Source organism: Varanus komodoensis, unplaced genomic scaffold (genome assembly GCF_004798865.1).
Source record: "Varanus komodoensis strain SLA01 unplaced genomic scaffold, ASM479886v1 scaffold2, whole genome shotgun sequence".
In the NCBI taxonomy this organism is placed as follows: domain Eukaryota; kingdom Metazoa; phylum Chordata; class Lepidosauria; order Squamata; family Varanidae; genus Varanus; species Varanus komodoensis.
This window is the reverse complement of record NW_025335568.1, coordinates 4,215,074-4,341,991: the sequence shown is the minus strand read 5'-3', so window position 1 is coordinate 4,341,991 and position 126,918 is coordinate 4,215,074. Positions and strand designations below refer to the sequence as shown.

The 126,918-nt window shown below is 49.7% G+C and overlaps 6 protein-coding genes across 9 annotated transcripts in view; all 6 read right to left on the bottom strand.

Annotated features, from left to right (window-relative positions):
* Positions 1 to 2,844, bottom strand: part of MRPS26 (mitochondrial ribosomal protein S26) — a 4,204-nt gene extending 1,360 nt beyond the window's left edge. The window contains exons 1-2 of the mRNA XM_044428359.1: positions 2,546 to 2,844; positions 58 to 204 (exon numbers count right to left, since the gene is read on the bottom strand). Coding sequence (XP_044284294.1) covers positions 58 to 204; positions 2,546 to 2,763 — 365 coding nt within the window. The 5' untranslated portion in view covers positions 2,764 to 2,844. The remainder of the gene's footprint in view (positions 1 to 57; positions 205 to 2,545) is intronic.
* A 3,105-nt stretch (positions 2,845 to 5,949) lies between these two features.
* LOC123022559 (neurophysin 1) lies at positions 5,950 to 8,953 on the bottom strand. Its single transcript, XM_044428356.1, has 3 exons — positions 8,834 to 8,953; positions 7,589 to 7,793; positions 5,950 to 5,987 (listed from the first exon to the last, which is right to left on the bottom strand). Exons 1-3 carry the CDS (start codon positions 8,951 to 8,953, stop codon positions 5,950 to 5,952), a joined length of 363 nt encoding a protein of 120 aa, XP_044284291.1.
* Positions 8,954 to 22,613: 13,660 nt separating this feature from the next.
* On the bottom strand, positions 22,614 to 26,421 carry LOC123022558 (vasotocin-neurophysin VT-like). The gene is made up of 3 exons (XM_044428355.1): positions 26,302 to 26,421; positions 23,695 to 23,896; positions 22,614 to 22,783 (listed from the first exon to the last, which is right to left on the bottom strand). The coding sequence occupies exons 1-3, from the start codon at positions 26,419 to 26,421 to the stop codon at positions 22,614 to 22,616; spliced, it is 492 nt and encodes a 163-aa protein (XP_044284290.1).
* Positions 26,422 to 41,299: 14,878 nt separating this feature from the next.
* UBOX5 (U-box domain containing 5) lies at positions 41,300 to 70,655 on the bottom strand. The gene is made up of 5 exons (XM_044428348.1): positions 70,557 to 70,655; positions 48,390 to 48,489; positions 45,192 to 46,380; positions 42,672 to 42,833; positions 41,300 to 42,293 (listed from the first exon to the last, which is right to left on the bottom strand). The coding sequence occupies exons 2-5, from the start codon at positions 48,441 to 48,443 to the stop codon at positions 42,082 to 42,084; spliced, it is 1,617 nt and encodes a 538-aa protein (XP_044284283.1). The 5' UTR covers positions 48,444 to 48,489; positions 70,557 to 70,655; the 3' UTR covers positions 41,300 to 42,081.
* Positions 57,333 to 70,638, bottom strand: FASTKD5 (FAST kinase domains 5). 2 transcript variants are annotated; one of them, XM_044428339.1, is made up of 3 exons: positions 70,557 to 70,613; positions 63,766 to 63,972; positions 57,333 to 59,906 (listed from the first exon to the last, which is right to left on the bottom strand). In XM_044428339.1, the coding sequence occupies exon 3, from the start codon at positions 59,872 to 59,874 to the stop codon at positions 57,397 to 57,399; it is 2,478 nt and encodes an 825-aa protein (XP_044284274.1). In that variant the 5' UTR covers positions 59,875 to 59,906; positions 63,766 to 63,972; positions 70,557 to 70,613; the 3' UTR covers positions 57,333 to 57,396. The 2 variants fall into 2 exon arrangements, with proteins under 2 accessions (XP_044284274.1, XP_044284273.1); XM_044428338.1 differs by lacking the exon at positions 63,766 to 63,972 and having other exon boundaries at positions 70,557 to 70,638.
* Positions 70,656 to 86,241: 15,586 nt separating the features above from the next.
* Positions 86,242 to 92,632, bottom strand: LZTS3 (leucine zipper tumor suppressor family member 3). 3 transcript variants are annotated; one of them, XM_044428345.1, is made up of 4 exons: positions 92,150 to 92,599; positions 88,061 to 88,621; positions 87,791 to 87,922; positions 86,242 to 87,067 (listed from the first exon to the last, which is right to left on the bottom strand). In XM_044428345.1, exons 1-4 carry the CDS (start codon positions 92,597 to 92,599, stop codon positions 86,348 to 86,350), a joined length of 1,863 nt encoding a protein of 620 aa, XP_044284280.1. In that variant the 3' UTR covers positions 86,242 to 86,347. The 3 variants fall into 3 exon arrangements, with proteins under 3 accessions (XP_044284280.1, XP_044284281.1, XP_044284282.1); XM_044428346.1 differs by having other exon boundaries at positions 87,791 to 88,621; positions 92,150 to 92,632; XM_044428347.1 differs by having other exon boundaries at positions 87,851 to 88,621; positions 92,150 to 92,608.
* Between the last annotated feature and the right edge of the window lie 34,286 nt (positions 92,633 to 126,918).

The window sequence follows — 126,918 nt, the reverse complement described above, 5'->3', positions numbered from 1 at the left end:
GAGAGAGAGAGAGAGAGAGAGAGAGAGAGAGAGAGAGACAGACACTCCCTGTTTTACCTCAGTTCTTGAAGGCGCTTGTTCTCCGCATCATTCAGTGCCATCAAACGCTGGTGCTCCTCAGCAGTGGCTCGCTGCCTCTCCTTCCACACCTCCCCGGATCTCTCGCTGTAGCATTTCCTCCGGTACTCTGCTCTGAACTCTCCTCTATTAGAGAGCACAGAGGGGAATAATTACAAACCACATCATCATCATCATCATCATCATTATTATTATTATTATAACATTTCTATGCCGCCCCTTGCCGAAACCTCGGGGCGGCTTACAACATGATAAAATACATTGAAATACAATAGTACATGCCACAACTGTGACCTCTTCTCTGCAGGGACAGTCACCAGGTCCCCATGTGCTTCTGGCAATTCAAGATTTACAGGCAGCGCTCAGAACACCAGCATCATCACCTCATTATCACCTAGCGGTACAATGGCACTTGCCAAAATATTCACGGACTGCAAACCTAACATATGGAAATTGTAGCATCGATTCTAGCAGGAAGAGGGTGCACTGTATTCTCTCTCATCTCCCAGTGGCTCTGCACCATTTTAACACTCCAGGTTAGGGGCTGGCAGAGTGAATCTCCCGAAATCCCGAACTTTTGCTACTGCCAGCATGGCCAGCAGTCAAGAATGCTGAGCTCTGAAGTCCAAACACTGTGGAAATCTACTTTTGGCCAGTCCTGCTCTAGGTTCCCCACACTGTCCTCCCACTGCCAAAGAGAGCCGGTGGGGTGAGAGGACAGAACCCTGGGCTGGAGGCACATGCGTGAAATCCAAGGGGGGGGGGGTCCCGGGTCCATATAACGTGAGTCACAGGGTTGTAATGACAGAAGAGGGAAGCAGAAATGCAAGTGGGTGTGTGGGACACACAAAGAAGGAAGCATGTGTGGTGAAAACTCACAACGTTCTTGGCTCACTTCGATGGCCAAGTTGCCAAACAATTCCCCCCGGGCACCTCTGTTGCCTCCAACCCCTGAATAACAGAACAGCTGGCACAAATTAAGGCATGCTCCTGGGACCCTCTGGAAGGGGGCTGGCTAACCACCATCCACCTCTGCCTGTAGCGTGCTGGCACCAGAGTTGTCCCTGTTCAGCCATGAAGCGCAATGCATGGCTTTGGGCCATTCACGGACTCTCAGCCTAACCTGCCCCACAGGGTTATTGCTTCAAAGAGGGAGCAAAAACTACATAAGCTGTCTTGGATTGCTTGGAAGCAGAAGAAAGGCAGGTTATAAATATAACAAGCTGAACACACCCTTGGTACATGTGGAAGACTGCTTCTGTGATTTCTGCCTGATCCAAGAACACAAACTCAGCAGTGATAAAGTCTTAGAGCATCGAAGACTAGTTCTGGCATAGATCTGTGGAGGGGGACACAAGCCCAGAGGTCCACCTGGCGCCATCATTATTTGTTTTTCGGCGCCAGGCCCAGACCTTTGTATTTAAACAATATTTTAACAACTTTTAATACCATCTATAGGTTTTAATTTGCAGCCAGGGTAAATCTGGATTTTATGCGCACTGTTTGTATGGTTGTTTATTTATTGCATGGAAGCCGTCCCGAGGCTCATGAGAATGGGACGGCATACAAAAATCCCAAATAAATAAATAAATACACGGCAACAGGCGATTGAGGAGTTCTCCTCAGTTGGCAGTGACAAAGACACATGGTTTTTCTTGCGGGGGGCAGGGAAGGGGTCAGCATTTTCTGCAATACTCAAGAACTCAGGCTTCCTCAGTGCAGGTGCCAAGAGCCGCTGTTCTGGCCATCGGCCGCTCTTTCCATGGCACCTCCTCCATCTTCTTGGGATTCCCTTCATGCAGCGCCTCACCTTCACGCAGCCCTTCGGGGTGCTCCAGGCAGTCTTCCTACGATATTCTGTCCTCCTCTTTACAGGGACCCCGTTGCATTACTGGCCAGGCCCCGCTCTCCCACTGCCCACGGGGACTTCTGCGAAGCAACCGGAGGAGCCCATCAAGCCAGGCCGGCCAGCTCGCCGCTCCGACAAGGGCAGTCCTCTTCCGAGCCAAGGTACAGCGAAGGGCCCCCGGCAAGACCGGCCGCCGGGCCACGAGGGTCCCCCGGAGGGTCCAGCCCAGGCGCCTGCCCCCCGTGTCCCCACGGGTCTCTCCTCGCCTCTCCGGCGGGAAGCGGCCGGTGCCGTCTCAGGCGAAGGGCCCCGCTCCCGCCTCCCTCGGCGGGGCACGTCCCTTCGGGCCCGCGCACCGGGCGATCCGCGGCGGCCTCCCGACCGACCGTGCAGGGGGTGCGGGCCTCGCAAGCGCCTCTCCTCCTCGCGCCCCGGCCGGGCCGCCCAGGCAGCCCCACGGCCGAGCGGGCGCACGACCGCCGGCCGAGCGGGCGCACGACCGCCGCCCGCGCCGCGCCGGCTCTCGAATGGCCCGCTGCGCGCCGCACCGGTTGGACGGCCGCCTCCGCCGGGGAAGCGGGCCGCCCGGAGAGCGCCGGCAGCCCGCGGGCGACTCACCTGATCTCGCGGACCACCTGCCGGTACTGCGCGTAGCGCGCCGTGACCACCAGCAGCTCGGCCGGGTCGACGGGCGGCGGCACGTTGAGCCTGCCGGCCTTGGACTTGGCGGGCGGGTCGTTGCGGGACTTCCGGCCCCGCGCGGGGACCACCAGGAGCGGCGCCGGGCAGCGCCGGCCCGGGAGCAGCGCGGCCCGCCCGAGCAGCCCCGCCAGCATGCCGGCGGCGGCGGCGGCGGCAACGGAGGCACAGCACGCCGCGGAAGCGGAGCGGGTGCGACGGGAAATGTAGTCTTCCGATCGCGGCGGGCGCTAGACGGGAAGCGAACGTGCGCTGCCTGACGGGAAATGTAGTCTTCCCCGTCCCTCGCCACAGTATCCGGCCACTGGAGTAGTTTGGGAGAGTCGGCCCAGCGATCAGAAGTGCGTCTGGGGGAGGGAGAGACCGAGGTGAGCTGGGCTTGACGGGAAATGTAGTCTTTAGCTCCACTCCTAGAGCGCTTCGACCGCTGTAAGAGGGGTGGGTGGGACGCTCACTCTGCAAGAACAGAGCATGATGGGAAATGTGGCTTTCTGAGGTCATATGGGCGCGACGGGAAATGGAGTCCCGCCCCTGCGCTGTAAATCTCACGCATACTTTGACCCGAAGTGTTCACTGCTTTAAAAAAAAGCAAAACACTCATGTTCTTATATTTGTTGTTTATTGTGTCAGGATCACGGAATCTCAATTTGAGAAGAGGGAATAAAACTCGGGTTCGTGGGAAAGACCAAGCATCCAGACCATCTGAGACTTTATTGTATTACCCCAAGGTTCCCGCGGTACTCACGATAATGCATGCATTACCGGGCAGGCAGAGATGAACTGTGCTACAAAGCTTCAACACAACTAGAGAGTTTTTATACACTCCCAGTCACATACAGGTACAGGGCAATTGATGACAGAATGCAGAGATTACAAAAAGATTCTGAGGTCATCACATACAGAACAGATAAAGAAATGTCAGTCAATCACACTGTAACAATGAGATTACAATATTTCTAATTGCCTGTATTGACACTTCAGTTCAGTAGCTTGAGCCCATCTCCAGGTCTGCTTAGACATGTAAATTCAAGCTACTGAAACCATGCATGAACTCAAGACTCTTACCTACTCTAGACATTCTGAATCGGTCAGGGCACATGGAGCCTCTGGGCTATCAAAAGATACTTCCTTGTAAACTGAATTCCAACAATGACTATTTAATCATTGTGAAGGTATACAATGTAAATTTGGACTAAATGGCCTGTGTACTGTAGCTTACAGCTAAAGGTGAGAGAAAGGAGCGGGGGATGAAGTCCATTTGAAACAGTGACTTAGCTTGGTTTGAGAAGTACAGGATTTGATCCCACAATGCAAAAAGAACACAGAAGTAATGTTTTTCAGACAGGATTTATCCAAATTTTCCCAACAATTGACTACCCGGTAGCTGAAGTCTTTTCTATACATAGTTTAAAAAGTTTGAATTGAAATGGGGTGTGCTTCATTAAATAATAAATTCCTTTCCCCATGTAAAATGCCATAAAGATAATTGGTATTGAGATGAAAACAATAATTTCGTGGCACTTTAAAGACTAGCGCATTCCTAATGGTATGTAATCTGTGTTTTATGGTTGCAACCCTATTCATCTGCCTCTGAGCCAAACCTGTTGAATTTATTGGGGCTTACTTCGCAGTGGACATGCACTGGATTGCATTGTTGTTGTTGTTAGTTGTGAAGTCGTGTCCAACCCATCGTGACCCCATGGACAACATTTCTCCAGGCCTCCCTGTCCTCCACCATCCCCTGGAGTCCACTCAAGCCCACACCTACTGCCCCAGTGACCCCATCCAGCCACCTCATCCTCTGCCGTCCCCTCCTTCTTTTGCCATCTATTGTTCCCAGCATCAGGCTCTTCCCCAGGGAGTCCTTCCTTCTCATTAGGTGGCCAAAGTATTTGAGTTTCATCTTCAGGACCTGGCCTTCTAAAGAGAGGATTGTATTGTACATTTTGGCAACAAAATTTCCCTTACATTCTAAGCAAACATTATAGACTGATTCTAAAGCAGAGGGAGCCACAAAACCCTCAATGAATAGTTTGGTTTGGTTTGGGCACCAATATCCCCTTTTACTTCTCAGGCAGAATGGAAATCAGACAACCTGGGAGAGGGAGGGTTGAGCAGCAGAGCACTGCTTTGCATGTGGAAGGAGCCAGGTTTGTTCTCCAGGTATCTCCGTGTAAGTCTGGAAAAGACTTATGTCTGAAACCCTGGAAAACCAATGGTTTGCCTCAGAGGAGGCAGTTTGATAGGACCCTACTCAGGGAGCTACGGTTTTGCTTACAGTGCAATTTCTTTATAAAACAAGTCTCTAAGAACATAAAAACAGCCATGCTGGATCTGAACCAAGGTCCATTCAGTCCAGCACTCCATACAGTTAGTGGCAAACCAGGTGTGCTAAGGGTCCCTCTAGCAGGATGGGCGCAAAACCTCCCCTTGCCCAAACTCCTCAGCAACTGGTGTAAGCAGGCATGCCGCCTCTGGTAAAGGAGGTAGCACGACGCCGGCAAGGCTTGTAGCCACTGATAGCCTCAGGAATTGTCCAAATTCCAGTCCATGGAGATCCCAAGATTCACTCCTGATTCCAGTACGCCACACCCTCCACCCAGAAATCCATTAGAATCCAACCCGCTCTTGAGGCAGCCTATTAGAACCGAAAGGAAGCTTTCCCAGAGAGACAGAAATGGACATCCGTGCTGTGCGCTGCCCCTTCCTCTATTGCAAGTGTTGATAACCATGCTAAGGGCATGATCCTGTGCATATTTAGGCAGGAGAAGCCCCAGGAAGTTGTAGGGCTTTTTTCTGTCTCAACACTTAGGGTTGTGCTCTAAGGCTTTTAATTATGCCAGACATTTGGAGGCTAAAAGGAGTTAAGGTAGTGGCAGTTTCATCTTGCCGCTGTTTTAAGCATTTGGTGGGAATATTTTATGTACTTTACTGTTTTAATGTGTTTTTAAAAATGTTTTATAGCAGTCTAGGGAGTAGACTGCAGTTTACTCCCCTAAACTTTAGAGCAGTTTCTATATGCTTAAAGTACATAGAAATGTACATGTATTGATCCAAAAGTCCAATAATGAATAAAATGTGCATCTATTCATTGGATGAACAGTTATACATGCAACATACCTAGGAATAGCTTTATTGTTGAGCCAAAAGAAAACATTACAATGTCTTGTTGTTGTACAAGTTTTATTTTGCACAAGTACGTTAGCCATTGGCTTCCAGCATGCATTTTTGACATGCAAAGACACATCCTGCTGTGCGATATAGTTGCCTACAAGTTCATAATCTAAAAATGTTTTTGCATCATTCGCTTTCCTTGTATCTTCTCATTCTTGATCACAGAGAGAGTCTATCATGCAGCCCTCTGAAAAAGCAAGGAAACGTATCAGGGAAACAAACAAAGGTATCTTCATCCTACCCTATGTGGAAATGTTTATTTTGGCGATGTTTTGATCTTTGGTAAGTGCAGACCTATTGCAGATTAATTTAGATATTGGACCAGCCAGACATAGTTGCACTCTTGGCAGCTGCCTGTAGCCTTGCAGCAGCGCATGCCTGTCGTTTTAATATCTTGGAAGGAGAGAGGTGTTGCTTGCACTTTGGGGGAGGTATGCAAGGGTACTTGAGCAGATGGTCAGTGATCAAGAGCAAGCCTTCCACCCTCCATGGACTTTCCCAGGCTTTGTAAAGGGAAGGTAATTAACATGCGACTAACATTAACACTGAAATTAATGCACTAATATTAATTAATATTAGTTAATTAATACATTAGTTAATTAGTATTAATTAATTAATACTAATTATACTAATATAATTACCTGTCAAATCTTGATCATCCAGCTTGTTACGTTCCTCAAGATTAGATAAAGTGCATGTGGGAATGGAATGGGGGATTTTGCAGGGAAATGGTCATTTGCCTAGGGCTGATTCCAGTTAGCTGCTAAGACACAGGCAAAAGGCCAAGCACATTTTATTCAAAAATCTGTATGTGTACCACACTGTACAATAAAAAATATTTTCTTGCCTATTTCACTGCAGTGTTGTGTCTATGGTAGGCATGTCATGAGTGGAGCCGGCTGGAGCCGGGGGTCAGACTAGATGGCCTGGGAGACCCCTTCTGACTCGCTCTGTCTCTATGTTTCTTTATGCTTAAAGGGCATAGAAATGTACATGTGAAACAAGGCTGAGATCATTCCAGCTGAGTCATGTCCATCATCCATATACTAACTGGAATTTCTGCACAAGGACAGACATTAAATCATGTAGGGAACTGTCCCGTGTGAAGTATTCCTTAGCTTCATCACTCAGCTAAGATTTGAAACTCAGCTTTCCGCACACGCAGCACCAGAGTTCCTCTGGGCAGTGTCCAATGCTACCTGCAGCCCTCTTCTGGAAATGCACATTTCTGCTTGTTTTGGAGATTCATGTTGGAAGAATTCATTTCTGGTAGGGCAGCAGCAATATTGGATACTGCCCTTTCGCATTAACAACAACCGTAACGACAATAGTAAAAGCTCCTCTTTAACTACAAATACAGCCCTCTCCAACAGGCAGAATGAAATCACACTTTTGCTAAAAAGTAGAAGAAACATGGCTATATTATGGAAATACAAGCAGAAAACTGTCTTACACAGTTCAGCTACAGATAATTGGCACAACCAGCTGATAAAGAGTGTGCTTTTCTGTTTTAGGGACCGAATTTGAGCTTCATTTATTAAATTTAATTCCTGCTTTTGTCTTCATCCATGGAACCCAAGGTGTTCCTCCTCTCCATGTTACCCTCCAACACAGCAAAATCTACCTCCTGCATGAAGTAGATTAGGCTGAGTGCCAGGCCCTGAGTCCCCCCTTGAGCTTCACAGCCAAAGAGGGACAAGGACCTGGATCTCCGGTGCTAGAACCGCGGTGACACACCAGCCAGCTGCTGGACCGCCCGTTCTGAAGCATCATCGTGGCTGTTCTTACCGTTGTTGCAGCAGATGCCAGACGCAGCGCAGGTTCCCCCGTTGTTGCCGCACGGCTTCCTGCCAGACTCACAAGGGGTTGGGAGGAAGTTCTCTTCTTGACATCTCAGTGTTTCAGCTGTGCCAAAGTAGCAGCCCAGCTCTTCTCCACAGCAGATGTTGGGTCCGAAGCAATGGCCTCTGTTTCTGGGCCCACAGGAGATGCACTGCAGAAAAGCACAGAAGAGGGAAAAGATCCTGTATCCAGAATATAAACAAGCCTTTTATCCAGAATATTTGCAGCTCAGGTTATTTTCACAGATATTATCAGGAATCTTGTGCTTTAGGAATTTATTTCTGTGTTTTCTACAAAAGTGCACATTTGTTTGTTTATTTATTTATTTAGAGTTTTTGTATGCCGTCCCATCGCTTATAGCCTCGGGATGGCTCGCATGGCAGCTTGCATACATGGCAGTGCAAAATCTGATAAGTAACTAGAGCCAAAGCAAAATATATCCTAAAATCTACTGCAACCATTAGCAGTTTAGAACAGGATTCAGTTTTAAAAACAGCAGATCATAGAGTAAGCTTTGAAGCTACTCGATTGTTTGCCTCGTCCCGCTAGCTCAAATTCCTCCTGCCATCCTTCAGCAGAGTTTCCTGGAAATTTTATGTACACTTACCTGAGAATACGGTAGCGCCGTTGCACCTAGCAGGTCTTAATTTAGAAAAAGCATGCATTATACTGGGCAGTGAAGTTTTCAGGTTTCATCAGTCTGCAGTAAGATACTAAGTCTTTTCATTTGTCCTTTAACTTGAGACGTTTGAGTCCTGGTTTACCTCAAGGGTGGGTCTGAAAACAAATTTCTCTCACTCGTAGTTTGAGTAAGCTTCTTAACTATTAATGTCTATATTCTGCTTGAGTTATAATACCACAAATAGCTACTGCTCTGTATCCTAAAAATATTGGAGCTTAAAACCAGCAGTTACTGAAACCAGGATAACCATCCAGATATTCTTAGTACAACTGCCATCATCCACGGCCATGCTGGCTGGGGCTGCTGCCGAAATCTAACAGCATCCTGATGGCCACGGGTTCCCTACCCCTAATTTTGACCAAGAACAAACATTTTCAAGCATTATAAAACATTAGCTCTGTTCTAGCTGCAACTGCTTTTCTCTGTTATCTGTAGATAGGCTAATATCCCTGCCTCTGTGACTCCCAGATAATTTTTCTTTTTGTGCCTTAAATTCTGCCATGACCTACCTTTCTGACTTCCATATCCAGGATGGATCGCTTTCCTCCAATGGGACAGTTCTGGATGTAGCAAGCTGAGGAGAAAGCCAGGAGCCAAAGCAAGCAGATGGCTAGCGTGTGGTAAGACATGGCTCGAGCCACCAGGAGTTCCTTCTTTTGTGGCGGAGCAATGGAAGCGTCCTTCAGTTTTTTGCCTCAATGGGCACAGGTATATATGCTGGTGGACTGGCCTGCTCAGCCACGCCGTGTTACTCACTCCTCTTAAAAACACAAGGCATTGCTTTGCACGCTAAATGTCTCCACTAATAAGCCAAGGTCACATACGTGAGGTCACTAAAATATGGATAATTTTCTCTTTCTCATTTTTCTCCAAACTGGGTAGAAGATTCATCAAAGGCCAAGAATCGTCTTTAATTGAAGAAGTCTTTCATGTCACCAGAGGTTGGGGAGGAGAAAGTGAATACTTTTAATTGGGTCCTCAGGAGATCAGAAATGCAGATGGGTTTGTCACGTGCTCTGGTGGGAAACTTCTGGCCCGCACCATCGCCCTCGGTTTGAAGCCTCGGGAGTGACTGTGACTTAGGAGGACTTCTGAATCCTCAGAGGGCGTCTCCGTCCTGCAGCATCAGCCTCCATCTTTCAGGTGCAAGCAAAAGACTTTAAGCATGAGGCTGCCGCTACGCTGAAGCAAAGGAAGCTGTGTCTGGCCAGTGCTTGGAGAGGAGACCACCTGAGAAGCACAGGTAAGTCACTTTGAGTTCGGTGATGGAGGGAAAGTGAAAAGAAATATAATAAATAACCCAGTTAGCAATCTCTGCTCCCATGATGCAATTTCATGAAGATGGGCACGAGATGTGCAGGCACACTTGGGCCTAAAGCATTAATTTCAGGCAAGATGCCCATAGTCCTTTGGGTCTTTAGGCTCAATCTCGGGCTTAAACATCGTCTTACTCATCCTGGTTTTTTGCTTCAGTATAATAAAATTCCTGACTATCAGTTTAACAAAATGGTTCTTAGGATTACCTGCACCTGGGCGCTTGGTGGACCAGTAGATGGAGCACAAGAATAAATATCATGGCTCTTAGCGTCTTAAGGCTGATCCCTGATGTTGAATCCACTTTGCAATATGTCCTCTTGCGTGCACGAGGCTCACTAGGAATCGCCCCCACCTAACAAAAATGGTGTGTAATGGTGTGGAGAACGACTGCCTGGCGACAGTGACACACGCGTTGGTGACTTCCCGACTTGACTTCTGTAACGCGCTCTACGTGGGGCTGCCCTTGAAGACGGTCCGGATACTTCAATTGGTTCAAAGTAGAGCTGCCAGGCTGCTGACGGGGACTGGGCGTTATGTTCACATGACTCCAGTTCTCCGTCAGCTTCACTGGCTCCCCATTGAAGTCCGGGCCCAATTCAAGGTGTTGGTGATGACCTTGATGGCTTGGGTCCTGGCTACCTGAAGGAGCGCTGATGTCCATATATGCCCGCCCGCCCTCTGAGATCTGTGGGAGAGGCCCTTCTCCGGGAACCCTCCGTGAAGGAAATTAGGAGGGTAAGTACTTGGAGGAGGGCTTTCTCTGTGGTGGCGCCCAATCTATGGAATGCGCTCCCCAGAGAGGTCTGCCTGGTGCCGTCGTAATTTGTTTTTCGGCGCCAGGCGAAGACCTTTTTATTCAAATGTTATTTTAATTGTTAATATTATTTATTTATTTTATTCTTTGGCCAGGGTGACTTAATTTATACTGTTAAATTATATTGTTTTATATTATGTTATTTATTTATGATTGTGAGCTGCCCCGAGGCTTCGGCGAATGGGGCGGCATAGAAGTTCCCTAAATAAATAAATAAATAAATAAATAAATAAATAAATAAAGTATTTTCCCCACTTGAATTAAAAAAAAAAAAGATAAGGAATGGATACAAACTGCAGTAGACTAGTTTTTCCAATCCTGCTCAGGAGATCTCAAATCTAGCCCTACAAGGCCATGCTTGTTTCAACAAAGATGTATTAAACAGAATGGGTTGTTATTCTTTTCAATTCTGTACCACCCAGTATCCAGATCTCTGATGTGTTCCAGATATCGTGCCTGAACCTGCTTTGACGCGAAGTCAAAGAAGGAGAGGTGGCAACCCTGGCTCGGCCTCCTGCTCGGCCCGGCGCCCGTCCCTTTGGCCACCTGTCCCGCGCACACACCGGCTCAATGCGCTGTAGCCACTAGGAATCAAGCTCGTCACCCAGCAGGCAGTGGAGGGAGGTGGACGAGAGGTGACTGCGTGCCCTTTCGCCGTGCTGCAACATCTCAAGTGATGGGCAGGACCTCTCGAAGAGAACCCTAAACAGAGGCGATGGGACTCGACCTCATTGTCACGGGATGGTGGCTCCACGTTTTAGAAGGGCCTCAGGCAAGGCAACTCGCACTGGGCCCTTCTCCCTCACCAGCACTGTTGTCTTGCGCAGCTGCTCTTCTCATTCTCGCTTCTGCCAGGCGAAGAGGCCGTGAGCAAGCAGGTGGGGGCACCTTCTGCTCCGACTCCACACCACCGGCATGGCCTGCCCCAGAGCAAGAGGCAGGCTAGCAACCAGGTTGGTGGGGCTAGTGCCGGGTGTGGGTCTTTGGGTGCCAGCCCTCGATGCTGGCCCTGCTCTGCTGAATGGAGGACCTCATAGATTTGGGCACCTGTTCCGTTCCTGAGCTGCAGCCCCTCTGCCAGGTGGCCAGTCCAGCAATTAGCCTTGAGGGCCCCATGTGGAAGACCCTGGGCTTGGACTGCCTGGTCTGTAGGCTGGCCCTGACAGCCAGAGGCTGCAGCCTCCATAGCACAGCACCAAAGCTTCTCCATGGAATGTATTTTATGTCACTCCATTCTTTCTGTTCCATCTGCCATGGAAGACCAGAGGTACATTTTCACCTTTCATTCATTCATTCATTCATTCATTCATTCATTCATTTAGGGAACTTCTATGCCGCCCCATTTGCCAAAGCCTCGGGGCGGCTCACAATCATAAATAAATAACAAATATAAAACAATATAATTTAACAGTATAAATTAAGTTGCCCTGGCCAAAGAATAAAATTAATAAATAATATTAACAATTAAAATAACGTTTGAATAAAAAGGTCTTCGCCTGGCGCCGAAAAACAAATAACGACGGCTCCAGGCGGACCTCTCTGGGGAGCGCATTCCATAGATTGGGCGCCATTTATGTAGTAAAAGGGTTCTCTCTAAGAATGATGGTACCTGTGGTCGTCTTTCATGGCATCATGAGAACCCTCCAACTGGATTCCAGATGTGGGACAGGCAGTCACCGAGTTGCGAATGCCTTGAGTTATGGACAACCCATACTTACGAAGGAACTGCCATAAAGCCTTTTTTTTAATTAATGGAAAAATCATCATCACCGTAGAGAGGCAGGGAGTGAAAGGGTAGAGAGGGAATCCTCCAAAGCATCATCAAAGAGAGAGAGAGGAAGCAAAAGGGTAGAGAGGGGGGCTGCAAAGCAAGCTTGCCTGCCTGCCACACCCACTGGGAGGGAAATCTCTCTGGCATTTCCTGCTGCGTTGGGTTGAGGAGATGGTCCTAGATATATTCGTGATTTCTGCACTTGCATGGGGGCCCTGTACCTCTAACCTGCACGAATATGGGGGGCTGACAACATGTGCTCCGGCTTGCATACAGATTCAACTTGAAGACAAACGTCATTTTCTCAGGAACGGAACTCGTTCATAACCCGGGGACTGCCTGTATCTCTAACGTTCTCTTGGAAGCCCTCTTCTGCATTTATTTTCCTATTGCTTGATGCGCTACAATCACAGTTTACCCAGAAATATACATGCCATGCAGCTCAAACAATAAAAATCCTGAGGGGCTGGTCATAATGATCAGAATGTGGAAGGTTCAGGCATCCAGTCAAGAGCAAGAATCTGCACTCCTTTCATACTCAGAGGCATTTAAATGCAGGACATTTGCCCTCTCCTTGTGAGGAGGAAGGTCTGAGCCACCACCTGGATTTGGCAGAAACCGGAGGGGCCTTTCCCCTCCCCTCCCCTCAGGCATCTGCCCTGAAGGCAGTGGTTCCTTTTCAGGAGCTCAGCCGGCAAGGAAAGAAGGCAGAACCAGGCGCCTTCCAAAGGCAGAGAGCCTGCTGTGGCCTTGGAAATCACCCCACGTCTGCCCAGCAGCCTCTACCTGCCCTGGGATTGTGGCCAAAATCATAACAGAGAAGGCACAGGAACTCTCCAAAGGCAGGTGGCCATTTTGCTAGGAAGATCCAGAGTAGCGGCTGCGTGTATCTTTGTGACCACGATCGAGAGAGTTACTCCATGCTTCTTGGTATATCAGGATATGGTGCGAGTGAGGAGTATAAATGACTAATACCAACTATTAATTAAATTAGACAGTGCAATCATACCTGTTCCTTCCTCTCTGACCTTCATTAGAGCAAATCACCTTTTTCATAATCTCTCCAGAGATGGGCAAGAACTTGAAATTCTTAACTCTATTGAGCATGTTAGCCTTATAATGTATCTACCCCCACACTGCCTTGCCTAATTCACCACCATGCGCGGAATGCTTGTCCAGAAAGTAACCTCTGTCACCTGCTTTCTGTTGCTTTAATATTTGGCACTTAAATAGAGTATAGCGGACAATTTGGGGGTCAAAGATGATGTTCTTCTCTGCCCTGGATTATTACAAAGGTTGACTGGCTGGCATTACATGATAAGTACTCCATTTAAAAGGGGAATAGGAAACCAAAGCAGAGAATAAGAGATGACAGAAATCAGTCAGTATTGCGTGCTTATGACATCAGTGGGTTGGGAGGGCAGGAGGCGGCATGGTCTAACTTATCCTTCCACTGGTAGGCAGACCCCTGTATCAGCCACCATGCCAGCCCTGGTCAGACTTGCATTAGAAACAGAGTGTTCAAGAGCATGTAAAAGTGCTTGGAGAGGAGAGGAGGCAGCTGCAGGGCTCCAGCAAATGAGGCAAGTCGGGCTCTCACTCCAGTTCAGGCGGAGTGGTGCGTGGAGGTCTGTCCGCACAGGTTTTTCCTCAGGTGCTGAAGGTTCTGTGCCTGCCAGCACACGGCGCCTGGGCTGTGGGGAGGTGTTTGTTTATGCAACTACGAGAAGCATACGCCACTTCTGATTCCAGTGCAGAGATTTCTGAATGCTAAATAATGAAGGTGAAACAATTACAAATAGTCAAGGCAGAATCAATAAAAGGATGGGGGGCTGAACCAGGTAGCTGATGCTTGTGCCCCTGTGACTAACCTGTCCCTGTGAGGAGGTGGGCCAGTTGAAGCCCGTGGGTCTAGGAGTACCACCTAGAGCTAGGAGATTACAAACCTGACCTTTCAAAGGGAGTGCAGCCCCGTCCAGAATGGGCAGTGAGCCTCCAGAGCCAGGAGCTCCTCACCCGCCGCGCTTCCGTCTTGCCAGGCTCCAGCACCTCGACCTCACCCAAATGGTCGCTGAGTCTGATCCTGCCTCACCTGATTCGGCCATCACAGGGAGCCAGAGTGGGTCTTACGGCCTAGTGGTGGCACACGGCTCCAAATCTTCCAGAGGCTGCTCCCAACAATGTCACGTGTTAAATAACGCTGGGGACAGAATGGGACCCCATCACCAAGGGGCCTGGGAGGAGGCAGCAGAACCTCAGCCATACGATGCCTCCAGGGCGCAGCCCGTGGAGCGACCCAGCGTGGTGCCGTGGCCAAGGAGAGAGCAAGCAGAACGAAAAGCAGTCGGTGAAGGTTGTCTGTCAGAGCGACAAAAGCTGATGCTGCTCCACAAGCAGCTCAAACCCCGGGCTGGAATGGATCGAGTTGCTCGGCCAGGACCCTCTCGAGGACCTCCCGTGCAAAAGCGGGGGTGCTGCTTGTCAAGGACCACTGGGGTGAGTTGCTGCGGGAGAAGGCACACACCGTTCTTCCAAGGAGAGGCGCATCCACCACTCGCCTCCCCACCCGACTGTGCCTCCCCAGCCAGCTTTCATTCACCAGGAGGGACGAGGCAGCACATGGCTGGTCACTGCTTGGCTGGTCGGCACCGGGCCCGCATCAGGAGGCCTCGGCGACTGAACCGGCCCGCAGAATCACGCTCACTCCAAGCGGAGCCGCAAGAGTAAGGGCATCATGTTCACTGTGGAGGCGAGTGGTTCTTCTCCTCCAATTACGAGGCGAAAAGCGGCACAAGTGGCGTGGAGGGCATCCGTTTCCGAGCAAGAGTGTGAACACCCGAAGGAGCTCCAGTGCACGGCTCCACAGGACACAGTGGAAACTGCAGAGGGACATAGAAACAGAAGCTGAGTGAGTCAGAAGGGGTCTCCCGGGCCATCTAGTCTGACCCCTGGCTCCAGCCGGCTCCGCTCACGACCTGCCCACCATGTAGACGTCCAGCCTATCCTTGAACACCCGCACCGATGGGGCCTCAACGACCTCCCGTGGAAGCCCATTCCACACCCTCGGGGTCCTGACTGTCAGGAAGTGCTTCCCGGCATCTACCGTAAATGGAACCTGGGCTCCCTGAGCTTGAACGCCTTGAGCTGCCTGCGCTGCTGAACAAGAGGCGCGACTCCGTGCTGCAGAGGGTGCTGCTCATCTCCACTTCAAAGCTTGCGCCATTTGTGCCCCTGCTGATGCCTGGCCTTTGCATCAAGCCCAGGAGCAGAACGGACGCTGCAGCACTGGGGAAGGGCAGATGGGCCTTCTTCACTTTGCCTTTCTCCAGTGAGACTAGGGCCTTGGCTGAATCGCCAGCTTTTCCCCCTAAAAGATCTCCCACAGCAACCAGAAATCCACTGGATTCCTTCATTTTCCTGGGGCAGACCATCTGGATAGATCCCCCAGCCCTGTGCCAGTAGGATGCCTTGTAAGCCGCCCCGAGGCTTTGGCGAATGGGGCGGCATAAAAATGTCTTAATAAATAAATAAAAAATGCCTGCTGAAAAGAGTTGCTACGTAACCATGTAAAATGAGGGATGGCGTTCCAGAGAAGTCCTGAGTCTGTGCCCAAGTGACGGGGCCAAAACAGCCAAGGCACCAGCCTAGTTTCGCTTAAACTCTTATCGCCAATGACTAAGCCATATGCATCTCAACATTGGAGATGGGGAAGGGGGTAGATTCTAAAAAAAACTGCACAAACGCTGAGAAACCACAAAGCAAACAGTGTCTGGGGGGAAAGGAGAGGGTCCGGAGGAAGAGGTTGTGGGCACGGAGGCACAGGTGTGGCGCGGTGACATCTTCTGCGTCTCCGCCTCTTTGCCAGGTGAATAATCTGGCCTGCACTTCTCATTCCTCGTTGGAAGAAGAGCAAATCTAACGGACCCGAATGCATGTGGGTTGCTTGACAGCATCGTGAAGTGCTAGGTCGGGAGAGGTTAGGTTAAAGTTAGAAGCTCCGCCTCCTCCCTCCATCTCTCCTCCAAGTCCTGCCTTCCCTTGGGAATATATAAAAGGAGCGCCTTCCCACCTAAGGGGCAGATCTGCTTTGCTTTCGTAGACCTGAGGCTTTGCTCCAGCCAGAGGAGCTTTGCAGTGGCTTTTCAGATGGGTAAGCATGCTTCTTTTTAAATTTCTGGCTCATCATTTCATCCTTCAACAGAGCAACCCAGCGGAACATCATCAGCCTCACAGCTTTCTTTGTGGGACTGCAAGCGTGATGGGGTTTGATGCAATCTTACAGGGTTTCTTGATTTTGGGGTATTTTTTAGGATCCATAAGACTTCAAATTCCCAAGTCTTTTCCCACTGTACTTGCAGTGGGCTCTTACCCCCTTTGGACACCCGAAATCATGCCCATGCACACGGCTCTTGAGCTAATACACTAGTCCAATACTCTAATTTATCTAGAGGAGGGGGTTGTTTAGTTTGCAAACTGCTTCAGCCTTTGATTAACACTTGTGTTCTGGAAAGTAGCTTTTCCCAACCTGGCTGAGAATGATGGGACTTGTAGCCCAATACATTTGGGAGGCTCAGGCTGCGGTTAGGGTTGGCTGATGTAGAGAACAAGTCTTATGGTGGGTCAGACATCTGTCTAAATCAGAATATTGCTTTGCAACTGTGGTATGCAAACCAACAAGCTCTGGAGAAGTTCAAGGTAATTAAACTTCCCAGAAACTATTTATTTTTGATAGTTTGATAGTACACATATTTGTGATGGATCATTTTTGTACATTTTTACAAGCCACTTTAAATGATGCCTTCCCCCCCCCCCCCCCACACACACACACAAAGTAAGATTGAATTTTCTCCTGGCAGTGCTTCCTAGAGGCCACATGGGTTCAACAAAGTGGGACAGGTATACACACTGCACGCTGTGATCTTTTGAAGGTGATAAGGAAGATGAGAGGCAGGGCAGAGTTAGACAGCAGCACAAAGCATATGGATGATTCCTGCGCAAAGCGGCCATTATCCATTCACAGCATTGGACAATGAGTTGCACACGAGAAGAGATTCTGAATTAGGACAAATCTCCTATGAATTACAAGATTAGTCTGTGGTTTTATTGCTCACTTAGGGCTCATGTTGTTTTGCTCACCTAGGCTTAACCTCAGCAAAGGTAAATCATTATTACCTTGATTTAAATGGCTCTTAAAAAGCAAATGAAGCACTGTTGAGCCATAAGAAAACTGCCCAAATGCACAGCTGGGCAATACCTTTATTAGCGCCAATCAAATGCCACAAAAGAGTGAAAAAGCTATTGAATTCTCCAGCACTCTTCATCAAGTCATTAAGGACTAAGTTCCCTCTCCATTGCTTTCATGGAAATAGTTTTACATAGGAATAAATCCCATTGAGAGCAATTGCTCCTAAATAAGGACTGTGGACTTAATCATGATGAACTTTTGTTTCCAACGTGGGTCGCGTTGTGTTCAGCTAGGCATTACATCTGTTATTAGAACAGCAGAGTAGGAGAGAAAGCTCATATATTGCAGAGAAGCTGTCTCCAGCTCCAGACATTTTGGACTACAGCTCCCAGAATCCTGACCATTAGTCATACTGATTGGGGCTGATGGGAGTTGAACTCCAAAGCATCTGGAGGGCAAAAGTCTGGGAAGAACTGTTGTATAGGCTCCAGAGTTTGGAGGATGAGATGGCACGGAGGGGTTCTGCCCAGACACAGCAATGTCTCCAAAGGCAGTTTGCAGATGAAATGACGATTTGAGTCTTTTATGCCATCCTCTTTCTATATTGTCAGTAGCACTAACATGACATCTAAATAGCTAATGAACTGAGATAGTCTGTGACGTGAGACAGAATCTTGGTTTCATCGTGTGAGGAAATGAACACTCGGGTCTGTGGGAAAGATCAAACGTTTGAACCTCTGCGGCTTTATTGATCTGTGGCCCAGTACCTGCAGTCACTAACGATAATGCATTACTGGGTAGAATACAAAATCACAGCCCATGTACAGACACTTTTATAACCTGCTAGTCACATACACCAATACAGAGTGTTAAGTTGCTAGATAATCTTGGTACAATAGCATCTTGATGTCTTTAGGCATGATATATAATGTTCTAAACCAATCAGAAACACTGGTATCAATAGCATGGAAAACATTACTGATTGCTTTATTGACAGGTCAATCGAGCAAATTCTTGACAGTTCAGGACAAGTTTAAATTTGACAACTACGCTCAGCAGGGGCTTGCCTCTGAGGGACTAGATGCTTAGGTGGGTCCATTCAGAAACAAATGGACACCATTGGTTCAGTTTTTCTGCAGCTGATGAGAGCACAGGTGTTTCCTCACTGATAGTATTAGCCTCCAGCAGCTTCTCGGTCCGGCTAAGAATGCAGTCTTAATGTAACAACAATACTAAACAGTAATCTGACTTGGAATTCTGCTGCTTTGTGAGAAACAGGTGTAGATTTGATTTTATAACACAAAGACACATATAAGCAACATTTTTTCTATCAGAATTTCTCTGTATTTTCCCAACAAGTGCATGCCTTAAGACCACAGCGTAGCCTATTTTGTTTCTCCTTGTTAATACTATTCTTCATTGTCTGCTTTCTCTTTATGGAGGTTTTTTTCTTAAGCCAACCAAACAGAATAATGCATTTCAAAAACCCCCCACTGTCTAATCTGGTATGTTATTCTGGTCAGAACAACCTTGGTTTGCAGGCAGCTGTTTGGGCGAGTGGATCAGTTTCCAAGGCTGCATTAGGGCAATTACCGAAAATGTCGGTTCATTGGACAGCATCAGTCATCAAGACCTTTTTATTCTCAACCCAGCAGCGACTAAAGAAAGAAGCCAGGTCACCTAGAATGATGCTTTCGGGTTGCTTCATGCTGTGGTACTTTAGTGGAGCTGAAGTGGTGCTTTTTTATAATCAGCTGAAAGTGGAAATTAAACACTACTATTAAATAGCACTTAATATAAGTGTTATGTTACCTGACAATGCTTATTCCCATGGCCAAGATCCTTCCATCATACTTAAGCTGGAAAATAACCTGTTCAGCAAAGGTCCTCTGCATTTTGAATTAGAAGTTTCCTGGCTCCTGCTACTTGCTTCTTAAAAGCTACCTATGAATCAAGAATTGCTGATGTCATGAATTACTTTTCCTTGAGAGGTAGGAGCTTTTGATTACTGGTTTCAGCTTATTATTTTAATTTTGTCTTTCTGTTTTGTCAAAATAGCCTGACAGGAAAATTAGTCTAATGATGGGTCAATTAATCAATCAAGCTATTCCTTCCAGTCAGAGTTGCCCTTAAAAGCCTCAACAGCATTTTCCTATCCACACTGGACAGTGGGGTCCTGTAAGTGGGTTTTAACTGGAGGAAATTGCCAAAGATCTGGAGAAAAGATGGGACAGCAACAAAGAAAGCACCGGGGTGCTTAGTATTGGCCATAATATTACTGGATTTTCTGCGAAAAGAAAGAAAACAAAGACTGGTACTTGTGGTTCATCAGCTGACAGAGCTATCTGGTCAAGTGTTCAATGCCCCTCTGTGCGGAGACATTGCTAATTATAGGGATGATAATATATTATACATTCCAGGTTACTAGCCTCAGGTGCTTAGGTGCCTGTGTGAACTGAGTGCCCAGACTTTCCTCCAGTGCAAACTCCCTGCTTTCCTTAACTTACAAAACCATTTAGCAATAAATGAGAGAGAACGAAATAGCATCAAAGCAAACACATAGGAATTCACACGTGTGTGTTTTATGTGTGAGAAATGTGGGAGAGGCAGTGTGGTGTAGTGGTTAAGAGCATGGGGCTGGGACTCAGAGGATCTGGGTTCTAGCCCCCGCTCAGCCATGGAGCCACCTGGGTGACTTTGGGCCAGTCGCAGACTCTCAGCCCAACCTACCTCACAGGGTTGTTGTGGGGATAAGATGGAGGAGGAGAATGATGTAAACTGCCTTGAGCCCTCGTAGGAAAAAGGCAGGATATAAATCGAAATATAAATAAAAATAAAAAGTGCAACCATCCACCTCCTGGAGACTCAAGACTCGGCCATCATTGCCTCCTCCTAGTCCCGTTTTGCCCCCAAACCTGTAAAGAAGATGGCAACACTTGCAAGGCACTTGGGGATGTGCAGAGTCTTCTCTCTACCACTGGATAACCGCAGAAGAGGGCAAGATTTGTCCTCTGTGGCCCCAGAGGGCAGGACTAGCGCTGAAGGGCTCAAGTATCAGGAGGATCGACCTCAGTGGCGCACGAGTGGCTTAAATGAACAGCGCAGTGGGATGTTGGAGCCCATTTCCTATGGGATGCAGCTGGCCTCTCCCCCCCCACCCCCACCCCAGGGGCTGTCACAGAGAAGCTGAGGACCCATGTTTTGGGAACGCTGCAAGTGTTGCCTTGATAAGCTAGAAAGGGTCCTGCAAAAGGCAGACCTACAGGTAGAGTTCAGGGTCCATGGCAGGATTTCTGAGCCAGAAATGTTGGGCAGAGCAGCAGGTAAATTACTCTGGATTTCCAACTTGCCCTGCAGGAATGAGGAAAGCTTGGGGTACCCAGCAGTGGCCTTGGACATGGAGGAGAGCGAGAGCTCAGCTCCTTTCTCAAATTCAGAGCGGCAGCCTGCTTTTTAATCCCAAATAGCTATGCAGTAGGTGCCTCTGGACTGCCAGGGCCTGCCAGCTCCAGTGTTCTGGGATTCGCAGGACAACCGTCAGCACTCCTGGAGCAAAAGTCTTACCTGCAGATAGCACCTCTTCTGTGCATTTTTCGCAGAAAAGGTTCCTGTATTGAGCGTAGTGGCAAGATCTGGGCTTTGGCACGTACCCTGCTTGGCTCACCGCTGACACCAGCCATGGGCTTCCTGCGTAAATCCATCCAGGGGGTTTACAGAGATACGGGGCTGCTGCAGTGATGAGGGTCTGGGCTGGGGTGCGGGAGAGCTGGTTCTGGTCGCCACTCAGCCATGAGAAGTCGCTGACTCTTGGCCTAGCCCACCTCAAAGGGCTCCTGAGCGGAGGAGCTGCAGAGGGGGACTCTGTGTGTGGCACCTTAGGTCCTGGCGAGAGGAAAGTGGGTGGGCGATTGAAATGAAATCATGGACGTTTTAAGGAGACCCTCGTGCACGGCAGGCAACTGCCCTTGTGCGCCGAAATGGAGATGTTGGGTGACATCTTTGGCTTGACTGGTGGTGCAAGCCCCACAGAAGGGGGTCACAGAAGCAGTGGGCAGGGTGGATGTTCCGGAAGGAAGCTCTCAGCCTCTGCCGGATGGCACTTGGGTTGGCTGCCGTGTGAACCCAGATGATGTTTGATCATTTTTGCTCTGTGTTGCCTCCAGTCACCCTCACTTATTATCCAGTCACCTCAACGCCTTCCAGATATTTTGGATTACGAGTGCCATAATTTTTGTTGTGAGCCGCCCTGAGGCTTTGTTGCGATGGGAGCGGCATAGAAATGTTTTAAATAAATAAAATAAAATAAATAATCCCCGCCCACTGGCTGAGAAGGTGGGAATTGTAGTCCAAACAACACCGGGTTGTTTGGCTCACACTGTATCCCTTTAGCTGTCATCTTGGCACCCCAAAAGGATCCCGGAAATCGAGGCCAGCAAGGCACTCAGAGCTTTCCCTCTAGAGATGTCTTACCCCTACTCCTCTCACAGCACATTTCCCATGTTAGAAACATAGAAACAGAGCGAGTCAGAAGGGGCCTCCCAGGCCATCTGGTCTGACCTCTGGCACCAGCCGGCTCTGCTCACGACATGCCCACCATGTGCATGTTGAGCCAGTGTAGGTCAGTTGTTTGGGTCTACCATGATGCTGAGCGTGCATTTTTCCAGGCACACAATCCGGCTGATTCTTTCACTCAGCAAAGCAAACCTTCCTTGTTTTCTCTGTCCAATTTGGCCTCAGTTCTGCTCAAGAAGAATATTTGGGATTTGTTGGGATACAGCTAGGGCAAGGAAACACAGGGGCCAGGGGTGATCCTCCTGGGGTCCTGAGGCAACCTTCTGGGATGCTTCCAATGACCTCTCCTTTCTCCCAGCCAATGCAGTCTTCTGAGAGCTTATCTAAAATGGAATTGTTGGGTCCTCAGGTTGAAGGAAGTTCCCACAGAGAGAGAGAGTTCAAACATTACACTCACACACTCAACCAAAAAGGCACACACACATATTTGAAAACTCCACTTCCTTCCGTGCAGAAACAAAACACAACAACCTTCACCACACAATGCAATAAAAGACTTTTATTAGTTGCCCTGTATTTACATTTTTCCTTGAAAGAAATAATCATTTAGGGTTTCTTCAATTTCTTTTTCTTGGAGTGTTATGAACCATACGCAAAATAGCTCCTGTTCCAGACAGCCTCCCTACGACCTCAGTAGAACTGCTGTTTGCCCTGTTGCTGCTTGTTTACATTGGCTGCGTGCATCAGTTTCAAGAGGAGGTCCCCTGCAGAGCCGTCCAGCACTGTCAGGTTCCTTTCGGAGTACATCCGACTTCTGCTGTTGGAGTCATCTGCACATGCAGCGTCAGCCGTGCAGCTCTCTTCAGAAGCAAGAGCAGAAAAACAAGAAACAGAGAAACAGAGCGAGTCAGAAGGGGTCTCCCGGGCCATCTAGTCTGACCCCAACCTCCAGCCGGATCCACTCACAACCTGCCCACTGTGTCCATGAAGGCCTATCCAGAATGCATTTGGGTAGGAGGCAATGTAAACTACTCTAATGCGAAACTCTGGTATGATATGATTGGATTAAGAAGCCAGGTTTCCTCCACCTTTGACTAATCCAGCTTTCAGGTACCTTTGACTAATCCAGCTTTCAGAAACGGTTATCCCAGAACTGAGTTATACAGCCCTGCCAGCCTGAAGGAAAAATTCAAGGATGCTTAACATAAAAGAAACAGATCTTGCTCCTGTGCCTTTAACTGCAGGGTGATCTGCACATGATCCTGGTACAAGGCATCCCCTCCCAAGTTCTGCAGATCAAAATGATTGTTCAAAGGTCTTCCCCCCCATGCCCCCATCAGCTGACCAGGCTGCATTCAGGTAGCCGCGTTCCACACAGCTCCATTGTTCCTTCTTGGTTGTTCCCAAGATCGGTTCTTTCTAAGGAGCTGTGCATTTCACCCACTAGAGAAAGAAACCCACCGTTGTTTTTGGAGAAACAAGAAAAACCCTAACCCCACTGCCTCCGTCCTGTTCATAGAATTTGACAAGAGTCCAGACAACATTAGGGACCTACCAGTTCTCCCTTTCACAGGTACTATTGCCAAGCCAGGTATCCCTCATACCTGTGCAGGTATCCAGATGGGGAACGAAGCCCAAAAGATGCAGGAAGGAGCCACAGGCTCGAATACGCCTGTCGCTCGGATTCACGCTTCTTTGGCAGTCCTGCCTACAGGCTCCTCTTCCTCTTGCCACCCGCCCCCATTGCCCTCGTCACATTTTCCAGAGTTACCTTCATTGCAGCAAATGCCGGAGGCTGCGCATCTCCCGCCTGCGCTGCAAGGTCTTCCTCCAGCCTCGCAAGGGGAGGGCAGGTAGTTCTCCTCCAGGCAGCGCAGAGTTTCAGGTGTGCCGAAGTAGCAGCCCAGCTCCTCTCCGCAGCAGATGCTGGGGCCGAAGCAGTTCCCTTTGTTCCCAGGACCACACGGGATGCACTAAGAGGGAAGAGATGTGAAGGACACGTGGCTTGATGAAGGGGTGTGAGCCCTGGTTATGGCAACTACGCTGGTCCATTCCCAGGCACAATCCAGAACGCTGGTTATGGCCTAGAAAGTTCTATACAGCTTCGGATCAGACCCTGTGGAATAACAGCAAGCCTGCTGGGTTTTGAGACAATGGAGGAAGGACCTTCTCTTGGTCTTTGCTCCATCACCAAGACCACCCTGGAGCTCCCTGCCGAATGAGGCTAGGTTAGATCCCCCTCCCAGTCCTTCCAGCAAGCAAAGACATTCAGGGTTGCAAAGGCTGGCTGCTGACTTGTCTTTTGCCCCTGAATTTTTAACTGCTTCCTTCTGATGTCAGGTTATGTTTTCACCCATATTTTACTGCTTTCAGTTGAATTGGACACCACTTTTGGTGGAAAGACGTAACTATGTGCAGAATACTTGGCTTTTCTCCACAGTTGGCTTCTCCGTTCAAAGATCTGCTGACTGCTCCTATGTCTGGAGGGTCCATATGACCATTCGGGCTAATAGGACTGCCTTCTGACTCCTCTTCTGAAGCCATTTGCAGAAGAATCCTGCACATGTTTCCCTCGGAATAAGTCTGGTCGGACTCACATCTGAGTAAATGCAAAAGTCCCTGCTCTAAACTGCACTGCCCTAAATGGGAGGCAGAAACAGCCGTGCAAGGTTACTCTGCACAAAGCCATCTTTGGCTACCCCGATTAAATGTGACAAGCAGGCCTGGTCCCTGGAATGCTATTATTAATAAATCAATCAACGGAATGGTGGCAAGAGCCCGCTTGTGGCTCAGATTCTCTTATTGTATGTCAAATTCATTGATCCTGTATCATGGCCCATCAATTACTTAATGTTGTGCAAGGTAATCAATGCTTTCCTTTAATGCTGGGACATGCTGGGACTTGTAGGACATCCTTTTGTCTAAATGAACACAGGATTGCCCCCTGAGTATTTTTGCTACTTTCACTGAGTTGACTGGCATTTTCTCTCCAAATCCTTTTTATTGTTAAACGAGTTTAGAAATACCGTTCCCTTTTTAAAGCTTCAGCCTCACCAGGGTACCTGATCCACAACCTAATTATTGCAAATGTGAATTTAATTTTAACAAGCTGATGCTTGGGGCAAACAGAATATTTTGGCAATTGTTTACATTAGTGTAATTTAATTGAAGCCAAGGGGGCTACTTCTTTCTAAAAGGTTGCCACTTTTGAATTTTCTTCATCCCTCCATAACAAACGTTTTATTTCAGAGCAGCAGAACTCAATATAATAAGGCTGTGCAAGAGTAAACTGTTTAACTTATACTTAATGAACAGATTGGCTCAAACACAGGATTCAGATCAAGAGAGATTTGGTTTTTACATGAGCAAATACTGGAGTAAGTCCGCTTAGCTTCCTGACTGGTCCATTTTCCAACTGCAGTTTGTTTTGCAAATATTAGCAAACCAACATAGCAATTGCCATGCAGAGAAAACCTTTGCTTGCGTGCTGATACCTGCAGACCAAACTGCTGTTAAATGCACAGGAGCAAGGCAGGGCAGTTGGCAACCCTGTACTGGCTGCAGAAGAAAGTTAAACATGCAAAGTTTAACTGCTTGCTTCTGTTTAATTGCTTGGGAGTAAGTCCTCTTGAACGCACTAGGACTTACTTTGAGTAGACACACAAAGGATTGTGTTCTAAGGATTCTCTGTGGCTCCCAGCAAAGAACTTTTAAAAGAGGGAAATGTTGGCAGGATTAAACTCTCTTTAATCTGTGCCACACTGGCCTCTGCCGCACCTCTGCATCAGGTTAATCCTGCTGGAGCACCTATGCACGTTTGATAGATGCGGAACGGAGATAAAACACGGTGTCTTGTCTGAGGCACTGAAGCCAGCTGGCCGCTGGCCGACTCCGAGCCTCAGCTGGGATGTTCTCAAAGGAGGCTCCTGTCAGGCAAGCTCCTGCCTCAAACACAGAATGTTGTGTGGGGTCCAGTCATCCTCACCTTCTGCCCGCTTGCACCCCAACCCATGTTCTCCCAGCACTTCATCCAACCTGGTTCCTCACACCTGCTAAGGTGGGCCAGCTCCACAGGCCTTTGCCTAGAAGCCCTCCGCCCAGGAGCACCCCGACCTATTTCACTTACGACGGGCATCGGAGATGCTCTCAGGGGTTCCTGGGGACCCCTCTCGCTGCAGCGGGAGGGTTGCTCCCTTCCTCCTCCCAGTGCTCCTTCCCTTCCTTCTGAGACCTTCCCAAGTTTTGCCCCTCTTCCCGCAGACCCACACTGGCAGCACGAGCCTTCCTTGCTGATGAAAACTGGGAAAAGAACCGTGGAAAGCAGTTCCTTGCTTTCACATCCGCACAAACGCGCGCCAAGCAGCTCGCTCTCCCGTACCTGCCTGATGTCTGTGTCCGGGAAGGCTCTCTTTCCTCCACGAGGGCAGTTCTGGATGTAGCAGGCGGCAGACAAGGTGAGGAGGCAGAGGAAGCAGGTGGGCAGAGACATCTCGGGCATCCTGGTGGGTCTGCAGGGCGGGCGGGCGGGCGGGCGCTGCGGCTCTCCGGCTCTCCTGCCTGCCTGCCGCTTGCGTGCGCTCCTGGCGGGCCCCCTGCCCCTTTATACCCTTCCCAGCGCCCCTCTCTGCGTAACGCCACGCTCATCAGCATCGCCGGGGAGGCTAGTTCTGCACCTCCACCTCCCACCCGGAGCAAGACTCGCATCGCATCCAATAATTGAGCCAATTTGGCCGGGAGGCTCAACTCCCTCAAGCCGCTTTTTTTGGCACAGGAGAATTTAAGACGTGCATCTCATTGTATCCCCTCCGCCGCCCCCGAGCAGGGTGAGTTGCAGGGCGCGAGTCTGGGGGGAAGTTGCCTGCCTGCAGCGGGATTGAGAAAGGCTCTTGCTGCGGATTCTCTCTTTCTACCTGGGCATATACCCCCTTTCTCCGAGTAGAAGCAGGGGAAGCAAATGCTTCTTGCCACTGCTACACAAGCCTTTAGGTTTTCTCTGGTCCTGCTTTCGTGGCATGGTTTGACTGCATGAGCCCCGGAATCTTACTCACAAGTAGCCCTATATCTGACAGGCATCTCTAGCAGGTGTACCTTTCTTTCTTTCCTACTGCTGAGAGAAGAAAGGGTTTTCCCCGCAAGCACCAAGAGAATCGGAGGTACTGAGAACTTGGCTTGCATGACTCCAGCAGTTTCCAGGCATTTGTTGCTCCACATTAACGGAGTTGTGCCAAATGAATTCCAGCCATGGACGGGCTCGGTAACAACGAGTTAAAGACCAGTTGTAAACACGGAGTAGAGAAAGCATCGTGCCTCTGTTTTTTGGGAGTCTGAAAAGTCTCGGCACCTCTTAATCTGGCTCAAGGTTAGGCCCATCCATTCTGGCGTGGTCTGGCGATTTGACTGCTGGACTGGGACCGGGGAGACCCAAGTTCTAATCCCCACTTCGTCTCGAAATCCTTTTGCAGACTCTCAGCCTTGCCTCCCTCACGGGGTTGCTGTGAGGTTAAAGTGGAGAGGAAGAGGACGGTGAAAGTTGCTTGGTTTCCTCCCAAGAGGAAGGAAGGGGGATATAAATTTAAGAATATAAGAAAAATAATAAATATATTAACCAAAGGAAGCCTTTTTAACCGCAGGGAGTTAAATCAGACTTGCTGCAGGCCAAGATGAGAAGGGAAGCCAGGGCATCCAAAAAGTCCTCTTCGCCCAAGCTTGGCCTCCCTCAACGTTTCCCACCAACAGCCACTAGGGCAGGCTCAGGTGAGGCAGACGGGAAGGGAAGAGGGATTGCTCCATCAGCCGGCTGAATGACAACTTCATTTTTTCCTCTGCCCTCCCCAGCCCTTTTTCCTTTTATACCATGTCTTTTTAGGCCTTCATGTATTACCATTGCAATCTGCTCCAGGAGAACTTTTGGCTGAGAAGTGGGATGACAATCATTTTCAATGAACAATGAGAATAAAGTTAAAGGCACGCGGGGTTGAATTTCTGCCATTATTTCAGGAGCTGCCGCAGTCGCTGGAGCAGACTCCCGGCCCTGTTGCCCTCCAGGTGTCTTGGAGCAGAACAGCTCACTGCAGATGATGGGAGGTGTGGTCCACCTTCTCTGGAGGGCACCAGGATGGAGAAGGGAAGAGCACTGGGGAAGACGCGAGCCAAGATCTTTCTCGCCTGCCTCCGCCAGGAGGGTCGCTGGCCAACTCTTGAGCCAAGCACCTTTTTGCATGCTAGCCTCCTTCACAGGGTTGTTGTGAGGATCCGAAGGGCAAGGAAGAGTCGCGTGTGCTGCTCTGAGATTTGCAAAAGAGCGGGGCCAGGATGTAACCAACAGAGATATCTGGGCCCGGGTGTGTTTACAGGAAGAGCAGGTGAGGAAAAACGGGGAGGGGGGAATGCTCGGTCAGGGGACGGCATCGCAGGAAGCCGGCGTGCCAGGCGGCCGCTCTCGCACTGAGCATTGTGGGAACCGGGGACCTTCTGCCCGCAGGCGGTGTGGGCTTCCCAGGTGCCCCCGTCCTGCCGCGACCGGCTCGGCCCAACGCACCTGCCACCTGTGGAGGCCGCGCTCCCACCCCTCGCTTGACCCTGCCCGCCCACTGTGCCAGCCAGCCTCCCTGCAGGGCCGGCCGATCCGCCGGCCTGTTTGCTGCCGCCTTGCGAGGTGCTTCGTGAGGCTGGCGGGAGCTCATGGCTGCGGCACAAGGTGTTGCAATTGGCACAGCAGGTGTGGCTGGCCAGACTCTGGCAGACCTCCCTGGCAGGGAGGGCAGCAGGAGGAGCCGGGGGTGAGGCGCCCACCTCGCCCCTCCTCTGCCTGATGCAAGGGAAGCCGGCCCTTTAAAGCCCTATTAGTTAAGCACCTTCCCTAAGCCCTCCCGTTAAATCGCTCCTGAGTTTTGCATTTATTCAAACGCAGCTGCTAAGCCAGTTCAGAGACCTGAGTAATCTGCTCTGAGCTATTCCATTTGCTTCACAGAAATTCCATACATTTTTGTCATGTCCAGTCAGCCACCCGGCTGCGGAAGGCTTTTGAACCCCCTCCAGTTCCTTCCATAAGGTTCGAGATAATCATTTTGGGAACAGCTGTGAAGTTGCAGAGGCTGCGTCGAACGCCCCGCACTGAAATGTCACCTTTATCTGAGCTGTCAACAGATGATTCAGGGAATTTCACATATCGGATATCATCAGCGATTCTCCTCTGTAAATGAGCACGGCCTTTCTGGTTCAGACGTCCTCTGACTTTCACTGAGAAAGCACTCTTCCTCACTGGGCTGCCTCACCAACATCCTGATAAGCAAACTAGTAAAAAGTGGACTAGATGGAAAAACTATTTTGGGGTGCATTAATAGAAATATTACTTCCAAATCAAGTAATAGTTCCCCTTTACTCAACACAGGTTAGGACTCATCTGGAGTCCTGTGTCCAGTTCTGGCCACCAAGATTTAAGAAAGATGCAAAAAACTAGAAAGGGTCCAGAGGAGGGCAACAAAAATGACCCAGGGTTTGGAAACGCTGCCCTGTGATGAGAGATGGAGAGAACTGGGCATGTTCAGCCTTGAGAAGAGAAGACTGAGGGAGGACATGAGATCCCTCTATAAGCACCTCAAAGGCTGTCACAGTGAAGGTGGTCAAAATCTCTTCTTGCTGAGGCCAGACTATAGGACACAGAGTAATCAACTCAAGTTGTGACAACACAGGTTCGGGCTGGACACCAAGAAAGCTTCCTCACTGTCAGAGCAATAGGACAGTGCAACCAGCTGCCTGGAGGGGTGGGGGGCTCTCCCACACTGGGGACATCCAAGGCGAAACTGGGCAGCCACCTGAGTGGGAGGGTGTGACTCGGTGTCTTGCAAACCCAATGGCCTTCTTGGCCCCTTCCAACTCTGCTCTTCTATGATTGTATGATCTGTGAAATAGGGCTATAGGTGCTGGGCTGGACCGATTTCAGCAGAAGGTGCCTGACTGTGTAGGACAGAGATGTCAAACCTTTTCACACTTTTAGTATTTTGGTCCTGCCCCCTTTGACTTCATCCTGGGGCCCTGAAAGTTCAGAAAAAGAATCTGGCCCTTGCACGGCAAAAAGTTCATCACTCTCAGCCTGGAATATCAGCATTAATTATTGTGCAGAAGAAATTATTTTGGCAGGGTGCTGCGTCTCGTTCAAGGCTGAAGAAGCGCACCTGCCGGATTTTCCTCGTTGATCCGGCTATTGAAGGACAAGGGGCAGGATTCGTTTGAGGTTGGCCAGAGGTTCAGAAAGGGCCCACTTTGGTGTCTGTGAAGGTGATTCGAAGTAGGAGCTGTAAAGCAGATGTGCGTCTTAAAGCCTTTCGAAAATGAAATCAGCGTCTGTGGGGAAGATCCTTCCTGGGAGCAAGGGAGTAAGGTGATACACCCGTGCCCTGCAGCTCATCATAAGCCTCCAAACTGTGCTATCCACGCATTTCCCAGTGAGTTTTACATCTTGGGTCCCCCCTCCCCTTTTCTGCTCTTCACAAATAGCTTTTTCATCCTAAAACCTTTCCTCCAGAGCTGCTGCTTTCTCGAGCCCTCAGCTTGCAGCCTCGAGGCACATGGTTTTCCGGGGAAAGGCTTTGTGATGGACCCACATAGGTTGTTGGAATCGTGTCTTTGTGGTGGGATTGGTGGTCGTGCACCTCACTGGAAAGCTCCTGCGTTCCTCCTCGTAGCCCACACTCTGCACCCGGCAAGATGCTGGCGGGAAAGGCTCTGCCGGGCGCAGATGGCCTTCCAGGCTGACTCAGCACTGGGACGGAGGTGTGACCACCGAGCCCCAGCCAGAAACGAGCCCCCACTCAGATCCCCATCTGTTCACAGACTAATGGCTTCCTTCCTTCCTTGTTGGTGTTCTAGAAGAAATGTGCAGGGAGGGCCCAGCGGAGGGTTGCAGCTGCCCGGGAGGCCCGCACGCCATCTTCTGAGCTCCAGCCCAGCTTGTGCGTGTGGGATGGACGGTGTTCAGGAGACGGCAACAAGGATGGAAGCAAAGCCCAGCGAGGAGAGCTGGGAAGAGCTGGGCATGCTTGGCCTGGAGAAGAGAAGGCTGAAGCGGGATAGGTAGCACCTGGCAGGTTCTTGAAGGGCTGGCTCAGAGAGGAGGGACGGGGTCTCTTCTCCACCCCCCCCCCCCCAGAGTGCAGGACCTGAAGCAATGGGCTCAAGTTCCAGGAAGCCCGATTCTGTATGGAAATCAGGAAGAACGTCCTGGCTGTGAGAGCAGTACAACAATGGACCCCCTGACCTAGGGAGGTTGTGGGCTCCCCCATGCATTCGAGAGGCAACTGGGCAGCCGTCTGGGAGGGACGGTTTGACCTGGAGTCCTGCATGGAGCAGGAGCGGGGCTCCTTGGTGCGCCCCTGGCCCCTCACCACTCGGCTGTTCTAGGATGCTGCAGCGTGCGTAGGACACCTTGTCCATCTCCTGCCCCGGCCCTGCAAATTAAGGATCACACTCTTTGAAAAAGGAAAATGCTTCCCACAACTTAAAAAAGCACACCAGGGAGAACTGTCCTGCCTTGGCTGGTCCCTGCAGTGCTGTGTTTCGAATTGCAGCAAGTATTAGTCGAAAGTATCTGCAGGTCACAATGGCACTTCCCACTCTTCCACTCCGGAAACCTTCCACCCCATTTCCTGTTCGTTTGGGTGCCGGCATTGCATCGGTCCTCTTGATGCAGCCATCCAGTCGCTCAGTGAGGACTCCTGTTCCCCTAGTGCAGCGGTGGCAAACCTACGGCACCCATGCCGCAATGCGCACGCAGAGCCCTCTCTGTCGGCACATGAGCCGAGTCCCCCCAGCATCACCCCAGCAGCCGAGCATCAGGTAACAGCGCACATAAGGGCCATGGGCATGCCTGGAAAGGAGTAGCGGCGCCAGGCGATGACGTCACAAGCCATGACTCATTAGCCGCGACTCGTCCGAGCTTTCGCATGGCCGGTCGGTGCGCTGCCAAGGATATATATGTATATATAGTTGCTCTGACTGGCTGAGTTGCTTTTTCTAAACTAAAACCTCCATTTTCAGGTTTTATTGCAGTGTTGGCACCTTGCGATCAATAAGTGGGTTTTGGGTTCCAGTTTGGGCACTCGGTCTCTAAAAGGTTCGCCACCACTGCCCTAGTGGGAGGGCTGGCAGCCCTTATGTCTCAGCCTGAAACTTAGGGATTTGTTCTTTGGGACAGGGCTGGGGCCCAGGGGGATAAATTTGGGGGGGAGGGTTCATGCTGCTTGGCCCAGCAACACCTGTGGCTCCTCTTCTTCAGTGCCTAAGCGCAAGGTCATCAACTGAACTCCCAGTTTTGCAGATCTGATAGGTGGCTTATTTCCTTACTCTGTTTATTTCCTTACATTTGTTTGCTGCTTACTATAATTAGATAAAGCTGTGTAATAAGATGATTATCTGAGCAGCATATGGCAGAAAAGGATAAAACGCAAGCTCATAAAATAACCATTTGGGACATAAGCAATTGCGGTATATATGAAACAAAATCCAGCAAAGACAACAAGCACAGATGAATAACAAATATCTAGCAGAAAGAGTGGTAAAAGCACAGAATTGTTTAAAGACGTGGAGGATTTTTTTAAAAATGTATTCATGGAATCCCAGAGGGACCACCAAGGAGATGCCAGGCGAGTCTTTTTGCAGAAGGAATTCTGCAACCCATTCTGCAGCCACCACCAAAAGGGGCAGAATATTTTTTTTTGGCACAATACACAGCTAGCAAGTTCTGGGATGCTTTGAAGCAGGGCAGGCCATCTGCCTGGTACTGGAAGACAGGCCATCTCTGATCCTAAAAGGTTGCATGCTGCCGTTTACTTTTGCATTCTTGCCAATGGCCTCTGGCTATAAGCCATACAATTTTTCTTACCCATGGAATTGTTTAAACAAATTCAGAAGTTTTCAGAAGTTTAAACTGTACTGTAAAGTGTTCAAACAGTTTTACAAACTTACAAAGCTTTCAAAAAGTTTTTAACTTTTTAAAAGTTTAAAAGAAATGGTCAAAATGTGGAATACGAGAGCCTATATAGGTTTAAAGGCCATTTGCAATAAACAAATGCATAACCGTCCAGAACACTGCTTGTTTCTGTTTAAACCCTCCTTTTATTTCTCAGGTTTAAGTCAGATTCATTTGCAGCAGAACTGCTACCAAAGGAAGGAGGGTTCCTGGGGGTGATGTGCGATGCCTTCCCTTCTCCAGACTTCTTCCCTCCAGGTTGCCTTATTGTGTACTTGCTTTTCCAGGCTCTGCTTCCCTCCCCCAAACACGTTTTCTTGGATGCACTACGCCGTCCCTGCAGTGCTGTTCCCCAAGGAAGAAGCATCCCAGGCCCGTCAGCAGCAGGGAATGACCCCGGAACGTGAAATGAATATGCAAAGAGAAATCTTGCAAACAAGAAGCACGTCAGCAAACCCCCTCAAGGGCTCCTGGCTGCCCGGGAAGACTCCTTTAATCTTCTAGAAGCAATTATTAAAGGTCGCCTTCATTGCTTAATTAGAGGGGATAAACTGAGAAATGGAGGGGGCAGAGCACCTGAAGAGAGAACGAGCAGAACAATACATCCCAAAGGTCTCCGGCATTCATTTATTAGATTTTTATCCTGCCCCATTAGCTGCAAGGCAAGTGCCTTGCGGCAAAAGGGCAAAAGAAAGTGAGGCGGAAGGCGTGCGTTGGAGCATGCATTACCTGGGAAGGTTATGGAGCAGTGTTGGGTGCTTGGAGGATAAAGGTATAGGCCAGCCTTCCCCTGCCTAGTGCTCTCCAGGTGTGCTGGCAGGACCTGTAGCTTGGAGAAGGGCACCTCTTTGTACCCGATGGGTATGCAGAAGGTTTGATTCCAGGTATTTCCAGGTAGGGCTGAAACCCCCTTTGGGAAGCTGCCAACACATCTGGAACCCCAGGCAGGGGAAGGCGGGCACAGCCTGTCAGTCCTAATTCAGAGAGAGAACCTGAGCCCAGGAGAGAATGCTGTAGACAGAGGCACAGTTTTCTTTGCTGGCTGAAGAAGTGTGAGCGCTGCAGGTGGTCCTCCTTGTTCTCTTCAACAGATTTTCAGCAGGAAGGATGCCGGAAAAGCAGCGGGAAAACTCAAGCAGGTTACAAGTGAAAGACACAGGTAGAATTCAAAGAATGGGAAGTAGAGCTGCTTCCTTTCTCCCCTCTTCCTTCCTCATCCCCTTTTCCTTTTGTGTTGAGACATTTCAGATTGTCAGCCTGTGAGCCATGGCATTCTTGCTTCTATTGACTGTATGCAGGCTGTTTTGGGAGCCCTTATGTCTGAAGACCTGGGCAACCGTTATTCATTTAAAGGCATGCTATGCAAGTTTGACTGGCTGGCGCCATGGTTCTCAACCTGTGGTCCGCGGACCGCCGGGGATCTGCAAAAGCTTGAAGAAAGGTTACTTGATTTGCAGTTAAATCTGAATGAACGAATGAATGAGTTGTAATTATACAAACATAGTAGGTTCCCTTTCCCCCAGTGGCTTGTGCTAAGTGAAGTAAAACTTGTAAAATTATATTTGTATAATTTTCTAGTGTTCGCTTTCATGTGCCTTTTGTATGCGGATATCGTATTAGTGGTTCCATGTGGTTGTAGCTTCGGTGCTCATGTGGTTGGTGAGACACACTTTAATGAGGCGATTCCTCTCTCAAAGACATTTTCTTAACCCAACAGCCCTCTTCAGGGCCAAAACGGGGCTGAAGTCTGTTCCTCAAGTGCTGGCCCTGGATCCAAAACCAAAAATATATGGTGACCGAACATGGACAAACAAGGGCGGGATGAGAAGAATTTTAAAAACTCTTCATCAAATCTGAATGTGAAAATTGACACAAATTCCAAATTAGCATGTCAAAATAACATAAAATGGGCCATTTGAGCGAAAAGAGTATTGATAATATTATTTGAAATTCGTATGGAATCATTGCAATAAAGATATTATAAAAGGGGCGCGTGCATTAACAGATTAACTTATTTTTCCTTCTGTCCAAATGTGAAGACCCTTCATGAGAAAACTGAAAGAAATATTTGATGCAGTCTAATGTTTTAAATCTTAAGTCTTGGTGGTCTGCAGCCACAAAATGTATTTAAAGGGGGTCCGCGGTGAAGAAAAAGTTGAGAGCCACTGGGCTAGAGCAATTTAGGAATGGCAGGCCTGGCTTCCATCTAAACATGCATGGGATTGCAACCAATAAATGGTGCTTTTGTCAGATTATCTTTCTCCTTCTTAAAACTTCTAGATCCACCCTTAACTCTTTGCAAAAAGTACCATGATAAAAAGATGAAAATCTTCCAGCGGAAAGCACTTTGGCTGTTCCCCAGGCGTTTAAGAGAAAACCTCAAGAAGTGACCATGAGGAACGGACACCACATAATGATAGGATGAGTTTAAATTGGTGCCATTTAGCTTTTCTGCAGAGGCCAAAGCAGTATAAAATTATATTAGTCATGTGTCCATTTGGCGGTTAGAGCAGGGAGAAGCTGTTGTCAGAGACACTTCCAAGGAGACAGGGAAATTAAAGGACATTATGCCTTCAATCATTGCTTAAATGGTGCTTTATGCCATTTCTGCCTAAGGATGGGAAGGTGGCTCTATTAAAGCAGGGAAGGCCACATGCATTCGTGCCAAAATGGTCACAGGGCTATGATACAGCCAGCACCAGACGGGGGCAATTTAGCACCCTGGGGCAGGCAGTGGAAGCAGCGCGTTGGAGGTGAACTAGTGTCAGAATGACCCAGCTGCAGGCTGGCCGCCTCTCCTGCTGGATGTCAAGGTCAGCAGAAGCCCCAGCTTCGTGCTTTTTGGGGAAATGCAGGCACGGCAGTCCAAAAGATCTGCAGGGAAGAAAGCTTCTTTGTGCCCATGGAGACACCCTCCTCCCCACAAATTTTATTTAAGAACGCTTAAATATTTTCTCGCTGGCAGCTGGGAGTGTTGCAACCTTCATTTCCCATGGATGCTTCGGGGCAGCTTGTTTGATCTTAGGGACCGTGGGTGATGAGCTCTGCCCATCTATGGAATGTGCTCCCCAGAGAGGTCCGCCTGGCGCCGTCGTTATTTGTTTTTCGGCGCCAGGTGAAGACCTTTTTATTTAAACGTCATTTTAATTGTTAACAATATTTACTTATTTATCTGGCCAGGGCGACTTCTTTTCTTTTATAACTTCTTTTATATCTTTTATATCTTTTATTTATTTTATATTGTTAATTTTAATTTTATATTGTTATTTTTGTATTTTATTGTATTTTATTGTGTTGTAAGCCGCCCCGAGGCTTCGGCAAGGGGCGGCATAGAAATGTTCTAATAAATAAATAAAATAAATAATAAATAAATCTGTGCAGTCCATGTCACACTTGTGCCCAGGAGTTTCTTGAACTTCCAGTTGGCCACGGGCCAGACCGTTTCCTACTGCTGACCCACATGATGGCCCTTCCAATATCTGAAGATGGCTATCATATCAGCTCTTAATATTTTCTAAATATGTCCAGTTCCTTCAACTTCTCTTCATAGGATTTGGTCTCTGGGCTTCTCACCATCTTTGATCTTCTCACCACCTTCTCACCTTCTCTAGCCATGTTCCAGTTTTTCAGTATCCTCCAGAAAGTGCGCTACTTGGAGTTGGACCCCATAATCTCTACGAGGTACGACCTCAGAATGGTACCATTATTCTCACGATCAGCACACAATGCTTCTGTGGATGCAGCTGGGAAAGGCATTCGCTGCCTCAGTCCATCGCTCTTTGAAGCTCGAAGTCTACGGAAGCATCTAGGCCTTCCCATGTGTAGTGCCCTCAGAAGAGGGCATTCTCCACCCTTCATCTCTGTACCGGCTTTTTCCTACCCCAGTGCAGAACTTTACATTTCTCTCTGTTGAAATGTCTGTGTTAGTTTAGGCCCAGCGATCTGTGCTGCCAAACTCACTTGGAGCTCTGTTTCTGGCTGCGGATGCATGAGCTGCCCCTTTTCATTAGCAAATGCATGTGTTCAATTGGGCCATGGGCAGAACCCTGTGATATACCCATTCCATCCCTCCGGAGGGAGGGTGTGCGTGTGTGTGGGTGGGCGCGTACTTATTCAAAGAGTTAGAGGTGCCAGAAATAGGTTCAGCCTCCAATTCCAGGGGTCTGAGAGTTTAAAACTTGGAGGCAGGGGGATGTGGGATGTGCAGCATTGATCCAGGAAGTGTTCAGGTGGCAATCAGAGTAAAGGATTGTCCCGTCCCCCCGCCACCCCCTGGGGAGGGAAGTGCCCCTGTTGGGTGCTCACATCAGGAGGGTGAAATCTCAGGAGTCCATGAAGAACTCCAAAAAGGCATCTTTGGGGAGGTGATAACAGTAAAGATTTGTGGTACCTTAAGGACTAACGGATGCTTAGGTTTCATGGACTAGAATCCATCAGATGCACAAACCTGCATCTTGGGCCTTTGGATTTCTTTAGCAAATCACCCGTATCCTGTATCTTTGGAAAGTAAGGATGTGATCCAGCCAACATTAAGCACTTGGAAGTCAGTTGTTTCCATGGTAGACCACTATGTTAAATCTCTTGTCTGGTAATCAATGGAACTTAATTTTGCCTGAACCATGCCCTAATTTAAAGTTAGTCATGAATCTTGCTAAGAAGGGGAGTACAGAGTTTTAAATGCCATGCAGTCTTCGGCTTAGTTTTTGTCTGTAGGGCACAGAAGCTCCTTCTTCCTTTACTTTCGCGGAGATTCTCTTGCTTTCAGCTGGCAAAATAAAGTGGCAATCCTGTGCAAGTTTAGGCAGCTAAAAGGCCTACAAGTCCAAGCGTGGCCCAGCCTGCTGGGAGTTGTAGGCCCTTTTTCTGTCTAAATTTGCATAGGATTGTGCCACAGATTTCCTTCTTGGAAATAAGCAAAACTACTTTGCCTGTGGGCAGGAGTGGCAACTTCTGTTTCTCCAGATGTTTTTGGCAACAAATTCTGCCAGCCCTGGCCAGCAAAGCCACTGGCAAGGGATGATGGAATCACAAGCCAAAATATTTGGAGGCCCACAAATTGTACACTGGGACTTGCTGTAAAATCATAAACTCTTGGAAAAACCTTACTCAAGCATGCCTCTCTTGGCTAGTTGTGACCCCACTTGGACACGTGCCTATTTAAGCTTATTTGTAGGGAGGGTTTTCTCTGTTTTTTTTTTTTAATGTGTTTTAATACCCTATTCTGTCACTGTGATTACATCAGCTTCAAAAATATAAGCAAAACAAGGGTCAGCTGTAATGATCTTCATCTCAAATTTCCCATCCCATTTAGTTCTCAAGAGCTTTTGAAACTGACCCAGCTCTAGCTCCCCAAAAAATCAGTTAAAGTATGACATGGAAACCGGGAACTTTGTCATTCTGTTAAAGCCAGCCACCATCCCAAATATCATTTCTAGACTGAATGACAGCTTTATGAGACGAGGGCAAACTCCCGATTACTGTATCTTACAAGTGTATTAGCAGGAATTATTCACCCTCAAATTACTTGATGTGTGGAATGATAATGCAGGAATAAAAGATTAAAATGTAATTATGCTTTTTGAAGTCAAGGAAGGTTAATGAAATGTTTTCTGAGCTAAGGAAATGACTTTCCAGCCTGGAATCACTTAATGAAATCAGCCGATGTATCAGCTCAAGGGCCAAAGGCGAAAATTGAACATTAAGAACCACAGGAGGGTAGCAAAAGGGTCCAGGATCAGCATTTCCCAAACTTTGCAGATCTGGGGCCCCGACTCCATGGATAATGCTCGAGCACACTTCATTCTGGCATTTGGGGTTTTTTTCCCAACAGCTTCCGGGACCAACGGGCAGCCATTGCTCCCACAGATCCAGGATGGCCGAGATAACAGCCTTCCGGTATCCTGCCTTCATTTGTCCTCGCTAGGCAGGGCTTTGGCCCACCGCTTCCAGGCCCAAAGTGCAGGTTGCGTTGGTGAATTCTGGGGCACCCCGCCTTGCTCAGGGTGGTGCCCGAGCGCAAGGGGGAGCCAACGAGGCCTTCCCACTTGCATGGACATCACGCGGTGGAGTGTCCAACAGGACAGCGGAGGCCCCGATGGAGACTCAGCAACTCTTGCGCCACTCCGGAGTTCTTGGTGCTGATTTGGAATCATGGGGGCAGAAGGTGCGCCCATGAGCCGGCAGACCTGGATCCCCGTGTCTACCTGCTCAGGCGAGACTCAGGGCGGGTGTGCCTGGGAGCCGATCACCTGTGTTCTTTCTTGCCGATGAGGCCACGGCCTGGGCTGCCGTGCAGCTGGATCAGAACTCCTGGATCCCATCTGGTGACCGCACCAAATGACCCTGTGATCCCAGCACTGCTCAGAGATTCCCACAAGCGTTCACTTATGCCAACCATGCGAGGTAGCCTATTATCACACCTGTACTGCAGATGGGTCTGTGGTGCTAAAGAGGTGACCCAGTCGATCCTGGCTGCAAGCCAGCCTTCCCCCACCCTGTACCTCCAGATGTGGACCACCGTTCCCATCATCCCAAGGCAGCATGGCCAACAGTCCTGAAGTGGGGGAAGGCTGACCTCCAGCATTCCTGGCCAGCCCTTGGGAGTTTGGGGCCACTCCAGTCGCGACGAGACTCCGGAACTTACTACCCGGAGCAACTCATTCCCAGCCGCCTTGGGGAATGTGGGCCTTGAGGCCAAAGCCCGACCAGGTTAATCTGGAAATCATTTCAGTGGATGATAAGGGGCTTTCGGCCTGAGATTGAGGGGATGATGCTGGCACCCCATGGACCAGCCGGACTTTCTCTTGTGCGAACGGACACAAGTGCAGTCAGTCACTCGATCGCCTGTTCACCTTAAAAGTCCAACAGACGAACAACCTGGGGCACTCCACAAGTCCTGGACAACGATCCTAATCGCTGACCACTGGCTTTGGAGGCTGGGGACTATGGGAACTGTAGTTTAACACTTATGGAGAGCATCAGGCGGCCTGCCCTTGCTTTATGCAAAGTTTGTGAAGTAGAAACAAAAAGGACGCTGGCTGGGGCGAGGGGAAGATACTCAAAAACATGACAAGGGTTAACGAAGCTTGCCTCCATTCGGCAAATTTTCTCACATGGGGCCGAACAGCAGTAATATGAGTAACAGGGCGCAGCCGTTTGTGGGCAGGGAAGGTTCCAGAAGTCTCATTAAACGCTGCGCAACTAGGTATTCGCTAATGGGTGCCAAGAAGGGCAGCAAGGAGAACGCAACCTAAACGGCGTTCGCAGCGCCTGTGGCTCCACCAGCCCGCCTCTGCGGATCGTCTCCAGCTGCTCGGCTCACCCACCGAGGCGCCTGCCTCGCATGCAAAGCGACCAGTTCCTCCAACATGCCCGTCTCCAGTTAGAAGGGGTCCGGGAGCAAGACTGGGAAAGAGGGTCATTAACGTACGTGCCGGGCGGTCGCTTGCCAGCCGCGGGGGACGCTGTGGCCCGGTGGTCCGGCCGTGCATGGCGTGGCTCTGCACAGCCTCGTAAAAAGCCGCGCTTGGACTGACGGCAGCCGAAGCTGCATGCAGAGCGGGGAAAGAGAGCTGCCCTCGTTACGTGCCATCAAGGCTTTTCTGACTCGTGGCGGCCCGATGGACGAGGGCCCTCCAGGACGGCCTGCCCCTCACAGCCCGACTCGGCTCTGCGCAACTCAAGGCGGCTGCTTCCTTTAAGGACTGAGCCATCTCGTCGCTGGACTTCCTCGCCGCCTGCTTTTGGCTCTCCCCAGTGTGTCTCCTCCGTCAGGGAGACCTGCCTACTCATGCTGTGTGGTAACTGATTTGGCCCTGCTAGTGAAAACCCCCTTTTCCTTTGGACTGCAACTCCCAGAATTCCCAACTCACTGCCAGCAGCCCAGTAAGAAGCAGCCTCTCTGCGAGGTACAGGAAAGTGACTGCAGCTGGGGATCCGTGCGGCTGCTTTGGAGTTTAATCCTGAGCCCAGCCCAAAGCACGCCTTGAACCCCACTGGCTCTTGCCAGCTCCCTCCTCATCACACCCCACATGGAGCGGCCACAGAAGGGCTCTGTGAGGCGATTCCCTGCCAGCAGGGATGGTAACCAGGCCCCGGGGCTGAGGACATGGGGAAGCGAGAGCTCTAAATCAGGATGGCATGTATAGTTTCCATGTGCCTGCACATGGGGCAGCTGGTGTTGAACTGGGAGACCTGGCTCTCTTCCCCACTCCAGCCGTGATGCTTACTGGGTGACTTTGGGCCAGACCCTGCCCTACCTCACAGGATTGTTGTGAGGATAAAATGGAGAGGACGACTGGCTGACTCCGTCCTAGAGCTTTTAAATGAGAAGCATCTGAAATAAGCTACGTGTTGTTTATCCTTCCAACAGATGCGCAGGCAGGAAAAAAAAAAAAAAAGACGACTCTCGTAAGCCTGAAAGAGATCAGTGACTTCTGATCACAGTTTTATTAAGGCTTATACATTTTTACCTGCTAGACAGGAACAGAGCTGACCACGTCACCTCCCCGGTTGCACAACAGAAATCAAGAGTGACGACAGATGTATGTGTGTGTGTATCACACACGGACCTTTTAGACAAACTGCACAACTAATGAAGACTCACACCAGCACTCTTCAGACCCTGCCCAGTGCTCCCCGCTCCCTGGAAGTTATCTGGCCTTCAGAAAAGGCAGTCTGGATTTGCTAGTCTGGGTTTTTTTGCATGTCTGGAAAGAACAATGCAGGGACGAGGCTGATAATGGACGGGTGCTCCGGCAGATACGCTCTCCTTAGTTCTGGACTTGCCTTCCTGAAACCCAAAAGCTTCCTTACTGAACAGACTGCCTGGAATGTGAAGGTGCCGCATCTCGGCCACAAACAATTACGCCTGGGCTGCTTGAGAGGTGGCAGAGCTCGGTTACATGGATGCCACGTTTGTGTATAAATGAGCTTTCTGGGAAAAAAAGTTAGAATATGGCTTTATTATCCTTTGATCGCTTTAGCTCTGGCGCAACGTACAATCCTACATCCCCGCCTAGTCTCTCTAAGGGCATCGCGACCTCTTCGATCCGCACAGAATTCCTTCCGGCAAGGTCTGTGCAGGATTGCACCCTTGCATGACTCAAAGGAGAGGGACAGTGGCGTCTCCCACTCCTTGGTCCCCCTTTAAAAAAAAACATTCCATTCTGGAGAGGGCGTCACGAAACGGCGTCAGAAATGGACCCGCATGATGTCGTGGGTGGCAACCAACCTTTTACAATTCATACACAGTATTGATAAAGATTTCTGCTTCTCAGCCAAGCAGGACCGGCACACCAGGTGGCCGCAAGGGAGCTGGTAAACGGGCTCCATCTTGAAGTACACAGAGAAGGTCCGCGAGCAGGACGCACATCCCTGGCCGCCACCGCCGCTCCTGCCGTGCTCTGTAGGAAACACACACACACAGAGGAGGAGGAAATGCATGGGAGCCCTCACAGCGGCTATCAGTGGCGCTGCATCCCGGGGGGCTGGCCCCCCAAGTGGGGGGCCCCCTCCCCCTCCAAGCACAGGCACCTCCTGGAAAAGGCCTAAGTGCCTGGTTGGTCGGCCCCAGAGGCATTCCGGGTGCCTCCCAAACACGCAGCGCTACCTCGGAGAGGCATGCCTGGGAAGAGCCGCTATGAAGGATGCCGGTTGCCAGCCCGCCAGTCATGCCGGGGAGCTGCCTCCTCCCCCAACCATGGCGCCCCAGCCCCTTCCGGAAAGAGAAAGACAAGGACCGTCACCCGGGCTTCCCTCTCCTCAACGGGATGCCCTTTTACCATGTGCGCTGCTCGCGTCCCACGAGTTGCTCGCAGTGCCGGCGCCGTGCGGGGCTTGCTGGCCCTTGGTCAAGCTGGCTGTGAACAAGGGTATGTTGCTGAGTGCGGAATTCAAGGCGCTATCCAAGCTTTCCGAAAGCCTCTGTTCGTGAGAGATCAGATCTGCAAAGAGAGTGCAAGAACCTGGAAGCATATAATCTGGCTTGTGAAGAGAACAAGGAGTAAGTCCGCCAGCCATTCGGTCTTTCGGGTGGGTTACAGTATCAGCCCGTCTGCTTTAAACGGACTGCCACTAACGGGATACTTGGTTTTGTGTTCTTCAGTGCCAAAGGTTAATCCCAAGCAGAGCTGCAAACATCAGAGCTTCCTCCCTGGGTCAGGCGAAGAGTCCTGCTGGACTAGTGCTCTGCCTCCGTGGGTGGCCAGCCAGGGCACAAACAGCGGGGTCTGGGAGTCAGGATGCGCTCCCTCTCAACATGGAGGCGCTTAGCATGGCTACTCTCCCTGATACATCCACTAAGTGGCGGGGATGGGAACCTATCAGATTCCCTCGGCTCGGCTCCCCAGACCCCGGCCTGCTCCCTTCTGCCCCAAGACCACTTGGGGCCCGGCGGTCAGGAGAGCGTCTGCCAGGAAGTGGGGCCAAGCTCCCGCACGCAGGACTGGCACACCTGGCACTGTGCCACACAAGAGGACACGTTGCCCCGGCTGCGGCTCTGGCGCCGACACTGTCCGACACCCATCGGCGGCGGCTGCCACATCAGACCCTCCTCAGGCTCTCAGGGCATTAGCCAAACACCGATCTCGGGATGGAAGCACCTCTGGTTACAGGATGCCACTTCTGACGCAGCTGCCCAAGCAAGCAATTCGGGCTCCTGTTTATTTGCTCCCCGCTACCCAACAGTCCAACGGGGCGAGTGAAACAGCCCTGGCGCAACTGGAGCACCACCCAGACACCTCCCAAGGGGCGCCCGGCAACCGGACCCTTGCCCAAGGAGGTACAGCAGCTCCGCCACAGCTGGCAGGGGATCAGGAGGTGCCGCAGGAGCCACCGCGGGCATCCCTGCGTGCCCAGACTCCGCTCGGGAGGTGGGCACTGAGCCCCCACACGGCGTGGCTTCCTGCATCATTCCAACCCTGCGCGCCCTCTTGTGGGGTGGTCTGCGATCTGCCCAAACAAGCTCCCCTCCCTGGGTTCGGAGGACATGAGAGATCACAGCGGGGGAGCAGAATTGGTAACATGGCGGCCGCAGCGGGCAGCAGTGATCATGCAAATCAGGCCATGGACTCACCGCAGGGCCGGTCTTTCCCAGTCCAACCTGGAAAAGTTGGGAACTGAACCTGAGATTGCTTGCACACGGAGCACATGCTCTTCCCACTGGGCCGCGCTCCTTCCCAAAGGATGGGGGTGTGCTTACTTGAAAGTTTCCTCCTTTGAAAGGGCAGCCCCTTTGCAAGGAGAGGGAGGGAAGGCAGGGAGTGCTAGGGAATAGTGCCCTGAGCAGAGACAAGACTTTCTGCAGCCAGAAAATCTGCAGAACACCCCACTGAGAAAAGCAGGATTTGAGAGAGAAAAATGCAATATACTGGTTAGGAAATAATTTGCATGGATTCGGTATTAAATACACTAGAAATGCAGCAATACGAAATCTGCAAAGTTCTAAGGAGTCTCCTGACCACCTGCCTAAGCAGGCATATGCACAGATGCATTTGCGATGACATGGCTAAGTAAAATGACAACACATATGCTAAAACTCGCAGAATCCTCCTTCGCTGCCGCTTCCTCCTTCAGGCGAAGAAGCTGGGGTGGTAAAGGGGGAGGAAGAAAAGAATACATGAGCCGACACGTGGGAACAGGGAGAAGATGGGGTGACAGGAACAATTCCGTGGGGGTCCAAGAATATCTGGCCGTTCAGCACACACTGCACAGCTTTGCTCTGTGACAAAGCGGTCTGGGGACCTTCTTTTAGAAAAGTTCTCAGAAAACCAAGATTGGAACACAAGATGGTACATTGCCCAGCGCAGGCATTACAGATCAAGCTTTGATGAAAACAAACACACACTGAGCCCCGGCGTTAATGGGAACATGAAGTTAAGCGACAGCAACATGTGGCAGAAAAAGAGCAAGCGGCAGGCCAGGGGAATGCCAGTCCCGCGAAGCGAGGACGAGACCCGATCCTGCACGGCCTGGGCCAGAAACACAGTGGGCTGCTCCCCACCCATTTTGGGGCCCTCCATGAAGAGTCACATGGATCTGGACAACCAATAAGGAGGGGAAGTGAGGCCCTCCGCCCTCCCTGCAGAAAGGCGACTGGGTCCTCCAGTTCCCTCCCCATCCCGATCCTCATGTATCTGGTGCCTTGTGAGACTGCAAGGATGCCGGCAGGGACTGCCTTGCTTTGAGGATTGTGCACCCGCTGCGGTGGCCGCCTGGGAGGGGGTGGCATTCAGGCCCTGGGCTGCCGGGAGGGGGCAGGGGAGCGCCTGCCATGGATCGAGGGGACGGAGGGCCCAGGGTACCTGTGGAGCAGTCCATCTGGGAGTTCGACTCGCACTCCATTTTCATTTTTTTAGCCCGGGACTCCAGGGAAGACACGGCGACCACGTCCGCCGGGGAACTGGGGAGGGGCTCCATGTTGCGGTGGCCGCCCGGGCTCTGCGCCACAAGGTCTAGTTTCCGTTTGAGAGAGGACATGGCTATCGAGGAGGCCACCATGGTCCCCAGGGCCTGCGCCCTCCCCAGGAGGTTCGTGCCGGGGATGCTGTGCTGGAGGAGGAAGTGGTCGATCCGTGCCTTGAGGGAGGGGTGGGGAAGAGGCTGCGCGTGCTGGCTGAAAGCCACCCCGGTGAAGGGGTCGCTGGGCACCCGCCCCCACGACGCCTCGCTCCGGTTGCACTTCTCCAGGGTGCCCTGGTCGATCACTTTGCCGGAGGGCAGCAGCATGGGCAGCGTCATCACCTCCAGAGTGATGGGGTCCAGGAACTCCTCCGGGACGTCCTGAATGGCCTCCATCAGCTTCGGCTCCTGGCTGTCGGAGCCGCTGAGGGCCACCGTGTCGCTCTCCATGGGCGACGGGAGGCTGGCGGCCTGCCCCCCAAAGCCCTGGGCCAAGGACTCCGAGGCCACGCGGAACACGTCGCTGACCACCTCGTGGGGGCAGGCCTTGGCCGGCTGGCCCCAGACCTCCACCTTCCTGATGCAGGGCAGGCCGCCCCCGGCCACATGGGTGATGCAGATCCGCACATGCGACACGCTGCTCAGGGACGCTGGGCCTTTATTCCACAGGTCTAGCGAGGCAGAGCCAGAAAAAGAAAAGAGAGTGTCCATCTGGTGATGGAAGGGAGGCCTTGGCCTGAAGCCTCGGTGGCTAAACGTCACTTTGCTCTGATTCTTCAGAACGGCTTTGCCCACCAGGGTGAAGACCTCTTTGTCCAACGCGGGCTGAGCGTCCAGACCCAAGAACAGAGGCTCTGGGTGGCTCCAAGAGGCTTTGCTGGAGGAGGTAGAGGTGCAAATATCCAGGCCAGTGATATTGTGACAGCCCCCTGAGGAAAGGTCGATATTAATCCGACAAATTTCTACATTGAAGGGGAAGGAAAGAGTCACGTGGACTGGGGGCTTAATGAAATATTCACAGCGGAATCCACGGTTTCTCTTGGCAAGGTCTTCTGTGATCAGGTTTTCTACCTCATATCCGTCAGCAGAGATCTACAGTTCAAGCAAGCAAGCAAACAAACAAACAAACAAACAAACAGAAGATTCTGAAAACAGATCCGAGAGTCTTTGTATGCCATTGTTAACAGAGCGAGCGGAATTCTCCAACATCAAAATCAAGAATGAGACCCAGCCTCAACTAAAACCCTTCTGCTGTAATCCTCTATTCACTTTCCTGGGAGTAAGTCACATTGAACGCAATGGCTCTTAACTTAATAAATATTTAGAGGATTGCTTTCTTAAATTCATGTCGTTCAAAGTCTCCCACTGAGGTAACTGGGAATTAAAGCCCCTAAGTTTGTTTGAATCAAGCCCTTCGCTTCTTCCCGTACACGCGTTATTAAAAGAAATGAAGAGTCACATGGGTTTCTGGGGTGCTGAGATGTGGTCTGGGGAGCCGATTCAGAACTGCGAATTGTGGGGAGTGGGCTAGGATCTGTAGCCCACCTATCCCTACTCCAAGTCAGCAGGGGAATTTACAAGATTCACCCAAAAAGGGAAAGCAAGAATGGAGCTGGAAAATCCAGTCCTGGTACTGCTCCTTAAGTGACACTGGTCATATAGGCAAAGTTGGGTCTCCGGGTGGCAGTGCAGAGATGCACCTACCTAAAGGGCAATTCAGCCACGGCACGGTGAAGTCACACACGTACCAGTGATCACACCCGACTTTACGCCAATGCACACAAAGTCGCCCTCACGGGAAGAACACGGAGAAGCTGCATTGTATGAGGTCCAGGTATTTGTTCATCTAGGTCAGCCCTGCCTACCCGAAGTGGCGAGCACTGCCAAGCAGAGGAGTGTCTTTCCCAAAAATTGCTGCCTGGATCCTTCTCACTGAGATTCCACTTGGACCAGCTGCATCACAAACAGGCTACACTAGGGACATGCCTTGGGTTGAGGCTCCTCTCGGACGCCACCAGCATCCTCCTTGTGACAAAAAAGATAGCGCCTGGGTTCAGACAACATGATAACCCATAATCAAATGTTGAGTGTGGGTTATAGCTAAACCATGGATTGTTGAAAAGCGACTTATCTCATTGCTTGAACCCAGCTGAGATAAGCCATGGTGAACAACCTACAGTTCACAGACCAACAACAGACAATGACTTCTCATCATGAGTTAGTTGTTGATGGTTGAAAGCCATTACTTACTAGCACAACCAGGTTCAATAACCAGGTTCAACAACTACAGCAACAACAACTCGCCCTCAAGGATTCTCATTTTGTCTGAATCCAGCTTTTTTACAAGGGGGAGGAGGGTAAGAGTGAAGCATTTTCTGCAAGCATTACCAGAATTTACTGAAATTCATACTCAGGGCTGTTCAACATCCAGATAATTTTTGGGGGGCAGGGTGGTGGTGCTGGCTTAAATCAGCTTTCTACAGCTTAACAAAACACTTCCTTGAAAAAGTCACCGGACAAGTCATGAAGACCAAGATTTTGGTCCTTAGTCTACATTATGATGTCACCTCTCTGGCTGGTGACTTGCAAAAGGGGGTGGGACGGCCAAAGCAACCCTCTTTGATCCTTGCTGGTGGGTCCGTTTCTTTCCTTTCAGGCTTTTGATCAGTTATTGATGACTGAAGAAACAAGGACAGTTTATTTGGGGTGGGGTGGGGGGGTCTGTCTGGTCTAAATTACAGGCCGAAGGTTGTAATACATGCTTAGTCTTCAGCTCGTTAGTTGGCAAACCTAGTTGCCTGTGGAGTTCTGTTTTCACGGTGCAGAATTATAAACCCTGGCAAGCTGTTGCTTTTTTCAGGAAGGCTCTGCCTTGCAAATGAGCTGCTGGAGATGTTGCCGGGTGTCTTTCTGTGGGTGTCATTAGCCATATTTCTCAGAAAGGATACGCATGAGCCACAGGGAGCCCTGAGACATAACTGTTGTTGATTTAGTCAACTACTGAGTCAAAGCACCCCTTGTCCCTAGAACGGGGTCTTCTCCAAGCCGGACCTGCTGCTCGGAGCTGGGTTCCCCCGCCATTTGCCCACCAGACAAAATACCTTGTTGCAATGAATTCTTGGCTTGAATTGTGGAAGACAGACATTGATCACCATCTTTATGGGCTGCGGTGGAAATCAGCTCCCAGTCTTCAGTCTGGTTCTAAAACACACACATACACACACACAAGGGTTTTCTTAATTGCGCAGAGCAGAGTAAGCGAGAGGCTAAAGATGTAAGAGGAACCCTGGCGGATCAGACCAAAGGTGCAGCCAGTCCAGCACTGGCCCATCAGATGCCCCAGTGGGAGGCCCAGAAGGGGGGCACGAGTGCAGGAGCCCCTGCTCATGTTTCCCAGCGACTGGCATTGAAAGGCCAAAGGCCGCGCATGCTGGAGGCCACATATAGCTCCCATGACTACTAGCCACTGATGGCCACCATCTTTATGAATTGCCTCACCCTCTTTTAAAACTAACCAAATCGATGGCCATTGCAACAAATTCCAGTTTAACCATGTGCTGTGTGGAAAAATCCTTCTCTTGGGTCTCTTCTGATCTGCCCACCAGGCTGCTGCATGAGAGATCTGGTTTTGGCATCTGCAAACTCATCTATAATTTGGGGCATCCATCAGGCCCCTGCGTGCCCCTTTTCTCTGCTAAAGAAGTCTCGACCCAGGCAGCAATCATTGCTCAAGGCCTCTAGACATCTTGGTGGTGGCTTTTTCTGTGCTTCTTCCAGTTGTACGGTAACATTTCTGAGGAGCAATATGGCATTAGGACGTTGGCAATTTTATTTTCTGTTTCTTTCCCCAGCATGGAATTTGCCTTTGAATGACCATCTCATGTTCCAAGTCCTACAAAGAATTGAGGCGATGCTGCGAGTCGAGGGGCTTTTTCTGCCCAAACAGGCATCGAGTGGTGCCCTTAATACTACATTTATTCTTATTGCAACGAGTTGGAATGGGAGTAGGAGGGAATGATTCGGAGCAGGCCATCTTCCTTCTTTCATATGAACATTACCAGAGAAGGCAGGCCTTAAAGGATCCATGCTAGGCTCAGATAAGCAAAGCAGTCCCTCCAATCCAAGAGTTCAGAAGCCAAATAGGGTGTCTGCCTGCCAAAGCTGCAGTATCTGGTTGGGGCTTTTGTCCCCCTTAATTGGCAGCATCTTCTCATCCCCCCTTATGCTACTTGATAAAAGGTTAACTATATTCCAGGCTCCTTCCGTACCAGTGGCTGGCCAGGAATGGATTCAACCAGCTTCATTTGTGGGGTCAGGAGGGAAGGAGCCACAGAACCATCTTCTGACAGGGACACCTTTTAAAACCTTGACAAGAAGTAGGAATACAGTTTGTGCCTTTATTTAAATTCCGAACCTCCAAAAGAGGAAAATGAGGTAGAATTGAGACAGACAACATTTTAGGAATCTTTGCCTTAAAGAGCTCTCATTTTTGCTGCAGGAAAGAATTGTCCTACTACAGCGTTCAGATGGTTGAGTAACAGCCACACAGATTAAGAAAGCCAATTCCGCTAACTCACCCTCTCCTCCGCTGATCAACTGCTCAGCTGAAGCTCTTTCTGTGTTAACCATTATTTTATCATTCAAGCTGTCGCTGGCAAAGTGCTCATAAGCACCACTTTCCTTACTGAAAATCACGCAAGGTTCTCCTTTCCTGGCATTCCTTCACCAGCAGGGACTTGGCATTTTCCTTGACAAGACAAATTTTCATTTTCCCCTCTTTTGACCTGGAACTTTCTTACCAATTTTTCTCCTGCATGAGTCTCCTTCTCTCCCCGTGCTCATCACCTTCCCCTCCACTCCCACACCTTTTTGCAGTAATCTTTCAGTCTTTGTGTGCTGAATCCGTTTCCACATCCTTACCCGTATCCCCTAGCAATCAAAATCACCACCCTGCATCCCTCTAGTTGGGACTCCTTCTTATTTCCTGCTTTTCCATATTAAGTGACATTCACTTGCATCACCTTTTTTCTTGTTTTTAAAACCACCCAGAGAGAGAGAGAGAGAGAGAGAGAGAGAGAGCGCGCGCGCGCGCGCGCGCGAGCACAGGTGGAGGAAATCACGGGATGAATCTGAGCAAACACACTTAAGAGCCCATTATCGGGCCTATGCTGTGGCGGTGAGGGCGGCGAAAAAGAAATGCATCTCCACTTCCACTGCCTCCTCACAATGCCATCCGGAGGAGCTCTTTCGGGTGGTACAGGGGCTGGTTCACCCAGGCCCCAAGAAAGCTCTCATGCCACCCTCGATGGCCCACTGTGACGACTTTGCCAAGCATTTCAAGGAGAAAACCGCTCAGATTAGTCATGAGCTGGACTCCACTGGTGAGCCAGAGCCTTCAGGGGAGGAGCCAATGTTGCCATCTGGTCACACATTGTTGGATGAGTTTCAGTTATTGCGGCCTGATGATGTGGACAAGGTGCTTGGACAAGTACGTCCCACCACCTGCTTACTGGACCCTTGCCCATCTTGGCTACTTAACAAAGCCAAGCAAGGGATAGGGGCCTGGATCCTGGAGGTTGTCAACGCCTCTCTAAGGGACAGCCGGGTACCTGCCCCTTTAAAGGAGGCGGTAGTCCGGCCAGTCCTAAGGAAGGCATCCCTGGATCCAGAGATGGCCGCCAATTACAGACTGGTGGCCAACATCCCGTTCTTGGGCAAGGTGTTAGAGCGGGTGGTGGCGGGACAACTCCAAGCACTCTTGGATGAAGCTGATTATCTGGACCCATTTCAGTCCGGCTTCAGACCCAGGTTTGGTACCGAATCTGCCTTGGTCGCCCTGTACAATGACCTGTACAGGGAGAAAGACAGGGGGAGTACGTCCCTGTTGGTTCTCCTGGACCTCTCAGCGGCTTTCGATACCATCGACCATGGTATCCTCCTGGATAGGCTTGCGGGATTGGGAGTTGGAGGCACTGCTTTGCAGTGGTTCCGCTCCTATCTCAATGGCCGATTCCAGAAGGTGGTGCTGGAGGACTATGGCTCTGCGCCATGGCAGCTATGCCATGGAGTTCTGCAGGGATCCATTTTGTCCCCCTTGCTATTCAACAACTGCATGAAATCGCTGGGAGAGGTCATCAGGAGGTGTGGGCTGCGGAGTCATCAGTACGCTGATGATACCCAGCTCTACCTCTCGTTTTCCACCAATCCAGGTGAGGCAGTGGCTGTACTGAACCGGTGCCTGGCCAAGGTAATGGGCTGGATGAGGGCCAATAAACTGAAGCTCAATCCAGACAAGACGGAGGTCCTGTTGGTAGGTGGTTCAGGCTTCGGGGTGGGGGACATGGACCTTGTCCTGAATGGGGTTGCACTCCCTCTTATGGACAAGGTTCGCAGCTTGGGAGTGCTCCTCGACCCAGAGCTGTCATTAGAAGCTCAGGTGACTGCGGTGGCGAGGAGCGCTTTCCTTCAGGTTCGGCTGATCCATCAGCTGCATCCCTATCTGGAGAACGATGGCCTGACAGTGACACATGCATTGGTAACTTCCCAATTAGACTTCCGTAACGCGCGCTATGTGGGGCTGCCCTTGAAGATGGTCCGGATACTTCAATTGGTGTAAAACAGAGCTGCCAGGTTGCTGACGGGGACTGGGCGTTGTTCTCATATAACCCCAGTCCTCCGTCAGCTTCACTGGATTCCCATTGAAGTCCGGGCCCAATTCAAGGTGTTGGTTATCACCTATAAAGCCCTCAACGGCTTGGGCCCTGGGTATCTGAGGGAACGCTTGCGTCCATATATGCCCTCCCACCCCTTGAGATCGGTGGCAGAGGCCCTCCTCTGGGAACCCTCCATGAAAGATATTAGGAGGGTGAGTACCCAGAGCAGGGCCTTCCCTGTGGTGGCGCCCCACCTGTGGAATGCGCTCCCCAGAGAGGTCCGCCTGGCACCGTCGTTATTTGTTTTTCGGTGCCAGGCCAAGACCTTTTTATTTAAAAGTTATTTTGTCAATTATTGATTGTATTTTTGGGGTTTTTATGCTTGTGCCAAGATGTTTCCGGATTTTTAATGGCTAATTATATGATTGTCTATTCATTTTGTAAGCTGCCCTGAGGCTTTTTGTGAATGGGGTGGCATAGAAATGGTCTAAATAACTAAAGAGAGAGAGAGAGGGAGAGAGGGAGAGACTGCATCAATGTCCATGGTATTTGGGGGTTGCATTTAACTGTGCAAATTCCAGATCTCACTTAACAGGCAAGTTTCATTGCAAAAGCCTTGAGGCCGTTTCTTTTGGTGACTCTTTTATGCTTCTAGTCCAGCCTTCTCCAACCTCGTGCTCTCCAGATTTGTTGCACAGAGCAAAGGCTGATGCTACACAATACATACAGTTGGAACATGGGCGGTTAGACGTACGAATCAAGGCAAACTGGAAACGGCAAAGCAAGAAGTGGGACAGTTCGCCCTTGCTGAGCACGGTGTAAGTGAACTAAAGTGGACAGGAACTGGACATTTTCAGTCAGACGAATGCAAAGTGTTTTACTTCAGAAGTGGCAAACTTAAGAATGGAGAGGCTTTCACAATGAGGCAAGATGCAGAACAGGCAGCAAGAGTTTGGTCGGAGTCATGCAAACTCCGACCAAATCATATAGATCAGAACTCTCAGAAAAACTATCAAAAGAATTTTCCTTCAAATCTATGCTCCAACAAATAGTGAAGAAGAAATCAGAAGCTTTTATGATAACACATCAAGACATGCTGGTCAGCAGAGGTGACTGGAATACAAAAGCAGGAAACAAGGCAGAATCACATGTTTGGCCTAGGGCAGTGATGGCGAACCTTTCAGAGACCAAGTGCCCAAACTGCAACCCAAAACCCACTTATTTATCGCAAAGTGCTAACCCTACAATAAAACCTGAAAAGTGTTTAGGTTTTTAGTTTAGAAAAAACAATTCACAGCCAGTCCAAGCAAACATATATATCCTTGGCAGAGCACTGATCAGCCATGTGAAAGCTCGGACGAGTCGCGGCTACTGAGTCGTGGCTTGTGACGTCATCACCTGGCGCAGCTAGTCCTTTCCGAGCGTGCGCATGGCCCCTGTGTGCTGCTATCCGATGCTCGGCTGCTGGGGCGATGCTGGGGCGACTTGGCTCGCGTGCCGACAGAGAGGGCTCTGTGTGTGCACTGTGGCACGCGTGCCATAGGTTTACCACCACTGGCTTAGGGGTTGGAAACAAAGCAGAACCACTCGCGGGATTCCATGAAGCCGACCCACTTCCCGTTGCAAATGCAAACTGTAGGCAACTGATCAGACGGCTAATACAGAAATGCCGCTGGACACACGAGACAAAGAAGGTGCATTCTTGCTGCCAGACCAAGACCAGGAGCAGATTGTGCTAATGACCCTGTACTTGTAATATAAAAAATCAGAGTAAATATGAAAATGTTAACAGAAACATAGTGCCAAAATGCAATTTAAGCAACATTCCTTAGGAGTTTAAATCAAGGACAGATTTGTATCACTCAATTTAACTGACCATGCACTGAAACCAGAGAAGTTGGGAAGAATGTCAAAAGACAAAAAGAACTATTAAAACGGCCAGTGCAAAGAATTGGAAGAGAACCACAAAAGAGTAAAACAAGAGACCTCTTCCAGAAGATCCAAGAAATCAAAGGGAATTTCAAAGCTAGAGTCAGACTGCTGAAAGACCAACAGGATAACATCCTATCTGACTAGGAGAAAATGAAGAGGAGGAGGAAGCAATATAGAGAATGATCCAGAAGAGATGAAAGGATGGCAGACTCTTTGAAGAAAAATTCTGTGAGGAAGAGCCAGCAGTATCAGAAAGGGAAGTGAATGCTGCTCCAAAACACCTGGAAGAATAAAACAGCCAGAGTAGATAAGGGACAAGAATGCTTGATGTTCACGCTGGATTCTGAAAAGCAGAAGGCATGCAAGATCATACTACAAATACCCACTGGCTGCCAGAGGGCACCAAAGAATTTCAGAAGAAGATTGGCCTATGCTTTAGAGACTTTAGCAAAGCCTTTGACTGTGTGGATTATGGGAAACTATGGGTGGTCCGGAAAGAAATGGGGGTGTCTCAGTATCTAGCCTGCATTGTGGACAAGAAGTTATTGTCGGGGCAGAACATGAAGAAATGGAAAGGATTCCTATAGGCAGCGGTGTTACATAAGGGTATATTTTATTTCCCTTTCTGTTCAGTCTTTATGCAGAACACATCATAAGAATATCTGGATTAGGGCCAGAGAACATCTGGAGAACATCAGATTGCGCATGCACCTGATGCCTGCACTAAACATACGGTGTCTGTTACCTATAGTCTTAGTGACTCAAAGTCTAGAAGAGAGCTTTGGCTATTGGAAAATATAGAAATTAATGATATTAATATAATGTACTCCTTGCATGCGTTCAGCTAATGTACAAACAGTCCTACCAGGTCCTGTCAAGTCTTTCACCATCAGAACAAGGAGAGCTCTCTCACTCAGAAAGAGGGGAGGAGATGCCAACCGGGAGAAGCCTGGCCGCTCTGCTGTTTTTGCGAGATTAGCAGAGCGCAGGGTACAGGCCCTCCACCCCTGCAACTCCTAGGCAAGATCTTCCAAGCACTCCAAAACTTAAACCTACCTTTGTTCATGATGTTCAGCAATGGGAGACATGATGTGGTGCTTCGGTCCCCACCCCCAGCAAAACCAGGCCTCACCTGTTCCCTACACCCGGTTGTTTCTCCCCCCCCCCCCCCGCCCTTTTAGCCTTGACCAGCAACAGGAACTGATGAAAGAGATCACACCCCACTGCTTCTCCACGCAGCTCCTCTTCCCCCAGTGCATCCAGGCTTGTATTGATGCACATGAAGCCTCTTTGAAGGACTGATTGTACTCAAGGGGCATTTTCATGGCTCCCTCTTAGGCTGGCTGGCTCAGTCAATCCAGACAAGATGGAGGGAATGCGACTGGGCAGTTTGTCTGCCTGGATGAGTGATACTCAACCTGTTCTGCAGGGGTCTCCCCCCACCCCAAGTATCAGTCTCGCAGTCTGGGGTGCCCTTGAACCTAGAGTTGTTGATTTGGTAGCACAGAGCAGCACCTTTTATGAACCTGAGCCAGTATTCCAATCACACCCTCCCATGGTTCGCCCAGCTACGGTTTCAAATCATCTGGTCGCCTCTTGCCTCAGTTCTTACAATCTTTTATGCCGGGCACACTGTGAAAAAGGCCCAGCTGGTCCAGAATAAGGCAGCGAGACTGCTAACTGGACTGGCTGATAGGAATATATTATGTCTGCCCTGCCCTCCTGTCCATTCCTGGGCCCATTCAAATGGGTGGTATTAATGTTGATACCACTGAAGAGCTTGGGGCCAGGGGTTTCAACATTAATACCAAATGAGTATCTCTTCCCATGTATTCCTACCTGGAAGCTGCATTTATCCTCAGAGACCTTCCTGGCATTGTTTCTACAAAGCAGAGGGTCTTCTCAGTTGTGGCATCTTGGTTGTGGAATAGTCTGTCCAGGTGTGCCTACATTGTGGTTTTTCTTCTTAAAATTCCCATGAAAATAAGGTCTTTAAATTCACCCTGTTTTTAATGTGTTACTGCAGATTCAGATAGTCACGCTAATCTTGATTTTACATTTTTAACAGTTGCATACTGTACTTTATGATTTTGCTGTATTTTATGGCTTCATCGCTTGTGAACCAATCAAAGAATGGCACAGAAATGTAATAAATATGCATGGAATGTGGTAAAGTGGTCAGCTAAAATCTGTTTGAATTGCCACACACACCATCACTGAAAGCAATGGGTCATAGCCCAGCTGTATTGTTAAAGGCAGTTCACAGCCCTAGTAAAGGATGGCATCCTTCCACTGAGGTAGATCGCAATCTGGCGCAAAGCTTTGAGAGAGGGAAGTATGCAGTGGTGCAGGGCTGTTGACACAAATTATTGGAAACTGCTTGTTAACCCAGAAGCCGCCTAGAAGAAAAGATGAGGCAATATGCGAATCTCTAAGTTAAAAAAGGTGCATATGAGTATCCACAGACCCTGACTAATAACATCAAATGCCTAACCTATTTTTGTGGTCAGAAATCTAAATGGGAAGATTTCCAGCAAAATTCTTGATCAATCAGTAGCCCTCTGGGACTCTTCACATGTTTTCTGACCTAAAACAACAACAACAACAACGATTCCATGTGTTTAACATGTTGAGAGCCAGTGTGGTGTCGTGGTTAAGAGCACGAGACTGGGACTCAGACGATCTGGGTTCTAGTCCCCGCTCAGCCATGGAGCCAACTGGGTGACTTTGGGCCAGTCACAGACTCTCAGTCCATCCTACGTCACAGGGTTGTTGTTGTGGGGATAAGATGGAGGAGGAGATGTAAGCTGCCTTGAGCCCTTTGTAGGAAAAAGGCAGGATATAAATCAATCAATCAATCAATCAATCAACGGAATTGTAAGACGTTCCATCACTCATGGAAGAACTGTTCTTCACCTCCACATACCAATCGCTCAGAACAAATAAGGAGACTACAGTGGAAGGGGATTTAAACCATGTAATGCTCATGTGGCATTCTACCATACCCCATAATACCTTACTAGTACCAGTTTTTATCAGTACGATAGCCAAGAAACAACAATACCAGAATATTGTTTCTAGCACACCAGGCATTTCGCAATACTCTCTCTCTCTCTCTCTCTCTCTCTCTCATCTCCAAATTCACTCTGTTATACTGATAAAGCCAATCCCTATTTTAGAGATGGGGATTGAAAGAATCACTTGAGTTACACATTTACGGAACCACATTTGTATTGTGAAGACTTAAAAAGCTTTACCTCTCCCTATTAACTTTCAAAATATGTTAACTTCCCCCTTTGGGGGAAACAAAACAGCAGATACAAGTTATAAACAAGAACTCTTATATACAGGAAAACACTATGAAATCCATATACAAGAACGGGATGTGCCAGACGCATGCATCCTCTCTTCCGCAGACACAGTGAGAATGGACCCCGCAAAGGGACAACACAAAGCAAGTCGCTTAGAAAAAGTCAGCTTTATTCTAATGCTGCGCCTCACAGAACTTGGCTGTCACTAAGCATCAGCATGCTGGCTTTAGAAGTTTGGTTCTACATGATGCGTTGGCCTCTTCTTCTCCCAAAGAGCCAAACACTTTAGAGCGCAAATAGCTCAGTTTTTCTGAATGGCCAGATTTCAGTAATGGAAACCATTCCCAGAAGGGTAGTTCTACCACTCTGTACCCAATTTGACGGAGTTGCCGCCTTTTCAAATTGTGTAACCCCAGCAGGCGTTTTGAGCCATAGCAATAGTGGTTCCTGCTGGAGAGCTGAACCGCGAGCTTCATGCCTCCACCAGGGGCTGGACTTTCACGAGCCGCCTCTGATTTCAGCAAAGCATCCAAGATGGTATCCGTAAGTGGAAGTCCACTAGAAAATGCAAAATGATTTGAAGTGGGCAGAGACTGCTCTTGTACTGCTGCTGCTTTTTCCTGGATACATGTTTCAGTCTTGCTTTCACAGTCACTCACTGGGGACTGGCCGCTCGACTTCCCTTTTAAGAGTTGACTCATTAAGTCGGTGGTAAGTGCTATACCACTCTTATTTAATTCCAAACTCGCTGTTCCTTCAGCTTCGGAGTTAAATGGCACTGGTTGTAGATCAGGGTCTAAATGTATCTCCAAATCTATTGATCTGGTGTGAGGCAAGATCATGTGGGTCTTGATAAACTGTGGCCCACCCAACATATCTTCCAGCAGAGACATGGCTTCAGAGACTTCTGGCTTCGTGCAGATAGACTTCTTGGCAAAATTCCACAGCATTTCTGTCACTTCCTGCTTAAGTTGGGGAGCAAGTCGATTGCCCGTGTAATCGGGACATTCGATCTCCACCGTTCCATCGAGGGTGAAAAAGTCCTTCTCAAGTTGAAAGTTGTTCCTGCTGCTTATTGCAATGAACTCAGGACTCAGGGCGTAGTCGATCAGGTCGTGGGGGAACCGCTGTGCAAATGCTAAAGCAAGCAAGCAGGTGAGCAAATGCTCAGGGAAGTTCTGGAATTCATGCATCTTTGTGTAGATCTGTTTCTCGAGGCTGGCGTAAAATTCCTCTGCATTGGGTGGCTCATAGTTCAAGCAGCCGAATGACCACAAGAATTTGGCGATGTCTTTGCTTCGGCAGAAAGCTGCCCTGGAAGGCACCGAAGACGCAACAGCATTCATGATCCTTTCGTCGAAATAATGCAATGCCGAACAGGCGAGCGCTATGTGCATGACACCTTGAATGCCCATGGTTGGTATCTGTGCAGGAACAACACTCCCCAGTTCTGTCAGAAAGTTTGAATGAGCTATGTGAGTCAAGCGAAACATCTTCAGGATGTTCACTAAGGCATAATTGCTCATGTCTGCCAGATGGCCAGAGACCTTGTCTCCAATTTTTTGCATAGTGCATTCCGAAAGACTACCTTTTGACTTGAAGAAGCCCAAGCAAATGGCACCCACTTCCTCCAGGTTGAGAAAATCCAAGTGCTTGTTCACCAAGAAATCTAGTTTCTGCAGCAGCTCTTCCGGCACTTTGCGGCTTTCACCGATGATATAAACTAGCTGAACCAGCTGGGCCAAAGTGAGATCTTGCCAATGCGAGTTCACATAGCGCAACATAGTCTCTAAAAACTGAGAAATGTTACGCCCCAAGCAACGCCACAAGTCAGCCACCAGCAGCTGCTGGTTCAGACTCATCTCCTGTGCCCGAAAGCAGCACTCCATTGCGTATACATTCATCATAACATGGGTGGGTGGAATGGCTAGGCGGACAAATGCTTTTAAAAGTGTAATAATCTCAGAAACATCAAAGAGCTTAATGTGCCGAACACCATAGTGACACAGCATGGCAAACCCGTCACTGGACATCAAACGCCTGTGTTGTTCTGCCGGCAAATAGCTCAGTTTGGAGAAATAATCTACAATTGTTCCTGGCGTCAGGTTACTTTTCAGCACAGTAACTTTCTGCAGGATCGGCTCCATTTCCTCTGCGGAAATCAGCAGAGAGCCCTCGTATGTGTTGTAACAGAGAGACCTGTATTCAGGCCTTAGCTTCTGGAATGTTCTAGGATCTTCTTTAGTGTCATAAGCTTCCACGGAGGCAGCGTGTCCATCAGCTTGCACAGAGAGTAGTTTGTCTGGCTTCATCAAAGGAGCTTGGGTGGACAGCTGATTTTCTCCTGTGTCCAGCCTTTGCGAGCTGGCAATGCTGTATGAATTTGGGGTCTGTTTGAGGTTGATTCTGCCGTGGTTGCTTTCATGTGATTCTTCTTCCAAACCTCTTGAGACACCCTCATGATCGACACCTTTTGCCGCAGCGTAAGCTGAGGGATCAAAAGTTACCCTGTATTCTGGAGGCTTCCACAGGATGGCAGGTTTAGAACCTTTGTCTGCCTTGGTGGTTCTCCGGCCCTCTTCTCTCTTTCCGAAGAACGTCTTCTGGCCCCCAGCCTTGGTTGTAGTTGAAAATGCAGCTGACCTGCAAGATCGCCCTGCAAATCTTCGGCAAATTATCTGCGTAGCCATGGCCAAAATTACGTCGGAATGGATTCCAGGTACTGAAAAAAGGGCAGATTGAAGAATGAGTGGCTTCCATCGGTCATGATGAGTTCTCTTTCCTGTTTTTCTTTTTTTTAAAGAACTAACCCTTAGCATTATAGCAAGCTACGTTCTGAAAGGCAGCATATACTGAGAATGTCAACAAGCTGAAGCACACCTGAAAGTCCACTAGAAAGCTGACGAACTCCACACCAAACAGTGCTACTCTGCTCCTCATACAACCAGCTTTCTTTCTGCAAAACTGAGGAGCAGATGCCTCACAACCAGAGAGTAGCTACTCAGCTACAGCCTAACCAAAACCACACATTGTTTACCCCGCTCCCAAAATCACCCATGTGTCTGAAGAGTCGGCCTTAAGTTACCTTGGGATAGGTTTGGGCAAACCTTTTGTAAGAACTTGGAAGAGAGAATGGTTTTAAAATAAAAAACAATTCCAGCAAACATTGGGAAGCCATGGTGACTCTCAAGCACCTCACAATGGAAATGGACCCACAGTCTTGAAATAAAGCAGGGATCTGCAACAGTTTTGAAGGAGGCCCCACCCCTGAAATAAAGATTTAAGAAACACTCATTGGTATCCAAAGCCTGACAATTAAATAAAAACCTGGTGTTCCTCCTGTACCCCAACTTCTTACTTGAAGGCTTGAACAACTAGAATGATCAATCTACTAGTTCCGTGATCAACAGTCCAAGGTATCACTGGCTAAATCATAAATGGACCCACTGCTAGATGCAAGAAGCAGGCAGCTATAGCGACAAGGGGAAGGAGTACTAGGTGGTGTTTTCAATATGGAATTCAGGGGACAAGATATTCTGATGGGTCAAATTGTCAGAAATAGAGTTTTTAAGTACAGCTCTTATTGTGAAGAACACAGCTTTCTTCAGTTACTATATTTAGTTGATTTTAGGATATTAAAGTTCAACCTGGGTGTGTGTGACCACACACGTATGTACTCTTCTGTCAGCCAGAAGCTTAAAAGTTTAGATTAGAATGTACACTTTTGGTTAGCTCATAGAATTCAGGAGGTTTCAGTTAAGATATCAAGAGATTATGAGGTTCAACAGAAGGTTGGAAAAAGAAAAATAGCTTTAAATTCAGGAAACAAGAAACTTTGTTCACAGAAATGAACAAAAAACTACTCTCCTGAATAGATGCAAGGAAAAAAAAGAATTTTAGAAGGTAGAAGCCAAAGACAGAGCAGCAGGAAGGAAGGAATGGGAGGAAAGCAAAGGCATGATGACAGGAATCCTATAATCTGAGCTTCTGAACAGGAGTTTGAACTGATTGACCAATGATAGGAAGATATTGCTTGGGAAGACTTGGGTTTTGTGCAGGCATCCATTCAGATTTTAAGACTTTCCCCTAGTAGCGTTTTTCCTTCAGTGAAACATTAAACTTCAACATTTGGAACTATCAATCCCTTTCACTTTTTGGATTACTTTCCCCACCCCAAGCATCTTACAGTGAATTACCTAATTACCTACCTTACTCCAAAAGAGGTTTAAAGTCTGGGTTAGTGCAGGCAGCCAGAGAAAGATTCTGGTGGCAACAGAAAAGGCCACAGAAAAAGAAGAGCAAAAGGGGGGAGGGGGCGCACACAATTTTGCTTGGTCTCCCTTCCACCAGCCCATGATGCTCCTAAAAGCTGCTGAAGATAAGCATCCTCTTAATAGGCGTGCAACCTTTTCTTTCACAGAGAAGAGGGAACAGGTATCTATAGATATAGCATGCCTTCTGTTTCTAAACTGAGCCAGTGTGGTGTGGTGGTTAAGAGCATGGGACTGGGACTCAGGCGATCTGGGTTCTAGTCCCCGCTCATGGAGCCAACTGGGTGACTTTGGGCCAGTCACTGCCTCTCAGCCCAGCCTACCTCACAGGGTTGTTGTTGTGGGGGTAAGATGGAGGAGGAGAATGATGTAAGCTGCCTTGAGCCCTTTGTGGGAAAAAGGCAGGCTATAAATCGAAATATAAATAAATAAATAAAATAAACTGCTGTTTTAATTGATAAACAAATGGAACTAAAAATTCTTTGAGTAACAGCCTTAAATGTCAATGTGCAGCCCATGTCAATGAGTGCTTTTAAATGCATCAGCCCTTCAGAAGCCACTCAGAAGACCGTGGACTTGCTGGCATGGGAGGTTCAGGAGTAAAGAATAGGACGTTCATTTCTAGTGCTACTATTATTATTGATTCAATTGGCTATTTAGAACCAGAGGATTTTCAAACCTGCCAGGCCCTTGACAGGCGTGGATACTTGAAGGAGGATACAAAACCAAGCAAGTGCAAAAAAGAAAGTTCTTGTATGTTTGGACGTAGCTGAGGAGCATTTGGGTGCTCAAGAGCTCCGGGGGTGTTGAACGGGGAGCAGTGCTGATTCATTTGGTCCATACAGCTCTAGCGAGAGAAGACGGCTTTAGATTCATGCCTGAAGAGTTGCCAGAGGTCAGCAATCTTTTTGGACTGTGGATATGTTTGGCAATTTGAGAAACTCTTGGAAGTGGGCTGCCATGGTGAAAGGTGTAGTAAATGACAAATTCACCTGCACCAGTACAGTAAACAACTGCTTTGGACCCATCTTTTTCAGTAGTAAGAGAAACACTTTCATAGATGGGCGTTATGCTGGGGTACCAAATGTTGGCAAGAAAATGTATTATTACCATCATCAGCATTATTATTGTTGTCACATTAAGTGGAGGGACTAAACCACCTTGCTGGGCACCTAGAAAGGTGTCCAAGGGTACTCCGGTGTCTGTGGGTAACACACAGACCACCTGCTTTACACAAACTGAGTATTCCACCAAAGTATCTGATTTCAAACTCATCTTGAACCAGGTACATTTCAGCTTTTTGTATTTTGGTAGTAAGGAGAGGGGCAAAAACCTTTGCAAAGACCAGGAACAAGAGACTTTCAAATTTTCAGTCTTGAAAGGTTTGGGCTTTCTTTTACACTGAGAAAAAAATCCAAGTCACTGTTACAAGACCTAGCTGCCTGATGGCATTTTTATGGAAACATTGGACCATACTGATATGGAAAAGCAACTGAGTTGCTGTGAGCTCCAGGCCAAGATGCTCTTTATCATCTTGGTTTTTATTTTTAAGATAAATTGTGTGGGTAGAAACACCACCCTATAACAGTTTTGTTTCCAAAGTCATGAGTGTAAGAGCTGGGCAAGCACTGGTACATACAAAGGAATTAGCATGCTAAAGAGTGAAGAGAAGGCAAGCCATTTTTTTCGCAGTACTGGACAACATTTAAGAAGGATAGTAACAAGACAAAATCATGCATTTGGCAGATCTCCATAAACTGCTCACATACGGACAAAAGCCCTCAGGGAGCAAGAGTCTGGCCATATGTCATCCATTACTGCTGTGGTGGCTGAGACACCAAGCATCATAAAAATTATATATTTAACTTCAGCAACTAATATTTCCTCTAGCCAAAAATCCTGTCTTCAACGCTTGTGCTGAGACATCTACAGATGCAAGTATTCTCTGATGATAGCAAGGCTCCGACAGTCAGAATGGGGGGAATTTTGCACTGAGGCCGAACTTCTTCGGCCAAATGTTTCTCCTTATTAAAAAAAAAAAATCTTCACTAATAACTTCCCTGCTCATCCCTGAAAAGCCGAGCAAAAAATTCTTGCCCATATTCCATCCAGGCTGAATTTGAGGGCCAAGTCTCTTTTGGGACACGTGGTCACACAGTTTGAGAACTTGTTTCGCATCTTTTCGAGTGGGTGTCTCCCACCAGCTCCATTTCCCCCCAATTCACTAGCAGTTATAAGAGCAAATTAATGCCATCATAAAAAGCAATGGCAAAGATATTCTGGTCCTTTAGTGCTCGCGTGACCTCCTACCCCTTTAAAAGCCGTCACATTCGCACCAGCTTCAACCGGGCCTCAATCGCCACTCCTTTGGCTCCAGCCACAGAGGGATGATGCAGCAGAAACGGGAGAATCCTAGAGGCATTTCAGGAATGGCATGACGCTGCTCTCAAAAGCTCTCTCTGCACAGCCCTGCCAGCTGTGAGCACTGTCCGACATCACTCTGCATCACCTTCGCACCTAGAAAAGGGTCGTTTCAGCCCTGGGAATAGAATCCTCATTTGCAAAGCACATTATTCTATACATGGATTATCACTTGCATTTCCACTCGCAGGCAGATTAGGATGAGATACTAGCCCTGCTTGGGTGCTCCCCGTCGGGAAGAGGGGGTGGGGATGCACTTGTGGGCCTTGCCCCCCTCTGGCACGTTCAAGGTGGCCCGGTCCTGTAGCTCTCCATGCATTCAGGCTGAATGTCTGCAGTGAGATCACACGACGGACAGGCTGCCTCAGAATGCACGGCACTGAAGTTCAGCCCGAACACAAGGAAGGCTGTGGGCCAGGGTGCCAGGAATAGAGCGGAAGAGGCAGGTCCCACTCTCGTACGATCCGAAACTCCCAAACAGGGCCAAATTAACTAGCTTAAGGTCACCGACTGTGAGTCCAGTCAGGTCCACAAATATTTAGCCTTACTGCTGATATAGGATTACATGTTCCCAGACTACACCCTGAGCTAATCAATGATAGCAGAAACGTCAGTACAGGTCATCCAGTGAAGGATCTCCAGGAGCACTTTTCGCACCCACCCATTAATAACTGGGACCAAAAGGTCTGGACACACAAGACCAATTCTGGCCAGCCGGCCTGCACTGGCTGCCCAAATGCTTCCAAGCCCAATTCAGGTCCAAACCTACAAAGCCCTACGTGGCTTGGGACAGAAAAGCACAGTGGAACGGTTCACCTACCCAGACACTATGATCTACATCTGAGACCTTCCTTCAACTGCTCCCTCCAAGGGAAGCCTAGAGGAAGGCAATTTAGGTGCAGGGACTTTTTGTGACGGCCCCCAAATTATGACAAGCTCTCTCTGCTGAGGCCCACTTGGGGTCACAATTTTAGTGCAAAGTTAAGACCATCCTCTGCCCCAGCATATGGCGTATGATTGGCCATGTCAGTTGCTTTAACAGGTTGCTTTAAATAGAAAACAAATATAATGTTTTATATTTATATATTAGAATGTGATATTACATTTTATTCCACTTTTTACCCAATTTTACTACTGAATGTTTATGAACTGTTGTGAAACACCCACAATAAGAACAATAACAACAGTAGTAACAACCCTGTAAAGATAATTAGACTGCAGTGAACTCCATGTCTGAGCAGGGATTTTAACTCAATTTCCCCCCAGTCCAAAGGCTATAAAGAACAACCATACAACTTATTACAGTTACATTATAGTCACCCGCCCCCAGAAGCTGCCAAATTTGGCTGTGTTTACAGATTTCAGCTCAATTATCCATTATACTGTGGGTGTCTTAATCACACAGATACTGCAGCACTTAACTCCAGAGTTAAAAGTAAACCTACCACTGCTGAACAGCAGAAGGAAAATATATTTTATTTTTCAATGAACACCCCCCGCTTTTATTTATTTATTTTCCTATACCATCTATTATTTTCACAGAACATCTCAAGATGGTTTACAATAATAAAAACATAGAAACAATGTATGGCACTTGGTAGAATAGGATTAAAACATATATATGTTAAAATCAACAATTAGAATACTGGTTAAATAAAAGGGTTTTGGTCTGGCGCTGCAAGGAATAAAGAGTCAGCGCCAGACAAACCTCACTGGGGAGTGTATTCCACAGCTGAGAAGCCACTGCTGAAAAGGCCCTTCTCTAGGGAGAGCTCTGTGGAGGATTTTAAGGACCAGCCGGTGCATATGGAAGGAGGCAGGCACTGTCCTGTGAGAACAAGAAAGGGCAAGGAAGAAGGCAGGCACTGCTCACAAGAATGCAATTCAGAACTTGGGTTTTCCCAATGAAGCAACTGCACCACAACCAACAAAGTGCAAAGATAACTTGATTGGCAGCTAACAAGATGTTTGTAAGAAAGTGGAATGCATCAAAGAAGAATCCCCAAAGATCCAGGGCAGCCTAGCTGTTGACTTCAAGCCAGACACTCCCAACTATTTTTTCAAGGGTTTAATTTTTAAAAAATCGATGAAGCAACTTTATATCAACGCATACTATTCATCTGACTGGGCAAGCAGTCTGTGTGCCAGAGGAACTCCAGAGGCTCCTGCAAAGATCTTTCCAGCCTTGTGACCCGACCCTTTTTGACTAGAAATGTCATATAATAGCCGCATCCTCGCCAAGCTATAACTCCTGGGAGAAACTCACCACCATCTACTGGGATCACTGGCCCTGACTATCTTATGAATCATGTGGTTTGAAGTGCTGCCTGTAATACACAGCCGTGACTCTTCCCAAGTCTTGGGAAGAGGCAATCCATCATGAGTGAATCCAAGCCCCCTAGGTGGGGTTAATATCATAGCCCAGCAGCTCAGGCAAGTCAAGGCAGGCGTCTGGATGACCCAAATCAGGAGGCAGGAAACTGCTTCCGGTCGGTCTATCGGTCCATGTAGCCCAGTACTGCCTGCTCTGAATGGCAGCACCCCTCCAGCATTGCTGGAAGTCTTGCACTGTTACTGAACTATGGGATCTCCCTGAAGAAGCAAACTCCAGATTAACTGCCCACTTCAGGCAGAACACCATGGGTGGTGCCAGCCCAAGATTCTTCTCAGGCCTTTCTTTTACACAGTCCAGCTGCTGAGGCTCCAGGCTGAAGAAGCAGAGCAGAGGGGTTTCTTCATAATTTCCGTTCACCTTGTTTCCCCACTGGACAGAACCCCCCCAAGCAGTTTTTACCCCTACAAGAGACTGCACAAAAAACAGAGAGAGGCACTCAGTGCGCGGCTCTGCTTTTAGAAACCCATTATGAACTCAAGGAAAGGTGTAAGTTGCTGCCACCTGGTGTTGAGCAACGGGAGGGACCACGGAGTTTTGGAGATACAGCTCTTAACTTCTAAACCATCATGTGCTGGGCAAAATGAAGCATGTCAGTTCAGTTTGCCTGCGGGACTAAATGCCAGGCTTCTGCTGGGGGAAAAAAATCAATTGATTTATGAGTAGGGCAGCCATATTTGTTGGCAGCGCAGAAGAAAAGCTTTGAACCATTTTAAGAGTTGGCATACATCACCTACATAAAGGAAAGCATTGGGCAAAGCATGCAAGAAAGCCAGCGACAGGTAGGAGAAACAGTCTGCATTCAGTGTCAACAGCTGATATAGAGCTTAGGACACTAAACAGTTTAATAAGAGGTCTACTTTAAGGAAGGGGTTAAGCATGGCTGCTGGTGCTTCCAAAGGAGTAGGATCTGGCCCTTGGGCCTCTAGAGTTGCTTACTTCTCCTACAGCTAAATGAGCTGCTATAACCCACATGAAAAACCCTGAGAGAGTTTGCAGTGCAGAGCAACTGAGCAATCTCTTGTTTCACCGGATGCACAGAAGGTATAAAAAGACAAGTATGGATCCATTCAGTGCATCTTTCTCATCTATTTGTCATAATTTCCGATCCTTTATCACCTTCTGAGCTTTTCAAAGAAACACATAAGGATGTCTCCCAGTGGGTTTCTCTTCCAGACAGCCGCAGAATCAACCCAGATTACCTTCCACGGAATGGCCTTGGGGGCCCTCAAGGTCTATTCTTGGGCTGGGCTTGACCCAAGGAACTGCTAGCGAGTAAAACGGGTAGTGGGTGGAAGGAGAAGCCTCAGTGCAGCCCCACATATACGTGTATTCATCAAAGAGACTTCATCCATCCCCTTCTTAGTGAAGAATCAAGCCATCCAAGGTGATTTACGCAGGGCAGAAATCTACAGTGCCTTATGGTATAGGAAGGCCCAATTCTAAAAGGAGAAAAAGATTCACAGTCCAGCAAAGCAGTCACAATATGTCACTACACATGGCAGGAATTCTTGCTGGCCTGAATGGGAGGGGCAACATCAATCCGCACAGGCTGCAGCAGCTGAGCTGGCCCAGGCCGCAGGCAGTAGTACAGTAATCCAACTGAAATTTTTCCCATTGAGCCACAAGGCAGAATTCCATAGGATAAATTCCAAAAGCAACTTCTGGTCTGCACGATTACTTTTGAGAGCAACTACTAACTGCTGCGTTAATACTCGGACATCCAATGCTTGCCCCGGCCCAAGCACCCATACTCACAAGCTACCCTGAGAATGGGAGGAAGACCTGCCTTCCCACCCACCCACCCCCACAGTCTGTATAAACCCGTTCTTTCTTTTGCAGACACACACCCGCAGTAAACTTACCCACTTGCATACAAGAGTTCCCATGCCAAATGTGGGGCATTCAGCCCTAGTGAGAGCACAAGGCGAAGTCCAAAATCTAAAACACTATATAGGGTCTCCTTCTATTGCGTTAAGCCACTGGTCCATCTAATTCTTCAGATTTTCTCCGAACCTACCTGCAGATGCTAAGGACTGAATCTTTAACCTTCAGTATGGAAAGCCAGTATCATTTTATTTATAAAATTTGTATGCCGTCCAATTACTTGTGTCTCTGGACGGCTTGCAGCATACTTGAAGCACATACAATTCATGTGCTTCTACCAATGAATTATGCCCCCTCTTCCAAGACCCTCAGCTGAAGAACACTGCCATCCATCCTGCTACTGTGATCTGCTAAGTACTCTACCATTGCAGCTAGATTCCCACTTTAAATAAGCAGAAGAGAGATGTGTTCAGATGCAGTGCTTTCCCTGCAGGCTCCATGCTGTCCTTCCACCAGCAGGCAGAGGCGTTTTTATCCAGGCACGACTCTGGGATGCCAGTCAGTCTGTTGCGTTCAGTGCCGTGCATTTACTAATTATTAAAAGATGTTTAAAATGTATTTCCCTTATGGCTGTTGTAACTTTTTAATGTCACTTTTTATTATTTTAGCTGCGCTAAAGCAAGATTTTCTTGGTGGAAAAAATATGGCATAAATGAAACAAAATACTGTATAACATTTTCCACAGTGGTCCACAACTATGTTGTTGTTATCAGTTACATTTAACAGATAAACTATGTTAACAGAAAAAGCGTTATGTGTCAACTTATGTCGTAAGTTACAAGATAGAGCCTGTATTGTTTACTTTCAGGTACAGGTTCTTATATGACAGGCTTCTGAAACCCAGTGTGTTCCAAAAGTTTGAGTACGATCCCTAAAATTCTTAACCCCTGGTCATACTGAGTGTAGCTGACAGGTATTGAAGTCCAAAATGTCTAAAAGTTACCTGGTTGGGAAGGGCTGATAGAAGAACTATAAGAATGTTATCAATTTATTCACATAGCACCCAAGATGAATCCAGAAGAATCTGGTTATAGCACATACGAGGAAGCAGGGCATCATGGGAGAGGAGGCTCTGGATGGCTACTAGCCTTGCTGGCTGTGGGCTTCCTTCTTTACCAGAGGTGGCCTGCAGACATACACCAGCTGCTGAGGAGCTTGGGCAGGAGGAGGTCTTGCACCCACCTGGCTTGAGGAATCCTGTGGGCAGCTGGTTTGCCACCATGTGTACAAAATGCTGGGCTTACTGGACCTTGGGTCTGATTCAACATGGTTTTTCTTCTGTTCTTAGATTCATATTTATATGCAGATCACACCAAGCATTAGAAATCTGTTGTGACTGGTTAGCTTGTTGCATGGTTGCCTCCCAAATGTCACCAATGGAAAGGGAAGAATGTGTGCTACAGAATGCAGCTGCCTGCAGGGCTGCTCACCCAAGCGCTGCGCGCGCGCGCGCGCGCGCGCTCTCTCTCTCTCTCTCTCTCTCTCTCACACACACACACACACACACACAGGCACACCAGGGCATTTTAAGTTTGCATTTGAGGAGGGCTCAGCCTGCAATGTATACAGCTGGTGTCTCCATTTATTAATTTCCCAGGGAGCAGGGCTGGGAAAATCTTTTTTTTTTTTTTGCCTAAAACCAGAGACTGTTGTCAATCAGGACAGACAATACTGGCCTGTACAAACACATACAGATTCACCGAACAATTCACAATTTAATAGTCTTTGCTCCAGTACTTGTCTAAGAACGTACATAAAAAGCAGTCCCCTAATGGGGCCTATGCCCAATGCACAAATTCTAACAGATGTGCATCCCAGTTTCGTTAGCAATAAATCTCGTGCCCCCTCTGAGCCCCCAAAAGAAAGAAGTGGCCCCGTTCCAGCCTTCTGGGGCTGTCGGATTCCAACTCCCAGTCTCCCCCAACTGGATAGAAGGAAGCTGGGGTTTGTAGTCCGACACGTCTGCAGAGCACCAGGTTGAGGAAGGCCAGAGGAAAGCATCCACTCAGCCTTCCTGAAGCGCTAGCTCAGCCCAGGGACCCCAAGACAAGGCACGGCTGGTGGGGGAGCAGACCCCTGGCGCCCGTGACGCAAGCACCGGGGGCGTGGCCACCGAGTGAGGGCGGAGGCAGGGCGAGGAGCGGCAGCCCTGCCTGCGTCACTCCTCGGGGGTGATGCACAGGAGGGGCTGCTATGACGCACCTCTGGAGGCAGGGCGGGAGGCGCTGCCTGTGACGCAGTGCAGGGACGGGGGGTGGGGATCCGCCCCGCCCCGCCCCCCCCCGCCGGGTGCGTCACCCCTTTGCCCTCTGTGCGGAGAGGACGAACGCTGGCCTACGCCCGTCTGCCTCCAGCTACGCGCCTGGATCGCCCGCGTGCCTCCGGAGCTCCCCTCACTCACCGCGAGCGACCGCCCGGCGGCGGCTGTCGTAGTTCCCTCGGCTGCTCCTCGCCTCCCAGCGAGCCTCCGCTTCTCCCTCACCACCACACCGCAGGGACACTTCCCGTCACGTGGGGCCGCCCTTCGGCGTCGCACTTCCGGAAGCGGTATACGGCAGCTGGCCAGGCTCAAACCTTCTCATCACGGAATCAAACCGGCTTGGGGTGGAGAGCGGTTACGGAAAGCGGCATAGGTGGCTCTGGCGCATGCGCCTTTGCAAACGCGTAAACCCGGCCAGGCGGAAACCGCTGCTGTGCGCATGCTCAAGGAGTCGCGGGGCGATGCCTGTGTGTGAGCACCAGAGGGCGTTGTCTCTGTTGCCAGGGCTGTGCGCTGTCGCCGTCGTCAAGGGGAACTTCACGCAGAGGCCCAGTTTCCCCTCCCGAATGCCTACAACTCCCAGAATGCCCCAGCCTCCCAGGATCCCACATGCTGGAGCTGTAGACCGGGCATACTGGGAGTTGTAGGCCCTTGGGGGGCTGTCTCAGCTTGCATAAGATTGTGCCTAAAGACTTTCAAGGGCAAATAACATTAAAACTTTTTGAGTAGCTTTTGAAATGCTGGGAGCAGCCAGTTGGGGAATTCTGGGAGTTGTAGGCCTTTTTTCTGTCTAAACCCTTAAGGTGCAATCTTCTTTATTTATCTATTATGTTATTGTATTAATTATATCTATATCCTGCTTTTTCACCTGCAAGGAGCCTACAGCAACTTGCTTATTCCTCATCCTTTTCTGTCTTCACAACAACCCTGTGAAGTAGGTTAGGCTGAGATTGAGCTTTGAGGAGGGTCTAGAACTCAAATCCTAGTTGAAACTCCAACAAATCCTAGTTGAGCATTCTAACCATTATTCCACACTACATCTGCTATGCAGGTATAGAAAGAAAAAAGCCTATTATTATTTTTTTATTATTATTATTATAACATTTCTATGCCGCCCCTTGCCGAAACCTCGGGGCGGCTTACAACATGATAAAATACATTGAAATACAATAGTACATAATAAATTACCATTAAATATAAAAATACAAAAAATACATTGATTTACAAATACAAAATTAAAATTATCAGTATAAAATAAAAATATAGGAGGAGAAAGAGAAGAAAGAAGAAGTTGCCCAGGCCAGATCATATGTTTTAACAATTGAAATGATGTTTAAATAAAAAGGTCTTTACCTGGCGCCGAAAAACCAGTAACGACGGTGCCAGGCGGACCTCTTTGGGGAGTGAATTCCATAGGTTGGGCGCCACCGCAGAGAAAGCCCTCCTCCGGGTACTTACTCTCCTAATTTCTTTCATGGAGGGTTCCCGGAGAAGGGACTCTCCCGCAGATCTCAAAGGGTGCATACCTCTAGCCAGCATCTTCTGTGTTGTATGGCTTTTTTCTGTCCTTGGAAGAATTTTTTTTTTCCTTTGGAATGCAGGCCCAAAAGATCATGTAACTTTTTTTACTTTTGTAACCTATTGGAAAGTGTTAGCTGTGTTATGGGTAACCCTTTAATGATCAATGTATAAAAGGGCCAACTGAGGACTGCTCAGGTGCATCATCTGGAATGATTTGTTGGTAGCCAGTTGAGAGTAAATCCTTTAAAAGAAAACCTTCCGCTTTTGTGTCTTTTGGACATACGCACACCAGGAAGCAAACCATTTGGTCAACACTAGGATTGCAATCTTGTAAATATTTACCTAGGAGCCCTCGGTGTTTCTGTCTTGTCAAAAGCACAGTTCAACAAATCAAAGCATCAGCCTTGCCATTCCACAAGCCTTTCAGCTAGGTTTCAAGTTTTCTTGGATATATGCTGATTTCATCAGAATATCTTCTTTTCTTCTTCCTAAAACTGGTTTGCCTTAATGCAAACAGAAGTGGTGCACAGTGAGTTATTAATACGTTGCAACAGAGGTTTGGGGACATGCAAAATCCATGCCATGATATACCTATTTTCTGTAGGATCCTTCTGACCCACACCCTGCACCATGTAAATGTGAACTTTCCATCCTTCCCATGATGTTCTCAGGAGCCTCTTTAATAGCAAAGAGGTGGAAAGGAATGCTTTATGTCCATCCATGCTGCACGCTCGCTGACTGCAGGAACAACTGAGAAGAGTAGCAGATCTAAGGGAAATGAACTAGACAGCTGATGGGTGTTCAGACAGGTCACGAATAATCCTGAACGCGGAAGACATGTAGCTTTTGCATGACACCAGTCAGTGGGTGATGTATAGAGAGCCAGTGGTGTAGTGGTTAAGAGCGTGGGACTGGGACTCAGATGACCTGGGTTCTAGTGCCCACTCAGCCATGGAGCCAACTGGGTGACTCTGGGCCAGTCACAGACTCTCAGCCCAACCTACCTCACAGGGTTGTTGTTGTGGGGATAAGATGGAGGAGGAGAATGATGTAAGCTGCCTTGAGCCCTTTGTAGGAAAAAGGCAGGATATAAATCGAAAAATAAATAAATAAATAAATAAATAAAATGTATTTGGTCAGTTGGGGCTGAAGATGAACCTGTGACAGCTTTCCCCAGCCCTGTGCCTTCCAGAAGTGTGTTGCAGGCATGATGCTGGGGAAAACAGGCCTAAGAGGAACCTGCTGATGAGGCCTAATCAAAGGCTCATCTTGTACGGCATCCTTGTTTCAGGAATTGCCAATCAGGCAACTCTGGGAAGACTCCACACAGAGATGGCAGCTCTGTATTGCTCCTTCCCAATGTTTGGTATTTGCCAACAGAGTAGAATGTGAGGCTCCTTCCATCCCTCCATCCTGTTGCACTAAACCTCCTGTTGGCCAGGAATTCCTTAAGATAATGACAAGACGCAGCATTTCCTCTTGTCATCCCTGAAGGCACTGTGGATTGATTTGGTTGTGGAACCATTCCTGAATGATGATGATGATATATGAGAGAGAGAGAGAGAGAGGGATAGCTTCTCTGTCCACTGTTTCCACACTTTCACTTTGCTCTATCGCAGGATGAGCAAAGCGCTCTGGGAACAGCGCTGAAACGGCTGCCGCCACAATTGAGAGCATCAGAGCATTGTAAGCTCCTTGCTGGATCAGTCCTGGGTCCATCCAGTTCAGCATTTCTGTTCACACAGTGGCCAACCAGCTGCCCACACGTTCCCACAAGCTGGACGGGAGTGTGGAAGCCCCCTCCTGCCCAAGTCCCCCAGCGACTGGTATACCTAAGTATCCTGCCTCAGGTATTGGTGTTTGCTGCTGAGTTTGTCTGCACAGTGACAACATCCACGGAAACAACAATTTTGCAAGGAAATGAAAATGTGCTTTGTTTTCAAGCAGAATCACGTTTCTGGGAGCCTCCCAGGACTGTAACTGCACTTCCAAACAAGGCACGGTCACCACACGCCTTGTTTCCTTGTACACGCTTTGCTTTTTTACCCCCACCACAGCCAAATCAGTGGGGAGGGGGCTGCAAAAATGGCCATGGGGAGCTGCCAGTTGTGTGTCGCCCACCCATTTTCTGGAATAACCCATGAAGTGTGTCTGTCTGTCTGTCTGTCAGTGCCACAGTGTCAACACAGTGAAACCTAGACATCGGAAACTTAGCATGCACCCTCAAGGGAGCCTAGTGGTGCAAAACCAAGCGATTATTTAGTTTTAAACCACGTTAATTAATTTTGATTAATTTAAACGTGACTCTGTGCTTGAAGTCTGCTATACCAATGTCAGTCACTAGGTGACAGACTTGGCTAACTAGCATTATAGCTTTCTTGTCGCTGCAGTTTGAAGCAAGAGGGTGGTAAGGAAGGATTATATAGCGGATTATATAGCGGCACCTCCTTAACTGCTGTGGGGCAGCCCCCCCCATGGGTCTCCGAAGAATGGCGTGGACTGACCCCTCAGGGGACTTCAGGTGTGTATCATGGCAGGTGCCATGCCAGCGGACACGGCTTCCCTCAGACAGGACGGGCAGAGTGCACACCTTTGCTTGAACACTTGGCTGTCTCAGACTAAGTTTCGGTCCTCGCATGTCCAGGTCTGTCTGCCCGGAATCTTGCAACCCGCTGTCATGCCTCTGCTTTCCTCCCACCCGCTGCTTCTCATCCGTATTGATGGACAATGGCGGTGCCATGGGTTACTAGTCCTCATGGCAATATGCCAGCTCCAGCACCAGAGAGAGTGTGCCTGTGCACACAGGTTGCCAGGGAACATGGGTTGGAGAGTGCCCTTGGATTCATTCTGCTTGTGGGTTTCCTGTGGGCATCTGGTTTGCCACAGTGTATAGACTGCTGGACGAGGTGGCCTTGCGTCTGATCCAGAAGGGCTCTTTCTGATGGTCATATGTTTGTTTCTTTCCTAAAAGGGCACAAACGCTTGAGGCGTTCACCACAGAGGTGTTTGTCCTCTCGACTCATGCAGTTCCCTCTCCCTGCCCTTTCCCCCAACTTCGTAATAGCTATTTTGGGAGGGGGTGGCCAGAACTCTGCACCCGTTCCAACGACAGCTGCACCCTCAGCCTGAAGGAAAGAAAGCACGGTAGCTGGGACACTGAAATCAAGACATGAGATGATCCACAGCAGCTTTTCTTTTGAACTTTAGAAGAGCAATCCTCAGTCTTCCAGGGTAGTGAACCCATTTTAGCGCGGAGCTTCAGCACCATGCAGAGCGCCAAGGAACCCCGTGATGGCTGAGACGTCCCAGGGATATCCCCAGTCCCCAGCAATTTCCCTTTTCACTGTTACTGATGCCTTCTTTGGGCTGTCCATGATGACTCCGACATCACTTCCCTGCAGACAGCTCAAAGCCCGTCGGTGTGTCATCAGAGGGTCGCTTTGCTCCAATCGGCATCCATTCATACTGAGGGCCAAATGATACAACGATGTGTTACAAGCAATCTCATGTGAGAAAACCCCAGTGACCTAATTTTTGTTGAAAAGCGGTCCTGGGAGGAAATGTTTTTCTGCTGAGAAACATGGGGGAGGGCGAGGTATCTATCTTATGGCCATTCTACTTTAATTTATCCATTTTCTCTTCCTTTTGGCTGATTCAGAGAAATCCTTTTGGAGGTCAACTCCTGCACGGATTTCCCCCATCTTGACATCATTTGGTGTGATCTGCAAATTAGAATCCTAAATTAGTAGTTGTCGTAGCAGCAAACCCCACCCCCAATAAACATGACAGCGGCACATCCTAGGCTTTGATTTTCTGCCTTTAGCATTTGCATGGAGGGCAAAATAGTTCAGCAAGTAAAGCCTTCCTCTGACATGTAGTAATGAGATTCATTTGTTCAAGTTAACTTGGTGTGGGAAGTCCCTCACACCCAGGAAATTGAGCAGTCATGCAGCATTGCTCAAATAGGTATGACTTTTAAACCAATTTGTACTTTTAAATCTCAGCAGTTAACAAATGTTAAACAGTTGATGCTGATAATAATTCAAAGTGTTGCAACAAGGAATACTACCATCTCTGGAGTGAGCAATGCCTGATGTTCAAGCCAGATTCCAAGAAGCAAGATCATATTGCAAATCTAGGTTGGCTTTGGAGTGCACCAAAGAATTTCAGAAGATCATTCTGTGCTTTATTGATTAAGAAAAGTCTTTGACTGTGTGGATCATAAGGATTGTCCTGAAAGAAATGGCAGTCTCTGCACTTGATGGTCCCGATGCATATCATGGACAGGAAGCTGCTGTGAGGCCAGAACATGGAGAACCAGAATGGTTTCTCAGAGGCAAAGGTGTCAGACAAGGATGTATTTTATCTCCCTATCTGTTCAATCTGTAAACAGAATATATCATAAGGAAAATTGGATTCAACTCAGAGGGAGGAGTGAAAATTGGCAGAAGATATGTCAGTAATTTAAGATATATGGATGCCACCACAGTACTGGCTGAGAGCACAAATGCCTTGAAACAGGACCAAAGCTGAAGATTAAGAAAAATAATCTGATCCAGAGAAGAATCCTTCAAGAGCACAACCCTACACACGTTGAAGCAGAAATAAATCCTACAATTCCCAGAGTTCTCCAGCCACCATGGTTTAAAAGGGTATTTGGCCATCCTCAAGAAGAGGAGTGACTGAGGAGTTATTCTGGTTCCATAGTTTATTAAGTGTGTACTTATTAAAAACATGTACCATGCCACCTTTCCATTGCAGTTTTGAAACAATCCTGCCACTTCCGGTGGAGCCACTCCATAATTGTTGTCCCGGCTCCATGGAAGTGTTGGGACAGGACCACAACTACATGCCAGGGAAATGTCCAGGCAGATGTGTTGATCACACCGGATGTTCAGCAACGGGCTCAGTTGGGCTGCGGCAAGCGCTCGGAACAGCAGGGGTGAGAATTTGTACCTTGGCTGCTGTTTTGTCTAGCTGCTGCTCCTTGTGTGGAGCCGTTCTCCAAGGCTGAAGCCTGCCCATCCGCACACAAACAAGAAAGACTGACACATGGAAGGTATAGTCCCATGCATGGTTAGACAAAAAGCAAAAGCAAAATATGTATGAAAAGGAGGAAGGCATCGGTCCAGTTGACCTTTCCAGGCCTCGTACGATTCAGCAGTTCTTCTTCTACTTGTAAGCCACCTTTCCTCCTCTTGCGAGGAATCCAGGGTGCCTTCCTCCTCTTCCTGTTGTGCCCACAACAACCCTGCGCAGTAGGTTAGAGTGTGAGTCAGTGAATGGCCAAAGGTCACCCAGGGCTCTTCATGGCTGGGCAGGGAGTAGGGCCTGAATTTCCTAAGTCCTGGTCTAATACTGCGACAGAGACATGCATTTTCTGCATTCACACAATCAAGTGTATTCTTGCCTGAGCCAGAGATCAGTTGCTGCGGCTCATAAGCAGAGCGTCTCTGCTCACGGAGAATGACGCTGTGTGTTCTGCCCTATGGACCCTTGCAACGCACAAAACCCTAATCCGTACAAGCACGCCCTCTCCCTTTGGCATAGCAATGGGTTTTTTTTTGCCAGCCATAGAAAATAAGCCCAAATTTATTTTGATTTCCAACAACAAAAAGACAGCAACATCTTTCACATTTTTAAAGGGGATCTTCTCCATGTTTTAATTTTTGCTCGAATAAAAACGCTTCACAGTCAGATGGAGATAGAGACAGATAAATACATGTATAAGGGATTTTATCTATATATTTATATATGTACACACACATATATACACATACCTCTATATAGATATATATATATATATTCACACTATTAAAAAACCTCCAAAGGCAATAGTTGTTTGCATCTTTACAATCCAATGAAGTCATAGGAAGGAACAGAAGTGGGCTATGAAAATGTGCCCTAGGTTTAAAGTACCATTTAAAAATGGTTATGTCTCTGCTGTACAAAAGGAACGTGATTTATTTTACTTTATTTTATTAAATACAACAATCAGCGAGGAAAAGTTGATAGAACAATGTTTGAATGCAAGAAGTGGGGAGAGACGTACTCAAATCGATAGCCATTTAATTTTGAAAAGGTTTGCCCCCTTCTTTTTAATGTGTGTGTAGATCCCCCCTTTTTTTGCAAATCTCAGACATAGCTCAAAGAATCATCAACAGTCAACGCTTAACAAAAGATTAACAGTTTAGAATCAGTACACTTCCGGCTTAAATTCACAGTAAGAGCAGATTAATTAAGAGATTGAGGCTCGTTAAAAAAAAAAAAAAAAACCAAGGCAGTTTTGCTTCCAAACTGCTGACCAGGGGCCAGTCTAGTTTTGCGGGTTTTTTTAAAAAATAGAGCATTCGGTAAGACCAGAAATGTGTAGATTGGCAGAGTTATTATTGCTAGTGAAATCAACCACCGCACCGAGCTGTCCCACACCTGAACACGCGGCAACGTCACAAGCGTCTCTTCTTCTCTGGTTCTTGCAGAGTTTCCACAGCACGTTCTGTTCCACACCATGTTTGCTTTGATGCGATTACACTCAGCGTAAGCTGTGTTTTGCCCTCCCTACTTCCGAGGACCGGGGGGGGGGGGGGATATCCCATCCTCTTTTAGGTTGAATTTTTTTTTTTAGGTTGAAATTTTTTATTTAAATTAAAACATATATTTAGGCCTGACCATGCGACATGGGTAGGTAGACAGCTTAGCTGTTTCCAGAATCAATAAGAGGTGCGATTGCCAAATATTTCATGAAAGCATTCAGTTCTGTTATGCTTGCTACCTAAGGGAATGCCACTGGATTTTTTTCCCTTCAGAGGCTAAAACATTTGTTTGTTCCAGCTTGCAGCAAGCGAAATGCCACAGCTAGTGTCAATGGGCCTTCCTTGCCATGCCATCTTCTAGTAAAATCTCAACCCCCATTTATCATCCCTGGAATAAATGTAACCTTCGTCCCACAAGAAGCAGGACACAGTTATTCACTGATTTCATTTAAAGCCAACCAAACTTTCAGTGAAAACTTAGATGACATCCTTTGTTATAGATTCGGTTTTTTGACATCCCTAAACTTTCCTGCTCTTTTCCTCTTTGGTGATGTGGTTACAGTGAAACATGGTCTGGAAACCCAGCAAGGATCGCTTCTATAAACCATGCCCAGAATCTGGATGATGGAACAAAGGCTGATTGCATGGACATGGTTGAGATGGACAGCAAGTTTGGAAAAAAATAATTCCCCCAGTCCCATGGTTTACCAAAAAACCTCTCACCCATTGCATGCTTCTAAGATTTGGCATGCAATTGTGTTTCAGGAGTTTGAGTTTGCGTCAGATTATAAACCCTGGGAGACACACACTTTTTGGGGCAACTGGTCAAACGCGTGTCGTCCTTTTCTGAATATTTGCAAAGCCACTTTGCTGCGTAACCTCCCTGCACATCTCACTCCTGGGTGGTTTATAAGAGGAGCACGACGAGCACTCCCAATGCAATGACATTTTGGATCTGCCAAATCCCACACCCGTGCAGCGGATGGCAAGACAGCAGCTTCAGATCAGTTCTGTTCCAGCATTTTCCAAATCCTGAAGGTTAGCAATGCGTTTAAAGGGGCACCACTTTGAGGAAGCTGTACTGGATGCTTGCGCTGTGCTTTCCCCAGCCTCTGGCTGGCAACTGAGGAACTAGAAATTCTGCTGCAGTGTTACAGATGGCCTGCAGGTTGTTTTTATTCCCATATTCTGGTTTCTTTTTGGCACTTTCTGCAGGAATGTTCCCCAGCAGGGCTGCCGGCCCTGCCAGGTCCCGGAACAGCCTGTATTTCCTTAACCCCGCCCTGGATTCAATCACTTCTGGAAGGTTACAAATGTTGATTTATTTTTTAAAAAATATCTGATCTCCTTTCACGAAGAGCAAGAAGTTAGACAAGAAAAATAGTGAAAAAAGTATTGTGCCCACCCCGTCCCCTAATTCCACATTCAACCGCACCAGCTTTTGTGCAGTGAAGTGGAAGGCTTGATTTCCGTTTCATCCAAATCACAGTGGTTTTTCCCTGGAAAGTAGCATATTACAACACTGTAATGCTTGCAGTGCTCAAGTCTGAGTTTCCCCTGCCGTCTAATCTAGGAAATGCCTACTTGCTACACTCTGGCTCAGTTCCCACAGCACCAGCACAGGCCTTGTTCTTACGGGTTCTTCCCCCCGACCACCCCAGCCTATCCACACGAGATGTCTGTCATAAACCCAATTGGCCCTTTGGTATCGATGCATCAGAACCATGGAGTGTGCCACGCAGTGCTTTGGGACTGTGACAAATGATTCTGACAGCCTACACTTCACAGAGCACCTGATCATCTCAGCTGTTCCTTTGAAGAGGAGCAAGCAGCTAGTCCTCAAGGATACCAAGAGAAGCAATGGGAAATGTGCAGTGAGCAGCTGCCCAAGTGTTGAAAGTCCAGCGAGTTAAGAGGGTAACTCTCAGGATGCACATATCAACACCACCTCCTCCACCCCAACAGGCCTCACAGCCCAGAAGCTGCAGAACGCCAAGCAACATGTCTGCTTTGCAGCGCGACATTTTAGACCTTCCAACTCTACTGCAACCTCAGAAAAACAGGACAACGGTTCTGAATGCTTCCTGCATGGTCTGAAATCAGGTCTGGGCACATTGGCCAGGAACTGGAAGCAAAGATTATAAAGTGCGGTTTTGACAGAGGGGACTGACTGATCTTTTTGGAGTCATTTCCTGGGCCACTTCAGAGAACAACACCCCTGCGGGAAGTGGCTGTTTCTTGTCAGAGATCCCGTGGAGGCACACGCGTCTCTGAAGCAGGGTGAGAAATCTACATGGCCTGGTTCAAGCGAGCATCGTTTCAAGTAACAAATTAAAGCAGCAATACGACAACATTTCAAATGTGTTTAAGACAGCCTCCCCCTCTTGGGTGTGTTGGATGGCAATTCCCAAATTCCCCGACCAGCTCTGATGAGATGATGGGAATTGCGGTCCTGCACACTTGGAAAGCACTAGAGTGGGAAGGCAGGCCTAAACCCACAGGTCCCCCACAAGACTATCAACAGGTAGACAAAACACACCAAAAGCACGACCACCATGTTACACCCCTGGGAAGATACACAGTGACCTCAACACCGAAGGAAATCAGCAGGACTTTGAACTCTCCAAGGTTTTGTCCTCTTGCCAGAAACTCCGTTCTAGACAGTACGTGTCTGCTCTTACTGTAAAACCCAGTTACTAAGAGAGTTTTGTCTCTCTTTGTCCACGCATTTTGCTTTATTAATCATATATACATATACAGAACAGCTATTTACATCCAAGTACACTTGTCTCCGTATAACATAGCAGCATAGGAGTAAATGATTTGCTTTCCATTTCAGTTAATAAGCACTTTCACATACAGACAACCTGGCAGTGAATCTCCTAGTCGGATGCAGCCAATGGCCTTGTTCATCCACAAGGGCCAGCTCTACCGTTAGACGGATGGAAGCGATCATCTCAGATGGAGGTTTCTGGGCATCGTTATAGCATGGCAGATCGTCTGGGTGTTTTAGATCTATGCATGTCTGTGGGTGTATGTCTGTGGCTTCCACTTCAGGCACCAAAATATTATAGGACTGGCCCCAGGAACGTGCTGTGATGGCGACACATTGGAAAGATTTGAAGAAGGGAAAAAACGGTTCTGTTATTTCTCTAGTTCTCCAAAAAGCACCATATTTTTTTATGAATCTGTAATGGCGGCATTCTGCATTCTAGAGACAAGCCATTAAGAAGAAAAAGACGCCTTTCCAGCCAAATGACATGACCACATTTGCTGTGGGAAACGCCAGGACAAGTCAACACGGCAGTGACGAAGTGGTTTGAACCTGGACTGCCACAACCCCCTGCGTGGACTCAGAATCCAGGCTCAGAAGTCGCCCACTCATGATGCAGAGCCCAGAGGGAACTGTGTCTCCTTCACTCAGGATCCTAGAACCCAGGATCCCATGCTAGGCCCACACAAAATGGGCTGGCAGTGGGCTGAAAGGTGGGCAAGGCGAGAGGTTTCCCACAAGGCCTGGCTGACTCACAGAATGCCTGGTCCAAAGATGCGGTGCACTGAGCTTAAATCTGACCCCTTGTGGGACAGGGGTCCACGACTACGGTCAGTGCTGCCTGCAGGGTGTGGGGGGCCCTTTGGCCAAACCCCAGTACGCTCCTCAGGGACGTATCTTCTCACCACCAGGGTCACCAGCCTCTGTCCCTCCTTGTCTCCCATCGGGGCTGCACTGCCCTCCTCCCCGACAGGTAGAAAGTCAGTAGGTAAGCGGGCCACGGCACTCCTGCCCCTCCTCCTCACCCCCACCGTGGCTTGCGCCAGGAAGGCGTGCAAGCCAACCACAGTTGTGGGGATGGCGTGAATCTGGGGGACTCTGGCTACCTTCCTCTACAACCTGTTGCCCCCCAAGCCTGCATGTGGGCTTCTTGGAGGTATCTAGGTGGCCACTGTGAGGAAGAGGATGAAGAAGCAGATGCCCCGTTGGACTGACTGGGCAGGGCGGTTATGCATTTTGGATTCTCCTTCGTTAACTGAAAGGTAATTGAGTTCCACAGCTTTCAAACAGGATTGATTGTGTAAGGCAGGCAAGTTCCAAGGCCCGTGTCTCCAGGAAGCACTTCCATGGTGGGGACGCGACATTTCCCCAGCACAAATCCAGCAACATTTTGGCTGCAGGATGAGTCCCCCAGCCCCAGGATCGCCACCTTTCCTAAACGAAAGCCCAGCAACAAAGGATTGGTCGAGTCCCGAGCCGCTGCTTTGGCTCGCTCCTCTCTAATGGGAACAATTTGAGTCCCATTGCCCTGCAATTACCCTCGGTTTTTAACCACCATGCTCCTTCCTTTCCTAATTTAGGGGAGATCAGACAGTCGGTCAGGCAGGGAGGAAACTTAGGCCGTGCCACGACATGCTCGCACTCTGTTTGAAGGAGAGCGAATCCAGTGGCTCAGAAATTCTGCCACCAATTGGGTGCTCCAGGGAAGTGACTGGGACCTGACGGAAGACCTAAGCGCTTGCCAGATGCAGGACGGCACGTCCGTCCAGGCAGCTCCTGCAACAGGGGCTTGGGATCCCCAAGGGAAAGGGCTCAGTGGCAAGAAATGGCAAAAGGAAGCAACTCGATGGATCAATGGGAAAGCTCCACAGCTCAGCTCAGCGCACCTGTTTTGGAGGCCAAGGTTCAGAGCCCAGTAGGGCCAGAGAAGACCTCCTGAAGCCGAGAAGAAGGGCTGCCGGCTGAAGTGGACCCAACGGAGCTTCATGGATCAAGGCTGACCCACTCGAAGGCAGCTTCCCATGTTCCTCTCAAGATGCCTCTGCTTGATTCCTTCCAGAGCTGCCTCTTTTCAGCTGCGACTTGAAGGACCTGCACTGGCTACCAGTTCACTACCAGAGCACCTTCTCCCTTACCCGTCTGCCCAGGCACTCAGGTCATTGGCTGGGATGCCCTTGGTGGTTCCACATGGGCCTGGCTGGAGTCCACCTTGAGAAGAAACTTCAGCGTGATGACTCCAGTTCTCTGGAATTCCCTGCCTCTGGGGGTCAGCAGGCCCCAACCCTGCGTTGCTCCCACGGTCCATAAGCCTCTTTATTTCAAGAAGCCTCTCTCGGATGACTCGCCATAATTTTTACGGATACACCATTTTACTGCTATCCTGATTTAAACATGCCATTAAAAAAAATCTGTGCTGAGCTTCTTTTCTTGTTCACTACTTGAGCATCTTTTTTGATGTTGAGTGGTATATAAATATTTCAAATTTAAAAATGAAAAACAAATGAACCATAATAGGGTTCTTCTCGTGCCTTCCAATGAGAGGCACAAACCTGAGGACATGGTGGGGCTTCCACGTGTGTTTATAGGTGAATGAAACAGAAAGGTGAACAGACAAGGAGGTGTTGCCATCTTTTCTACAAAAGGCGGTGGGTGGAGGGAGGGAGCAGGGCCCTCCCCTCCTCTCCCCTCCCCACCTTCCTGCTCCACACCTTTGCACTCTTGGCTGTTTTCTGCCTAAGCTCCAATATCAGAACCAGGGTGAAAGATTTCTAAAACAGCAGAGCCTGGGAGAGGAAGAAGGAAAGGACCTAATTTTGGTGCAAAAGGAAGACGCTTTCCCCTCCATCAAAGCCAGGTGGATGATAGGCACGAGGCGGGACACACAGTTGGCTTAGGCTGGCTTTCACAGCTAAGCTTGGCTTTGGGAGGGCCTGTGGCTTGGAGGCAGGCCAACTTCTTGGGTCGTGGCATCCCCAGGTAGGACTAGGAAAGAATCCTGCCTGGACACCTGGAGAGGCATTGCTGCTGCTCAGGGTCAACCATCCTGGGCTAGAAGAACGGCTTGTGTAGGCAGCTTCTTGTGTGACTAGAACTTCTCCTCTCCAATCCGAATGGGAGGTGGCATCTCGCTCTCTTCCAGGTGCAGGGCTCTGTCCCTGCTCCCACCTCCCTTCCTCCAGCAACTACACTGAGTCGTTCGGTCCCTACTCTTGTCTGCATCCAAGAAATGGGAACAGACCGTGATGGACCAGCTGAGCCAGATCTTAGTTGACACAGAAGCAATATAAGCAGGCGTATTCTTGGTGGTACGAGCCATTCCTTCAGGCCACCTCGCTTGACCTGCATTCAGGAGCCTTCTGTCAGGAAAGGGATGGCACCAAGGTGAGGAAGCGGTTTTCCCAAGAGCTGCAACCAGGTCACATGGTGTGGCAAAGCTGGATATGTCAGGAAAAGGGGCTTCCGTCCCTCACCTTCCCCCACTCTCTACTGGACCTCTAGCAACAGGATGGAGAGCATGTGGCCCTACAGAAGATGCTGGGTTGCAGTGCCCATCATGCCCCTTCATTGGCTAGGCTGGCTGGGGCTGATGGGAGTTCTATTCCAACATCATCTGGAAAGGCCAGATGGACAGTGCCTCTGGTCTCATATACACTGAGCCTGGGTGTGCAAATGCCTGGTTGAGCCCACTCCTTTGCACAATCCTGGAACCCCCGAGTTGCCCCATTGCACGCACGGTGGTCCCTCAGCTCACAAACGCCTCAGCTCACGGCCGAATCATGTCGCGAAAAGACACTTCAGAAAAATTTTGCCTCCGGTCGGGAACACCACTTCAGGTGAGAATCGTAAGCGCGCCCGTCTTCCCTGTCCGAGCGCAACCGCGATCGCACCCATCTATGGCCACGGTGCACTCAGGCAGGGAACACGGGCGCAATCGCAGTCATGCTGGGGGCGGGGAGATGGCCACAATTTTGTTGTTCTTTGTCACTTTGCTTCAAATTTTTGTGATTAACAAAATAGTTACAGAACGGATTAACCTTATTTCTATTGAATCTGATGGGGAAATTTGACTTGGCTCACGACCAATTTGGGTTGTGACCAGAGTCGTGGAATGGATTAAGTTTGTGAGCCAAGGTACCACTGTATACCCTACTTAGTGGAGCAGAGCAGAAGCCAGAACCTGCCTGGAAGAACCTCCCATTGAAATAAATAAAACTTCCTTCTAAACAAACAGGACTTGGGTTGGGAGTGAATGTGGTCAAAATCAAGCCCATCCTTATGGTCTGAGATGGCACTGGTAGCCAAGATCTACAAAAACAGGTGTGTGTGTGGGGGGCGGGGGCACACAGACCAGGGCAAATCTACTCTACAAGTTCACACCACCTTTTTTTCTCATTCAAATGCCATGGCTTCACCCAAAGGATCTTGGGAATTCTGGTCTGTTCAAGGTGCGGAGAATTCTCTGTTGGAGACCTCCGTCCAGAACTATGTCAACCCAAGCTTCCCTGGGGAGAAGGAACGACTTTGAACCTGGTTTGCGATGCAATGCTGGCTTAGTGACATCTTCTGCTCCTTGGTGCCCCCCAGATGCGTTTGACTACGGACCATGGGAAAGCTGGAGGTTGTACTCCAGTGCACGTGGAGGGCAAGAAATCGGGGGAGGTGGCTGCAGGCAGTAAGAAAGGCGAGGCCAATTCTCCCAGCCAATATGGCGAAAAATGCCCTGGTACAAGAAGACTTGTTTGGCTGCCTGCATTAGAAGGACATCAAAAGCACTGGTGAAGGGAGAAGGTGCCAAAAACAGCAGCTATAGAGAGATGTGATCAACGGAAGTAGGAAAAACCTCACCACCCCCCTCAAAAAACAACCAACCAACCAAAAAACTCTTGCTGTCCGAGCCAGCCCTAGATCACAAAAAGCACACCCTGGGGTTATCGACTTTCAGTCCTCTGTAGAGCACCAAAGCATGTTGGGAAGGCCCCCGTGCAACGGGATGTCCACTGCTGGTTATATCACATATCCCATTCTCCTTTTGGAAGCGCCACTGGCCAAAGTACATGCACAGGAACAAGGGGAAACAATGTACTTTCCACGCCGTGGTCCCATCCTCAGATCTCGGTGGACTCTATCCTCTCCAACCTGGACGGCGTCCACGTCTTCTTCTCGTCCGTGTGTGGCGGGCTGGTGACCTTGCTGTTGGCCATCTCGTTGACCTTGTGCTCCAGGATTTGGTTCTTCTGGTACATCTCCACATAGTTCAGCTGCAGCTGCTTCTGGTACTTGATGACCTTCTCCTTCTCCTCCTGCCACGTGCGGCGCTCCTCCTCGAAGTCCACGATCTGCTGCTCCCTTTGCTGGCGCTCTGCCTTCAGCTCCGCCTGGAGCCGCTCCACCTCCTTCTTCAGGGCACTGAGGTTCTCCTCGCTCTGCCGTTTCATCTTCGCCTCGTCGCTCTCGCAGGCCAAGGTGTCCCGTGCCAGCTTGTCCGACAGCTCAGCGCCGAAGTGGCTGTGGTGGCCCCCAAGGCTAGTCAAGGTCTGCTTCAGGTTGGAGACCTCCAGCTCACACTGGCCGAGTTTCTCCTGCAGCATCTGCACCTCGTTCATCTTCCGCTGCAGTTCGCTCTCGCAGATCTCCAGACTGACACTCTTGGTGCTGAAGGAGTCCTTCAGGGTCAAGATCTGCTCTTCCTTCTCCCTGAGGAAACTCTTGCCCTCCTTCAGCTGGGTCCGTAGCCCGACAATCTCGTTGAGCTTCTGTGAGACGTCGGCTTGGGAGTCCTTCAGCTGCTGCTTCAGTAGCGAGATCTCCCCTGCTTTCTGGCACACCTGGAAGAGAGGTGTGAGGCGACACCGTGAGGTGACACGAATGCTGGTCGGTTCAAGAGGCTGCATGAGAAACACAGAGCGACCCCAGATTTCTGTCCCCTACTCACCCAACCTGCAAGAAGGGGTATCTACCATCTCCTCTGTGGTTTAGTGCATAAGCCAGTGTGGGACCTGCTGGCACCAGGATGCCCAGGGAGCTCTCTCTCGCGGGCTGCCAGGCACCTTAACTTCTCCTACCTCATTTCTGGAAGTGACACTGGGACTCTGCCATGTGTACGACCCAGAGCTGTCCTCTGGTGCGCTTTAGCAAGGTCCAGCAGAGTGTGCATGTGTGTTTTGGCGCCCAGATTCCACCTCTGCCTTGTCATTCAGTCCATGGGCAAGGCATTTTGCTTCCAGTTTCACCCATTTGCTTCTTTTTGGGAAATGAGTATTTTCTGATTGGCCATGGCCCACTACGGCCTCTTTTGTGGATGTGCAAGCTCCCCCATGGCAGCCATTTTGTGAGAGCGCCCATGACACTTTCCCAAAATTCCAAACACGCCCACTGACCCAACAAATTTGGGGGCCCCTGGCACGAGGACAAGTAGGACGTGACATCCCGAGCACATCAATCGCCTACCTGAAGAGAGTTCTCGTTTCAGGTTTCCAGTGCTAAGTGCTAGGACTCTCCCTTACCTAAGACTGGCCGTATCGCTTGCACAGGATCACCCGTGCTCTCACCTCCCACTTGGTCTCCTCGATCTTGGGAAGAAACTCAGCCTGCTCTTTCTTGAAAGCAACAAATTTCTTCTCCAGCTCTTCCCGCTGCTGAAGGAGCTGTCCCACATCATCCTGCAGCTTCTTCTTCTCCTGCTGAAGCTTGAAGATCTGGAGCTGCAAAGCCTGCTGGGCTCTCTGGGCCTTTTTGGAGACCTGCTGCAGTTTATTGGCATAGTTTTGCCGGAGATCCTCCATCTCCCGTTCCCAGATCTTCTGCTTCTCCTCAAAGACCTGGTAAATGGCTGCCTCACTCTTGTCCAAATTCCTCCTCATCTGGAGGACCTCCTGCTCTTTCTCCCACAGCCTGTCCTCCAAATCTTGGATGATGTCATCTGTTGAAGGAGAGTGGAAAGGCATGGTTTCATTGAGATGGTTGAGTCTACTGAACGAGGATGTGCTCTTACTGGAAGACCGCCCACTGTCTGAGGTAGATATCCCGTTGTATCCCACTATGTTCTTGTCTGTGTAGGTCGTCCCAATGCGGTTTATGTGACTGGTTGACGCGCTCATCGGGCCAATGTGCTGGCTATAGCCTGTGCCGTAGGTTGGCAAGCTCGTCAAAGAGTTGCGGCCGGAATCAGAGAGGCCGCCAGCTGGGTTGGTAGTCCTGTTAAGGCTGGGCTTCTCGAGGCCGCTTTTGACAGTGGAAGGGCTATTGCTGTTGGCGTGGATCAGTGTCTTGCGGTTCTCTGATATTCCATTGTTCTGCGGTGGGCAAAGGTTCTGCATGGAATGGAAGTTTTTAGGAACTACTGGTTTAAAGGCTGACGGTCTAACTAAGGGCTCGTTGCTCTGCGAGGAGGAAAAGAAAAAGGGCAGCAGATGAAACAGTGCTGTAGATGTTCTCCTTGACCGTATCGCATGGCCCTCCCTTGCACAACAACCTCGTCCTGAATGCTGGATGCGTGGGTTGCTATAAATAACTTTTGCGGAGCCTCGCCAAGGTTTGTGCAGCCCAGTCTCCTGTTTCCAACAGCGACTAGCCAGATCTCTGTACACCGCATGTAATGGGCAGAAAGGCCACAGGCTCTCCCTGGTATTTGTCCCCAGCACAGGAGGAAATCCCATTTGGCTATCATAGCTGATTTGGCTTAATGGCTATCCCAAGGAAGGATGTGTGAGAACCCTGTTTTAAGGGGAGGAATCTGCCGGATTCCCTTGGCTTGGCCTCCTGGGCATCGGTCCTCTTTGATGCAGCTGTGAGGTCCACTTCCCGGTGAGCAGGGCTAGCGCTCCGGGGGCGTTTGCCAGGAATTAAGCCACAAGTGCCACGCAAGCTGCCCCCCCTTCCACACCACGTGCAGCAGCCTCTGTTTACAGCGCTGCACGTGACGTGGAAGACGGTTGCTGGTTCTGCGGCCTTAATTCCGCGAGCGTTCCCAGACTTCCTCTTCGGCTCAGCTCACATTCTGATGCTGGGCGTAGTATAAGAGGGAGTCTGAGAACACCTGAGGGGTGGAACCCACGGAGCGTCACCCCATCCCAAATGCCAAGCCACTGGAAGGAGTGTTGTATCTGATGGCCGATGCTATTCGCGGAGAAACAGTAAAAAAAACAAAACAAAAAAAACAACAACCCGGAGTCTGTGTTGGAAGTCTGCTGGAAAAGGTGGCAAAGACGCAGAAACAGGTTCCAGGGCAGCATTCCTCAACCTGAGGCCTTCTGGATGTGTTGAACTACACCCACCATCCTCCCCAGCCCACTGTGGTTGGATACATTCAGAAGGCACCAGGTTGCCATGCTGCGGGAGAGCGGGACGATACTGTCTGGGGGCTGCCAGGTGGTGAACTCATCAAGTGATCGCATGGTCTCCTTCGCTGGGCTCCCCGTGCCACTTGGCAGCCCCCCGACCTTTCCCACGGCTGCTCCCACCTGAACAGGACTCGTCTCCCGCAGGGCACCTGCTCCTCCCTGCTCCTGCTCCTCTTCCTCGTCGTGGCTCCCACTTGCGTCTGGCTAGGCAGAAAGGGCTTGCGCGTGTCTCCAGTGGCCCCCTCACTCCTCCTCTCTCACACTCTGGTCCAGGCTTGAAGAGGCAGGTGAATTATCAGGTTGCAACGGAGAAGAAGTGGAGCAAGCCCAGCGTCTTGCTAGTGGGCCCCTACAGGGATCTGGGCCCCCAGAAACTGCCCAAGCATGCTTACCTTTGACGCTAGCCATGAACTTGGCCTTCCCCAACCTGTTGCTCTCCAAATGTTTCACTTCTATCTCCGTTTCCACCAACACATATGTGAAGTTGGGAATTTTTGGTCCACCTTAGATCACTTTACACTTGTGCGCACTGAACAGCATTCGCCATTTTGACCCCCACTCTCCCACTTGGGCGAGATCTTTTTGGAACTCCTCCCAGCCCCTTTTGTTTGTAGCCACCCTAAATAATTTGGTGTCGTTGGCAAACTTGGCCACTTCACCGCCCACTTCTTATTCTAGATGATTTATGAACAAGTTGAAAGCAGCAGCCCCAATCTAGAACCTGTAGGATCCTAACACCCCTCAATAGTAAGACTTGATTCCCACGTTTTGCTTTCTGCTCTTCGAACAATTACTGATCCACAAGAGAACATAGAATCAGAGTGAGTCACACGGGGTCTCCCGGGCCATCTAGTCTGACCCCCGGTTCTAGCTGGCTCCACTCATGACATGCCCACCATGTGCATGTCCAGCTTATCCTTGCATAACCCATGATTGCTACTTTTGCTCAGCAGTTTTTGGTAAGGTGACATGTGAAAAACCATTTGGAAGTTCAAGAGAACTCTGTCTACTGGATCACCCCTGTCCACATGTTTATTGACATTTTGAAAGAACTGCAAAAGCTTAGTGAGGCAGCCTTTCCCTTTGTGCAAGCCATGCTGATCCTTCCTCAGCAGGGCTTTTCCTGCCATCTGTCTACAATTCTTATCTTACATTAGGCTTTCAGTCCGATTACTGTGACTCTCCTTGTGCCTGCATGATAGCAAGCCACTCTGAGGCTGCCGAGTGGGCTGCAGAGCAGCACAGTTTGTCTCCCTGGACTCCAGCTTTGCTGCACCCTATGGATCGGTGAGGAACTCTGGGGTGGAAATCCCTTGGATTCCCTGGGCTCCCCAGCCTCCGGCCACAAGTCCAACCTTCCTGTGGCGGCGAGTCCACCTTTCTGGCAAGAGTCACCCTGCTTCTGCCCCCACGACCTGCAGCCTTTGCCTGTGACACAAAAGAAGGTTGCCGGTCGTGCCGCTGGAGTTCCATCCGCAATTGCGACGTTCCTCTCTGCTCAGCTCAGCTCCAATGCTAAGACAGGGTCGAGCACGAGAGGCAATCTGTGCCCCGAAGGGGGGCAGATTCTGCGGAGCTGGGTCACAACATCACTGCAGCTGCACATGGAGCAGCCTCTCCCCTTAGGAAAATCCTGGCCCCTCGTCACTTCTGGGACTCTGCACAAAGAACTGCCTGACTCTGTCCGTGCCTGCTTGGCTCTTAGGCTCTACACCGCTCAGCCATTACCCTCCCTGCCTGCCCAGGCTGCTGCATCCACCTGACCGCGTTATCCGTTTGCGTTCTCTCTATCGGAGCAATCTGCCTGCATGCCATTTCTGTGGTCCACATCCCGTTCCCTGCCACTGAGATGCTGCAGAAGAGAAAGCAAAGGCCACGCGGTTCACCGGCTTCTGGTGGGGGTCAGACGCAGCTCCCGGTTGCTCCCCACCGTCCCTTCCGTCTCATTTCCATACCCCTTGTGCAGACGCCTTGGCTGAATCCTAGCAGGCTTGAGTGCTACCGGAACCTCCCGCACAGCCTTCCTGCCCAGGTGCTCCACCCCTGTGGGGCGGTCTTCCAACCCTGGCGCCACTTGCTTCCCCTGCCTCCTATGTGTCCTGGCAGTGACACCCACCCTCCTTTAGCCCCCAGGGACCAAGCTGCATTCTGCCTCTTCCCAAAGACAAGCAGTAGCCTGCCCCCTTGACGCCCCTGGCAGGTTTGGAGGTTGCCTTTCCCAGCCTGGGTAACCTCCAAGCCTCCAGAGCAAGCACTCCCAGGTGCCTCTGCTGGCATGAGGCTGGAGCTCAACACAGGTTGAGGCACAACCTGAAGGGAACCAGGTGGTCCAAACAAACATAGAATCCTAGCAGAGGAAGGGTCCAGGGGACCACTGGGTCCCACCCCCTCCTCCAGGTTCAAGCATCCCTCCAAGTTAGACCAAAAATGAGCTTCCAGTTCAGGTCCCCTCCCCTCGGGCTTCTCCTCCGCCAATTCCTTCCTGCTCCTCTTCACGCGCTCACTTCCGCATGGGTGATGCTTTCCGACCGAGGCGGGTGGAGGCGCATCCTCTGAGGACCAACTCACCTGGTCTAGTTTCCCAGAGACTGGCAATATCTTTGGTGGGTTACTGGGGTCTCTGTACTGGGGAGGGGGCGGCATGTTATTTTCATTGTTGGCCGCCACATTCCCGCAGAGGTCCGTCTTTACTTTCTCGCTCTTGCGCAGGTCCCCATTGATGTATATGGAGTTGGAGATCTTCTCCGACTTGTAAGTCTTCTCCTCCCCAGAGTAGCGGTTGGAGATCTCCCGCGTGGAGTAGTTATTCCGGGACCCGTCCGCCTGCCGGCTGCTGTTCTGCGTTCTGGTGCCCACGCTCTTCATGGCGAACTCCTGTTCGTTGGCGACGCCACTGCCCACGCTGCCCATGGCGCCTTGGGCGGAAGGGTCCGAGCGCCTGGGCTCAAAGGAGTGGAACGTCTCCTGGCTGTGGTAGCTGGGGTCACTCAGGACGGGGAGGGTCTCCAATTTGGCCATGGCAAGGTGTGGAGGGTGAGGCACAGGTCAGTGGCACTGGAAGGGAACGGCAAGCAGAAAGAAGCATTAGCAGCAGACCGTGGGCCCCTAATCCCAAGGTGGCCACGGGCGGAAGGGACGCCCGAACTGCAGGAGGTGAAGACCGGAAGATGCGGATACCCCAGGGAACGACTGCCTCCTCTGACACTGGCTCTGCGAAAGTAAGAAGGCCGCCTGCTGGTCGACACTTCACCATGTAAGAAGGCGCACCGCTGGCAGGAGGATCCCTTTCTGCTCTCCTGCTAAGTGAGAGCCTCGCTGGCGCCGGGAAGCGCTTGGGACTTTTAGCAAGCCGGGCGTGTGTCCCACCATCACAGGGAAAAGCACAGCGGAGGAGCACCAGCTTCGTATGGAACCGTGGGGCGTGGCTGCCAGTCTGTGTCGACAGCAGTGAGCGAGGCGGACCGTGGGCTCGGCACCTTCCTCTGTTTCTGGCCTTTTCAGGTGGAGACCCCGGGAATGACCCCGAAGCCACCTGCATGCGCATCACACACTGCCCTCGATGCCATGGCCTCCTGCTCTTTGTGCCAATTCCACTGGCCCTGATCGGGAGGGAAAGCTTACAGTGGCGAGGGCAGAGGCTGGGCAGGCCCCAGGATAAATCCTGCGTCCTCCACCCCGCACCTCCGGGCACATCCCGTTTGCCTCAGCTCCACGGTCACTTCTGCAGCCTTGCACAGCTGTGGCGCCAGGCTCTGAAAATGCCCAGGGACGCCTCCGCAGAAACAGCAGGAGCGCACAGGACTGCGCTTGTGAGCAGCATCAAAACCCAGAAGATCTGGTGCTTGGCCTCTGACAGTTAAGCTCCTGTCCCACCAGCCGTGCAGCCAGTGTGGAAAGAGCCATGCTCAGCGCTTCTCTGGGTGTGAAATGCACTCTGGAGAGAGGAAACGAGATTTATTTATTTATTGTATTTACAGCCCACCGTTTTTCTTTCCAAGGAGCTCAGGCAGCTCACACAAGTCTCCTCCTCCGCTCCATCTTATCCCCACAACACAAACCCTGCAGCTGTTTGCAAACAAGCCCACAAGTGCTCCACCTGCTCCCCTTCTCTTGCGCTGCTGACACAAACAAGGAAATCGACCGGGCAAGGTGACGGATTTCATCAGAAGAACCTGCACGAACACCACCTGAGATCAAAACCTTCCACCAGCAACTCACAGTTGCATAATTTCCACTGGCCAAAGAATTAAAAGCACACCTGCAACACACAAAAAATTAAAAATACACCTGGGCGGTTTGGAGGGTCAGAAACACCCCTGCACCAAAATGGTATTGAATGATAAGGGCGAGGGTTGGGAAAAGAAGCATGCTGCGGTCCGCTGAAGCCGGCCGGGGGACCGAGGGGCCGGGGAGGGAGCGACCCATAGCAAGTCCAAACATATCGCAGCTTGTTCAGTGAACCAGCCAACCATGGCGTATCCACACAGGGGCTCAGCGGGATGTGTGAACCTGCAGATTTTCTCAGGAGACATTCCGCTAGCTTTCACGGCCATCCAGAGAAAATGCCAGAGAACATTCCAGGAAACATTTCAGTTTCCCCACTGCAATCAGATTGGGACATTTTGAATGGCCGCTTCTGAAAAGCTGTAAATTAGACCTCCAGGCCAGATGCGTTCAGTGGGGTAGTGGTGCCCGGGCTCAAAAAACAGGGTGCTAGCACTCTCTGGAGTGGACATCTCTCCCGAAGCAACTGCCTCCATCATTATTTACTCATTTATCTGGCCAGGGCGACTTCTTTTCTTTTATAACTTCTGTTATATCTTTTATATTTTTTACTTATTTTATATTGTTATTTTTGTATTGTATTGTATTTGATTGTGTTGTAAGCCGCCCCGAGGCTTCGGCAAGGGGGAGCATAGAAATGTTCTAACAATAATAATCATCATCATCATCTGACTTCTCGGAACATCAGGAGGTTTCTCCTGCTGCTCAGCTGAAATGTGCCACCCTATAATGTAAGCCCATGAGGTGTCCTACAGTTTTAGAGAACAGCGCACCGGTTGCAACCCTGTTCTGTCACAACCTCTTGGGGGCTTGAAGTGTGCAGTCACACCCTGCCTCAGTCTTCCCCTCCAAGGCAAAGCATGACCAGTGCCTTCGATCCTTCCTCACAGGCATTGTTTCTAGTCCCCTGATCACCTTCCGAACGCTTCCCAAGAGGTCTGAGACTTAGTGGTGTCCAGAACTGGATGTGGTATTTGAGGGGAGGTCCGGTCAGCCCAGGAGGGGCTGTTTCCACAAGCTGATGCCCATCGAAGGATGAATTTTTGCACTGTGGAACCCTCTCTAGTTGGACTGGTTCCCTCAGCAATTTAGAACCATCCAGGGGTTCCTCACTCTACTCTACTCAACTCCACTATTCTATGAATCCATGAATTTACGAAAACCTTGCGAAGGTTGTGCCAGACCCCTAGCAGGGAAAAGCTAAATAGGGGGTGTGTGGGGAGGGTGGGGGGAGGGAAATGGGTCAGAACAAGGTGGTCTTCTGGGCTGCCAGGATGGTCTCCACCCTTCCTGTGAGCATGTTCCTTGAGTCCGTGGCCCTCCCTGACACACGACAGGACAGCAATTGTATTTACTTGAATGCGAGCAGGTGCGGGAACAAAATGCCAGCTGCGTCAAGCACCTCCTAGGCTCCCAATTATTCCCCGTTCATTCATGGGCCTGGTTATTGGTGCTAAAAAATGGAACGGAAGAAGATAGACAGGTTAAAACAAGGTCTCTCCTTTGAATTGTTTTTCTTTTTGTTCACAGTTTCTGTTTTTCTTTTGAAAAGGCAAACCAAACTTCGCCCTCTTCGGTTTGGTGCATCTGATACTCCTTCTTCCCATGGGGTGATTCAGGACATACCCGAGACACACAGTTGGCATTGTATTCATGGTAGAGGCCTCTCCCAGTGGCACACGAGGACGGCATCAGCTCAGTTGATGCAAACAAGCCCAAAAGCCCCCCCCCCCCCCCCGTGACAGCCAACCATGGCAGATACACCAGAAAGTCCCTTCCGGACGCAGAATTAGTGGACTGCCGAAGTCTGTAATCCCTTGGCCCTGAAACCAAATACCAGCAGCATGTCACGCCCGTTCTACCACAAGGAGAGTAAAAGGCTTGGGAGTTCTTTCTGGCAAGGATTTTGATCTGATCCTTCGTGCACCTGGGTCAGACCCCAGGCAGGCTGCCAACTCTGCCTCCAACACTGAAGTAACAATAACATCTCCAAATGCACAGAGTTAAAGAAAACTTTGGGGGGTTTCCTAAGGAAAATTCAGAACTGCACAAGGGCATACAATCTTTTTGGAACATGCAGAGAGCTATTATGTCACACCTGGGCCCATGCCTCGTGTGTATGTTTCTTCGAGTCCATTTCATGGCATTTGGAAGACGCCTACACAAAGCAAGAGAAAATCTACAGAGCCAGAAATTTGATATCAGTGGTGCCAACAAGAAACTCCTTCAGCAAGTGGAGATGTTTGCTGCCAGCTCATTTAACTCTTCGCATTCTACTTCTCGTGGTTCCAAGAAGACTCCAGTGGCTAACCTGCAAAAGCAGGTAATCCCCCCCAAATGCTTTCCACTCCCCAAATTCTTACCATATTTTCTTCTGTTCCCTATACGGCATGGACAACTTTGTTTAGAAATCCTATAAGCCAAGGGTAGAGAAGTGGTGGCCGTCCGAAGGTTTGGCCCCAGCAAATACTACCAAAGCTCTCGGGCCAACTTGCAGTATACTGAAACTGAAGCCAAATCACCAGGACTACAGAAACCTGAGCTTAGAGGTGGCAGGGTAGAGAGAAATATATATACCTGTGCTTAGAATATATGCCCGCCTGCCCCTTGAGATCAGCGGGAGAGGCCCTTCTCCGGGAACCCTCTGTGAATGATATTAGGAGGGTGAGCACCCGGAAGAGGGCTTTCTCTGCGGTGGTGCCCCATCTATTATTATTATTATTATTATTATTATTATTATAACATATCTATGGAATGCGCTCCCCAGAGAGGTCCGCCTGGCACCGTCATTATTTGTTTTTCAGTGCCAGGCTAAGACCTTTTTATTTAAAGCTTATTTTAATTGCTAAATTATTGCATTTATTTGGATTTTAAATTAGCTGAGAATGCACCGGGGGGTTTTAAATGTTTTTTTATATATATATACATTTTGTGAGCTGCCCCAAGGCTTTGTTGCGATGGGGGCGGCATAGAAATGTTTTAAATAAAGAAAGAAATAGAAATGTCCGTCACCTCTGGTCTGGTTACTTATAAAATTCCCTTACAAAAGCCGGCTTGTCAAACAAAACAGAACAAGGGATTTTATACAGTCACCCTAGTCCCATTAACCATTCATATCTCCCTCCCACACATACACACACCCACACACACAATACCAGGCAAACTTCCTTTCTGCTAGTTCCCAGGCACCTGGTGTACCCAGGCCTCCTGCCTTTGCAACCGGAAGTAGCGCACCGTCATAAGGACTAGTAGCTGAGGCCAGCCATGTCCTCCAAGAATTTTCGGGTCCCCTTTTAAACCCGCCCAAACCGGGGCTTTCGTTGTATCTTGTGGGGGTGAATTCCACAGTCTAGCTCTGCATGGTGCAAAGAAGTCCCTTCCTTTTGCTTGACCCGAATCTCTGCTATTCCGTGGCAATGGGCCTTTCAGCTTAGCACGCATTATTTTCCACATCTCTATCTTGTGTCCCTTTGCTTCCCTCCTAAGAGAGTCTCTGCTCACTCCCCCCCCCAAAAAAAAATCCACCCCCTTTTCTTCCTAATGCTGAACTGCCACTCTCCTTATCCTTTGGTCAAAGAGAGGAAAATAGTTTAGGAAACTTTAGGAAACTGGAAAGGAGAAAAAGGCTGTAAGTGGCAGCTGCCATTACACTGACGAACCGAGGGAGCAGGGCAGCCAGATGTTACTTGCGATAAACCAGCCCTGCTTCTCAAAGGGCACAGCAATCCTTGCTAAGGGAGGTTTGCAGCTGCAAGCTCCCCTCCAGCTTGAGCTGGCTGAAGATGCATTTCCATTTTTCTCCCAATGATGTGAGCACCCTGGGAAGACCTATTCCCTGATGCCAAGCATTCTGAGCTCACCAGCAGAAAAATCCAATCCTGCTATTAGGACAGGCAACTAAAACGTCCCCGAAAAGCTTTTGTGGGTGGGAAGCGTGCTCCGTTTGGTCAGATGCCCGGCGCAACCACTGCTCCAGTTTGGTACAGGAGCTGGAGGTCCAAGATCTTGTTGGATGTCATAACCAGTTGTGAGTTGGGCTTACGGCCAGCCTTTCGGCACCCCATAACTGAACACAGTGGGTGGGAATTGGAGAACATTAGGGCTATCAAGGGGGCACTGCCATGTGTGCTTAGACAGAAGAGTTGTCCTACAACTCCCAGCAGACTTAGGAATGATGGGAGTTGTACAATTTTTCTGTTTAACAATGTCAAGCTCAGGGGACCAAGGTTCCATTTGGATGCCAGGAAGCGCTTCCTGACAGTCAGGACCCCGAGGGTGTGGAATGGGCTTCCCTGGGAGGTGGTTGAGGCCCCATCGGTGTTCAAGGACAAGCTGGACATGCACATGGTGGGCATGTCATGAGCAGAGCCGGCTGGAGCCGGGGGTCAGACTAGATGGCCCGGAAGACCCCTTCTGGACTCTCTCTGCTTCTATCTTATGCCCTGAAGTGTTCAGAAACAGGAACAGAAAAGAGAGGGTGAGAGATGATCAACATTAAAAAGAGAACTTTCTCCACAATGCTGGGAAAAGCTGCGTCACTGTTTACTCCCCACTGCAATGAAATTAAAAATTAGTAACAATAACAACGATCATGGTAACAGTGGAAGATCCATCTTTACTTTCTAAATGTGCAGGACCACCAGCAGGAATGGCTTACATGCAAACCACAAGGCCTGGCACCCCACTAGCTTTTTGGCTTTATTGATTAGGCACCCTGAGATCGCGCTGATCCCGCGCTCAAGCCAGTCACTGTGGGTCCCAGCGGTGCAGTTCCGGGCCACGTTTCCAGGCGGCTGAGCTGAGCGGGGGCCGTGTTCCCTCGTCATTTTTGCAAGAGAGGGAGAGGCGTTTTCCATCTTCACTGCTACCCCCTTCCGGAATGCATTTGTTATGTTTGGCTCCACACAGGCAGGGTTTAGTCTACAAAATTCAGCTAAGCCCACAGTCAATATTTAGCCAGCTCCTCCCCTCAGTGCTCCAGAGGTATTTGGTTTCCTCAGCTGAAAACATGGATTAAGAGATTTCATGCAACTACAAAGGGGAAGACAAAGAGTTGGAAAAAGTGCAGAGGAGGGCAACAAAAATGATCAGGGGGCCGGAGCGACTTCCCCATGAGGAGCGGCTGGGATAAACGGGACTGTCCAAATTAGAAAAGGGCAAGGGAGCACAGACCCGAGAGAGGTGCTCAAGATTATGTCTGGTGTGGAGAAAGTGGAGAGGGAGACGTTTTTCTCCCCCTCCCATAATGCTTGAACCCGGGGTCATCCCAGGAAGTGGACTGGTGGGAGGCTTAGGGCAGATAAAAAGATGGGGCTCCTTCATACATAGCTGAGCTATGGAATCTGCTGCCACGGGAAGTGGGGATGGCCGCCAGAGTGGGTGGCTTTCAAAAGGGACTGGACAGATCCATGAGGGAGGAGGCGATCAGGGCTACTAGCCTTGCGGGTCACGTGCTCCATCCTTCAGCAGAAGCGGCCTGCCTGCCTGCGCCAGCTGCTGAGGAGCTGGGCAGGAGGAGGGCCTGCACCTGTCCTGCAGGAGGGGTCCTGTTCTCGTTGCTGTTGAGGCGGGCGCCCTGGCAGCCCCTCAGAAGAGAGACCGCTTGGCTGGCACCAGAACTTGGGCCGGTTGCTTGACCGGGAGTCGAGGCCCAGGCAGTCCCTGAGGGCTGAACCAGGACCCTGGGACTGCGGTCCAGAAGGCTTGGCTGATGCTGTCAGGTGCTCTCCTGAACCCAAGACCATCTGCGTGCACCGTGGGGATTCTACCACTCTGCTCTGAGACTCATACGAACAGGATCGATTGCTGTAGTCAGCTCAGTATTTTCCCTAAGGCGCACTGGGGCACAGAGTTTCACCTTGACGCGTGAGAAGACAGGATCTGAGCTAAAGGTGACTGGCCACGAAGGGCGCCTTGGCGTTGTGGTGGACAGGTGGATGAAAACGTCGACCCAGCACACAGTTGTTGTGAAAAGGGCAACCTCCAGGTTAGGTATAGTGAGGAAAGGGATTCCAAATAGAACCGCCAAGATCATGCCAGCCTTATACAGATCCCGGTGCAACAGCATTTGGAATACCATGTGAAGCAGTGGTTTTCAACTGGTCCGTGGGCCGGCACTGGTCCACTGATGTCCTGCTGATCCATGGGGGGGCCGCATCCCACGTGCTGCAGACCGGCACGGGGGCAGTGTGTGCTCCACCACCTCTTCCTCGGTTGGCATCATGTTCACAGGGGCTGTGCCGGTGCCACTGGGGGGGTGGGCAAGGAGGGGAGAGATGAAGCAATGGGAGCCACACCTGTGCTGATTTCGGTATTTTGTTCTTTCACTGGCATTTTTGGTTGCTCGGTTCCTGGTTGTTTCGCAGAATTTTCATTTTTTTGGTTTTGTGTTTGGACACTAACACAGAGAATACTGGATCTTGTGTATGGTGCTTTTTGCGTCTGCCTCAGCGGTCTCCAGGCTGGTCTTCCTCTTTTGCTGGTCCCCAGCTGTGGAAAGGTTGAAAACCACTGGTGTAGAGTCCTGGTCACCCCAACCAAAACAGGATATTGCGGCAGTGGAAGAGTGCAGCAAAGGGCAAGTGAAATGGGAAAGAGCAAGACTCCTTTGCCAAAAGATGGCACGAGTCAGCTCAGAGAGAGGTGCACAGAACGCTGTTATATGCAGAAAGTGGAGAAGATCTTTTTCTTCCTCTCACATAATGTTGGCGCACATGGTCACCCCATGATTAATGGGAGATCCAGGACAAATAAAAGGAACCGCTTCTTCCCACAGCACAGTTAAACTATGGAATTTACTCCCGTTTGCGTGGCTGTGGGCAGCTTCCCGGCTCCTGTGAGATTGGGATGGTGCGCTGGATGGACCCAGGTCTGGTCTGGCAGGACATGGAGGAGAGTCTCCTCCTGAGCTAAGTGCTGGGGCGCTGGAGAGCTGGGTCAGCAGGCAACTGTGCAGGCGAAGGAACGCGCACTTGGGTGTTCGCAGAACTTCGGAAAGCGCACCAGGTACGGCGCATGTGTTCAAGTTGCTGTGATGCTTCCAGGAAACTTCTAAGAAGGTCAATAGCGATGCCTTTGCGTAGCAGGGTTAGACAACTGGGAGCTTTCCAGGTTTTGGACTACAATTCCCATAATCTGTCCTCTGTCCATGGTGGCTGTGATTTATGGGAACTATAGTGCAACGACTCTGCAAGGCACTAATTTGTCTGAACCTTCCGTACGGAAGGCTATTTTCTCTTTTTCTCTTTGAGTGACATTTCATGCCTGGGCTCACTGGGGCATATATGCCGAGGGGGCTCCCGGGAAGGTTGTGTGAATCAGCCCTCAGTTCACTCAACCCGGTAACTGTTTGAAAATAAAATTTCATGCGGATAAGAACACAAAAGGAGACCGTTTGGGTCCAGCGGGTTAATCATTAATGTCATGTTAGCAAGCAGCACTGCGAGAAATTCCTGGGCATTGTTCCAATCCTCAATCAGAGCAATTCTATTGACCAAGTCGTAGCAACTAGTGCCAGAGTCCCCGTCAGATGCTTCTTTCGTTCATGGCAAGTGGAAATGAGTATGTAAGACGCGTGTCTTGTACAGACACGAGCAAAAGATAATCCCAGCAGCAATATATTGTAGTTGGAGATGCAGTGGAAGCACAGGGGAGCCGTCCCGCCAGTAATTCTGAACCCTGGGAGAACCGAGAAGGATGCCTTGGAGGAGGCACGATACCTGGCGACTCCTGCAAAATATTTTCTTTTGGAATGAGTGAAATGCTTTTGAAGATCTAGCTTTACTCCCTCGAAAGGTGCAGCATGAAGATAATTATATAAGATAATTTCTAGCAGGGGTGCAGAGCTACTGTAAGGTGAGGGGAGCTGAATGACCCTATTCAACTGAGCTCTCCGTGGGCTGCAAGAGCATAAATAACAGAATAGCAGAGTTGGAAGGAGCCTGGAAGGCCATCGAGTCCAACCCCCTGCTGTTGCAGGACACCAAGTCACACCATCCCACTCAGGTGGCTGTCCAGTTTCACCTTGAATGCCTCCAGTGTGGGAGAGCCCCCCACCGCCCCAGGCAGCTTGTTCCACTGTCATGTTGCTCTGACAGCGAGGAAGCTTTTCCTGATGCCCAGCCTGAATCTGGGTTGCCGCAACTTGACTTGATTCTTCTGAGTCCTGCAGTCTGGCATCAGCCAGAAGAGACCTTGACCTTCCTCTTTGTGACAGCCTTTGAGGGACTTCTAGAGGGATATCATGTTCCCCCTCAGTCTTCTCTTCTCAAGGCTGAACACGCCCAGTCCTCTCAGTCTCTCCTCACAGGGCAGCGTTTCCAAACCCTGGATCATCTTTGTTGCCCTCCGCTGGACCCTTTCTCATTTCCCTGCATCTTTCTTAAATCTTGGTGCCCAGAACTGGACGCAGCATTCCAGGTGGGGTCTGACTGGTGAGAAGTACAGAGGAAGAGGCCATATAGAGGAAGTTCGTACCACAGGTAGCCATGTTCCTGGCTGCACTCACCAATGGTTATCACCTCATTGGGAAGCTTCCCCTCCCAGCACTGGCTGTCCTTCCCACAGTCTGCATTCCTACCGTTATCGCTACCCTGAGACTTGCAGTGAAAGTTGGGGATCCCGCCGTGGGGCTCCATGGGCCACAGGTGGAATGTCATGGTCCAGAAGAGGTGCACTGGCCAGATGTTTTGCATCCCTTAGGGAAAATAATTCTTGTGCAAATGGCAGACCAGGGAAGCGGCAATGGAATAAATGCACTCATTCATTCTGGCTCTAGCCAGCATGGACAATGGATGGGGAAGATGGGAGCTGTAGGCCAAGAACATCTGGAGTGCCACATGCTTTCTCCTCCTGCTATAGAAACATATAATTCTGAGGGCCATTTCTGTACTGAGAGGATGTTATAATTTTCAGGGCAGGAGACAGTTCTCCATGACAGGTGAGGTTTCATTGAGAAGAAACTTTCTGGGAGCTTAACATAATTCATAAAAACATAATCCATAAAAACACATTATACAAATGCAATAAAATATCAGAAACATCTGAAAAAATGTTTAAACAGCTCATATATATTTTAAATTATTATTATTATGTCTATATTTTAATTTATGTGGTTTTAATTTATTGTTGTAAGCCGCCCTGAGGCTTCGGCGAATGGGGCGGCATAAAAATGTTTTAATAAATAAATATAAATAAATAAATAAATAACAGATGAGAAAAACAGACGATACAAGGGATGAGAAAAGAGGGAGTCTGCAGAACACCCGGTGTCTCCCCTCAAACCCCTGGGTGGCTGAGGACATCCTTAAAAGCCTCAGAAAAGAGGGCTGTCTTAACCTGGTGCTGAAAAGATGCCAGGTTTGGCGCCAGTGGGGAGATGATTCCACAGATGGGGGCCACCACTGAGAAAGCCCTGTGGGTCTAGTTACCCAGAAGACATGAGATACAGTGAAAACGGTAACATAAGGGTGCCCTCCTACACATTCCTCTCCAGCACACAACACGGTAGGCTGGGATTCTTTAGTCGATCTAAACCATGCTCAGGCGTAAGTTTGAGACGAGAGCAGCACACACGTTTCCCTCCCCTGCCCCCGTATGTTGTGAGCCGTCCAGAGACTCAGAGCGATTGGATGGCCCAGAAATATCCCAAATAAATGAATAAAATAAATATCCATTTTTTCTGTTCACAAAAACCCTGGAGAGGAAAAACAGGGTTGCTTGGGGATTGCCCCCAGCTTCAAAACTTCTTGAACCTTGATAAACACTCGTGGAAGGGGCTTCTTTCTTTCCGTGTGTGGAGTGGAAACAACTCGATATGCACCAGAACATTTGCTTTGCACTGAAAAGGTCCAGGTTCGTTCCAGGTAAGGCAGGGAAAACTTGGATAACCTTAAAAGGGGACTGGAAGATTCATGGACAACCAAGCCTTCATGCTTACGCACAAGCTCCAGGTTCAGGGACCATGTGCTCATGAACACCAGTTGCTGGGGAACGTGGGCAGGGAGGTGCAGGGCTCTTCTTATGTTTTACTGGAAAATAAGCACTGCTCTTGGACCCTGAGATTCCAAGGGAAGCTCTGCGGCATCTGCGGGAACCATAACATTTAAACTCTCAGTTTTGAAATGCAGCGGCTAGGTAAGTGGCACATAAGCCTTCCAATGTTTGTGGGAAAAGAAAGAGGGGAAGCAGAAGAAATGGGCTCTTTTTTTCTTCCTTTCATCCCTGTAATAAGATAATTGCAGGCTTCTCTGTTTGGGAAAACAACATCACCATTAGGGGCTGCATCAGCCATCTGTGTAAGTATCACAGGACAAAAGAGAAGACCGAGACCACTTGGAGCAAAAGGGCTGAGTGACACAGAAACAAGAGGGGCAATTGGCTTATTCTGCAGCCCCAAAGTCCACCCCTCAAAGAGCAGAACTGCCAACGAACGCCAGGCAGATAAGGACTAACTCGCTTTGGCAACCCGTGCGTTGGTCTAGTTTTTAACAGTGCACTCTTGCTACTCAGAAGTATTTATTGATTTCTTTAATCCTTTTCTATGCCGTCCATTACTGGAAAAAGTCTCTGGACAGCTGACAAGGAACAAGAAACCAAGAACAAGACCGTAACAACACCACACAGCACGCTGCATCTAAAATAGTCATAAACACAAGGATAAAACTAATTAATTGTTAAAATACCGGGGCGGGGGGAGAAGGGAAAATAAAGTAACTCCCATTGTGCCCAGTGCGCTTGCAGAATGCGTCTGATTCACGCTAACAACTGCAATACATTTGGTGCGACCACAGTGAGTAGCAGCTCTTTGTAGATGGTATAGATTTCAGACAAGGGTAAGCTAAATTTACTCAGCCTTTTGCTGCAAAACTTTAGAGGAGTGGAAAAATGCCTCCCTTCTCACCAGTTCCACATTCCAGCACGACCTGCAAGATTTTAAAAAGTTGTGCATTCGTTGGCGTTACCCAGAGGCACTGCTAGGGGCTGGCCTACTCGGACTGGAACCCCGAATCTCTGGAGCCCCGAATCACTGGGAAGCCACTGCCCTGGCCCCCCTCCTCCTCCTGCTGAGCCTTTTTCCTGAAATTAAATGCCCTCTGCTCCAGGTTCACACAGCCCTTTCTGCAAGCGGGTTGACCCTAGGAGACGGGGTGCTTCAAAGATGCCCATGATGAAGGACGTTCATCTTTCAGCGAAATCATCCAGCTGCCAGTCCAGCTTTGTTGACACTGATAACTGTAATGATCTGGCTACTTCACCCCTCCTCTTGGGGATGATGGGAGTTTTGTGCTGACACACCCAGCCGGCACTAGGTAGGGGAAGTGTGCTCCAGAGAGCAGGAAAGGCAGAGCCTAAGGTGAGAGGCGCTGCTGCTACTGCTGTTGAAGTCGCCCTGCAAATTCTTCCAAACAGGAAGCTGAGAGGGAGGTCCAGCAGAAAAGAAAACTCTCCGGTAGAGAGGAGTCAGGTGTGATGCTCTCAGTATGTCACATCTCATCGAGAAAGCTGACACTATGCACAATCCGACCTGTGCAAGCCACTCAGCTGTACCCACAATTCACGTTGTGTTAAAGTATGGGTGTATTGTAACACAGCACAAATCAATGGGGCCAACATTTCCCATTATTTTTATTATTATTACTGCTGCTGCACTGCAAGGAGGTTTACATAGTTCCATTTTATCCGTACAACAACAACCCTGCAAGGTAGGTTGAGCTGAGAGTGACAGTTCCAGAATCACCAGCTGGCTCCATAGCTGAGAGGAGACTAGAACCTATATCGGCTGAGTCCCAAACCCGCACTCTTGACCACATCTCCGGACTGGCTGTCACTCACAGGAGAGGGTCCTGCCCCCCAGTGCAGAGGAGAGGTGTGTGGGCTTCCTATGCACACCATAGTGAAGGCGGAAGCATCATCAACCCTGTTCTGGCCTGTACCACAGACTCAGCAAACGGTACTTTTTCTGGACTGTACCACTTCAGCATGCAGGTAAGGAAGTCGTGATGACTTCAAATTCGAATGCTCTGCCTTGGCAGAAATTCCTTGCATGTAGAAAACTGGGCTTATTTGTAAGAAAGTTTCGGTCCATCCTCTTTACTGTCATACTAGTTTTCTGCATGGAGGGAGTTCCATTACAGTGAAGCAGAAAAGTCTCCCCCTCACACACCTTGCACACACTAATGCCAACACAAACTCACACACTCACGCCCCAGATGCAGCCCGAAGCGGGACCCTTCAGGAAAAGCTCCACCATTGGCAATTCACCCCCCCCCCCCCCCAATTCACACATCTGCACATCCGAGGAAACAAGAGTGTAATTAGCTCCAGTTGAGACCTGGATTGCCGTGCACGTGTGTGGGTCTCAGATTATTTTAATATTTATATCACACCCTGTTCCCATGGGCTCTGGGTAGTTTACAAGAAATGAAAGCCAACCATGATTAAAATTGGTCAAAACTGTTATGAGAACTAATCCAGGGAGACGTGTCCAAAGAGATACGTCTTTACCTCCCTCTTAAAGGTGGCGATCTGGGATATCAGATGCCTCTCTCCCGGCAGACGGTTCCACAGAGAGGACGTGCTTTGGGTAGCTGGCATTCATCTTGCATGCGCAGAACTCAGAAGATTATGCTCAGAGGACGTCAGCTGGCGAGGCGGCATGTCTGGGCAAGGGGCCCGAAGGTATTAGAGGCAAGTGCACGTGCGCATCATTCCGTGGGGGCACAGGAAGCGGACATGGAAGAGAGATGGAAGACCACCACCCAACCAGGAAGGATTCAGCGACCAGCTCTGGCATTTAGGCCATGCCCCTCCCCACTTTAGCCCCCTCCCCCCACGGCACTTACGGCATGGGATTTGGCCCTTGGACTGACAGGTTCGACACCCCAGCCTAGCAAGAGAAAGGTGTGCATTACTCTTAGCTGCAGGCACCTGCTCAAAATGCACATTTCTCCACCCTGAATTTTCAACATGCTGCAGGGCGGAGGGCAGGCCATCTGTGCATCGGGCCCCTTTACGGCACCCAGGGTTCCCCCGAGCGGCTCCGGCTTCCCTGCACTGTGAATGCGTTGCAGATTTGCTATTAACTTGGCACGAAGCGTTTCAAGGGCAGGAGATGGCACCCACCTGCAGCCTTCTAGTACGCTGCCAACAAAGAAAACAGCTAGTTATACGCTGGGGGGGGGGGGGGGGATCAGGTGCTCTTGCTTTCCCCCAGAGTTCAGCGAGTGGTAGCCGTACGCATCTCCTGGCAATTCAGGAGATTCCGGCAATTAAGCCGAGATGCACCGGGTTTTAATATTTTTGTTGTATAATTGTTTGTATATTTTGTTTTTGTTGTGAGCCGCCCCGAGGCTTTGTTGTGATGGGGGCGGCATAAAAATGTTTTAAATAAATAAGCAAATTCATCCAAATTCCTTCCCCCTCACTGCCACCTCTGCTTCTGCCACTCCTGGCATTTTTTCCTTCTCCAGAAGCATTCCAGAGGCTGCCCAGTCCTCTAGGAATAAGTTGTACCTGTGGATAATTGTAACGTATAATGCTAATAAATGTAGAAAAGCCTTCTCTGCAAACAAGATCAGCATTTCGGTTAAGGTTTCCTGGGATTCAAAGGATGCTGCTCCAGAGCAGAGGGTCACCCAGAAGGTATGCAGGAACCCTTTAATGTGGGTTCCCCTTTCCTAGCGCACTCCAGGTATGTCCCGCCCCCTGCGCTCCTCTGGGCAGCAGGTGGGGGAAGGTCCCAGAAAAAAAGATGGCCACCAAAAGGCTCCAGGCCTTCCTTCCTCATGTCCTGCCCCCTGCCTAGCAAAAGCAGCCTTGTATTTTGCTTTTGAGTTTTTATTGGGGACATTAAAAATCGTGCAAAGACAATTTTAATCTAAATTAAGAACAGAAAAACACAGTGTTACCATGCATTTATTGAAAGGTCAACCTCTTTAAGCTACTTTGGAGCCCGTGGCCCATCCAGCCTGGAATGGTCGACACAGGCCGGCAGCTACAGGTCTCCAGGCCTTCCGGCAAGATTCTTTCCTAGCCTGGCCTGGAGAAGGCAAAGACCAAACCTGGGGGTTCAAAGCAGGCCCCTGAATCCCAAGTGCTGGCCCCTCGCAGACTTGCATTAGAGAAAAGTCAGTATTTTATCACAAAACCTCCATTACGGTGTGTAATTATAGTCTGAATGCCAGTGTAGAGGGTCTCAGCAAATCCACAGCATGCTAAGTAAAAAGCTGCGAAGAAGCCGTGTACCCTCCTGCCTAAAGTCAGAGCCAGAGAAGACGGACCTCTGCTTCTGCGTACACAGCCGGCAAGGATGCACGCCTGCAAGCCCAGCCCCACGGGGCCCTCGGCAATGCAAGCCGAGCAGCACCCACGGCCACTGGAGAAATAAGGGTGCAGACCCTCAGGGAAGGGGACAGCTGTCAGGATCAGGGCCGGGGTGGGCCGGGAGCACCCCTGCAGGCTCTTGCAGGGAGCAACGGAGAGCGACCATGCAGAGCAGCTGGAGGTCCCGAAGACCAGCATAAAAGTCCTTCGGGCACCGCTGTTCTCTGCCACAGCAACTCTTTGCAGGTCGTCTTCAGGACTCGCTTGTGCTCCAGCCCTTCCTGCCTCTCTGAGCCCTGCGCCAGTTGCTCCTGCCTCACTCCAGCATGCCGGTCTGCTCCTGCCTTGCTCTGTTGTTCCTGCCCTTGCCCGGACCACCTTTACGGGGCTGCTTCCCTGGCACCAGGCCCCTGGACTGCTCCTGTTCCTGGACCGTGCTGTCTCTCTCGCCTGTGTAATATTGGACTGCCTGCTGCCTTGGCCAGGACCCTGGACCGCTCACCACGCCACCCGCCCCCAGCCCTATAAGCTGCGGGACTCAGCGGCACACCGGCACCCTGGTCCCAGCATTCTGCCTGTCCCAGCGGCTGCCCACGCCCCGGCCCTCACACAACCCGGTCGCTGGAGGTTGGCTGGAAGGCCCACCACTTTTGCACACTCGCTCCTTTTCCTCTTAACGGTGATTTCTGGACTTCAGTGCAGTTTCCCCCCCATTCTAAAAGGTTGCATGCTTTTTCCCTGAGGCTTAATGATGGCCAGTAAGATATTTATGTCTGTTTATTTATACTTATTATACTTATACAGTTTATTTATACTTAGTTATGTCTTACTTACTATTATTATTATATTCTTAGCCTAGCTTTGCATTACATTTATATACCACCCTTTTCCTCGTGCAAGGAAGTGTCTTGCATGAGTCCCCTGCTCATTCTTTTATCCTCACAGCAACCCTGTAAGGTAGGACAGTCACAGAGTCAGTGATTCCGGCCTGACTTTGTATGGGGTAGCTTCTTAGGTAAGGCACTCTGCACATGGTCAGGGGCACTCACTTGCTGGGTAGAGGCTCTAGTTCAGCAACAGACCACACGCTTTGCCTGCAGAAAGTCTCACATTCAGTCCTTGCTATCTTCAGCTAAGGCTGGGACAGGATCCACCCGAGTCCCAGGAGGGCTGTTGCTGCCGGTCCGTGTAGACAATATGGAGCTTGATGAAGCACTCCATGGTCTCTCTTCAGGATAAGGGAACTTCCTATTTTCCTAAATATGGTCCAGATCTTTGTTTTAACTGGAAATTCTAAGGAATTAAACCTCAACATGCACTGAGGACTGAAAATGAGAACCCTAATGTTCTGTGAAGCTCAGAAATTTGTCCACTCTAAATAGCAGTGACTTTCCGGGGTTTTGAGGTTCTTCGCTTTACCTGCTATAGGATTCTCTTTAGCAGGAGATGCCCCAGATGGAGTAGCTGAAATGGCACGCCTCCTTCTCTCTCAGTTCTACTCTGGGGAAAAACGTTCTGCCTCCTGATGCAACTCTACCCTTCTGCTTCACACTTCTGGCTGCAAGGGTGCTTTCACTCACCTTTCAAGGGAAGGTTCTGTGTCTGGTGCAGGCAAATCTAACCGATTACTTAGAATTTAGACTTTTTCTATCCTGCCCCATCGCAAGAGCCTCGGGACGGCTTACATACAATAAACAGACAATAAATACGAATAGTGCAAATTAAAATCCAGATTCACCCTGGTTGTAAATTAAAAACCTATAGGTGATATTAAAAATGGTTAAAATATTGTTTAAATAAAAAGGTCTTAGCCCGGCACCGAGAAACAAATAACAATTATTCCACTCCAGAGCCACACACACATCTTAGCTGCAGAGCTGTCCGGATTATACCCCTCTGATAATTCCCTCAAAGTGAGTCAAGGCAAAACAAGAAGCAAAAACATGCGATGGTAAGCACACGCTTTAACAAATGCAGCACAATTGCCGGAAGGGCTGTGTCAGAGCAAAACATGCCCAGCGCTCTGCTCCTATTATTATATTTATAACCCACTTCTCTTCTTGCAAGAAACCCAAATGCAGCAAACAAGGTTCTCCTCCCCTCCATCTTATCCCCACAACAACCACCCTGTGAGGTAGGCTGGACTGAGCAAGAGGGACTGGCCCAAAGTCACCCAGTGGGCTCCATGGCTGAGTGGGGGCTCGAACCCGGATTTCCAAGTCCCAGCCAATACTCTAACCCCTGTGCCACACCATGGCCAACCAGCTGCTGCCCCTTCCCCAGCAGCTGCTCTTCCAGGGGTGCCTCTCTTCGGCTGGAACCGACCAGCAGCCTGCACAGGGAGCAGCCGCTCTCACCTTTCCCCCCAGGGATCTTTCGGGTACCTTCTTGGCACTCAAAGTTAATTTAAAACCAAATCAACAGACAAGCTCCTAAAAATTTAAGGATCAGGCCCAGAAGGCTTTCCTGGGTAGCCCATACAGAATAGAGAGGGGCCAGCACCAAGGAGACATCTTCTGACGCGCTCTGTTTCTATGTAAGACCCCGTTCTGTGCAACCTCCCACAGTGGTCTCTGAGCATCTCAGAGCTTGTGGGAATACATGCATGAGAAGACCATGGGCCTGAGGGAACCAGGGCCAGATGCTAACTGAAAGCTGCCGTGACTCTCGGCGAGTGCAAGTTCCACGTCCTCGGCCAAGATGGAGAAGGGCCACAGAAATGATCACATGGAAGCAGCGGCTACAGCGGCTGAACTGGGAGTGCTCAGCTGAGAAAGGTGGCCAGCGAGGGGAGACAGGAGAGAGGTGCTTAGAGCGATGCCTGAGGTGGAGAAAGCCGAGAGGGAGACATTTTATTCCCTCTGCCGTAACATTTCAACCCGGGGTCATCCCATGGTTGGGTCATCCCTTATTTGTTTTTCGGCACCAGGCGAAGACCTTTTTATTTAAGTGGCATTTTAATTGTTAATATTATTGGATTTTATCTGGCCAGGGCAGCTTATTTTATATTGGTATTTTTGTATTTTTAACTTAATGTTTATATTTTTTAATTTAATGTTATAATTATTCTTTAACTTATTGTTGTAAGCCGCCCCGAGGCTTCGGCGAATGGGGCGGCATAAAAATGCTTTAATAAATAAAAATAAATAATAAATGGTGGAAGTTGATCGGTGGAAGGTTCAGGACAGATCGAGGGGAGGACTTCCTCACACAGCGTTTGGTTAAATTATGGAATTTGCTGCCCCGGGAAGTGGCGAGGGCCGCCAAGCTGGATGGCTTTCAAGGGGGACTGGAGAGATTCAGGGAAGAAGAGGCCGCCCGTGGCTACTAGCCTTGCGGGCCACGTGCCCCATCCCCTAGCAGAAGCGGCCTGCCTGCACGCACCTGCTGCGGAGGAGCCGGGCAGGAGGGGGTCTTGCACCCAACCTGCGGGAGGGACCCCGTGGGCACCTGGCTTCCCACCATCTGCACTGAGTACTCGGCAGGATGAACCTTCTTACGTTCTTCTGTCCTTCTGACGGTGGCCATTTTCTGGACCATCTAACATGTCGAAAAGCTTTTGAAGAGCCAGTAAGAGAAACAGGAACGCTTCTGCCTTCAGCTTTCCTAGCAGGTTTTCTGCTTACGGGGGAATCCCAGCCAGTGCATAACAAAGGTGCAGACTCAGCCAGCCGGAGAAGGCCCAGCAAAGGCAAGGGGCTTCCTCCCAAGCAAAGCAGCACTGGACTCAGCCATTCCGCAGGCTGGCACATTCCACCACTATTATTTTTATTTTTATTTATTTATTTATTTATTTTCCGATTTATATCCTGCCTTTTTCCCACAAAGGGCTCAAGGCAGCTTACATCTCCTCCTCCGTCTTATCCCCACAACAACAACCCTGTGAGGTAGGTTGGGCTGAGAGACTGTGACTGGCCCAAAGTCACCCAGTTGGCTCCATGGCCGAGTGGGGACTCGAACCCAGATCCCCTGAGTCCCAGTCCCGTGCTCTTAACCACTACACCACACTGGCTCTCACTATTTAGACCTCTGCTTTCTGGTGGGCTGGGAAGGGAAATATGGACTCCCTGCTTCGAGCAGGTATCTCTATGCAGGAGGCAGACCCTGACAGCTGGATGGCCACCCTCTGAGCTGGCAAGCACCCCGTGCCTTTGGCAACTCCATTACAATCCTGAAATCTGCACTGAACGCAAATGAAGAGTGGCTTTCTGAGCATACGCAAAGTGCATCCTGCACACCCCAAAGTACGAGTAAATACAAACTCTTCAGCCATACTCGCTGCAAAGAACATCTCTGGGGACAAACGCAAGTGTGGACTGCAAATTTGGCCAGGGGAAAAGCTTGCATCAGGCGGGACTCCCTTCCTCTTTTGCCACCGTCCCAATTTTGTGGGCGTGGGGGGGGTGTCTACAAGCTGCTTTGTCTAAAAAAACGAGAAGGAGCCATTGCTTGACCCCAGTACATTGCTCTCAGTCTAATCTACCTTACGGGGTTGTTGGGAGGATAAAATGGAGCTATGGAAGCTGCCTTGGAGTCCCTGTGGGATATAAATGCAATGTAATAATAATTAGGCTAAGGGAACAATTCTATTGTAAGAGCTGTAAGTCCCAAACTCAGAAGCGCATGGTCATGTCCTGCTTGTGGGTTTGCCATGGGCCCCTGTGTGAACACAATGCTGGACTACACAGACCCTGGGTCTGATCCAGCGGGGCCGTTCTTACACTCTTCTCTTACACTCGTCTCTTCTTACACGCTTATCTTCCCACCCTGCATATTTTGCTAGGCAGGAATTTTACTCATCTTGCCAGAACATTTTGTATGTGGGGGGGGGGGGCTGCAGAGCCTCCAAGATGGCCTATCTCCTTGCTGCTCCAAGTCCCCTTCGCCTCCACCCCACAAACTGCCCGCTTTCCAAGGTCTTTCCCCCAGCCTGAGAGAGCCACCGGCGTGGTTCTTTCCACACTAGCTGCCAGAGGGCGGGGAAGGGGTCCAAAGCGCCAGTTCCCAGCTCTGACCTCAGAGCACTGCCTCCAACCTTGGAGCTGGAACCCAAAATACCTGAGGACCCCTCTGTCTCAGGGCCACCGGACCGCCCCGGAGATTGCTTTCCGGTGGATCACGGAGCTCCAGGACTGCACCAGTGTGACTCTTTACTGCACTATTCCAGTATTAAGAAGGGCTGGAACAGGCACCCTTCTCCTTTGAAAAGCCCCCTGCTCTATTGCACATTCTCCGATACGAGCAGCGCTGTGGATTCCCTCGAAAAGGATCAATGCAGGCGCTCAGGATCGGACCACCGACTACACCCAGACATCACAGCTCCAGAGGGAAAACGACGACAACAGCCAGATGACGGGAACATACTTCCCATCTCGATCTCTAACCGAGCCACAGCAGGGCCAGGGGCACCTGGCCTCCTCGCCTCTCCACCTGCAGAAACCCAGCTGCCCACAGCCTCCGTTCCCAGCCAGCCCGAACTTGGCCATCCGTAACTTGAACCTGTTCGTTTTCACCTCCCCTGTTGGCTTCCCAGGCTGGGGAGGTCCGGCTGTATCAAAGGAGGTGCATTTCACATTCCCCAGCAAAGGCAGCAAGCAAGCAAGCAAGCAAGCAAGCAAGCAGGGAAGGGCAGAAGGGCAATTCTCAAACACCACCCGCGATTTACCTCTATGCACCTGGAACTGCCCCTCGCATGCTCTCCTTGGGCTTCAGCTGCTCCCTGGCCTGTAGGCACTTTCTCAACGAGAGAAAGAGAGAGAGAGGAAAATGAAAACTACTACCTGGAGAAAACACTTTCCCCCACCTGTTGCCTCAGAGCCAAACCTTTGCTCGCTCTGATTGGCCCAGACCAGGAAGCTCCTGGATGCCAAGTTCCATTAACTCTTCCTTGGCAAGGAGACTTTCCCCGACCGGGTTACCAAACGGTGGGAAAATGGATGTTGAAGAGGGCAGGGCTAGCAGCCAAGATTGTCCTTCTCTCTTTTCAAAGAACGCTTCGACTCATGACTATTTGACTCAGTGCAACAGCACTCTAACAAAACAAAGGCCGGCTTTGCAAAATGCGCCCTGTTGAGAGAGAAGGGCGAGGCTGTGCCCTGTGGAAGAGCATCTGCGTTGCACCTGCCTTGCCCAGAGAAAGTTGCGGTTTCAACATCCAACGTCTCCAGGCAGGGCTAGAAAACCTCCTGTGTGAGGCCCTGGGGAGCAACTGCCAGCCGAAGGCAGCTTTTCATGATGCTCTGAGATAAGCACTAGCAGCCTTCCCCAACCTGGTGCCCTGCAACGGTGCTGGCTGAGGATGATGGCAGCTGCAGTCCAACACATGGTGGTGGTGGTTGTCGTTGTTGTTAGTCGCGAAGTCACGTCCGACCCATCGCGACCCCATGGACAACATTCCTCCAGGCCTTCCTGTCCTCCAGCATCCCCTGGAGTCCCCCCAAGCTCACACCCACTGCCCCAGTGACTCCATCCAGCCACCTCATCCTCTGCCGTCCCCTCCTTCTTTTGCCATTTATTGTTCCCAGCATTAGACTCTTCTCCAGGGAGTCCTTCCTTCCCATTAGGTGGCCAAAGTATTTGAGTTTCATCTTCAGTATATGGCCTTTTAAAGAGCAGTCAGGGTTGATCTCCTCTAGGACTGACCGGTTTGATCGCCTTGCGGTCCAAGGGACTCGCAGAGTCTCCTCCAGCACCACAATTCAAAGGCCTCGATCCTTCGGTGCTCAGCCTTCCTTATGGTCCAGCTTTCACAGCCATACATTGCAACTGGGAAAACCATCGCCTTGACTATATGCACTTTTGTTGGCTGGGTGATGTCTCTGCTTTTTAGTATGCTGTCTAGATTTGCCATCGCTTTCCTCCCCAGGAGCAAGCGTCTTTTAATTTCCTGGCTGTAGCCCCCGCCTGCCCAGGAAAATAAAATCTGTCACTACCTCCATTTCTTCTCCATCTATTTGCCAGAGGGCAGAATCTGGGGGAAGGACACGATACTGCATTAGAAGCAGGCTTATGCCACTGCAGATTATCTGTCTTTCTAGCACAATCTTGCCTGGGTTCAGACAACACAATAACCCCAGTTCAAGGATAGAGTGTGTATTCACTGAAGCATAGGTTATCTGCTGTGTGAACCCAGCTACACTAATAAACTATGGCTTGATAACCATGAACAACCCACAGTATACAGCCTGACCACAAACCATGGGTTCTCTTCCTGGGTTCTTCATGGCCGACAATCCATGGTTGCTAGCGCAGTTCAGGCAATGATGACTCATACATCAGCAACAACCCTTGCGTATGCGTTATCATGTTCTCCTCTGGTCAGCACCAGCTCTGGTCAGTCTCGGGCTGCCCCATCACCTTCTCCCCCGGCCTTTTTCAGCTGGCGATGCTGCGAGCTGAAGCTGGGTCTCTGGGCATACAAAGTGTTCCTCTCCTACCTGAGCAACGGTTGCTTCTCGCTTTCAGCCACACTGAGTAAAGCAACACACATGTGTAAACTAATCCGATGCACCGTTAAGAGTGTGGTCAGGACTCATCGTCTGGAAGTATCCAGGACGGCTGCTGCGGCTTGCTAGATTGCACCGTTTCCAAACTCTGTGTCTGTGTGTCTCAAAGAAGAGAGCGGAGCTTGCGTGTTCACAACCTTTGCAGTTCGTTTTTGTCTTTTTCGTAGTCCTCAATTAAAATATCAGATTCTCCATAACCTATTGCTTGCCGTCTCTACCTGGACTGTGCCCAGATGCATAGAAAGAGGGAAGAGCCCAAGGTACACTGCAACAGAGCCTTCTCCTGGCACCCTCCTGTGTTTGCTGGCAGGAGCTCATGGGAGTTGTAGTCCAAGCCATCTTGAAGGCATCAAATCGGGTAAGACCACGGGAACAAAATGGAGAGGTCCCACACGGGCAGGCCTGAGACTCCCGTGTGGAGTTTCAAGCAGCTGTCCCATCCGGGGACTTTCCAACTGGCGTGCTGGCCAGGGCTGATGGGAGCTGAAGCACCATGCATGTGGAGGCCATCCATTTGCGGGAAGACTAGGGCAACATGGCCGACGAGGCCTTGGGTGCCAATCCTTCTGCAGCTGCGAAGATTTCTGGGTGAGGCTGAGACAAGCATCACCTCTCATCCTAACCGTAGAGGCTTGTTGCGAGGATAAAAATACGGGAGAGGGTACTGGACCAAGCATGCCACTTTTAGGTCCTGAGACAGGAATATAATAATTAATTACAATGACACCTTATTGAAGAAGCCCCTCTGACCACAGTGGGATTTACAACCTCCGATGAAGCCAGACTATGCAAGGCGACAGCTGCAGATCAGCTCTGCCCATCTACTGGGGGAAGCGCCATCCACAGAAATATTGTGTCCAGACCATGAAAGGTAAAGGCCTTCCCAGCTGTAAAATGCCCTTTGCAAAGAGGCTAACCTGGTGCCAACATTGTGAATTTTGGGGCAACAGGTAAAGCCCTGTTTCCTTTCCCCAGCCTATTTATATACTAATTTTTTTTTTCGATTTATACCCTGCCTTTTTCCTACAAAGGGCTCAAGGCAGCTTACATCTCCTCCTCCATGTTATCCTCACAACAACCCTGTGAGGTAGGCTGGGCTGAGAGTCTGTGACTGGCCCAAAGTCACCCAGTGGGCTCCATGGCTGAGCGGGGACTAGAACCCAGATCCTCTGAGTCCCAGTCCCACGCTCTTAACCACCACACCACACTGGTTCTCAGTTATATTTATATCCCTACTTTTTTTTCTTTCAAGGAACTCAAGGCAGCTTACATAATTCCCCTCCCACTCTTATCCTCACAACAACAACCCTGCGAGGCAGGTTGGGCTGAGAGGCAGTGACTGGCCCAAAGTCCCCCCGCTGGCTCCATGGGGGACCCAGATCTCCTGAGTCCCAGTCCTGCACTCCTAACCATGACACCACATTGGCCCTCAGTGTGGTACAGTCCTTTAGGGTGACATCCTATGCATGCTGGGACAGAAAAAAGCCCCACAGTTCCCATGTTCAGATGGAAAAGGAACTTGCCTTTTCACTGCCCAGCCTAGGAGATGAAGGCACTTCCTAGCACTAAGAATGAAATGGAATAGTGAGGTTATTCTGTGCAAAGGACAGAAAGAAATTCAGAAGCAGCGCTGGGGGGACCGAAGCAAGTTAGATACAGTTGAGGATGAGATCTGGAAACACACACGCCCCTTTCAAATGCCAGATTTGAGTCAGAGATTGCCCAATAAAGGCCTCATCTGGAATTTCACTCCAGTCTCCATTTCTTGCCTGCTCAGAGCTAAGCAAGTTGGCCTTTGATGAACACCACACATCTTCAGCAGGGGAGGAAAAGAGGCATGAATAAAGAGTGCAGAAGAAGAATACCGGTGTGCACTTTTAAAATATAGATCACAGGGCTGTGAATAATTTAGCATTGCGGACTGTAGACCACGTCAAAATGCAGAGACGTGCAAGGAGAGGGAGGTGGGGACAAAACTAGCCCATTAAAAACCTGCTATTTCACCAACACCCTTTACTTTGAACAGTTGAGGAAGTAAGCACAGAAATATAGATCCAAAGAGGAATCAGAAGGTATGTGTCCAAATATTCCATGCTTGTTTAAAGACAAGCTGCCCTGTACGGGGGACCTTGCACTCCCTGGACCCAGCTTAAGCACAGCCTAAAGTCAGTGTCCTTCTCTGTCTTAAAGAACATGGTGGCCATATCTCATAAGGGAAGGCCAAGAACTGCTTATGAGCCTGACCTACCATCCAAACACCAATAATTTAAAGCGTTTTTTTAAAAAAGCTTTGGCACATTTACTTGGACATGTTTATCAACGAATGTCTCCAGATGCATAGATACGGCTAGTATAAACCCAAAGGTTAATGCAAACATGTACTAAGCTGTGATAACTTCATCTGCCTGATGCATCATTGCCCAAATATTTACATCCATCCATGCATCCATCCACATTTCTACTGAAGGAGGTCTTTTAAGGCAGCCAACAGTAAAAGTCTAAATTTTAAAAACAAGTTCATGATTAAAACAAAGCACTAAAATAAGTTAAAAACACAACAACAGAAGAGGAGAAGCTACACCATCCAGTTAAAAAACCCTTCAGCAGCAAACCAGCTCCTATGCCAAAGGGCTATCTAAATAAGTATTTCTTTACCGGCCTGTGGAGGGGCAACAGAGAAGGGCCAACAGACGTTCTCAGCAGGGAGCTCCAGAGCCCGGGAACGGCCACGGAGAAGGCGGCCCTGTGCCCCCACCAAGCAGGACTCAGCTTGTGGCGGGACCAAGGGAATGGCCTCCTGCTTCAAAATATAAATAGGCAGGTTGGTAAGTGCGACTAGGCAACTGCGGGGCTTGCAATATGCTTCTTTCCTTGTCAAAGGATCAATCAGGCTTTCTGCAATTAGAAAAAAGATGGAGGCGGCACAAGCAAAGCACAGGAAAAACACAGGTGGATGATTTATTTTCTGATTTATATCCTGCCTTTTTCCTACAAAGGGCTCAAGGAAGCTTACATCATTCTCCTCCTCCATCTTATCCCCACAACAACAACCCTGTGAGGTAGGCTGGGCTGAGAGGCTGGGACTGGCCCAAAGTCACCCAGTTGGCTCCATGGCTGAGCGGGGACTAGAACCCAGATCGTCTGAGTCCCAGTCCCGTGCTCTTAATCACCACCCCACACTGGCTCTTGGACCCCCCCCCCCCCCAGTAAAACTTGAGTGGATGAGTCCAGGCGAGCACAAAAGCCCATGCTTGGTGTGGAAACAGCCTGGCTGTGGAAGTTGAGGTGTGCGGATGCGAAGGAGGAACGGGCTGGATTACACAGTCCTTGTCCAAAACCAACTGGATTGCCCAGCTCTGCATGCCAGGAATGTGCTATGGGCATCTTCCCAGCAATCACAAGACTCTAGTTGGCATCAGCCCTGAAAGCCAGTGGCGAGATGAATGGTTTTGTCTGACATCTCAAATCTAGCACAGGTCTCAACTGCACTTCAGAAGTTGCCAGGGATCAATCCAAAACCTCCATCCAGTTTGGAATGGTGCTTCCTTGTCTTTCTTTATTCATCGCAATTCCACATTGCCCACTAGTCAAAGCTCACGGATGCGCTGCAAATTCTCTCCCACTCTTGCAACAAAACAACAGCAAGAAAACCAGAAGCAAGCATGCACAAAATCCTAGCTATTGCATTGGACATTTCCTGCCTTAAGATCTGACGATACAGCAAGAAACCCTGATGAGAATACACGATTTCCAGCATCGCACAACCGAAAGAACGCCATGCGCATAATGCGGCCCTTATTAATTTTGCATGCTAAGTTTGCTCACGCAGCCGATGGGGAGCTGGGAGGCCAGCCCTGCCTGAGCTTTCTCAGGCAGGGCAAGCAAGACAAGGGCACAGAAAGTACAGCCAGGAATGTGAAGGCACGCTGAAAAAACAGCGCTGCTGGGACCTCGAAGACAGCTGAAGACGAGGCAGGAAGCTGTGCTCAAAGGAAAGCCAGACGCAAGGAGTGCCCACGCTCAGCGGGGCAGCACATGTTTTGCGTGCCTGCAGCCCCAGGTGTGATCCCGGCACCTCCACCCCAGAGGATCAAGGGACAGGAGCTGGGAAAGGCACCGCTCCCCATCAGAGGAGGCCAAACTGCAGCGAGACTGAACCTCTTTCGGCCCGAGAGCCAACTGCATTTCAGGCAGGCTGTGGGAGATCTCAGCTCAAAGGGGCAAGGTAAACAGAAAAACCTTGCACGGAAATATCGGCGTCTTTTAGCTTGAGACTCTTGATGCAATAACTGAGCCTTAAGAGGGGCACTTTTACGGTGTGCCCCAAAGTCCGGAAACCAAAAAGGACTGGTGGCTGGGGGAATGGAAACTGGCTTTGTGGGGAACCCGTGGAGTTACCCGTGGGCCTGAGGTCCTGCACAGCTGTCCAGATGGATGTGGGCTTACTGAATACTAGGAAGCTTCATACACAAGGACAGGAACTAGTGGGGGAGGTAGCAGGACCATGAGCTATGGAGTTAAGAGTGGATAATTTCGGCAGCCAGAAGGGTCCAGCAGGTAAACACAAAAGGAGCCAGCAACTCATGGACACTGAAAGATGTTCTTGAAAATGGATCCCGTGCTTACAGTCCGGTTGAGTTCCCAGAGCAGCTCATGGGACACGAAAAACAGAGCAAAACCAAATCACAAACGAATAACCAGAATGAGGACTCCAACAAAGCTGAGGATCTTCTCCGGTGGTCCCGGAGTATATGGGAGAAAGGGGACAGCCCTTTGGCTGCCCAGCTGTTCCCAGAGGTGATCTAGCATGACATTTCACTTGTGCTGAGATGCCAGGAGAGAGTTTAGGGATACGACCCGAGTTTGCCCTGCTGTGTGTGGCTCCCCGGCCAGGACTTCAGAAAGGAACAAGGGAAAACAGGAGAGGGTCCATAGCTCAGTGGAAAAACCTTGCTTGGAGAAGATTAGACAGGTGCCTACTGAGATGGGCCACTGGCCCATTTACAGACTGGTAGCAGCTCTTCAGGTGCTCTGCCACAAGGCCACATGGGGGATGCCGGGGGCCGAACCTGGGAGGTTCTTTGTGCAAGAAATGCACCATCACCAAACTGCAGTGCTAGCTCAGGCCTGATGCCAGCGGCCGGTGGGGCCAGGCAGTGCAGAGGGCCTCAGAAGCATCCGTCTCTGGCGACAAGAGCCCGTTGCAGATGATGCCGCCAGGTCAGGCTGGGCACCAGGTCTGGGGTTGTCCAAAATGGCCAGTGGCCCACCCCCATCCCCAAGGAAACTCGTGAGCATGGTGCGCCAGGGGGCAGGTGATTGGGCTCGAAGGTGGCGGTGTGTTTTGGGCACATCTTCTGGCCGATGGACAGCAGGGTGCAACGGAAGCCTGGTGCTGAGGGCAGCCCGCTGGAATCTGTTGCCGGCTCAGCCTTTCTCTCAAGTTTCCAGGTTCAGTTCCCGGCATCTCCTATTTGAAAGGTTGTTTTAGCAGGAGAAGGGAAAGATGTATGTCCCAGGAGTGCCACTGCCAACAAAGTAAGACGTTAAGGACTTATCTGGCAACTTCCCCACAGAGGGAGCACGACAGGGGTCTAACCTGCAAGGTCCATAGGCCACTGGCCGCTCCCAGTCACCCCAAACCCGCTCCCCTCCAGCCTCACTCACCCAATCCCAGCAGGGCCCCCTAGCCTGCACCTTGAGCATTGCGTACATGCTGCCAGGATCCGAGCTCCTGGAGGGGTTGGGAGTCGGACAGGCGGTGGCTGGGGTGGTGGAAGAGCAGCATGCAAGCAGCACCAGGCCACGGTCCCACGCCCAGCTGAGCAAGAGGTCCATCCCTTCCCAGGACCAAGGGCGCCAGTCCGAGCCCGGCTGCCGGGGCAGGGGAGAGAGGAGAGCCCCGGCAAAGCCTCCCCACGCGGCTTCAGCAGCAACGCTTGCAGCCAGAATGGCTCCCGCAGGAAAAACAGGCAAGATAATTAAAACCCTCCGTGCGCCTCCATTAGAAGAGTCCGCACTGCCGCCTGGCTCCTGGAACCTGCTCGCTCCCTAGCGCTACCTCTGGGCCAAAATGGCCACGACTTCAAATGATGCCTCCTTTCAGCCCTCCGCACTGCTCCTGAAAAAAGTATCGGCAGTAAAATTTCGACCTGACAAAGCAGCTGAGGTGGAAGGCTGAGGTGGAAATTTTTCATCTCAGCAGCAGATTACATAACGCTCTTGCAACAACACACGCACACAGAGACGCTACAGCTGGCATCTCTAGCGAACCCATCAGGGACAAAAATGTTGTAGCATTTTCAAAGTGCCCCCCACCATTATTCTATTTTTTTCCCACTGTGGCAAATGTGTGTGTGTGTTTAGGGTTTTTTTTTAATTTTAAATTTCTGAGAATAACCATTTCTATGCCACTGGGATTTAGCACCCCACTCCAACAAGAGGAAAATATATGCGATGCTGAAATCAGAGCATTGAGAACTGCCACGTGCTAAGATAAGCGTAACAGAGGAAAGGAATGTTGGCCGAAATGTTCCAGCATTTGCAAGTGGGAGTCGGTATTTCCCAACCCAGGGCCACCTTTTATTTGTCAAGTGCAAATCTGACCTCCTGTCCGAAGAGCAAGAAAAATTATTAATCCTCACCACAGCTGACCTGAATAAAGGAATCTCAGACACAGCACAATAACGATATCACTGTGGGTGGGTGGGCAACAGGAATGGTGGATGCTTCAGGAGACAAGAAGCCGGGAAGGGGCAGGCGAGGGGGAGAAATGCATTCAGTCTGCAGTATCATTCTTACCATCGTGCGACATTTATACCTCGCCTTTCTTCTGCTTGCAAGCAACCCAAGGCAACTCACAAGGTTGCCCGTCCCTCTGTTTTATCCCTGTAACAACAAGCCTGTGAGGTTGGCCAGGCTGAGAGTTTGGGACTGGTCCAAAGCCCCCCAGGGAGCTCCATGGCTCACTGTGGGGATGAAGGAGTGTACGTTGAGAACCGTGATAAGAGCGTAAGAAAGGCCCTGCGGGATCAGCCCCGAGGCCCCTCCTGTCCAGTACTCAGTGCAGAGGGTGGCAAGCCAGGTGCCCACGGGGTCCCTCCCGCAGGACGGGTGCAGGACCCCCTCCTGCCCGGCTCCTCCGCAACAGGTGCGTGCAGGCAGGCCGCTTCTGCTAAAGGATGTGGCACGTGGCCCGCAAGGCTAGTAGCCACAGGTAGCCTCTCCTTCCCTGAATCTCTCCAGTCCCCTTTGAAAGCCATCCAGCTTGGCGGCCATCGCCACTTCCCGTGGCAGCAAATTCCATAATTTAACCAAACGCTGTGTGAGGAGGTCCTCCCCTCGATCTGTCCTGAACCTTCCACCGATCAACTTCACGGGGTTACCCCAGGTTCAAATATTATGAGAAAAATGTCTCCCTTTCCACTTTCTCCCCTCCATTTTAAACACCTCTCCCATGGCTCTCCTCACTTGCCTTTTTCCAAGCTGAACAGTCCCAGTTGTCATAGCCACTCATAGAAACAGAGCGAGTCAGAAGGGGTCTCCCGGGCCATCTAGTCTGACCCCGGCTCCAGCCGGCTCCGCTCATGACATGCCCACCTCACAGGGGAGCTGCTCCAGTCCCCTGATCTTTTTCACTGCCCTTCTCTGTACTTTCTGATTTGTATTTGCCTTCCTATTTCCTGTACTTATTGTTTAGCCACTGCTTTGCAAGCCCTTTAAGACTTGGAAGGCAGTTTAGAAACATGTTTAAACAAATAAATGAATGAATGGAACCTCCATGTGTAGAAATAGCATACCTGAAAATAAGGATGTGTGAGGAATTGGTTTTGAAGGTGGGAATCCATTGGATTCCCCGGGCTTGGCTCCCTGGACTCTGCTCTGCTCTGCCGGAGCCACGTATCCAATATTCCCCAGGAATCGGGCCCCGCTTGACGGCTCTTCTCTCTCCCACGTCACACGCACCGGCCTTGGGTTGGAAGGCTGCAGGTTCCTGCCATTGGTGTTTGCAGACTTTCGCTCAGCTCAGACCGCTTTCTAAGGCCAGGCTGAGCCTGAGAGGAAGCCTTGAGTGCTAAAGGGCCGGATTCTGTGGCATTCATCCCAACCCTGCCTGAGAATACCTGCGCTGGGTTCTGCCAGGTCAATGCCGCAGATGCATGACTGTTATCCTGCAAGGCAATGACAGAAGTGATCTTACATGTCGTCAGGTCAAACCCCTACTTCTTGTAGTATCTGCAGCGTGGACACAACATTCCTGCCACATGATCATCCAAGCTTCTGCTTAAATACTTCAATGGAAACCCAAGGCAAGCTCAAGCTGCCGAGAAGTTCTTCAGTTCCGCTTCCTACACATTCTGAGCCGTCGGTCCTAATCCTTCTGCTGGAGCCACAGAAAATGCATTTGCTCCAACTTCTCCATGGCAGCGTTTTAAACATCGGAGGACTGCTACCATATGGCACTGCAACTCTCTGTCCCTCAAGGACATGGCCAAGGGTCAGGGATGATGGGAATTGTAGCCCACAAGATCTGGGCTCCAAGCTTGGGGGGACACTGTAGGCTAAACATATCCAGCTTGTGCAAAGTTTCCCTGGACATGCTCCAGTTTGGCAAAGTTCTTCTCAAAGGTAGAAACTAGAAGTGGAGATATTACCCCAGAGTAAAACAAACACGCCTCTGGTCTTACACTTTAAATAGCTTGCTTGCTTCTCACTACTTGGGCTTTTGTCCCTGTCTGCCTATCCTCCATTTTGAGGAGGTATTTCAGTAAAATGCATATCCTGACAGGGGAAAAAAAGCAGCTACAATTATAACCCTTCCAAGAAGCTCATGCCTCTTCAAGCAGCTCTGTAAATAATTTTTCCACTGAAGCTGCCTGGGAGACACTGAGCTCATACTCCCAGTGCTCCAGAACCTCTTTGCAAGAGACTTTTCACCTCCAGCGAGCTGCCATTTCAGAAGCGTGCAGGAGGTGAAGCCAGAAGGATGTTGCGAAATGCCGACCGGCTTCGCCGAGCGGTGAACTCGCCCGGAAGGCAGGCCTGGGGCATGTGGCGGTGGGGCACGAGCCGCACTTGGCCCTCTTCAAGTGAAGAGTGCTTCAGCAGGGTCTTCTGACATGGGAAGAAACACCACGTAACCACTCTTGCCTTCTCCACACAGGAAGCACAATGCTCAAGACGCAATGGTGTGTCTCTCCATCGACCACATCCCCCAGGTTCGGGGCTTTTCACGCCTCTGGGGCTCATAGATCAGGGCAGGGTGAGGTGTCGAAAAGATCCGGGCTCAGGCTCACAGGACCAAGCACAGACAAATTTGCACATGATCATTCACACATGCTTTGAAGCTTCTCCCTTTGGCTGCGTTCACACGACGCAGCAGGCAACCCTGTGTGCTTTCCAAGGTTCAACGTTAATCTGCCTGACAAACGATCAGGTGGTTTCTACGGCACGGTGGTTTCCATCCTAGACGCTCAGTCCTCCCACTGTTGGCATGTCTCCCATCAGCCATGTGCTGATGGCATTCAATCCCAAGCTGCACTGCGCCCTCCCTCTGTCTCCCTCCCTCCCTCCGTCACAGAAGAACTGGGGCGCCTCCTGCAGTCGCTGCTCTTCCCAGTGGATTCTGTGCTGGTTGCATGCCAGCACCATGGAAACCACAATCCTGGGCTCAGACAGCATGACAGTGGTGGTACCGAGAAGCCATGGAGCCAGCCCTTGCTTCTCATCATGGTTTCCAAGGACCGAACTCACCATGGTGAAGCACCATGACTGGGTTTGGACAGCCTGAGAGACCAGCACTGGTAAAAAGCCACACAGCTCGTTGTATTGTCTGAAGCCAACCTGTGTGTGTCCTTAAAGAACCATCACGGTCTCCTAAAGACATTCCTAGTGCTAAAAGGAGAAGGATGTATGGACAGGGTTGAGGAAGACATCTGATTTCTCACAAAACCACTGGCAATCAGATTTGGGCAATGTGGGGCGGCAGGAAGTGAACCACATGTGAGCAGATGGGTGCATCGTCTCTGGGCCCGTAGGCCCACAGCACTCGCAGCCACCAGAGGAGCAGGGGGGGAAGGAGAAAAGACCTGCTGGACGAGCATGCTCTGCGGGTCTGGTGGCAAAAGACTTGCCCTAGGATTCCTGAGCAGCCCAAGAAGCGGTCCCTTGAAGGTTTCTGCTGGCTTTCTGGGATGCCTTGAAAGCAAGACTTGCATTGCAAGAACAAAACGGCCCCTTGCCAGCAGACGTCGACTTCCCCCTTCTCTTTTTTGGCATCTGCGCTGCAGCTCCAACACCTTCATGCTGCGTCACGGAACAGGCGCTCTTTCGGCAAGAACGAAATCGGTCCCTGCAGGGCCGGCTGGGAGGGACACGTCTGGCAGGGTGCGTGTCAGGGATGTGGGAACGTGAGCGTGCCCGATCGCTGCCAGCCCAGCAAAGACCCAGTGCGCAAAGGCTATACCCCACACTTCTCCCACTGGCCACCCCCAGGGCCTGCTTGGGAGAGCTGAAAAGGACTTACAGATTGCTCTCCGTGGGCCTGGAATGGCTCGCCCAGGGCCGACTTCTTCGGATGCGCTGCATGGTTTTTACACCTTGCTGCTGTTTTTATCCTGGCTTTACAAGGTGCCCCTCTAATCCCTTTTTCATTGCTGTTTTGGCTGTCATCTTCTTAATTTACCTACATGCCACCTAGAGAACTGCTCCCAATTTATTTTTACTCATTATTATTACATTGGCTGGTTGCTGTGGATTCTGCTGACCTTCGCTGGATTTCTGCTTTTGTCGTGGGTTTTCCTGTTTTTAGGCTATTGTGATTTTGGGGATGTTTTAAAGGCCTGCCAATTCACTTTGAAGATTCCTGGTGAGTCAAAAGCATGACGCATACATTTCTATAAATAAAATACATGCAGAAGTGTATTTGACACTTGTCGGTGCTGTCTTTGCATGTACACATTCCCCAGGCAGTATTATGGTCTGTAGAGTGTTTCCTCAGTTTCGAGGGGCACAGCAGTAGCCCAGGCCAGAAACAAAGACATTTCCCCTTGGCCGTCCTCAGAGCTTTACTTGAACTTCCTGTCATCAAGGGGTGATTTTTCTGAATTGCTGCAATCAGCTAATAAGCAAACAAGAGGAACTCAAAGGAAGTGGCTCAGTCAACAGACACGACAGACAGCACAGAAGTGGAAGAGCTGGAAGGCCTTTGAGTCCAATCCACCCGCG

Excerpts from the sequence above, each read along its gene's own strand:
- LZTS3 (XM_044428346.1), bottom strand. The coding sequence starts at position 92,599 with ATGGCCAAATTGGAGACCCTCCCCGTCCTGAGTGACCCCAGCTACCAC. Across the intron at positions 88,622-92,149 it reads TCTCTGGGAAACTAGACCAG|AGCAACGAGCCCTTAGTTAG; the intron begins GTGAGTTGGTCC and ends TCCTCCTCGCAG. Across the intron at positions 87,068-87,790 it reads TCGAGGAGACCAAGTGGGAG|GTGTGCCAGAAAGCAGGGGA; the intron begins GTGAGAGCACGG and ends CCTCTCTTCCAG.
- LOC123022559 (XM_044428356.1), bottom strand. The coding sequence starts at position 8,953 with ATGTCTTACCACACGCTAGCCATCTGCTTGCTTTGGCTCCTGGCTTTC. Across the intron at positions 7,794-8,833 it reads TGGATATGGAAGTCAGAAAG|TGCATCTCCTGTGGGCCCAG; the intron begins GTAGGTCATGGC and ends GCTTTTCTGCAG. Across the intron at positions 5,988-7,588 it reads TGGCATCTGCTGCAACAACG|AGGGCTGCATGATAGACTCT; the intron begins GTAAGAACAGCC and ends TTGCTTTTTCAG.
- LOC123022558 (XM_044428355.1), bottom strand. The coding sequence starts at position 26,421 with ATGCCCGAGATGTCTCTGCCCACCTGCTTCCTCTGCCTCCTCACCTTG. Across the intron at positions 23,897-26,301 it reads CGGACACAGACATCAGGCAG|TGCATCCCGTGTGGTCCTGG; the intron begins GTACGGGAGAGC and ends CTTCCCTCTTAG. Across the intron at positions 22,784-23,694 it reads CGGCATTTGCTGCAATGAAG|AGAGCTGCACGGCTGACGCT; the intron begins GTAACTCTGGAA and ends TTGCTTCTGAAG.
- UBOX5 (XM_044428348.1), bottom strand. The coding sequence starts at position 48,443 with ATGGTGATCAATGTCTGTCTTCCACAATTCAAGCCAAGAATTCATTGC. Across the intron at positions 42,834-45,191 it reads CCAGATGGACTGCTCCACAG|ATCTGATCTCTCACGAACAG; the intron begins GTACCCTGGGCC and ends CTCTCTTTGCAG. Across the intron at positions 42,294-42,671 it reads GGACGCGAGCAGCGCACATG|AGCACGGCAGGAGCGGCGGT; the intron begins GTAAAAGGGCAT and ends TGTTTCCTACAG.
- FASTKD5 (XM_044428338.1), bottom strand. The coding sequence starts at position 59,874 with ATGGCTACGCAGATAATTTGCCGAAGATTTGCAGGGCGATCTTGCAGG.